Source organism: Scyliorhinus canicula, chromosome 5 (genome assembly GCF_902713615.1).
Source record: "Scyliorhinus canicula chromosome 5, sScyCan1.1, whole genome shotgun sequence".
In the NCBI taxonomy this organism is placed as follows: Eukaryota; Metazoa; Chordata; class Chondrichthyes; order Carcharhiniformes; family Scyliorhinidae; genus Scyliorhinus; species Scyliorhinus canicula.
The window spans coordinates 99,346,316-99,490,494 of NC_052150.1; the positions used below are offsets into that span (position 1 = coordinate 99,346,316).

The 144,179-nt window shown below is 45.1% G+C and overlaps 1 protein-coding gene across 3 annotated transcripts; it reads left to right on the plus strand.

Moving 5' to 3' along the window:
* Positions 1-19,916: 19,916 nt before the first annotated feature.
* macc1 (MET transcriptional regulator MACC1) lies at positions 19,917-96,531 on the plus strand. 3 transcript variants are annotated; one of them, XM_038797452.1, is made up of 6 exons: positions 19,917-20,080; positions 25,652-25,762; positions 66,282-66,396; positions 66,816-68,881; positions 93,511-93,699; positions 93,807-96,531. In XM_038797452.1, exons 3-6 carry the CDS (start codon positions 66,294-66,296, stop codon positions 94,017-94,019), a joined length of 2,571 nt encoding a protein of 856 aa, XP_038653380.1. In that variant the 5' UTR covers positions 19,917-20,080; positions 25,652-25,762; positions 66,282-66,293; the 3' UTR covers positions 94,020-96,531. The 3 variants fall into 3 exon arrangements, with proteins under 3 accessions (XP_038653380.1, XP_038653379.1, XP_038653382.1); XM_038797451.1 differs by lacking the exon at positions 25,652-25,762; XM_038797454.1 differs by lacking the exons at positions 19,917-20,080; positions 25,652-25,762 and adding an exon at positions 47,945-48,020.
* The last annotated feature ends 47,648 nt before the right edge of the window (positions 96,532-144,179 follow it).

Below are 144,179 nucleotides of genomic sequence, written 5' to 3' on the forward strand. Positions count from 1 at the left end.
CAGAGACCTCGGGCGAGCGCTGCAGAGTGCTGGTCCCCACAAACGGTGACCAGACGAAACAGAACTGCCAAAGTGCTTGCAGTCTGGCACTGCCAAGGTGCCCAGGTGGAACTACCAGCTGACAGGGGTGGTGCCAGGCTGGCAGTGCTAAGGTACCAGGCTGGCTTTTTTCCCCCAGTGGGGATAGAGCATGGGGGTGCCGTGCGCATGTGAGGACCCCCTTGGAGGTGAATTGGGGCTTTGGGCAGGTTCAGGGTTCATATTGGGGGTGGGGGGTTTGAGGGAGCGGGACACCATTTAAAGATGGTGTCACAATCTATTCCTGCACTGATGAGTCTCAGCGTCAGGAGCTCCTCAGTGCAGTGAGCAGGACTAAGTGGAGCCTTGGCGGAGCGTTCCCCCCGTGTACCGAATTGAAACAGATGGTGGTTCACTTGGCTCAATGTGCTCAGGACAGCAGGATAGCACAGTGGTTAGCACTGTTGCTTCACAGCGCCAGGTACCAGGTTTGATTCCTGGCTTGGGTCACTGTCTGTGCAGAGTCTGCACGTTCTCCCCGTGTCTACGTGGGTTTCCTCTGGGTGCTCCGTTTCCTACCACAAGTCCTGAAAGACGTGCTGTTAGATGAATTGGACATCCTTAATTCTCCCTCTTTGTACCAGAACAGGCGCCGGAATGTGGCGACAAGGGGCTTTTCACAGTAACTTCATTGCAGTGTTAATGTATGCCTACTTGTGACACTAATAAAGATTATTATTAAGATGATTATCAATATGGGACTCTGTTCCAATTTGGTTAGATCATGTCCCTTGTGTTTGAAATCAGTGCTTTCGTAGAATTTATGCAATTAAAACAGTGACTCTGCAGTGACTGCATAAATGGAGCCAAAACTTCTTAGAATCTTAACTAATGTTTGTTGGTTGTTACCTTATTGTAACTTGACATCATTAATGATGCGAGGTGTGTTATCAAGGAGATAATGGTCACAATGGGTATGTCCATGGTAGTTGGGGCCGTTGACAAACGTTTGTTGGCTTCCTGCTCGAAATGAGCATAGAATGCATTGAGTTCATTGGGGAATGATACTCTGTTGCCAGAGATTCTACTCTACTTTGCTTTGTATCCCGTTACATTGTTTAAGCCTTGCCACAACCAACAAGTGTCTATGTCGTTAGTCTGTGACTGTAGCTTAGACGTGCAGCCCTGATGGATTTGCGTCGGTCATACCTGCATTTCCTGTATAGGTCAGGGTCACCTGGCTTGAACGCCTCAGACCTGGACTTCAGTAGGGAGTGGATCTCCCTGTTAAATCATGTTTTCCGGTTGGGAATTCACTTACTACCTTCTTTGGCACGCAACCTCGACACACTTACGAATGAAGTCTGTGGTGGTGGTGGCATACTCATCTAGGTTGGCCGCTGAGTTCTTGAATATGGACCAGTCATAGGGGCTGGTTTAGCACGCTGGGCTAAATCACTGAGTTTTAAAGCAGACCAAGGCAGGACAGCACCATGGTTCAATTCCCGTACCAGCCTCCCCGAACAGGTGCCGGAATGTGGCAACTAGGGGATTTTCACAGTAACTTCATTGAAGCCTACTCGTGACAATGAGCGATTTTAATTTTCATTTCATTTCAGTCCACTGACTCTAAGCAGTTGCGACGGAGCTCTTCTGTGGTCTCAGATCAGCATTGCACAACCTTCTTAACCGGATTCTCCTGCTTAGGTTCCTTCTTATATGCCGGTCGAAGGAGTACCGTCTTGTGGTCTGATTTCCAAAGTGCAGTTGGGGGATGGATCAGTAGGTGCCGTTGATGTTTGTGTAGCAGTGGTCAAGGATGCTGGTGTCCATACTGGACAGGAGATGTCTTGGTGGAATTTTGGCAGTATACTCTTGAGCTGGCCTGGTTAAAGTCCCTGCAAAGCCATCAGAGACACCAAGAGACAATACCAGACTAAGCTAGAGTCACAGGGTAACAATGCGGACTCTCATTGGTTGTGACAAGGCTTAAACAATATTATGGGCTAAAAAGAAAAGCCAAGTAGAATCTCTGGCAACCGAGCACTCCTTCCCAATGAACTCAATGCATTCTATGTTCGTTTTGAGCAGGAAGCCAAAAAAACCGTTGTCAATGGTGCCAACAGCCTCGCACACACCCATACCAACCTTCACAGTCTCAGAAGACTGATCGGCCTTATTGATAGTGAACCCTTGGAAAGCCACAGGTCCTGTCGGAGTCCCAGGTTGTGCACTCAAATCCTGCAAGGACCAACTGGCGAGTGTGTTCACAGACATCTTCAGCCTCTTCCTACTCCATTTTGAGGTTCCCACCTGCTTCCAGAAGACCGTCATCATACCGATGCCAAAGAAGAACCAGGAAATATATCTCAACAACTACCAATCAGTGGCCTTGACATCTGTCATTATGAAGTGCTTCAGAGGTTGGCATGATTCACATCAACCCCAACCTTTCAGATTGCCTTGATCCACTACCATTCGCATATTGTCACAACCTGCCCACAGAAGACGCCATCTCCCTGGCCCGACACTCATCCCTGGAGTATCTTGACAACAAGGACACCTGAGTCAAATACTGCAGTCAATGTTCATTGACTACAGCTCCGCCTTCAACACCATAATCCCAGCCAAGGTTATATCCAAACTCCAAAACCTAGGATTTTGCTCCTCCCACTGCAACTAGATCGTCGAAATCCTGACCTATAGACCACAATCAATAAGGATAAACAACAACTCCTCCACGATAGTCCTCAATACCAGGGTCCCGCAAGGCTGCGTACTTTGCCCCCTACTATATTCCTTATACACACATGACTGTGTGGCAAAGTTTGGCTCCAACTTCACCTACAGGTTTGCTGATGACACGACCGTAGTGGAATTCGATCTCAAACAATGATGAGTCAGAATACAGGAGGGAGATACCGAATTTAATGGCATGGTGCAACGACAACAATCTCTCCCTCAACGTCAGCAAAACTATGGAGCTGGTCATGGACTTCAGGAAGTGAAGTGTCGAACACGCCTCTGTCTACATCAGTGGTGCCGAGGTGGAGATGGTTGACAACTTCAAATTCCTAGATGTACACGTCATCAGCAATCTGTCCTGGGTCACCCATGTTGATGCTACAATCAAGAAAGCACTACAGAGAGTGGCATGGTGGCACAATGGTTCACACTGCTGCCACATGGCGCCAAGGACCAAGGTTCAATCCCGGTCCCGGGTCACTGTCTGGGTGGAGTTTGACAGTCTCCCTGTATCTGCGCGGGTCTCTCCCCCACAACCCAATGATGTGCAGGGAAGGTAGATTGGCCATGTTAAATTGCTCATTAACAGAAAAAATGTTTTCAAAAGCACAATAGCGCCTATACTTTCTCAGGAAATTAAGGAAATTCGTCATGTCCACTTTGACTCTTACCAATTTTTAATGGAATCACAATAGAAAGCATCCTATCTGGCTGCATCACAGACTGATATGGCAACTTCTCGGCCCAAGACCATAGGAAACTACAGAGAGTTGTGAACACAGCCCAGTCCATCACGTGATACCAACTCCCATCCATTGACTCCATCTACCACCTCCTGCTGAATTGGGAAAGCGGGCAGCATAATCAAAGACCCCTCCCACCTGGGTTATTCTCTCTTCCATCGGGCAGAAGATATAAAAGTTTGAGAACATGCACTGACAGGTACAAAAACAGCTTCTTCCCTGCGTGTTACCAGCCTTCTGATTGGCCCTCTTATGGACTGATCTCTCTATGCATGTTCTCTACTGTTGTAGCACTATATTCCGTATGCTTCACCCAATGTCTATGTTGATGTACTAACATTGCATATTTATCGTATGTCCTATGTTTTTCATGTATGGAACGATCTGCCTGGACTGTACGCAGAACAATACTTTTCAATGTACATCAGTACACATGACAATAAATCTAAATCTAAATCCTTTCCCCTCGGAGACCTCGGGCGAGCGCTGCAGAGTGCTTGTCCCCACAAACGGTGACCAGACGAAACAGAACTGCCAAAGTGCTTGCAGTCTGGCACTGCCAAGGTGCCCAGGTGGAATTACCAGCTGACAGGGGTGGTGCCAGGCTGGCAGTGCCAAGGTACCAGGCTGGCTTTTTTCCCCCAGTGGGGATAGGGCATGGGGGTGCCATGCGCATGTGAGGACACCCTTGGAGGTGAATTGGGGCTTTGGGCAGGTTCGGGGTTCACATCGGGGGTTGGGCGTTTGAGGGAGCGGGACACCATTTAAAGATGGTGTCACAATCTATTCCTGCACTGATGAGTCTCAGCGTCAGGAGTTCCTCAGTGCAGTGAGCAGGACTAAGTGGAGCCTTGGCGGAGCGTTCCCCCCGTGTACCGAATTGAAACAGATGGTGGTTCAGTTGGCTCAATGTGCTCAGGACAGCAGGATAGCGCAGTGGTTAGCACTGTTGCTTCACAGCACCAGTTCCCAGGTTTGATTCCTGGCTTGGGTCACTGTCTGTGCAGAGTCCGCACGTTCTCCCCGTGTCTGCGTGGGTTTCCTCTGGGTGCTCCGTTTCCTACCACAAGTCCTGAAAGATGTTCTGTTCGATGAATTGGACATCCTTAATTCTCCCTCTTTGTACCAGAACAGGCGCCGGAATGTGGCGACAAGGGGCTTTTCACAGTAACTTCATTGCAGTGTTAATGTTAGCCTACTTGTGACACTAATAAAGATTATTATTAAGATGATTATCAATATGGGACTCTGTTCCAATTTGGTTAGATCATGTCCCTTGTGTTTGTGTTCAGTGCTTTCGGAGAACTTATGCAATTAAAACAGTGACTCTGCAGTGACTGCATAAATGGAGCCAAAACTCCTTAAAATCTTAACTAATGTTTTTTGGCTGTCCCCTTGTTGTAACTTGACATCATTAATGATGCGAGGTGTGTTACCAAGGAGAGAAGTACAACACACATTGTGGAACTCTGTCATAAAAAGCAATAGATGCTCACTCAATTAATAATTTTATATACATCAAGAATTTTGCTAACCAAGAGTCCACCCGCTATAGGCCAATTTGCCCATCAAGCCTGCACTGCCATGCAATAAGGTTATGCTGATCTGGGCTGGGACTATCCAATTGGGAGGCTAAGGGCTAAATTCTCCGATTGGCGACACCAAAATAGTGTTTGGCGTTTGGCTGCAGAATGCGTTTTTACGCTGGAATCGCAGTCCCCGACGACAGGCGGCGCATGTCCTCACAACTTTCTGGGACCTCGCACGGCAGCTGCTGACTGTGTCCAGCGCTGCCATAGCCGGTGGGGGGTGGGGGGGGGGGGGGGGGGGGGGGGGGGGACTTGTGGGTGTTGGTCCGGGGGTGGCGAGGTGTATTACAGAGGGGGCAGGTTTTGGCAGGCTGGGTCTGCACGCGGCCGGCGCCATGTTTTACGGTGCGGCGGCTCCAGACCCGGCCTTTCTATGGCCGTATCTGCAGGTAACGCCGGGGGCTTTACACTGCGCGTCTGCTAGTCCCCCACCGGGTGGAGGATCGGTGCGGGGGCGGAGCCGACCTTTTTGGTCGCAAGACTAGACCGATGCTGCCAACATAGCCTCAGAATCGAAGAATCTAACCCCTTTGTTCTCCCACTGGAGCTGAATCACACCCGATTTGCACTCATGCTGGGAATGCAAATCCGGAAGTGGGCCACAGTCCTTAGCCATGCAAGTTTTTACATCATGAGGATTGCGAGGGATTTCCTATCGGGCCACCATTTTGAGCAGGCAGCCGGTTAGCAAGGTCTGGCGGCTAGATTCCCTTCCATCCCACAAGGCAATTCAGCAACCCCCCCTCCCCCTCCCACCCAGATGTTTCTGGGCCACTTCCCCCCCCCAGTATGAGAGTGACCCAGGACCCCCCACCAGAGGCTTCTGTTACAGAGACCCTCATCAGAGACCCCCAATTAGTTTGGAAGGACATGCTGGTTAGGTGAATTAGACATTCTGAATTCTCTCTCTGTGTACCTGAACAAGTGCCGGAATGTGGCGACTAGGAGATTTTCACAGTAACTTCTTGCAGTATTAATGTAAGCCTACTTGTGACAATAAAGATTATTATTATTACAATTAAAGAGACCCCCACCAGAGCCCCTATTACAGAGATCCCTACCAGAGATATCCAAATTACATGGCTATGGGCTTTGAAGTACCCAGCTGTGAAAGTAACCAATGTTTATACACATCTAGCTATGATTGACAGCTCCTGTGCCAGATCAAAGACATAAATTACATACTGTTCCACTAGTTAATGAATCCTCTATCATTATTGCTTTTCCACTTTTCTTTTCCCTCTCCTGTGCAACTAAGCCACTCATAGTGCTTGCTGCACTCCTCTGAGAACCATCGTTTCGCCCAGTATCCAAAATGGAAAACCGGAAGGTAAACGCGATCGACTTGGTGGATCCCTGTACTACCTGCCTGGTTCTCTTAGACTGCCTGGCGGTCACCTCTCCCTCTAGCCTGCAAGCTCCTAACCAGTGGTTCGACCACCTCCGTAAATGTGCTATCCACATAGTTATCTGTCTCATGGATGCACTGCATGACTCCAGATGCTGTTTGAGTACCAACGTCCAGAGCTCAAGCTTCTGCAGCCGGTGACATTTCCTGTGAATGTGTTTGTCTAGGGGCATCCATGACTGCTCACATGTTAAAGGATTCACATTCCATTTGGGTGGGCTGCCCTTAACTTTACAAATGATTTATTACAAGCAGAGTAAGGAGAATAACTTACCAGTTACTTACTAATTAGGTTTCTCCCCATAGCAAAATAAAACCAAATACTGGAGACTAAAGGTAGAGAAAGAAGGGACAATCTCCTGCTTTTACTGCTCTCCATCATTCACCAAATTCACAGTGTCTCACTCCGTGAAGTTGCATTGAGATCCCTGTACTTCTCCCAGCCGAGCCTCAACTTTGCTCCAGCTACTAATTAACTGCCACCTGTTTATCCTGCTTCAGCCTGGGAGACATTTAAACTGTACCAATAATTTAAGAGAATAACCCTTAAGAATCCCTTATTCAGCAAATGTCCAGCTGTTCACTTTGTGATGTGACACAGTGTCCAAAGATTGGATCCCAACACTAACCTAAATTTCCTTGAGCTGAAGACATTTGCAGCAGGTGAGTTGCTGTGGATAATGCAGGTGTCCACCAGACCAATATGCCACAGCTGCAACACATCACCTGCGCTGCCATCTTTGTTTTGTTTTACTTAATTAATTAGGTCTCAATTTTGGAAATACTTGGCAATTATCTGGCGTTTTGTGGAGTTTAACTAATTACAGTACAAATTTAATACAGTTCTAAAAGGAATCAAAGTTACTATACTCTCTAGCCAGTCAACTCTCAGCCTTCCTGTGATATCATTTTGCTTTTTCTTCTTTTAACTTTTCAAACTCCAGTGTGGCCCTGGTCCCTTGTCTTCCAATCGGATCTTGACCCTGCTCTCTTTCTTTCATCTCTTGCTGCTGTCTCCAATCAGATCCTCAATCTTTCCCCTCTCTTTCTTTCGCCATCATCTTATGCTGCAGTCTCCAATCAGGTCTGCAGAATCCTATTGCTCTTTCCCTCTCTTTTATACTCTGTGCTGCTCTCTCCAATCAGGGCTGTGTCCTGTCATGGTCAAGATGCAAAGAAAATAACGTATAATCTTCATCAGCTGGACTACTTTATAAAGTCATGTTTTTGTCCATTTGACAATGGACAATTGCCAAGTTGACAGGATAGCTCCAGTCTGGATGTTTCTGAGCAGTTTCAAAATGAACAAAGGCTAACACCTCAAACATCCTGGTAACATTCCTTGCATCGCATAAACATTCAAGCCAGGCTAACAATGGCCTAACAGACGGTATGTCTGCCCCAGCTATCTACAAACAAAGGCAGTTGGTTGCAAGTCCAAATCTCCAACAATGATGCTAATGGTCGAAGAATTAACTTTTTTAACACAATGGTTTCAACAGGGAGGCCTCGGTTAACAACCTGAAACCAATATTGCACAATCAAGACTTGTACTGTCTGGCACCCTTTAATTATACAATCTTTGGATCTTATTGAAGTCTACTTGTGACAATAAGCGATTATTATTATTATTATTATTATAGTTGGTTGCTTTTGGACCTTTGAAGGAACCAGCAGCTCCAGGCAAGCAGCCTGCACTGCCTACCATCTTACCATCAAGCCAGTGACAGCAGAACAAACTCTGGCTTACATCAAAACTGTAAACTAATGGAAGATTGGAACTTGTGCCTCCATAACTAATTCATTCTACGTGCATTCTTCCTTTGTGAAAGTATTGCTTCGGGAAAGACTGATCAACCTGCAGCAATCAACCAACATCCCCTCTGAAGGGACATTCCATTGGCCTTTTGATTCCAGACTCCGGATTCACTTAAAACCAAAACTTGTAATTTATTGTGGTGGTGCCTTGCACCCTCTTCTTTTTTCCTTATCCCCCCATTTATTGTGTGAGTGCAAAAAGGGAAGACATTATGAAACCCCTCTCGTATGTGTGTGTGTGTAAAAATAAACAAATCCCTTTATTTTATCTTACCTTGCGTTTGCTGTGCAAGGTGTTCATAGATTAGAACACTTCAAAGTTAAGGGTTGGGGAAAATACTCCATCATTCATAATGGGGAAATCAACATTAAAAAGCACATTTCTGTGTACAGAAGGGTAGTTAGAGGAGAAGTTTGGCAGTTCAAATTAAGCCACCTCCTGTCCTTTGCAAACTTCAGGATGAATTAAGATGCGATAAACCATGATCATAATGAATGTCTCATCATGCTGTAGGGGCTGAATGGCCTACTCATGTCTCTATGCTGTTGAAAAAGTTTCAGTGATGAATTGAACATAGGGTTTGAAAGTCAGGATTAACAAGGGATAAAGGTTACACACCATCTGATTCAACCTGAAGCAACTCTGGGGAGAAGATATGGAATCAGAAACAATAGTGCTAAATTTTTCAAGGGAGAAAAGTCACGAGTTAGATTTCCTCAGTGATGAACTGGAGGTAGTTACGGTTTATTCATTGTTTTATGCGAGATGGGGTTGCTGTGAAACTGAGGTTAATGGTGGAGATAAATTGGGTGTTAAAAACATACATATGAAAATTGACCATGACTGTGGCTAATGTCTCTAGGGGCACCATGTAAGTAAGGAAAAATAAGATGTCAAGATGAATCTTGTTGTACAAAAATCAGGCAAGATATAAAACAGGCTGCCAACTCATCTAGGAATGCTAGCTGAAAAAGACTTGGGGCCGGATTCTCCTTCCCTCTTCACCCGTTTCCTGGTCTAGCGTGCTCCCACCGGCAGCAGGATTTTCTGCCCCGGCAGCCGGCCAATTGGGTTTCCTATTGTGGGCATCCCCATGCCATCGGAAAAACCGTGGGTGTGAGTGCGCTGCAGGTGAAATAGAGGATCCCGCTGACAGAGAATCCATCCTTGGTGTTTAAGTAGACTCAGCACTAAACATGTCCAACAAATGCTGAGAAACAATCAACAAAGACAATAGGATGTTAAACTGCACAGCCAGAGGAGATAATCATCAAACTATATGGTGCTTTGGTCACATCACTCATCAAGATTGCATTTAGTTATGTTTGTGATGAATGTAAGAATGTCAGATATAAGTTGTATTATATGTATTTGATGCAGTTAGATTAAAAGCCTGGGTTAGTGTGTGTATGACTGCTGCAGTAATATTTTTTTAAATCCTGGCTTACAAGACCAGCGGACATTTTGGATAGAAAGGTACAATTATTGCATTGTAAAAGTTAGGCAAATGGAATTTTGCTGTAACTCCTGTCCTCAGAATGAGGCAATGCAGTCCCGTGCAAAGCGTCTCTCGAGTTGGTTACGGAAATAAATAAAGTCTCTTTGGCTGCTCGTTTCATCTCTGTCACTGCTGCTGTTTTTCCAGCCCGTTCTCCAGGACAAATTTGTCTGCAAGGGGCCATAAAGAAGTGCTCCCTGCCCTGGAATATGACCCAGAGTTTGGCCGGGTACAGCATCCCAAATTTTACACTGTTTTTGGAAAGGGGCTGTATTTGCCCTGTTGAATTCTGCCCGGAGCTTGGCCAGGTCAGCCCCAATGGAATGGTAAATCCTGATCCGGTGACTTTCCCAGTTACAGTTTCTTGTCTGTCTTGCCCAGCGCATGTTGCTCATTGTGCTTTCTCTTTAATTCCTCTGTTTTAGAAACCTTTGCTCTAGAGTCGCCAGATATCTTTCTGATACCACCACGAGGTTCAAAGCCAAGTACTGATCAATAACTCAATACACCAGTTAGTAAGTTTGAAATCAATACACATTTATTATACACACAGTCAATCGCTACTCATGCATAAACTCTACTTGCCTGGATGAATCGGTTCCATTTCAAAATATTTTCTGACATTGCCCATCCTGTGAGGCAAAAATAAAACAGTCTATTCTTATTTGAGGAAGTGAATATTCTAGAAGTACCTCTGCATTTATGTTCACTCTCTAACATGCTTCCATCAACATTTTGGGGCGGAATGGTAGCACTGTGGTTAGCACTGTTGCTTCACAGTGCCAGAGACCCAGGTTCGATTCCCGGCTTGGGTCACTGTCTGTGTCGAGTCTGCACGTTCTCCTGTGTCTGCATGGGTTTCCTCTGGGTGCTCCGGTTTCCTCCCACAGACCAAAGATGCGTGGATTACAGTATTGTAATAGGTGGATTGGTCACGCTAAATTGCCCCACAGTGCCCAAAAGTTAGGTAGGGTTGCTGGGATGGGCTGGGTGTGGGCTTAGGTAGGGTGGTTTTTCAGAGACCAATTTTACATACACATCATCAAAACTCTATGGGGGCGCTATGTCATTAAGGACATGCATTACAAAACAAAAAAAACTATAACCTCTAACTATCCTCAATAAACTACTCTCATTTAAACCATTCAAAAATATACTAACTTCCTAACTGTACAAATAGCAGCATTCAAATTTCCTCTGGTTTGCCAGTCAAACGCAGAGTTTTACATTCCTTTATTCACATAAACGATCACATTTCTTTATTCACAAACGAACACACAAACAAAAAAACGAATGTACTTTATTATATGTCAAGGGGTTCGGGGCCTGGTGGAAACCAAAAATAGGGGATCTTATTCTGTATACCGGTGTGCGAGAGCGGTAGGCTCTCCTTCGCCATTTCTTCATGCGAATAGTCTGCATGATGCTGCAGAGTATCGCCAGTGCTAGAAGTGCTTCGACAACATACGAAAGGGAATACCATGTGATAAACTTATCACACCATGTCGGGGTACTGTTAATCGTTACTGGGCTCTGTGTGCTATGGGGGAGTGAATCATTGACGGCCTGTGGGGTGGGGGTGAGGGGGTTCGCGTTCGCGCGCAACCAAATGCATCTTATAATGACAACAACAAAGATGGAGGTCGTCTTCATCTTCTCTTCTCTCTTCTTTCTTCTCTTCTTGTCCTGGAGCTTCTGGAATTCTGTGAATACAAGCATAACATCTGTTATTATCTTGCTTAAGATCTCGTGTGTTTGTCGTTCCTGATGAGCCTGAATGAGTCGTCGCGGTGCCATATTCGTGAGTCTAGTTGGGAGGTACTGGAGTACAGTCCGTAATCGTCGGGTGGTGGTTCTGGGTCTGGGGCTTTAATGTATGTGATCTCAAAGGGATCACTCGAATTGTTCTCAGAGTTGCTGGGAGTGGGGCCTGTTACAGGGGGATAGTATTGTGGTGTGCTGTGGCTGTCGTCAGTGTTTTCGCAGTCACTGTCGCTGTAGCTGATGTCCGTGGGCGGGGAGAGGCGGAGTCGTGTGTCAGGGGGCGGAGTCGAAGTCGGGTCCGTGGACGGGCTGGACTGGCTGGGGAGGGTAGGAATGCGTTTCCTGTGGGCGGGGTGAGGTCATCTGCTGCGGTGAGCAGGACGTGGTATGCGTGGTTGGGCTGCGAGCCATAAGCCTTGAGCTGGTTAATATGAAACCACGCAGACTTTCCATTAGGGTATTTTATTTTGTACACGGAGCGGCTTACTTTGTCCGAAATGGAGTACGGACCTGAGTACTTAGGTGACAGGAATGTGCTGGGGTTGTAAAGGGAGAGCATAACCTGCTGCCCTACTGCAAACTCAGTCGCATGCACTGTCTTGTCAAAACAAGCCTTGCTCTGTTTCCTTCTTGTGCCCAGTTTTACTGCGGCTGCTAGTTGTGCCGTTTTAACATTATCTATTAGCTGTCGCACAGCGTTCTCGTGGGTGAGGGCCGTCACTTCGGGGCTGGTCAAGTCTAAACCCAATAAATATTCTGTGCCTTTCATGGGGCGTCCAGTCATGAGAGTGTGGGTGGTGTATCCTGTGGACGTGGATACCGTGTTTCGTAAAAACATCAATGCAAATGGGAGAACCGAGTCCCATGTGCTATTGTTCTGCTGAACCATTTTCCTAAGGGTGGCTTTTAGTGTTCTATTCATTCTTTCAACAATACCACTTGCCTGGGGGTGGTACGCGATATGAAACTTTTGAGTGATTCCAAATATTGTCAGGACGTTTTTCATAACGCGTCCTGTAAAATGGGAGCCTTGATCAGACTCTATGCTATGGGGAGTCCCCATCTTGTAAAGATGTGGTGGGTCAGTATTTTGGCTGTGGTCTTTGCCGTGTTAGTGCGGGATGGGAATGCTTCTATCCATTTTGTGAATGTGTCGATGACCACCAACACATATTTATATCCATTTCTGCAAGGGGGTAAGGGTCCTATAAAGTTGATCTGGAGGTTAGTCCATGGGCCATTAACGGGGCGGGTGTGGGCCTCATCTGAGGGGGGTCATAATTTGCACAAGCTCTCTGTCCTGCCTCTGTGGCATGGGAGATCAGGATTCGAGTCCATTTTGCCATGTGCGGCCTAACTCTCCAAAAACTGCAATGAATGGATCCACAAGCGTCCAGCAAACGCTGTGGGGTGCTCTGTCTTCTTTTGCCTGCATTTATTCAAGCCTTCTACCGGGTCTCCTCTGTTATAGCCGATCGCATCAAGGATCGCTGTGTGCATCTCTGCTAGGGTGCCTCCTCCTACATTCTGTGGGTCGGGAAGGGCTGCTACTACGGAAGGGTCTAGGCTCAGAACTGTGAGCTTCACTTGCTCTCGCTCGTCCAGGCCGTACATAGTGGCCTGCTGCTTAACTTTTGCAAAGAATTGGTGGGGGTCTGAAGTGGGGAGGAACGGTGTGATTTTCTCGCATGCGTCCCGTAATTGGGTCACGGTTAAGGGGGTCATATACATGAAATCCGTGTCTCCTTCAGCTGTGGCTCTGCGGTGGGTGGTTACTGGGTTCATGGGGGTGTGTTCTATCTGTTCTGTGGGGGGTTGGGGTGCTCTCCTTTTCTGGGGCTTCTCTTGCACACATGTTCCATGTACGTACCTATGGGCTGTTTCATTTAATTCTTGCCAATCAGGGCCGTTTTCCTGGTCTAGTTGGGATCTGAATGTGCTTTGAAATCCGTTCTGAACTGAAAGCAGAGATTGCAACTCTACAATCTGCTTCCGGCACTTTGCATGGTCTACCGAGCTCTGTCTTTGTTCCGTTCTGGAAGCATGGAGTGCTCGTAGGGCTGCTTTTAAATCACTGCACTGCTTCTGCAATGCCTCTACCTGCTGTTCCGTTTCCTGTCTTACCAGGACCGCACGTTATGTGTCCTGGTAGGCCTTGTCGTACTGGGTCTGGAAGCTGCTTAAGTGCGTCAGACAAGACTGGTGTGCCCTCTTGGCATCATCCACCTCTCTGTCCTTTGCTGCTAACCTCCCTTTTAGCTCTCTGTTCTCCTTCTCTATTTCGCTCACATCTACTTTACTCATCCTATTTCTCTCCTCTATCTCTTTACGGAGCGTCCTAATGACCTCCTCTGTGCCTCGCAATTGTGCCAGACAGGACACGATTGCCATCGGCTTGCGAGTTTTTCCCAAGCTCTTCTTGTGAATCTCTGTCAGGTTCTCCCACCAAGTATGTCCTATACTCCCGGGACCTGTTTCTTCATTTGCACAAAATTCGCTCCAAAGGGGCCATCCTTTCCCTTTGAGGTACTTCCTAATCTCATCTTCCCAAACGGGACACTGTCCTACTCTGCTGGTCGCTGCGACCACGAATTCTTGTGGGTTCATAAGGCGTTCCATTGCCTTCATTGCCATTTTTCCTATCTGACTTCTCTTTAAATTTGGAACGGGGGTAATAAAGCTGTGATGTGGACACGGGTATGGCTTACGCTAATTTCCGGACTACAAAACTCCCGACAGTTTTACGCAACAAAATCTCTCAGGTTTAACTTATATCCCTGTTAGTATGCGTGCATTAACACACTTCAGAATTCTGGAGGATTGATCAGTACTGCTTAAACACTTGTGGTTCTTATGTTTCCAATTTGATTTTTTATTCAAATTTTGGGTTCTCTCGGAGTGGGGGGGCCACTTCTAAGTCGAGTCCCGTCAGAGTTCGCCAGTAAATGTTACTCGTTGTGCTTTCTCTTTAATTGCTCTGTTTTAGTAACCTTTGCTCTAGAGTCGCCAGGTATCTTTTTGATACCACCACGAGGTTCAAAGCCAAGAACTGATCAATAACTCAATACACCAGTTAGTAAGTTTGAAATCAATACACATTTATTATACACACAGCCAATCACTACTCATGCATGAACTCTACTTGCTAAACTATCACTACTACTAAAAGCCTATACTTAGCTTTGAATGGCCCACCAGGTCAGAGGAACAATGCCCTTTGTCCGGTTCTGATTCTGCTGGCTTCGAGCTGGTACGTAATAGTAGGGTCTATCTCGTAGCGTGCGTTGATCTGAGACTTACTTGGTTGATGCAGCTGCTAGGCAGGTCTCTCCTCGTTGAGAGCCAAGGCCAAGAAGAGAGAACTGAACTTGGGGACACTATCTTATAGGTCCCAGGGGTTTCGTGCCCTTTTGGGCGGGCCCCGGACCTGGTCCCAATTAATTGGACCATGCCCCAATCATTCTAATCGATTTCACCGGAGGTGTTCCCTGATCGTTGGGCGGGCCCTATGTGTCCGTTGGCCTGCCTTTGTCTTAGCTCCCGCTGGCGCCGGGGTGTCTGGCTTGGATTGTTTTAATGTTGCTTTTTGTCCCTGGAGATAGCTCATTAATATGCTAATGGCTATTGGTTTCTGGGTTCTGCAAATCTTAATACACAGGAAACCTTGCACCTGCTTGTGTTCTCTGGTGTAATCCAATTTTCCCTGCACTCCTTGCGAGTGTCTATTTTGAATCGGGACGTGGCCACCCCAGGTGGCTACATGCAGAACTCCTTCCCAGTCCTGGTACTAGTGCATTTTTGGCGATTGTCACCCGTCGGCTGCTCTCCAGCCCTGGGTCTTGCGTAGAGTGGCTGTTGGACTCTGTCTATTTCAGGCGGTTGGGGAAGCTGTCCCTTTCCACCAGATTGCCCAGCATCTGGGCTACATAATCCACGGGGTCCCTGCCTTTGATGCCTTCCAGCAGGCCCACAATCCTCACATTCTGACGCCATGACCGGTTCTCCTGATCGTCTATTTTCCTTTCCAGATTCCCCTGCATTGCGACCAACCTTGCTATTTGCTTCTCCAGGGCGGCAATCCGGTCGCTCTGGTTTGTTGAGGCCTTTCTGTTCTTTTACAGTGTTCTCCTGGGCCTCCAATCGCCTCTCTGCCTTGTCCAGAACCACCTACATGGTTGCCAGAGCCTCCGCGACTGTCACCCTGACCGCAGCCTGGATATCGGTCTTCGTCTCCTCTCTATGTTCTCTTAGTTCCCTGGGGAGCAGTATCCTCCAAGCACCGTGTGGTGTTTGCTTCTCCTGGCTTTTCCCATTCCTCGTCTCTCTGAAGCCTCTGGAGTTGCTGTTATTCGGCAACTTCGTTCATATTGTTGTTCATTAGGGTGAGGGGATACTTTTTTCCCTGCATTAGTGGGCTATTTTGAGTAAAATAACCTATTTTCGGGTTCGTTGGTGGAGAGCCACGTGGTGAGCAACTACTCAGCGCGTCCCCGTCACAGGACGTCCATGCTCTCCTGATCCTAACCACTCATTCTGTGAAAAGGTTCCCACTCATGTCACCATCACTTTTTTTGCCAATTACCATAAATCTGTGCCCTCTGGTTTTTGATTCTTCCCCCAATGGGTCCAGTTTCTCTTGCTACTCTGTCCAGATTCCTCATGATTTTGAATAACTTGATCAAATGTCCTCTCAGTCTTCTCTTCCCTTAGTAGAACAGTCCCAACTTCTCCAATCTATCTATGTAACTGAATTTCCTGGAACCATTTTGATTAATTTTTTTTCCCTCTCTCATGCCTTTACATCTTTCCTATAGCCCGATTGTTTAAAGTATAGGAAAAAGGTTAATCCACGACAATACATCAGATGCAAACCTCAAGTATAGCTAGGAAAAAGAGGCGTCAGTAGAGGAGCTGAAAACGAAGTGGGAGGGGGAACTGGGGGAACAGATCGAAGACGGGACATGGGCTGATGCCCTGGAGAGGGTAAATTCTTCCTCCTCGTGTGCGCGGCTTAGCCTCATCCAATTCAAGGTGCTGCATAGGGCCCACATGACTGGGACGAGGATGAGTAGGTTCTTTGGGGGTGAAGATAGGTGTGCCAGGTGCTCGGGGAGTCCAGCGAACCATGCCCATATGTTCTGGGCATGCCCGGCATTGGAGGAGTTCTGGAAGGGGGTGGCGAGGACGGTGTCAATGGTGGTGGGATCCAGGGTCAAGCCAGGATGGGGACTCGCGATCTTTGGGGTTGGGGTAGAACCGGGAGTGCAGGAGGCGAAAGAGGCCGGTGTGCTGGCCTTTGCGTCCCTAGTAGCCCGGCGAAGGATTTTGCTACAGTGGAAGGACGCGAGGCCCCCAAGCGTGGAGACCTGGATCAATGACATGGCGGGCTTCATTAAGCTTGAGAAGGTTAAATTCGCCCTGAGAGGATCGGTGCAAGGGTTCTTTAAACGGTGGCAACCTTTCCTCGACTTTCTGGCTCAACGATAGGGTACTGGGACAGTAGCAGCAGCAACCCGGGGGGGTGGGGGGGGGGGGGGCGTTGATTATGTTGGCTTATTTTATTTAAATTTGATTTATCTAATTTTAATTTATGGTTAAGTTCTCTTGTTTGGGGGGGTGGGGTGGGGGAATGTGATACATGTGATGTTACGGTATGGGGGGAATTGTGGGTGTTATGGGGCTGTTAGTTGCATATTACTGCTTTTTGCTATACTTTTTATATTTTCTGTAAAAAATTCCAATAAAAATTATTTTAAAAAAAAAGTATAGCTAGGAAATTGAATGAAAAGATAAGTTTTGGATTTATATCAGGAAGTCCTTCTCCACGCAAAAATGATAAACATGTGGAATAAACCTGCAGATATAGTGCAGACATAAGCAAGTCTAGAAACATTTTGTTTTAGTCACTTACAGGATGTGGGCATCACTGGTTAGGCCAGCATTTGTTGCCCATCCTTAGTTGCCCTTGAGAAGGTGGTGGTGAGCTGCCTTCTTCAATTGCAGTAATCCGTGTTGTGCAGGTGCACCCAAAGTACTGTTGGGGAGGAAGTTCTGGATTTTGGCCCGATGACAATGAAGAAACAGTGATATATTTCCACGTCAGGATTGTGAGTGACGTGGAGGGGAACTTCCAGGTGGTACGACCTAGATGGCAGTGGTCCTGGGCTTGGATGGTACTGTCTGAGGCAGGGTTTTCCAAGCTGTCACAACCTGCGGGTGGGTGGCAGGGGGGTGTCAGAAGGGTTACAGATGATCAGTCATGTCATTCCAGATAATGGGAGAAGCGTCCAACAGCTGCTACCGGCTTTTACATCGGGAATGGTGGCAGCTGCCGCCTTTTGAATGGAAATAACTGAGACTGTGTGGAGTCTTATAGCCAGAAGTAGCAGCAGAGAGCAAGTCACTCAGCCTGCATGCACATGTGACATCAAGCGCCTTCCAGGTACGTGCTTTTGCTGCCAAATCACTGAGCAGTGTTACTTCCATTTTCCAGCTGCTGGCAAGCAAAGTAAGTGAACTGTGAAGATGAATGGTTTTCTTAAAATGAAGAGATAGCCAAAGACTCAAATAGGTAGTTTACCAATTGGACAGGACCTCACAACAGAATCTGCTGGAAAGAGATGCTCAGAGGAGTCCAGGGCAGGACAGAGCAATGCTAGTGTTAGCTCTGTACAGAGTTCCAGAGCCTCTGGTTAACAGCCTACAAAGAAGCCTCCCGGACTAGCCTCCCCGAACAGGCGCTGGAATGTGGTGACTAGGGCTTTTCTCAGTAACGTCATTTGAAGCCTACTTGTGATAATAAGCGATTTTCAATTTTTCATTTCAAGAAACTTAACCCGGGAACAAAGCAGTACAATAAAGATTTCTTGAATTATGGTTTTGTCAATTGTGTCAGTGCAAATAAGGAGGCAAAGCCCATGTGTGTTATATGCCAGGAAGTACTGGCAAATGAGAGACATTTCAGATTTTGAAAGACAAGTGATGGGTGAAAAATTCCTTTTGAGATTGAGGCCCCAGAGTCTGTTATTAACTTACAGCTGACTCCAAATTAAAAGACTACGCTGCTGCAGCTGACTTGAAATACCACATTAAAAACACACCAAAAGGCCATAAGGCTATCAGCATTCTGGTGTAGTATCACCTATTAGTATCCAGTGCTGAGTAAAGGAAACATTTTGTTGCCATTGCCCTTCATGACAACCTACATGTGCGAGGTTGATTTTTCTATTTCCATAAAGATGAAGATGGCATAAAGGAACTAGCTGAAGTCAGCATCTGATAGGTGCATTGCCCTCTTCTCCTGTGAATCTGATTCAATTGTGATCACTAGGACCAAGCAGCCTCCCCTTTTGCATTAAAGGTAAAAGAGTGGGGCAGCACAATGGTACAGTGGTTAGCACTGTTGCTTCCGGGCACTGAGGACCTGGGTTCGATCCCGGCCCCGGGTCACTGTCCGTGTGGAGTTTGGACATTTTCCCCATGTCTGCATGGTTTTCTTCCCCACAACCCAAGAATCTTCTGAGTAGGTGGATTGGCCACTCTAAATTGCCTCTTAATTGGATTTTTAAAAAAAAGTGAACGTGGTGTGTGTCGCAAAGGTAAGTTGGCGTGGTCTCAAAGGTTGGCCAGTTGGCAAAAGTGGGTCCCGGGAAAATGAGTTTAAAAAACACTGCTCTGAGGTGCCTGGATTATGATTTCCCTCCATGACTCAACTAAGATCGGCCAAAACTGATAATTTGCAAATCTGCTGTCACTCCTACTTGATTCTCTTCCTCCTGTCCTCAAAGTGGTGACTCACGCTGAGGTATGACTCCCCAGGCGTTTGTGAGCACTCTGATACCTCGCCCTATTGCCTATCTATCTGTGTAGTGTTTGAAAGCGTTTTGAAGGCCAATATCCCAAGTGGTGTTTCAAACTAAAATGTGGAAATGCTGGCGTTGGACTGGGGTGGGCACAGTAAGAAGTCTTACAACACCAGGTTAAAGTCCAATAGATTTCGAATCACTAGCTTTTGGAGCACAGATCCTTCCTCAGGTGAAACTAAAGTAAAAGGTGGTGTACTTTTTCCTCTATCACCCTTCTACCCAGCATTTTGCTCCCCTCATTCCCCGTGTGTTTGCACCACGCTGCACATGGTTGGAATCTCGGTCGAGCACGTCACGAAACTTCCCTGATGACCGTCCCAGGATTCTGCATTCCAGGTGGAGCAGTCCGGCGCGCTGGGGGCTGTGGGAATTGTAGTTGACAACAGCCCTTTAACCGCAGGGAGTGTGGGGAGTGAGGACTCCAAATCCCACAGTGCAGGGGGGGCGGGGCGTGCTGCAGGTAGGGAGGCGCCACCAGGGAGGAGCGACAGAAACGTTTACCTGGAGCTCGGAGTGCTTACAGTAGACAGCAGGAGTGTGAGCAAAACTAAACTTTCCGATCCTCACAAACATTATTGATGTGGATACCTCCCACTCAAAGAAATTGCGCCTGTTTGAAGTTAATAACATGGTAAGTGGGGTCGACATTAGTCTTTCTGAAGGGGTGGAGAAACCTCCGCACTCCATTGCGTCCAGGCATTGGGTGCATTTCGTTTACTGGGGAAACGAGTTTTAAATCGTATCAAAAACTGACCTGTCGTAACTTTAGGAATGACGTTTGGTGTTAATACCGCCACCAATTTTGATACATTTAACTGTTTATGAGTAGGAGCTGCATGCATTTTCATTGTTGTGTAATTAGTTTGTGGACGTAAATTTCATTGATAGACCTGTATTCAAATTGAGTAAATTTCACTTTAATAAATGCTGAAATAACATTGAGGCGGTCTGTTATAAATACAGACATTTCAGAGTTTTGAAACTTTAGTCCTGTGTTTCTTAATTTATTTTTTCCAATTAAGGGGCAATTTAGTGCAGCCAATCTGCCTACACTGCACATCTTTTGGGGGGGCTGAGACCCCCTCACCGGGGGGGGGGGGGCTGAGACTGAGACCCCTTCACAATTGCAGAATGTGTAAACTCCACACAGACAGTGACCCAGGGCTGGATTGAATCTGGATCCTCAGTGCCCGAGGCAGGAGTGATAACCACTGTGCCGCCCCCCGTTTCTTAGTTTAGTCCATACTTTTAGCTACCTTCCCACACGTCTCCATATATTCTACTTATCTGCACTACAGACTCCTTATAAAATGTGATGTGGTTTTTAACAATGTAAATACATTTTTTTAAATGCCACCTGATTTTGAAAAAAAGCCTACTCATTCTTGATTTTCTGGTTTCTTTAATTTTGTGGAACAGTGATTTCCCAGCCAGATTGATTCACTTCTCTTTTGAAGTCCTGTTTTGTTTATTTGCTGATTGATAGAGAAAGGTTAGTAGTGCAGGAAAATGTTCTAAACCAAGAGCTAGTGCTTAATTGACCATCCCAGGAGAGAGGTAACTTGGGAATGTAACCAGCAGGTTGGATAAAGGGGAACCAATAGATGCATATTCAGATTTCCAAATCACACTTAATAAGGTGGATAAAAGTTACCAGACAAGAGTTCAGAGTGTTGGTGGTAATATATTAGCATGGTTAGAGAATTGACTAACAGGAGGCAAACAAAAGTGGGGTGCCAAAGGGATCTGTCCTTGAGCCTCAACTATTTACATTCTATACTAATGACTTGGATGAAGGGACAACATGTATTGTAGCCAAGTTTGCTGACAAGCCAAAGGTAGGAAAGCAGGTTGTGAGGAGGATACAAATAGTTTGCAAAGAAATGTAGCTCGGTTAAGTGAGTGGATACAAAGTGGCAGATGGTGTATAATATGGGAAAATGGTGTCCTCAAACATGACTCTCAAAATTAGCATGCACGGTACAGCAAGTAAATAAGGCAAATTGGATTTCTAACCTTTATTGTAAGGGTGATAGTGAAAAAAGTACAAATTGTTTTAACTGTGAGGGTCATTGATAAGATCACATCTGGACTGTTGTAAACTGTTTTGGTCGATTATGGACATGCTTGCATTGAAAGTAGTTCAGAGAAGGTTGACTAGACTTACTCCTGGCATGAAGGGGTTGTCTTATCATGAAAGGTTGAGCTATTGCTGAGCTAGACTTATGCTATTGGTGCTTAGAAGAATGAGAGGTGATCTTATTTAAACATATAATCTTCTAAGGGCACGAGATACCGTGGATGCTGGGAGGATGTTTCCACTTATGGGGGAAATCTAGAGCTAAGGGGCACAGCTTAAAGCTGTTTCCCTTTTTAGATCAGAATAATTTCTTCTCCAAGGGTCATTAGACTTTGGAATTATCTTCCAGACAACGGTGTAAGTGGAGCCACTGAATATATTTGAGGCTGGATTCGATAGAGTTTTGATATGCGAGGGAGTCATGAGTTATAGGGAGCTGGCAGGAAAGGAGTTAAGGTCACAATCAGATCAATTATGATCTTAAATATTGGAGCAGTTTCTTTTGGGGGGAGCGCAAATCTTCACTCCCCAATTTCTTCTATTCTTGTGAATCTTCAGTGATTTGTAGGAAGGGTAATGATTTGCATAAATGGCCAGTTTAAATCAGTTGGCTGAATGGCTGGTTCATGAGCGATGCCAACAGCACGGGTTCAATTCCCGTACTGGCTGAGGTTATTCATGAAGGCCCTGCCTTCTTAACCTTGCCCCTCGCCTGAGGTGTGGTGATCCTCAGGTTAAATCACCACCAGTCAGCGCTACCCCTCAAAGGGAAAAGCAGTCTATGGTCATCTGGGACTATGGCGACTTTACATTAGTGAGATGTAGTGTTGATAGTGGGATGGATAAATGTGCTTCACCCTCTGTGCTTCATCCTCTCCCCAGTGTTGGTGTTTCTGATGTGAAAATGCAAAAACTATGAATTTATTTTCAGAATGAAGTTAAATGAAGTATTTGGGTATGAAGTCAAAGTAATTTACATTACTTTCCTTGTTTATTGCTATTATCTTCTAATCTCTGTGTGCTCATGGAAAATTCTTTAGAGCAATAGTCTCTGAAGAATGTGCCACAGCATATTTGCATGTCATAACAATTTCATGAAATAAGAGGCCAGGGAATTTGCCGCTGTGTCACTTCCCAAAAGGATAAAGTTCCATCCCGAAGGCTATTAATTAAATTTGGAGCTATGGGGATTCCGGATAGACATGGGAATTAATAAGGGTCAGAAAAAACAAGTGTTCATCAGAGCACTGATGATGATGTGGCAGTGAAGTGCTGATTTTAGTGTTTTAAAGTGGGACCATGGCCATTTGTAATTTAAATAAATGATCTGGATTCAGAATATCAATGTAGTCAGATTTGCAGATGATATTTAATTAGGAAACATGGCAGAATTTTAAAAAGTAACTGAGACATGAGAGAATGAGCAGGACAAAACAGTGGCAGACAATACAAGCGTTGCACATAAAAAGGAAAATAGATTTGCATGAATTCCATGAATGGCGTTGCAACTCCCAAGTGTATTTAGGACTAAAATGCAAAGCAAAGCAGCAACCAGTCAGCTGTTGAACCACTTATTCACACCATGGAAGCTATATGGTGAAAAACCACAAGAGTATGGAGTCTTGGTTATGAGAAAGACGTGGGAAATCAGGCTTTACAACATACAAGGACGCAATTGAAAGATGTTTTTTTACAAAACACGCGCAAGGTGTTAAGGTATTAAGATAGAAAAGTTAATTCCGGCTATTAAACCTCAGACAGAAAATGGGGTGGGGGTGGGTGTTGGTTGTGGGAGTGGAAGAGAGAAAAAAGGCACAAAGGGAAATTGTATCAACAGAAATATATTTTTGTGTGGAAACCTTTGAATTAAGGAGAACAGAAGAGTGCTAAGAAACTTACTGTTTTATATGATCAGTGCAGTGCCAAGACCATAATGCTCATAATAAGAATTGTGACCTTTGAGCCTTGCTGCTGCTATTTTATGTTTGTAAAAAATTGTTGGTTTATTTGAGGGTTACAAAAGCAGCGCCCCTGCATTATGTGCTGCCTTTGGCCATTCTTAAGGATATACAAAAAGCCATTGTATTGCTAATATGCTCTAACCATTTGGAGCTCTAGTCATACCTCTGGGCATATTGTCAATGTTGAATATAATATAATGAAAATATAATGTAATGAAAAGAAGTATGTCAGACAGAATTTGTTGTGTACCATAATTCATATGAACAATTAATATTTATTCCTCTAGTTTCCGTTACAATGCTCCCGTTGTTCCTGATCTCTTAACATCGTCAATGTTTGTGCACACAATATTCCATGATGGACAATGCCTCCTATATGATCACTCAGATGCACACTGATTATTGGTATTTTGGTAGTGCCTGATAGCACTGGAGAGAACTTTCAGTGAGAAATAATTGCTAGTAATTGCATAGTTCAACTATGCTGCCAAGAGGGGAGATGGTTGAGTAGTGGTGATCTGATTGGACTAGTAAACCGCAAGCCCAGGCTAATGCTCTAGGGCAGGGTTTTTCAAACCCTGGGTCACGGAGTGATTGGTTGTGGCGTTCCCAATCACTGGAAAAGACCCCAATAGCTGCGACCGGCTTTTAAGAATGCTGACCACGGGCAGTTACTGATTGGTTGCTGTGTTTTGAGTGGGCAGGGTGGCACAAGGCTGGGCTATATACTGGTCACCACACGCGGCGGAGTGGTGGTGAGGACCGGGGCTGACGGGCGTCCATGTGGGTGTATAATACGAACAGTGGTGGCTCCAGCTTGGAGCTCTACTCTGGAGCTCCTCCTCTGCGCGCGGCTTAGCTTGTTCCCCCGCCACCGATAGCAGCATGCGACCTGCGGCTCTGCGTCAAGCTGTTCAAAGTCCACTTGCACTCCCACGATGTGAAGTACTGGTCAGGAAGTGGTCAGCAGTCTGTGGCTGTGGCGGATGCAGCTCTTGGACAGTGAAGAGGGAAACCAGGCCAGGTTTGCCTGCGAGGAATATTGACCAAATCAGGCCAATCACTACGGCTGACACACTAGAAGAAAACTATACAAACATCACTTTGTGTCTCCACTCTCTGGAAACCAGGAAGTAAGTGCTTTTGGTGAGAATGGAGAAGGGGATGACTTGGATGTTTGGATAGTGCAATGCAGTGGAACCAATAAGAAATATTGTGACATTTTGTGTGTTTGATAAGTTACTTCATCTCATCTAAAGTCATAGTTTGCAAAGTAAAAACAAGAATGCATTTTCTATACTTGTTTAAATTTCTAAAGAAATGGGAATATATTTAAAACAAAGTATCTGTGTAAATTAAGGATACATAGATACATAAAAGATAGGAGCAGGAAGAGGCCTTTTGGCCCTTCGAGCCTGCCCCGCCATTCATCACGATCATGGCTGATCATCCAACTCAATAGCCTAATCCTGCTTTCTCTCCATAGCCCTTGGAAAAAGGCTGCGCATGTTCAACTGAAATTGTTTTAATTTTCAGTAATTAAAAAGTCATAAACTTGGAAAAATCAGGTATTGCAAATAAAGTTTCAAAGTTTAAAAAAAAAAGAATGCCGGCTGCTACCAACCTTTAAATATGAACGACCGAGTCTTTCCGACAGTGGCAGCGACAGAGAGACTGTCATGCGCCCAGCACGTACGCTTACGCCACGTGCCTCATCCGTGCTTTGGGCGCAAAATCATGGTGGAGCGATTCCTCCATTTTGTAGCTGCCAGCAGCAGGACTGTGTGATGAACTGAAGATGGAATATTTTGAAATAAGGAAGAAAGGGCCAGAGACACAAACAGGCCAGGATCTCACAGTTGAATCTGCTGGAGAGAGTTTCTCAGGGGATCCACGATAGGACAAAGCAGTGTTGGTGTGAGCTCTATCCACAGCCTCAGGACCTCTGGTGAACAAACAATTGAGAAGAAACTGAAATCTGGGACAAAGCATTAGAAAGATTTCTTGAGGTATGGCTTTAATTGTGCCAATGCAAATCAGTGTGCAAAGCCCATGTGTGTTATATGGCAAATGAAAGTTTAAGAGCCTCAAATCTTCAAAGGCATTTGAAGACGAAGCATGGCGAGTTGCAAGTCAAACCTCTTGATTTTTTTTTTCAAAGGATCCAGCAAGAACTTAAATCGTCAGCTGAAGTCCTTAGCAGAAATGTAACATTGAATGACGAAGCAAGTGAGATCGTGTGGACCAAGCGGGCTGACCTGCCACACTAAATGTAAGCAATAATGGTCTGTTGCAAAGGTCGACCGGCATGGGTCACGAATGTCAGCCATTGTGATTCCCGAAGGTCCGCCAGTTGGTAAAAATGGGTCCCGGGGGGAAAAAAGTTTGGTAAACACTGCTCTAGGAACATAGGTTCAAATCCTACCATGGCAATAGGTGGATGTTAAGAATTGGGGAGAATTAAAATTTAAAAATGAAATTGGGGTAAAATTAAATTAAAAGGGGAATTGACGAAGTCAGGTGTCTGACGGGGGAGTTTGATATGCAAATTACCATACCAGTGAGAAAAGCAAGTGTTTACTTATGTGATTCGGGGAAAACAATGGGGTGTAGAAGAGAACTTCAAAAGTAGGGAGAAAAGGGAATGGGTACTAATATGCTAAAAGGCTGGATTTACAGGGTAGGTAACAGCAAAGGGAAATAATGATAAAGCAACAGCACAATAACTGGAGAAAGGGACACAGTAGAGGCAGTTAACATCACAGCGACATCCAGCTGCAGAAAAGTCTCCCAGAAAGTAAGTTATTGCTAAGAGGGCAGCCCGTTAAAATCGAAAACTCGAACCAAGAAGATTAGGCCCTCACTGAAGATGGTTTTCCCAAATGTGAACCTGTGCATGGTAATTATCGACTGAATTTAGCTCAGAGTTATATGTTGTTTGGGAAGCGTAGGTATTGTGAATAAAGGGGAAACTTCATGTAATACTGTGTGTATAGCCATCAGTGTAGTTAAGTGTACTGTTGTAATATATTATAGTCTTTTGTCTGTTTTTATTTTAAGTTAATAAATATTCTTTATTAATTGATCACAAAATGACTGGACTATTCCTCCTCATTTGCATATTGTTTCTCAATATATCAAGCTGAAAGTATACACCACGAACTGGGTGTTCCAAATTATCTTGGGTTTTGTGATACTCTCGTGTTTAACATTGGCAGGGTTCTTAACTGGGGCATTTATTGTATAATATATTACCAATGTTTGAAATTGGGTAGGTTATAAACCTCAATGTCTCTGCTAGTACATTTCTTTCTCAGGGCATAGGGAGCTGAGTCTAGTGACCGTGCCAATCTTTGCGGATCATACATAAATCCTCTGGTCAAGTTTCCATTTGTTTCTGGTAGATGTATCAGCTCAATAATTGCAGAATCAGCTGAACCAGCGCAAACACCTCAGGGCGTTTTAACCTTAACTGAATTATGACCAAAACCACTTGCACTTGTGTTTTTTCTGTTATGTTGCTTCAAGATTCAATTTGCTCAAATCAGGGTCCACTCATAAAACTGATCCAAGCCTGAGCTGAAATTGCAAGATTAAGCTGGTTTGGAAAATCTTGTCAATTTGCATTGATTTTCTCGGATACCAGTAGGTATGTATAAAACGTAACAGAATATTCAATTACTTGTGCAATAATTTTTTAAAATATAAATTTAAAGTACCCAATTCCTTTTTTGCCAATTTAGCGTGGCTAATCCACCTATCCTGCACATCTTTGGGTTGTGGGAGTGAGACCCACGCAGGCACAGGAGACTGTGCAGACTCCACAGAGAGAGTGACCCGGGACCTGAGTGCTGTGAGGCAGCAGTGCTAACCACTGCGCCGTGACCAATGTGCAATAATGAAGTATTTAATAGTTCATTATGGTTTTTAAGGTCATTTTCAACTATTTTGAATCTGGTTACTCGTGGGAGAATAGGATACATTCACTAAAATGCTTTTTGATTACTCTATTTTCAGTGATATCTATGAAACTGCATTGGGTTACTTGTCTTGAATACACCAAATCATACTTTATAATGCAAAGACAATTGCTTCCTGTGACTGTGATAAGGTACTACTGTATGTTTGTTAATATACAAATATCCTTAAATGAAAACTGGAACTGTCACTCCCGACAGTGCAATTTCAAGTGCATTTTGGCTGCAATTTCAGGATTGTGCCCAAAGCAGAAACTGTTCTTCCCCACCACCCAATTTCCCAATAGTATTGCTTCTCTTTTGGAATCAGCTTTGAGAAAAATCTGAAGTGATTAATTGAGAGGAAGAATGAAATGGAATTTCAGACAAATAATGGAATGACTTCATTGTTGTTTGATTCTAAAGTTGGTCATCAATCTGCTGACTTCAGCACCATATAAGGCAGGAATCTTGTAACATCATGAAATAGTTTCTGCAATCATATTTTGTTGTAATTTAAAGGCTATGAAGAATGCAGAATATCTGTAATTCTGTTAACTGAGGAACGTTAACATTGCTGCCTGGGGGAAATAATTTTTAGATCTCTGCATCATTTAAGGAAGAAATTCTTACTTTCTATCAGAAAACACATTGAAGGTACATCGTTTGTGATTATTTCAGTTGGAAAAGGAGAAACTATACAAGGTGTAAAGATTGCATATATTTGCCTCTTTTTTTTCAAAGTTTTGGGAAATTGAATTTAGTTTCTAATTTAAATGTGCATTATAATTGAACCCTTTTAAGATTGTTTAACTTAACTTTGATTAAGTGCTTTATCTATTTCAAAAAAACATTTGGATTGCCACGGTCATATTTACTTTTTTAAAATCATGCTGCAAACCATTTTAAGATCATTCTTTGGTACAAGCTACAATTTATTTTTCTGCTGGTATGTATTTGAGTTTTTTCAACAATATGATGGAAACGTATAACAAAAGCAATGGTACAATGCACCAAACTACTGCATAACACAAAAGTATAGGTATCTGCACATTAAAGCCATGGTGTATCAAACAACATTGGTGTTATTCACATGAGGCTTATGAGCTTTGGCAGCCCATCCAAGAAAACCCAGGCAACTCTGTTCAGCTGGAATTATATTTCCTATTCATTGGCTTTCTCATTTTTGATTTCATGGGCCTCGGGTTTTGAAAAAATCCATTCTTAATGTGGGTGACTAATTACAAAACAAGAAATCAAGACCTGTTAGTATCAGCAAGTTTGATGTATGTAATATAAGCAGCAGACTAAGACAGAAATCTGGCAACACTTTGCATACCAATAAAGGGATTACAGTTGTACGAATTAAATTGACTCCATCTGAATCGGGATGGTGAAATATCCTGAGACCTATCCGATGGGCTGGATTTTATCAATCGAGGCAGGTGCTTGAGTCAGGAAATTTCTCAACATGGCAGACCTGCTTTGGTTTAAGGACCTTGTTAGACCCAATTTCACCCAACCATGGGAACAGATTCTAAGTAGCTACAGAGACGAACCAGTACTGACACGGACCGGTTAAAAGTCCTGCCTCCTCTCTCTTGGACTTTGTCCCAGTTATTTTCGGCTGTTGGGCTGTATGGCATTTACACCCGACCCACTCAACCCCATAGCTCTTCATACTCGTGCCATCTCCATCACATTCACCCATTATGCACCATGGATTGTGGGGGGAAAGTAACTCCCATTCCCGAAACCCATTCAAAGCTTTCAAATCTCAATCTCTTATCGAAACAAACTTTTCTGTTCAGAGTCCAGTCAGCTAATCCTTTTAACAGCCTCTCTAAACTCTCAATCAAATTTTGGAGCACCCAGCTGAGTTAATTGTCAATTTTGAAACTCAGCCAAACATTCATCATAATAAATATCGGGGCATGTCAGTAAAGAACTTTATTGAAATTACATGTGCTTTTTTCACTCCACACCAATCAAAACAATGTTTCTTTTAACACTTTCTGTTTCTCCCCCCCCCCCCCCCCCCCAGTTTAAAAAATAGGGGTTTTTAAAAAAAAAGTCAGATCATAACACTGAAAAATACCATGCTTATCCTCCCAGAGTACTCGTGTCTACCCCATCAATTTGTGTCTCCCACACTTTGGATCAGTACTTTTAGGACAGCCAAAATGGGATCTGGTTGAACTCGGCAATAATTTCAAATGGCCCTGGTGAGTTCTGGTTTCCTGTCTGTGTTTATCACACTGTAATGAACTCCAATTGGGTTTATTGATTGGCCAATTGGAGTATGAGCTCCCTCAATGATAGCTCATTGAGGGGGCCCATATAATCACCTGTGTAGGCTTTGTGAGAGTCTTAAGTTGACTGGACTGCTAGCAGCACTGTTTGTAGCTGCTCCTATAATATCGTTATTGTAAATAAATATTGGTGTGGTGACGGAACTCCTGCCTCCCGTGGATTACTACAGTGGCGACGAGGTAAACTACGAATTTTGCAGAGACTAGCTGCCGCACTCAAGAGAGTAAGCCTTGCCATTTTAAAAATGCCGTTTTTTGGGAGGTTAGAGGCATTCGACCCGGCTATTGAGGACTGGTCCCAGTATGTGGAGAGAATGTGTTACTTCTTCCGGGCAAATTATATACTGACGGACGAAAGGAGACGGCTTATCCTGCTGTCGGTGTGCGGACCCTCCGCTTTCGCCATTATACGTAATCTGACTTATCCCGATGCGCCGGACACACAAACTTTCTAAGAAGTAACGGAATTGGTGAAAGAGCACTACGACCCAAAACCACCCCTCATTTTGCGTAGGTACAGATTCTACACAGCGAAGCGGGAAGACAGGGAGTCAGTCACAAATTTCTTGACCAGCCTGCGAAGGCTGGCGGAAAAATGTGAGTTCGGCCCAACGCTAAATGAAATGCTTCGGGACCGGTTAGTGTGTGGTATAAACGACCTCACAATACAGAAACGCCTGTTGGCGGAAACTGAGCTAGACTGCAGGCAGGCATTACAGCTCGCGCTGTCCCTTGAAAAGAGGAATAGCAGGTGGGGACGCAGGGAAGTACACAACCTAGACCCCCCATCCTCCTCCGAAGGGGAATAATTATATAATATTATAACGAAGAAAGCAGAACCCATTAGGATTACCCCACGTGTGAACGGGCAGCCGACAATAATGGAAATAGACACGGGTGCGGGCGTATCAGTAATGGGAGTGGCAGCATTTAGAAAAATCAAAGATGGACTCCAGCCACTAACCCTAACAAAAACATAGACAAAACTTAAAACCTACACGGGGGAACCCCTGGAAGTTCTAGGCACGACTCATGTACCTGTGAAATATGAGAAACAATTGCTCAGATTACCGTTGACGATAGTAGAGGGCTCTGGACCGAACTTAATTGGACGGAACTGGCTGAAAGACCTAAAATTAGATTGGATGAAAATTTTCCAGAGTGGAAGCGGGCAGTTGAGTGGAGTACTCCAAAAATACCCGGAGGTCTTCCAGGAAGGTTTGGGGGAAATCATAGGCGCCAAAGCAACTTTGCACGTGGACCCAGAGGCCCTTCCGAAATTTTGTAAGGCCAGGCCGGTACCTTTTGCATTAAGGAAGAAAGTAGATGACGAAATAGAAAGGTTACGGCGTGACGGCATTATCAGACCAGTACAGTTTTCGGAATGGGCAGCGCCGGTGGTACCAATTTTGAAGCCAGACGGCTCGATACGTCTCTGTGGAGATTTCAAACAGACAGTAAACAAATACGCACTGCTGGACAAATACCCAATCCTGAAAATAGACGACCTATATGCCAAATTGGCAGGTGGGCTTTTGTTCACGAAACTAGGCATGAGCCACGCCTATCTGCAGTTAAAACTGGACAAGGGCTCCCAGAAGTTCGCTACGATCAACACCCTGAAGGGCCTTTTTTGTTATACTAGGCTACCTTTTGGAGTGTCATCAGCCTGCGCTATATTCCAGCGTATGATGGAAAATATTTTGCTGGGACTACCGCAGGTGGCGATTTATTTGGACAATGTCTTAATCACGGGTAGGACAAACAGGGAACACTTAAGGAACCTGGAGGAAGTGCTCAGGCGTTTCGCAAAGGTAGGCGTATGGCTAAAAAGGGAAAAATGTGTTTTTCTGGCCCCACAAGTGACGTACCTGGGATATAAAGTAGACGAGTCAGGCTTACATCCATTAGAAGACAGAGTAAGGGCAATAAAAGAAGCCCCAGCTCCCACCACGGTCCAGGAGTTACGATCATTTCTAGGGTTGGTAACCTATTATGGAAAATTTATAGAAAATAGGGCGTCCATCCTCGAACCCCTCCACCAGGTACTAAAAAAGGGGCAAGAATGGAAATGGTCCACCCGCCAAAACCGAGCATTTAGGTACATTAAGGAACAGCTGTCATCCAAAAATGTCCTAGAGCATTATGACCCAAGGAAGGAGTTGGTGGTCACTTGTGATGCATCCCCCTACGGGGTAGGAGCCGTCTTAGCCCATAGAGGAAGGAATGGGGAAGAACGGCCAATAGCCTATGCTTCGAGGACCTTGGCGATGGCTGAGAGGAAGTACGCCCAAATCGAGAAGGAAGGACTGGCGGTGATATTCGCAGTAAACAAATTTCACCAGTATCTGTACGGGCGGAAATTCACCATAGTGACGGACCATAAGCCATTATTAGGGTTATTAAAAGAAGACAAGTCAATACCCCCGATTGCATCAGCTAGAATCCAACGCTGGGCGTTGCTACTGGCGGCATATAGATACGTTCTGGAGCACAGGCCGGGAACGTGAATCGCACATGCAGATGCTTTGAGCAGACTTCCCCTCCCGGAGACACCGCTGCAAATACCAAAAGTAGAGGAGACAGTAATGACTCTAAATTTTTTGGACACCCTACCAGTAGACTCTCAACATATTTGGTTGTGGACGCAAAAAGACCCAGTTTTAGCCAAGATGAAGCATTTACTGTTAACGGGAACTGGAAAGACCCGTGGAGCCCCAGATGCACCCATACTGGAGCAGAAGGGACCAAATAACCGTAGAAGACGGTATCCTATTATGGGGAGCCCGGGTAATCATCCCAGCTCGGGGCCGTCAGGCAATCTTAACTGAGTTACATCACGGACACCCAGGGGTGTCTAAAATGAAGATGCTAGCTCGAAGCTATGTTTGGTGGCCAGGTTTGGACACAGACATAGTAGCCTTGGTACGGCGGTGCCAGGAGTGCCAACAGGGGCAAAGAGTGCCACCAGCGGCGCCATTGCACCCGTGGGAATGGCCAGGCAGACTGTGGACCCGCCTGCATATTGACCACGCCGGCCCTTTCATGGGCTCAATGTTTTTGGTGACAGTGGACGCCCACTCCAAATGGTTGGACGTCCACCGGGTAAACACAGCAAGCACAGCATCAACAATTGAAAAGCTCAGGGCCTCGTTTGCAACGCATGGACTTCCGGAGGTATTGGTGTCGGACAATGGAACGGCATTCACAAGTGGGGAATTTGGAAAATTCCTGAAGGAAAACGGAGTCCGTCACATCAAAACGGCCCCCTACCATCCAGCGACCAACGGCCTGGCAGAGAGAGCGGTCCAGACACTTAAAGCGGGACTCAAGAAGCAGCCGGCTGTGTCAATAGATACAAAGCTCTCCCGCTGGCTGTTTGATTACAGGACCACACCGCATTCCACAACGGGCATACCGCCAGCTGAACTCTTAATGGGGAGGCGGCTGCGAACGAGGCTGAGTCTCCTTTTCCTAAATTTAACGGGGAAAGTGGGGAAATGACAGGAGGCCCAACGCTGGGGGCATGATAATAGTCGGCAGCAGAGACATTTCCAGGTGGGGGCACCGGTTTGAGTCAAGAATTATGGGAATGGACCAACGTGGGTCAAAGGCACGGTAGAGTCCCAAACAGGGCCCATATCCTATGAGGTTTTAATAGGCGGTAAGGTGCTGAAGAAACACCTAGACCAAATAAGGGCAGCGGAACCACACCTGGAGGCAGGCGAAGCAGGACCGCCTCAAGCTGGGATAGCCCAGACGGAAAGGATACCCACACCCCAGCCCCGAGCAATTTCTCCAGACCCCGTCATCCAGTCAACAGAGTCGGAGATGGACACACTTGACGAGGCTGCCGTGACACCTCTCCCCGAGGAGGAGGAAGAACAACTTCCAAGGAGGTCGTCAAGGAAAAGACGGGCACCAATCAGGTACACCCCGCCCACTTCGGAGAACAACCCGGCGGACGACACAGAGGTGACAGACCCAGACATGAGGAGCAGGAAGAAGCTCAGAGGAATGCCAGCTGGCAGGAATTCCTCGGACCTTGGGGGGGGGGGGGAGGGGTGTAATGAACTCCAATTAGATAGCTCATTGAGGGGGCCCATATAATCACCTGTGTAGGCTTTGTGAGAGTCTTAAGTTGACTGGACTGCTAGCAGCACTGTTTGTAGCTGCTCCTGTAATATCGTTATTGGTGTGGTGACGGAACTCCTGCCTCCCGTGGATTACTACACACACCCAACTCCCTTCCCCCGTCAGAAAAATTGGATCAGTTGGAAACGATGCTGGACTCCCACATCTGGGTGCCATTGCCATTTTAAAGGTCAACAGTCTACTCAACTCTGAGAATCTAGCTCGTAAACTCCGAAAGTTAACTTGATCATCAAGTTTTTGGAAAATAAATCGTTGAAATATGGTGTTTGGAAACCAATTGTATCAACCTAAATCTTAAGTCTGCCAATCTTTTGAGATTAATATTAGAACTTTGAAGTGTCTGGGCCAGTCCTATGAATTCCATAACTATGACCAGGACTCCAATTTTATGGTAAATGAATAAAAACAGCTATATGCTTGTAATTAATGTTTTGGGAATAACATTCCATGGTCCTGTCTGTTTATGTTTAGGCTGATAGTGCCTCAACCATTCCACAGGGAATGGTTGAGGCAGAGATTGTTGCATCCTAGAAGGGAAAATTGATAATTATTTGAAGATAAGTGAGACAGTGGAATTAGTTAGAAATTGTTCTCGCAAACGTGATGACATAATTGTTTCCACTAGTTTTATGGTGAATTGGTCAAGTTCTATTATTGCATGTAGGATATTTTCCAACTTTACCCTTTTTTGTGTCACATTCTCTTTCCAATTCTGTAAATCATAGCCTGCATTTGTCTATTTTTAATAAAAGGTTAAATTTTGTTTCTAAACATAAGAGTACCCAGTTATTGTTTTCCAATTAAGGGGCAATTCAGCATGGCCAATTCACCTACCATGCACATCTTGGGTTGTGGGGGTGAGACCCATGCAGACACTGGTAGAATGTGCAAAGTGTCGTGGAGACCGGATCGAAACAGGGTCCTTGACACGTGAGGCAGCAGTGCTAACCTCTGTGCCACTGTGCCGTCCTATGGTTACAAATATTTTTGACTATAATCAATAGCATTCCTGTAGCAGAGAGAACTTTGGCAAGAAGGACATTGGCCGTTTTGCCAGGAAAATTACCACGTTTTGAGAAACTTGCCCTGCCGAAGATGACATGCGGGACATTTTCTACTTCATCCAAAACCAAGTAGTTTCCAATACTAAGTTTATCCATTGGCAATAAATGTTGTCGAACATAGCGATTGCCATTCAAAAGGTTTTAAGGTTCATAATTGACATCAAATAGTCTTTCATTTTCTACTTTTTATAACTTTTTTAAGGTCCTGTGTTGGTGCCACACAGTTTCATATTCATCTCTCCCAAAACTGCTTGTTTGAATTCCTTTTGACTTTTCTTATTTTCCTTGTATCCACTTTACCGCCACCAGTCTCCTCCTTCCAAGATGCCACATCTTGTCCAAATTTTCTGCATGCACCCTGTTCTGAACTAAATTCTGCTTCTCCTTTATTGACATCCATTTACTTGCATGCACTGAAACCTACATACATGTGATTGTCTTCAGCATCCTCCCTGGGCCTACTTCACATCGTTGCCTGCCTGCCCCCCATCAGTCTTTTTCTACATGCATCCTTTGGTACTCCTTCTCTTGGACTTTTCTAAATTCCTTCATTGGTGGAAAAGCCTTCAGTCCTATCTGGGAACTTCTGTATAAATGCTTCCCCTTCCACTTTCAAATTCATTCTTTGAAAAAGAAAAATCCTTCTGCAGCCTACTCTTTTAACCAACCTTATCACGTCCTCAACTCTGAGTTTAGTACCCATTCCTTTATCATCTTTTTATGTACTATTTTGCTCTTGTCCACTCCTCTCATAAATTTCTGTAGAATATTTTCTGTGCTTACGATGCTGCATGAATGTTATTGCAATTTAGAAACATGGGTATTGGATGTGCTGTGTCAAACCTATGATAGAAGGAAAGACTTGCATTTTTACCCCTCCTTTAATAGCCACAAGACACCCCAAAGCACTTTACAGCCAGTGAAATAAGTGTAATCACAGTTACAATGTAGAAACAGAGCAGCCAATTTGCACAGAGCAAACTCTCACAAACAATATGATAATGACCAGATAATCTGATTTTTGTAATGTTGTTTAGTGATGACTATTGGCCGTGACTAAGGCTCACTCCCCTGCTATTCTTCTAAATATCACCACAAGATATTCTATGCCCATCTGAGAAGACAAACTGGGCCCAGGAGTGGCATGGTGGCACAGTGGTTAGCACTGCTGCCTCACACCGCCAGGGACCCGGGTTCAATTACCACCTTGGGTGACTATCTGTGTGGATGGATTTTGCACATTCCGTGTCTGTGTGGGTTTCCTCTGGTCCGGTTCCCTCCCACAGTCCAGGTGGATGTGCAGGTTAGGTGGATTAGCCATGTTAAATTTTGCTTGGTGTCAAAAGGTTAGGTGGAATTACAAGGTTACGGGAGATGGGCCTGGGTAGGGTGCTCTGAGGGTTGGCGTAGATTTGATGGGCCAAATGGCCTCCTTCTGCACTGTAAAGATTCAATGATTTAACTTCCTCAGTTTCACATTGGGTATCAGTCTTCATCTTTGTGCTCCCTCCTGGAGAGGGATTTAAATCTTCAATCTACTGACTGAGGTAAGGGTGCTAGTAACTATTTCACAGCTGATACAAACTATATGATGGTTAGGGCAAGGATTTAGATCCACATTTAACTTGATAGTTGTTGTAAAGTTCCACTCATACAATACGGCTTTTCCTTGCGGACTTAATTTAGATGACAAAAAAACAATTTAGTTTACATACCTAGGTCACGATTTTGCCCTTTAGGTCGGGACCCCAATGTCATTGTCAAATGGAGATCACAAGTCAACTGGGTGGGAAACAGTGATTTTTCCTGAAATCACTAATTTGTGGCAAGAGGGTGAGCTTGCTGTCCAATTACAGAAGGCACACTGGTCCTTTAAGCTGGAAGACCAATAGGGGCCCTTTGATATTGAGGAAGTAGCAACTTTTACTTTGAAAGAAGATGCCTCAAAATCATATCAATTTATAAATATTAAAACATGTCTTAGCTGAGCCACTGTGTTGTAGGAGGAGAACCTCTCTACAGGGTGGCCTGTGACTGAGACCTCACCGACGAGAAGGGCCTCAAAGCCTGCCTGGAGTGCTGGTCCCTGATGAAAGGCCTAAAGTGACCATCACATGGTCTTAATTGGCTACCCACCTCTTGCGTGCTGGTAGCCCTGCGGCGACTGATGCTGCTGTCTCCGCACCTCCCCAATTTCATCTCTGGGAAAATGGTCTGGGAGCAGGATGGTGTCGGAGAACCAGTTTACTGCCCTGTGGTGTGATTTTTTTTCGTGCCATTCTGCCTTGACAGTGGTTCTCATTGGGATCTAATAGTTGTACCATTGATATCAGTCAGACTTGTACCGTTTCAAGTTTCCTATTGTTTAGTTATGCATTTAATTTTATATCAATGAAAAAATTAAGAGTTAAGGATACTTGTTTTAAATAAGATATTTTTTCCCATTTTTAATCTCTGAATTTATTTTATATGTAGTCTGTTCTAGTATGTATATGGTCATAACCTCTCTACAATGCTAGGTTGTCACAATTACCTGTGAAATTTCACCAAAACCTCTGGTTTTATGAACAGGGAGCAACAAAGAAAAATAGCAAAATGGTCATCAGGCTGTCACAATCTGCTTTTGTTTTTTTAATATAAATTTAGTATACCCAATTCATTTTTTCCAATTAAGGGGCAATTTTGTGTGGCCAATCCACCTACCCTGCATATCTTTTTGGTTGTGGGGGCGAATGTGAAAACTCCACACAGACAGTGACCCAGAGACGGGATCGAACCTGGGACCTTGGCGCCGTGAGGCAGCTGTGCTATCCACCATGCTGCCGTCACAATCAGCTTTGACAGGCTGACATGATAAATTCTCCAGTAAAATAAATTTGGGCCGGTTAGCACTTCTGCTTCATGGTGCCGGGACTCGGGTTTGATCCTGGTCCCGGGTCACTGTCTCTGTGGAGTTTGTACATTCTCTCCATGACTGTGTGGGTCTTACCCCCACAACCCAAAGATGTGCAGGTTAGGTGGATTGGCCACTCTTGTGTTACCCCTTAATTGGGAAAAAATAATTTGGTACTCTAAATTTATAAATAAAATAAAAAAAATCTTGGATCAACGACAATGGATAAATGTATTCTGGGTACTTGACAGTCTTTCCAATACATGACCTCTCAATTGGGGTAGGTTGTTGCAATAACCAGTTAAACAACACTGAACAAAACATTAGAAGCCAAACCCCTTTGTAAATTACACAATTGTTGCTTTGTGTCTACATTGGTAACTTTCTTGGTCTTTAATATATTAATGATAGTCGTGGTGATTTACCAAAGGGCAGGTCTTCTCATTTCTCCTTGCACCATTGGTGGCAAAGCTTTCTTTGCCATTCTCTGATGGCTTATAAAAAATCTCCTGTGCAGAGAAATTTCGGCTAGCCAGGGGGAACGAGCTACGGTATCTGCAGCTCAAAAACTTCTTACGAAAGGAGACAAGGACGTACCCACAACCGCCACGACAGACACTACTGGAAGACCTACTGGACGCAAGTATCTTAGATAAAGGGAACTGTAGTGACATGTATGACCGACTGGTAGAAAGGGCCGACACCGTACTGGACGCAACAAGAAAGAAATGGGAGGATGACCTGGGGATTGAGATAGGGTGGGGACTCTGGAGCGAAGCACTGCATAGGGTCAACTCCACCGCCACGTGCGCAAGGCTCAGCCTGACGCAACTAAAAGTGGTACATAGAGCCCACTTAACAAGAAACCGTATGAGTAGGTTCTTCCCGGAGGTGGAGGACAGATGCGAACAGTGCCAAAGAGGCCCGGCCAACCACGCCCACATGTTCTGGTCTTGCCCCAGACTTGTGGAGTACTGGACAGCCTTCTTCGAGGCTATGTCCAAAGTGGTGGGGGTGAGGGTGGAGCCATGCCCGATAGTGGCGGTCTTCGGGGTTTCAGACCAGCCAGATCTATTCCTGGGGAGGAGGGCGGACGCCCTTGCCTTTGCCTCCCTGATTGCCCGCTGTAGAATCCTGTTTGGCTGGCGGTCAGCAGCACCACCCAGAGCTGCAGACTGGCTGTCCGACCTCTCGGAATCTCTCCAAATGGAGAAAATCAAATTTGCCATCCGAGGGTCAGACGACGGCTTCCACAGAACGTGGGAGCCATTCATGCAACTGTTCCGGGACCTGTTTGTGGCCAACGAACAAGAGGAAGAATAGCCGGGTGGCCAAGAATCAGGGGAAAATGGATGGGAATCGGGGGGGAAGGTAGCCGGGGGGGGGGGGGGGCTACGGGTTCGTTATGGGGGTTTGTTCTCATGGTTTTATGCTTATTTCTTTTTAATTTATTGTTTTTGTATTGGAAGGGAGGGGTTGCTGTTTTTCTCTGTTGTGATAAAATTTGTTGTTGAAAACTTGAATAAATATTATTTTTTTTTAAAAAAATCTCCTGTGACTGAGAAAAACGTACATGAGGTAGTTTCTCGTTGCCTGCCTTGTTTGCTTTAAGGAGCACAAGTCCCCTCCCTGAAGGATGCTCCTCCGCCTGCAAGCAGTTTTTGCTCCTGGATGTTCTAGTTCTTCCGCCATCGCCACTACACATTCACTGGTTCAGCCGTTGGGAAATATTGCTTAAAATACTAATTGGTCAGGCAGTGTTTTCTAGAGATGCTGCCTAACGTGCTGAGTATTTCCAATGTTTTCTGTTTATATCTTTAAATCTTAAACAAGGCTTGGTTAATAATACCCAATTTTACTCCCCTGGAAAGAAGGGAGGGTTTTGGAGGAAAGGTAAAATGTCAGGAATGAAAAACCTAGCCATGTTCCCACTGGTCTATCACTTAAACAGGGATCAGTTCATCGAGGCTCCTGCTAAAAGGCCTAAAAACATTCCAAAGTCAGTTGTTTATTGCTACCCTTCCCACATCTAGTGGTGCACGACACATAGTTTTGCCCGTTGCCATCCTGAGTTTTACCTGGAACAGGTAACTAGCCTGTTGCCAGAAGCTTGTAGCTTAAAGGGTGCCACTTCAGACTAAGCATGGCTGAGCAGGTGTCTCTCCTGCTCTTACTGCCAGCCATTGGTGTGTTGGAAGGATTTTACAAGCTGATAGTTTAAAAAAAAAATTTAGAGTACAAAATTCATTTTTTCCAATTAAGGAGCAATTTAGCATGGTCAATCCACCTACCCTGCACATCTGTGGGTTGTGGGGGCACACCCACACAAACACAGGGAGAATGTGCAAACTCCTTACGAATGGTGACCCAGAACCGGGATCGAACCTGGGACCTCGGCGCCGTGAGGCAGCAGTGCTGGCCACTGCACCACCATGCTGCCCTTACAGGCTGATACTTAACCTGTTGGCCGTAGCATGAACTTTGGCCATCAAAAGGGACTCGAACCCGGAGCTTTTGACACGGAGTTATGGAGGCTACCTACTGCACCACAAGACCTTGGGCATCATCAGTGTTGTTACTTAAATTTAATGTTGAATAAAAGGGAAGTTCATGTTTTGGACTCCTGGAAGTGGCTCTGAGGCAGGAGGTTCCAATGATCAAATGTTGAAGATCAGCCCCTCTTTGATCAGGAGGTTCAGGGGTGCTCCACACAAGTCTCACCTAGTAAGTGTTCTGCCTTCCCCAGTTTATCTGACGTTGCCAATAAACACCACCCCCCCCCCCCCCTCCTTCCACCACAATCAGCAAATCATAACTGATATTCTCACTCCAAAACCCATCCCTCCATCTCCAGAGTGGCTGGAACATTCAACGTGCACTGACTGCTGTGGCCATCCCCACGACCACCTGTCTCTTGTTTCGCCAGATGGGATTTAGTCAGCTGACGGGTGGCAGTCTGGGGAAAGTTATTCAAATGAGATTCTGGATGTTACGTTTTCAGGGCCTCTGTTCCCAGTTTGAGAGTTTTCCCTGCGCTGCCGTGCTCCTCCACAACCTCCCAATTAATATTAGAGTGATTGACTTCTAGTTCTTTTGTGAGATATTTTAATCCTGTATTAAGCCAGGGAAGGTCCTAAAAAATCCACATAGAACAAAGGTTGACCTTTTCTATTTTCAGAAAAAAATGAGTGCCTCATGTTTTAGAAATTAAATTCTGTTGGGAGTTTTTATACATTTCATATCTTTTATGGGAAACTTGCTCCCATTTGTAGTTTTTATTATTTTTTAAAGTGCTGCTGTTGATTTCATCACTGAATTTGACGAAAGGCTTTCAATATTGTTTTTCATTTCAATGTTGGTTACTGTTTTTAATTTTAGGAGGGCTATACATTCAATCCCAACTCCAGCTGTTTTGTGTCCACAAGTGCCATACAGGTGACAATTCTGATTGTAATCAAAAGGTTTATGGTGTGGTAAATGACCATCATGTTGGTTGTCGCCAGCACAGCTTAACTGGAGGTGGGAGTTTTGAGGAAAAAGCCTAGCAGCAATGTGAGTTGAGCTTTCTGTTCAGTCCCACCACATGGTGCCAACACAATTTGCTTTGTATATGTGGTGGGGACTAGAACAAAGAAAGTACTGAGGCTCATGTTCTCACACCAACGAGGAGCACAACAAGCTGAAACGAGGACTCGCAGGAATTCTAGAGGTGCCCAGGGGACTGGTGATGGCGGGGTAGCTATTGCATATTTTAATTGCTGGAAGCAGCTCTAAATGCAGTCAGGGATATATTTAAATAGAATTGTGCAAACAGCTGCTTGAATTGACCAAAACAGGCATTGCACTTGATACTCTTTAAGTGGCACTTTTGCAACTGAAGAACGTAGAAGTAGCAAATAATAGCCATTCCCCAATTCAACCAGCTGCCTGGGATATAATTTCATCATAAATGTGGCCATCTCTGATTGCTTTCCCACATTTCTCACAACTGACAAAGCCTTCCAACTCTGCTCCCTCCAACATTCACCTTAATTTAAAAACTCCTCCAAGTAACTTTGAACTGCACTTTAAAACCACCTGGCTACAATATGTCTGCAGTTGTCAATCAGCTGAGTCATTCCAGCATTTCCACCTTTGCTTTCAAAGCCAGTGAAACCTTTACTTTTTCCAAACTGGGACAATTTCCCCTAATAATGTCCCCCCCCCCCCCCCCCCCCCCCCCCCAATTTTGCAATCTTGACTCCTTTTAAGTCTGAAAGGCATAAAATTAAATGTGTCTGCACAGCTGGAGTTGACATCCAGCCCATATCCGGCTGGACTAAATTAATCACTATATTAGGCCTTGTTATCTATCGTCTGCTAAATGTGTACTTCAGCATCATCCTGGTGAACAAATGCAAATCCTGGCATTTTTCCTCCATTGTCAAACATACCACCCTCTCCACCCTCCTTTCCAACAAGTGTGAGATGCCCATAGATTATTTACAAATAAGGTTGAAACCGTTTGTTCAGCTGTTTCTGCTGCATTCTGCTCTACTCTTTCCCTTGTCCACCAGCCATGAATTCCCTTGCCCTACACATGGCCCAGCCTCAGACCCATTTAATTCTCCAGCACAAAACCCTGCTCTCCTACCACCACTGATCAGCATTGGCTGCCAAAGGGCAGCATGGTGGCGCAGTGGATAGCACTGGCACTACGGCGCTGAGGACCCGGGTTCGAATCCCGGCCCTTGGTCACTGTCTGTGTGGAGTTTGCACATTCTCCCCGTGTCTGCGTGGGTTGCACCCCCACATCCCAAAGATGTGCTAGTTGGGTGGATTGGCCATGCTAAACTGCTGCTTAATTGGAAAAAATAATATTTGGGTACTCCTAAATTTATTTTAAAAAAGCATTGGCTCCCAACCCCTCTAGTTTCTAATTTTTGGGATTTTCATCTTGGTGTTCAAATTCCTTTGTGGCCTTGACCATCCCTATCTCTGTAACCACCTCTAGTCCTATAACCTACCCGCTCTTCCAATTCTAGTCACTTGTATATCACTCATTCCCTTTGCCCCACCATTTGCTTAAAACCTACTTGTTTGGCCAAGATTTTAGTTGCCACTCGTATCTAGTTTTGTCTTTGTCAGTTTTTGTTAGATTATACATCGGCTCTCTAATGTATTTGAGGTTATTTGTAAGCCAGAAGAGTACCCAGAGTGTTTTGTCTCAACAAGCCACATGTACACATGATGCATGCAGAAGGTATTTGCAGGCTCTGTTGCATCATCTGTTGTGTTTAAAACAGTGGTTTGCAAGACCGTTTGACTGTCAATCCCACTGATTTCACTACCCCCGCCCCTCCCAACACTTTTGTATTAATGCCACAACCTCCACCTACTGATCTTCCCAAATAATGGGCTGAATGCCTGAGCTGTCGTCTGTTTAATGTTTTTCCAAATATTTGTCGCACTTACCTCTTTAGGAATATTTTCCCTTTGTTCCTTTCTGCCGCTGCATGTCTTGGTATCATTTTATTTTACTGTTTCTGAAACAATTGTGAAATGAACCTCCATTGCCTAATCTTCAGACAAGAGGATTAATGTTATCAACAGAGCTTCTGTCCCGTTTCGCAAAACATTTTAAAGTTAACTTTTTTTTAGAACAAATATATGGCTTAAAGTAAAAACGTGTCATAGCAATTTGTAGAAAATAAATCACTTGATCCTTTTGTACTTGGTTTGGGTCCATACAGTGTTGGCAGTGAGAGTTCTTTAGTCAAACCTTTGTCCTACGTCTCACAATGTTTGAACCTCTTAACTGGTATTACAGTTTTAAATGGTAGCCATGATGTGGAGATGACGCCGTTGGACTGGGATGAGCACAGTAAGAAGCCTTACAACACCAGGTTAAAGTCCAACAGGTTTGTGTCAAACACTACCTTTCGGAGCACTGCTCCTTCCTCAGGTGAATGTGAGGCAGGAGCAGTGCTCCGAAAGCTAGTGTTTGAAACAAACCTGTTGGACTTTAACCTGGTGTTGTAAGACTTCTTACAGTATTAAATGGGCACAAGGTTGATTTCTACTGAGTAGCATGCATTATTGTGATGGGACAGAAAATGAGGGCTCCGCTTTGGTCGCGTCCTTGGGGCAGGCCATTCTTTCAACTTTTTTTCCCTCTAAATCATGCAAGGGTTTTCCAGCAGCTCTGACTTCACCTTCATTTCTGGGAATCTGACTGGTAAGATCAGTCTGTAAAGTCCAATTTTATTGTCATTGGCATTTTAAAATTTCATTTCTGCTATATGTTTGCTCATTTTGTATGTCCCAAACGCCGCCGCATGGCTAAATTCTATGATGGCAATGCATTTTGTAACAGTGACCACTCTTTCTATGAAATTATATTTTAGTTCAATGGCTTTTCTCTTGGTGTGACTCAAATTTGGAAACAATGGTAGTTGATATCCTAATTTACAAATAAAATGTCCTTTCAGGCGAATTCTACTGCACGTTAACTCTGCGTAGGAGGCTTAAACTAGATAGTTCAATGATTTAAATAAAATGGAATGCTTTGCATGTCCCACACAGCCTAGCCTGGGAAATAAAGCTGAAAGATAAACAACAAGCTTAGAACACCTCTTTACTGATTTAGTTGTCCATTATTCTGGAATCAGCATTTTTCAAATTCTTGTAATTGTCTGCAACAGACATGGTTATTGTGTCATTGTGGTAGATTCCATTGGAACAAAAGAAATGGAAGCCGTATTACTCATGGTACATTTAGCTTTGCGGTAAGACATCGAATACTTCTCATCAAACTCATTTCTTTACATTCAATCCAGCTTATTTTTGATCAATTGTTTTACCCTTATTTACAGTTGTAACTTTTCACTGTAGTCTTTAAATTCATCTTTGTGTGCAAGTTCGATTTGAACTGGGCCTACATACTTGAGGCTTGAGAAATTCTATTTTCTATGTGTGTAAAAGAGAACCAGAAATTTCCATTCTAAAATGTTGTATTGAGTTATATGGTAAACATATTTAAAATTAGTGGAATATCTAACATATTGCTAATAAAAACATTTAATGGAACCTGACAATTATTCATTAAATAGAGATCCCAAGCTCTGCAAGGAACCAAAAGAACCATCATATTTCAAATGTCAGAGGTGGAAGAACAAACCACAGATGTCGATGAGAAAAGTCTACATGGCAGGCAAAGATGTGCAGGTTAGGTGGATTGGCCATGATAAATTGCCCTTAGTGTCCAAAATTGCCCTTAGTGTTGGGTGGGGTTACTGGGTTATAGGGATAGGGTGGGGGTGTTGATCTTGGGTAGGGTGCTCTTTCCAAGAGCTGGTGCAGACTCGATGGGCCGAATGGCCTCCTTCTGCACTGTAAATTCTATGATATCTATGATGAAACATCTTTCAGAAACAGCATATGATATATTCTCTTTAAGAAGGTTAATTCAGGTCTTGCTGCATATGAACATGGACCTCACCGACTCTCAAAGAGCATCCTACCTAGGCCCACTACCACGTAACCTCACCTAACGTTTGGACACTAAGGGGCAATTTAGCCTGACCAATCCACCTAACCTGTGCATCTTTTGACTGTGGGAGGAAACTGGAGCACCTGGAGGAAACCCACGCAGACACTGGGGGAAGTGCAAACTCCACACAAGACATTCACCCCAGGCCAGAATTGAACCAGGGTCCCTGATGCTGAGACAGCAGTGCTAACCACTTTCCACCATGCTGCAATATGAGAGCAGGAGAAACATTACAGGTTGCAGAAGAAGAGGAAAACCAACTAACTCTCTCTGAAGAAAAGTCTGATATAAATTGACCAACGCTGTCTCCAGAATAGGCAGAGGCCGAGCAATAAACCATACACTGAAAGCAGAGTTTGATGTGAAGCAAAGAGGCCTTTCCAGGAATAGCTGAGTGTAATACATTTCTAAACTGCAGAGAAGATCACCACGAACCAAGGACTTTAATCAGCGAGCGTGCTGTGAGGAAAGTGTGGTAGAGAATCACCTCTGGAAGCAACAACTCTTATTTTTGACCTTCATCCTTGTTATTTTCACCCCTTCCTCCTCCCTGCCCCCCTCCCCTCCTGTGTTTGTCTATCGTGTGTGGGGGGGGAGGGGGAGAGGGTGGGAGAGTTAAAGGGGGCAGTAGGTTAGCTTGTATTTGCTGCATACTTCATCATTAATCTTGCTAGAAATAAACAGTAATAGTTTTTCAACTTACAACCCTGGTGACTGTAACTATTGGGCGCCAAAGACTGGGTATTTTTATAAGAATTATTGAATAATTCGCTTGTGTTGTGACTAGGACAAGTGGGGATGGAATTAAAAGCACACCTAGGGTGTTGTAACACTCTTGTTGGTCCTTTCTTCACCTGCTGCAGAGCCAGTTTTGCAGCTGTGTCTTTTAGGGCTTCGTCAATAGTGGTGCTACCACGATACACTTGGTGAAGGACATTAAAGTCCCCCACCCAGAGTACATTCTGTGCCCTAGCCATCCTCAGTGCTTTCTCTAAATAGGATTCAATATGGAGGAGCACTAATTCATGAGTTGAGTATGGATGGTGGTTCATAACTAGCAGGAGGTTTTGTTGCCCATGTTTGACCTGATGCCATGAGATTTCATGCGGCCCAGAGACAGTGTTGATTTTCCCAGACAACTTGTTCCAACTGTGCACCACAGTACCGCCACCTCTGGTGGGTTTGTCCTGTCCATGACACAAGACATAATCAGGGGTGGTGATAATAGGGTCTTAGACATTGTCTGTAAGGTATGTTTTTGTGATATTATTATGTAAGGCTTGACTAGTCCGTCGGATAGCTTGCACAATTTTGACACAAGCCCACAGATGTTTTACAGGAGAACTTTGCAGATTTGACAGGGCTGGATGTGCTGTTGTTCCGGCACCTAGATCGATGTGGGTGGTCCATGTGGCTTCATACCTGATGGACTTCATAGTGGTTTGATTAAGAATGGCCAATTCACAGTCTTTTTTCCCCATAGAATCCTACAGTGCAGAAGGAGGCCATTTGGCCCATCGAGTCTGTACCAGCCCTCCAAAAGGGCATCCTACCTAGGCCCAATCCCCCACCCTATCCCTGTAACCCCACCTAGGGGCAATTTAGCATAGCTAATCCACCAAACCTGCACATCTTTGGACTGTGGGAGGAAATCCAGACAGACCTGGGAAGAATGTGCAAACTCCACAGAGTCATCCGAGGTCGGAATTGAACTCGGGTCTTTGGCATGGGCGACAGCAGTGCTAACCACTGTGCCACCGTGCTGCCACTCCGACTCAACCATGCTTCTGTGGGTCTGGAGTCGTGATTAGGCCTGAGCAGATAAGGCAGCAGACTTCCTTCCTTTCCAAAAGGACATTGGTGAACCAGATGTGTTTTACAACAATCAACAATGGCTTTATGATTACTGGTGCTGGCTTTTAATTCCAAATGATTAATTATTAAAATTGAATTAACTGGTGTGGATTTTCATTAACTGGTGTGACATTACCACTATGCCACCACTTCCCTTTAGGATTCCTAAAACTTGAGTTTGCCAACTGCCCTAGTTTTAGTCCCATTGAAAGTATTTATAGTTAATGTTCTGGTAGTTTTGGCCTTATGCTTGGATTTGTTTTTTGTTGTAACTCGTGCTTTAGTGATTTGTGATGATGATAAATGCAGCAAGTCCTTCTTTAATGTAGGCGCACTTAATGTTTCACTTAACATCCTTAAGAAAATAGTGTCAGTATATCAGTTTACTTTGCCAGTGTCACTTTAATGTCATTTGCCACAGGTTTACTCTTCTGTGGCATACGTGACTTTCCTTGCAGTGCACCTGCCCTTGCCCCTTCTGCCTTTTACTCCCCTTCCCAGCCTTGCCTGCTCCCAACCGTACCCACTCTCGGTCTCTGTTCTTGGATGCGACATTGAAGGTTTATTTTTCAGCTTCTCCCGACGCCTGACTCGGTTTTGGCTTCACTACTGGCTCTTGTTTTGAGCTTGTGCTGAAGTCCTGAGCTCCATCTGGTGGCAGAGGTTTGTTGGTACAGGTAATTCTGAGACTTCAGCTACTACAGATACCAACCAATCCCTGCTGCTCGATGGAGCCTGGTCGGTATAAACGTCTTGTGTATAGAGGTTAGTACCGTACTTGTAAACAAATTAATTGCATTAGTTTAAGATTTGTATTTCCTTCACGATTGGTGATGTATTTTATTTTGTAAGTTATTTCAGGTAGGAATGCACAGTGCTGCACATGAAAGCAGGCCAGCAGCACGGTTTGATTCCCGTACCAGCATCCCCGGACTGGCGCTGGAATGTGGCGACTAGGGGCTTTTCACAGTAACTTCATTGAAGCCTACTCCTGACAATAAGCGATTTTTCATTTTCTTTTCATGAATGGCTCAGTATTTTAATTTCAACATTGGTTCTTCTGGGTGAGAAGGTTAACTGTGGCTTCAAGGTTGATTCCTATGGGGACCTATGATTCATTTAAACTTGTTTTCAGGCATGCAAATCGCAGCTTTAAGTGAGAACTTACTGTTTTAAGTGATTGTGATTCTTAATTATTTTAGATTATTTAGAATGCTCGCAAATCCTGATTTTGTACATTGGTGTTCAGGGGGAAAAAAATCTTGTGTACATAATTAAGTGGTGTGATGTTAAATGATAGCAGTATGTTTTGTTGAACGTGTGAGCCCATAATTCTGTTGCATTTTTTCTTCTACCATTGATGTAACTAGTGCCAACTTGCATGAACTATGAGGATCAGTTCTGAACCTGACCCTGTCAGTCACTTTTTTTTTAAGCTTACTAGCTTACAGTCCCAGAGCGAGAGGCACGGCACCACAAGCTGAGAGGCTTAGTGAAGAAAAACATTTTTTGTTGTTGTGCAGCTGGCTGACAGGAAAACAGCCAAGTAAACCGAGGAGGAGTGTTACAAAGGGCAATGCTCTGTTTTTAGCTGACTACAGTCACTTCCAGAGGAGCATCCTTGTGCTTAAAACACAAGAGTGGTTGAGAGGTTCTCAATTCAAGTGTATTTTGATAGTCCAGATCCTGTTTTGCTTGTGAATTTTAAACAATTTTTAAAACCATGTGAACTTTTAATTTTGCAGTTACTGAATTGTGCTGCTGCACATTGTGTCCTGTTTAAATAATAAACTACTGTCTGCTCCACGACAAGCTCAGTCCTGTCAGGCAAATTGTGTTGTCTCGAGGTTGCTGATTCTTTACAGAAATTGCATTTTAATATGATTTTTCACGTAGAGCTCAGTGCATTTCAGGCTGATGGGAAAACAAAAGTGGACAGCTGAGGCAAAGGTGAAAAACTTTGAGAAAAATATGATCAGTGAGGAGTATGAACGTTTTTGAATGCAGCAAGCATTGTGAGATAGTGGGAGTTTGAAACAATGGTTGTACCTGGAAAAAGAAACCAGGGAATGTAGAGGTGGTGTAGCCAGGAGGGATTCAGATACACTGGGACTGGTTCTGGGGAAGGTGGGACCTGTACAAACCAGATGGATTGCACCCAGGCAGAGCTGGGACCATTAAACAAGTGGGGGACTTTTGATAGTTCTGTGTGGCAGGGAGGTGGGATCCCAGGAGTAGGATCAGATAGGTCAAACTCCAGTCAGGAAAATGGAAGTAGAACTTTAGCTAGTATTACTGTACACTTGTAGGGCAGCACGGTAGCATTGTGGATAGCATAATTGCTTCACAGCTCCAGGGTCCCAGGTTCGATTCCGCCTTGGGTCACTGTCTGTGCGGAGTCTGCACATCCTCCGTGTGTGTGTGGGTTTCCTCCGGGTGTTCCGGTTTCCTCCCACAGTTCAAAGATGTGCAGGTTAGGTGGATTGGCCATGATAAATTGCCCTTAGTGTCCAAAATTGCCGTCAGTGTTGGGTGGGGTTACTAGGTTATGGGGATAGGGTGGAGGTGTTGACCTCGGGTTGGGTGCTCTTTCCAAGAGCCGGTGCAGATTCGATGGGCCGAGTGGCCTCCTTCTGCACTGTAAATTCTATGATATAGAACATAGAAAAATACGGCACAGAACAGGCCCTTCAGCCCACGATGTTGTGCCGACCTTTGTCCTAGATTAATCATAGATTATCATAGAATTTGCTGTGCAGAAGGAGGCTATTTGGCCCATCGAGTTTGCACCGGCTCTTGGAAAGAGCACCCTACCCAAGGTCAACACCTCCACCCTATCCCCATAACCCAGTAACCCCACCCAACATTAAGGGCAATTTTGGACACTTAAGAGCAATTTATCATGGCCAATCCACCCAACCTGCATATCTTTGAACTGTGGGAGGAAACCGGAGCACCCGGAGGAAACCCACGCGCACACGGGGAGGATGTGCAGACTCTGCACAGACAGTGACCCAAGCCGGAATCGAACCTGGGACCCTGGAGCTGTGAAGCAATCGTGCTATCCACAATGCTACCGTGCTTCCCTTTCTGTCCCGTTTCTGTCCCAGTACTTTGTGCTATCCACAATGCTACCGTGCTGCCCTTAAGAACAAATTAATCTACACTCCATTATTCTACTGTAATCCATGTACCTATCCAATAGCCGCTTGAAGGTCCCTAATGTTTCCGACTCAACTAGTTCCACAGGCAGTGCATTCCATGCCCCCACAACACTCTGGGTAAAGAACCTACCTCTGACATCCCCCCCCTCTCAATATCTTCCACCATTCACCTTAAATTTATGTCCCCTTGTAATGGTTTGTTCCATCCGTGGAAAAAGTCTCTGACTGTCTATCTATTCACCTGATCATCTTATAAACCTCTATCAAGTCGCCCCTCATCCTTCTCCGTTCTAATGTGAAAAGGCCTAGCACCCTCAACCTTTCCTCGTAAGACCTACTCTCCATTCCAGGCAACATCCTGGTAAATCTCCTTTGCACTTTTTCCAAAGCTTCCACATCCTTCCTTCCTAAAATGAGTCGACCAGTACTCCAAATGTGCCCTTACCAAGTGATGTAGAAGATGTAATGATAGACTTGGAAATACAGGAGAAGCAATATTTTAAGTGTCCAGCAAGGGAAAATGGTGGGGCTAAACTGTTTAAACTTCAATCAAGGAATATTACAAACAAGGTAGTAGAGTTAAGAGCACAGCTGGACACATGACAGCAGGATGTCATTGCTATAATGAAAACCTGGTTAAAGGAGGTGCAAAATTGGCAGTTCCATATCCCTGGTACAGAGTTTTCAGGCAAGGCAGAAGGGGAGATGAAAAGAAGGGGGAATAGCATTAATGGTTAAGGAATCAATTCCAGTGTGCGTGGAAATTATATACTAAACAGATCTACAAATGAGGCTTTATGGATTAAACTTAGAAATAAAAAGGGGGCAGCCATACTGCTGGGAATATACTATAGACCCCAAAATTGTGACAGGGAGATGAAGAGCAAATATGTAGGCAAATGTTTGCCTGTAAGAACAAGAGGACACTATCAACTGGAAATCAAACAATATAAGAGGAACTGAGGGAGAAAATTTCATGCTGTGTCCAGGAAAATATTTTCACCCAATTAGTGACGAATCCAACAAGAAGGGATGTAATTCCAGACCTTGCCTTGGGGAACGAAGAAGGGCCAGTGGGTGAAGTGACAGTTGGTGACCATATCAGGGATAGTGATCACAATTCAATTAGATTCAGTATTACCATGGAAAAGGACAGAGATAAAGGCAGAGTGAAATGTTTGAACTGGGGCAAGGCAAATTTTGTAGAAACGAGAAGGGATATTGCTAGAGGATAAATCTGTGGAAAACCAGTGGGAAGCATTAAAAGGAAAGATCTTAAATGTACTAAGTCGACATGTTCCCTCCAAAAGTAGAGTGGTACTGCAAAATCGAGAGCCCCATGGTTGTCTAGAGGAATACAGCAGAAGATTAAACAGAAAAAGAAAGTGCATGATAGACGTCAAGAACTATGCACTGCAGGTAGCCTAGAGGAGTAAAGGAAGTGAAGGGCCAAAGTCAATAAGGAAATCAAAGGGAGGCCATGAAAAAAGGCAATTGAGTAAAGAATATAAATTGAGTACGCAATAATTTTTTCCAATTAAGGGGCAATTTAGGTGGCCAATCCACTTACCCAAGACATCTTTGGGTTGTGGGGTTGTGACTAATGCAGACACTTAGTGTGCAAACTCCAGACAGACAGTGACCCGATGCTGGGATCAAACTCATGTTCTCGGGCAGCAGTGCTAACCACTGCACCATTGTGCTGCCTCGATTAGCAATAAAATGAAAGAAAACCCAAATATATTTTACCAATATATTAATGGTAAAAGGTTAGTTCAGGAAAAAGTGGGATCTTTCAGAGATGACCAGAGGAACGTGTGTGTAGATGCAGAGGCTGTGGGACGGGTTTTAAATGAATATTTTGTCTCTGTGTTTACAAAGGAAATGCATGTTGTAGATGTGGTAGTCCTGGAGGAACACAGACTGGATGGGATAATCATACAGAGAGAAGAAATACTTGAAGGATTGACATCCTTGAAAGTTAATAAGCCACGAGGACCAGATGAATTGTTTCCGAGGCTACTGAAGGTGGTCAGGAAGGAGATGCCAGATGTTCCGAGAATGATTTTCCAATCCTCACTAGGTACTGGAGGACTGGAGAAATACACATGTTGTACCATTGTTTAAAAAGAGATTGAAGGTAATGACAAACCGTTATCGGCCACTAAGTCTTACAGCAGTAGTTAGCAAATTAGTAGAATCAATCCTGAGATTAACTGCCATATAAAAAGGCATGGACTATGCACAAGTGGCAATAGACAGCATGGATTTGTTAAAGGAAGGTCTTGCCTCAGAAATTTGATCGAAATCTTTGAGGAAGTGATAACAAAAATAGTGCAGTAGATGTGGTGTACATGGACGTTAGCAAGGCGTTTAACAAAGTCCCACATGGCAGATGGTCAAGCAAATGAAAGCCCGTGGGACACAGGGCAATGTGGCAAACTAGATTAAAAAGTTGGCTTCATAATAGGAAGGCTTAGTAAAAGGACACAAAGTGTAATGGTCAATGGATGCTCTTGCAATTAGAGAGTTGTTTCAAGTGGTGTTTCACAGGGCTCGGTGTTGGGACCCTTACTGTTTGATTAACTATTTGAGCATGATTGGGAATTTGCAGATGGCACAAAGATTGGCTCAGTGGTGGACTCAAAACAATATCGATGGATTGGTGGAGTGGGCAATAAAGTGGCAGATAGAATTTAACACCGAGAAGTGTGAGGTCATGCATTTAGGGAGGTCAAACAGTTATAGGGAGTACACAATAAATAGGAATATACTAAGAGGGGTAGATGAAGCGAGAGATCTTGGATTCTCCCATTCAATCATGGCTTGAAATATCAGCAACGATTGAATGATGGGCCGAGTGGCCTAACTCTGCTCCTATGTCTTGTGGTCTTATGTTGTACAGGTACACAGGTCTCTACAGGCAGCAGTTCAAGTAGACCAGGTTGTTAAGAAAGCACATGGAATGCTCTCCTTCATTGGTAGAGGTATAGAATATAAAATTAAGGATGTAATTTTAGAATTGTGTAAAACACTGAGGCTACAACTGGAATATTGTGTGCAATCTGGTTGCCACATTACAGGAAGGGCATTATTGCTCTGGAGAGAGTGCAGAGGCGGTTTACGAAAATGTTGCCAGGGCTGGAAAAGTGTGGCTACGTGGAGAGATTGGATAGGTTGGGGTTATTTTTCTTGGAACAAAGAAGGCTGAGGTGTACAAAATTGAGGGGAAGAGATGAAAGTGGGCAGGATAAAATTGTTTCCCTTGGTGGAGAATTATAGAGCCAGGGACATAGATTCAAGATAAGTGGCAGAAGGTGTTGAGGGGACTCGAGGAAAAACGTTTTTACGCAGAGGTTAGTGGGAGTCTGGAATTCACTGCCTGAGTTGGTGGTGGAGACAGAGACCCAAAACTCTTTATCTGTATATGCACCTTAAGCTACATGGCTATGGACTGGGTGCAGGAAGCTGCGATTATTTATGATTCTATGATTCTAATGAGAAAAATCTAATGCTGTTAGATGTGTTTGGCAGCAGATCCCAAAAGTCAGGTTGGGGAGCTCATAGATAAATGTGAAGATGTATACCTCAAACAATGTGACTGTAAAACATTCCAAAATAGTTGCAATGGAGAGTGCAACATAACTCTCCCAATCAAAAGTGTAATTTGTGACCAGGTGGCTTTTAAAGAAGCATTGAGGCTCAGAGGCTTAAGGACGTCAACTCAGAAGGGCCTGATTTTTGTGGGGGAGGTGGGAAGGTCAAGTCTGGAAACTCCCTGACCCACAGACATGTCTCTTCCTTAAAAAGGCCCTGCGCGCCATGTATTCATTCTGAGGGGGGCAGGTACAGGATCGAAGGCAGGTACAGAAGCAAGCTGGAATGCCCATTTCCATTTACTGGGACATTGGTCCATTTTAATAATGGATGTCAGTCCCTGAAAACCTTCATCCTTTTCTTTCCATGCCACCCTCCTCTTCCCCCCCCACCCCCCAAAAAAATTCCTATGTCCTCTGGTATTCTCAAAAGCTCCCACCCAGATATCCTCCATAGCCACTCACTCAGTATCTACTATCGGCAGACCTCGGGAGCCATGTGATGAAAAAAATAAATTCTACCAATATAATGGAGCTCTTCGTCAAACATACTGTCACTGTCTGTGTGGAGTCTGCACGTCCTCCTCCTGTGTGCGTGGGTTTCCTCCGGGTGCTCCGGTTTCCTCCCACAGTCCAAAGATGTGCGGGTTAGGTGGATTGGCCATGCTAAATTGCCCGTAGTGTCCTAAAAAGTAAGGTTAAGGGGGGGGTTGTTGGGTTACGGGTATAGGGTGGATACGTGGGTTTGAGTAGGGTGATCATGGCTCGGCACAACATCGAGGGCCGAAGGGCCTGTTCTGTGCTGTACTGTTCTATTCTATTCTATACTTGGTTCTAAAAAATATCTAATACGTGAAACTATTTTTTAAAAAAGTGTAAATCACCTAATTGTTAGCACCCTAGGGTGCATGTTGCAAAAGTGGCATGCAAGATGACTGTCCACTCTGAGCAGCTGTAGCTGTAAATTCTTGTCTCTCTGATTGTACCCAGAGAATCACCATCAATAGGTCCTCTGATTAATCTGTTATTCTTGGACCCCTCTTAGTTCTCATCTTCATGCTGTTCCTAGGTGACATCATTTGAGGACACAATCCCTTTCCTCATGTACTCTGGCAACATCCAGCTTTACTCCCCCCTTCGTTTCTCTGTGACCGCTCCACTTTCTCAAAGAATGTACCTAGGAATACATTCTTGTTGGTTCTTCGTCAAGTGATGTGCAGTGACATCAGAGGAGTGTTTGTGTGAGCTTTGAGCAACCATCTTGATTATATGAGGAACGCCCTTAATAAACCTCCCATTATATTTTCAAGAATCCAGAGTGTGAGCACCTCCATACTTTTCTCTTTGCGGCAACAAGGAAATATAACCAAGAGAAGAATGGCGATGAGGCAGAAAATTGCCGGAAAAAGATTTTCATCGACTAATTGTGGGATGGCATTGGGATCAGCGGAAGATTCTCAGGAGTGAACTCATGCATGCACAGACTTTAGGTGAAGCATTGCCGCCAATGTGAAGGTTCAACAAATCTTTTTGACAGCATCTGTGAGTAAGAAGACCAACAGTCAGAAGATTTGCTTGCGTTGAGGTGAATGAGGTCTGGGGTGCAGGGACCGTGCATGTGGTGAAGCGACATGGGCTGCGTGGAACGGAGATTTTGAAGTCTACCGTTCTGCAAGGACTACTACTTGGGCGAAATGCCAAAATACTCGGACAAAGAAGGGAATGATTTCCTAGTTGCTTGTTCAAGAGCCTGTTTGTGCTAGACTTTCCAACACAGTTGGCAAGGAGGAAGTGTAGACCAGAGGAGCCAGGATCCAGAAATTCTGGGAAAAATGGGCATCATTGACATGTTTGATGAGGATTACGAAACATGGAATTCATATGAAGAAAGATTCCAATTATTTTTGATAGCTAATCATGCCAGTTGCAACATTTCTTAGCCCAGGTGGCCGTGAAATGTTGATGTTGCTACAGAATCTTGTTCACACAGAAAAACCAGGAGACATGTCCTTCAGCGAATTAATGAAAATCTTAAGAGGGGCATTTTTCTCCTAAACAGTTATCAATTTCAGAAAGATTCCGATTTCACCACCGTAGTCGGGAAGAAGGTGAAACCATTTTAGCGTCTTTGAGAAGTTTAGCTAGATATTGTGAATTTGGTAGAACACTTGATATTCTTGAAGGTGGGCTGGTTTGTGGGTTATGCAGTAAAGTTGCTTACTGCAAGTGACTTAATTCTGAATACTACTGTGGAGGTTACCTATGGGAGAAGCTTCGAAGATAGGGGCTGGAGTGAATATCCACAAAATGGATCAAGGAACCAGGATGCAAAGGTGCAATCATGTCATCATTGTACACGGGGAATGCTGGAGTAAATTGTATCGATTCAGAAACTGTGGCAAGAAGGGTCACATTGCTAAAGCGTGTTGGTCTTGCAGAACATCCTCAAACCAATAAAGTGCAAGAAGAACAATAGAAGTAAACCATCCTAGTCGTGTCCACAACTTGAAGCTCATGATTAAGACTGTGAAACCGAGCTACAACAAAACCTAAAGCAATGCAGGGTTATCAACAACGCTTTTGGGCATATCGAAAACTTGAAGGACACAACATTTTAATAGAATTGGGTATGGGTGCCGCATTATCACGAATAACTAACCTTTGGACACCATGGGCAATATAACATGGCCAATCCACCCAACCCGCACATCTTTGGACTGTGGGAGGGAACCGTAGAACCCGGAGGAAACACTCGCAGGCATGGGGAGAACATACAAACACTGCATGTTGAGAGCGTACAAACTCCACACAGTCACCCAAGGCAAGATAGATATCATGAGAGGTTTATTTTGTAATCTCTTCGTGAGAGCTAAAATTGCTAAGCTAATCGCAACAGATTACTTAGTGTTTTTTAACTTCCAGCTTTACCTCTAGAATGGCTAACTACAGGAACACATTGGCAGCTCTAAAAGGTAGTATGACTATCAATTTTCTTTTGGCATTGCTTTCACAAACACGTGGAGGAATACTGATCAATTATAATTTTTTTAAGATTATATAACTCTTGGCACAGCTTACATACAAGTTACAGAATCTACAATATAAAAATAATGTCATGTAGAATATTGAAAAGCATTTCATCCTTGCAGTTGCAAAGTTGCAATGCATTGTTCATTGAAATACAAGCTTGGTTGCAATTCACTTTCCATAGTTACAGTGGGCCGAATCTTCCCATTTTTCGGCAGACTGGCAGAACAGGTGGGAAAAACGGCATGGAAGCCACCCATGACCGCCTGATAGCTGGACAAAAAAGTAATGGGCAGGTCCCATGGTGTAATGCTGGTGTAATGTAAAGACCTGTGGGTCGGGAATCGGCCTGTTCAGTCAGATGCAGGCACGTGGCTGAATCTCGCATTCCTGAGCTGATGTCATCCTCAAACCAAGGGACAGCTGACGATGGGACTTTGTCCAAAAAGCACTTCCTGAAATTCGGTCCTCTTGTCTCTGCCAAGTCAGAAATGGAGGAAAAGCTTCCAGGAATTACCTCTAGTTTTGTGGCTGAGAACCAGCTGAAAGCCAGCATTGACAGCATGTGACAATCCGGGCACCCCAGCCACTCTCCCCTCCAAACACCATCTGCCCCACTTGTAACAGAGACTCTAGGTTATACTCTGGACTCTTCAGTCACAGAGGGCTTTGTTTTTTTAATTTATATTATTCCAAACTTGTATTTAAGATTACAAAACATAAACAATTTGGGGAGAAAACTCCCTAATACACAACTATACAGTTTGTACAAATTTTTCCCTTTTTCACCCCTCCTCCTCCTCCTTCCCAGGGCAACGAACAGCTCCTCAAACACAGCCACGAACATCCCCCACCTTGCCTCGAAGCTCTCCGCTGAACCCCTTAATTCATATTTGTCTTTTCCAGCTGAAAAAAGTCTCATAATTCCTCCAGTCAGGTCACCACCCCCGGTGGTGTTGCTGACCACCACTCCCGACAGGAATTTCCACCGGGCAATCAGAGAGGCGACGGTCACAACATCGACCTTCCTGCCCTTCATCAGCTCCGGCCTCTCCGATATCCCAAATATTGCCACCAAAGGATCCGGCTCAACCCCCTCCCCCACTATCTTTGTTAACGCCACGAACCCTCCCACCCAGAATCACTTCAACTTTTCACAGACACCACCGAAAACATGTGCGTGATTCACTGGTCCCCACCCACACTTCTTGCACTTGTCTGCCACCCCCTGGAAGAACCCACTCATTTTTGCCCGGGTCATATGTATCCTGTGTACCACCTTGAACTGTATCAGGCTCATCCTTGCGCACAAGGAGGTCGCATTTACCCTTTATAGTGCCTCACTCCATTCTCCCCAGCTTATCTCCCCTCCCAGCACCCCCTCCCACTTCCCCTTAATCTGCACCACCTGCAAACCCAGTCACCCATATATGTCTCCAATCCTGCCTTCCCCTTCCACATCTGAAAGCAGCAATTGCTCCAACAGGGTGTGACCTGGCAACCTGTGGAACTCCTTCCAAAGCTTCCGCGCAAAGTCCCTTACCTGCAGGTGCCTAAACTCACTTCCTCTCGGGAGCTCTACCCTCTCCTTCAGTTCCTCCATACTGACAAACCCCTCTTCCAAGTATAGATCTGTCGCCTTAACCAGCCCCACTTCTCTCTAATTCCTATACGTGCCATCTAACCCCCCCCCCCCCGGCCAGCTCGAAACTGTAGTTTTCACACAGCAGCACCAGCACCGACATCCCTTCGATCTTGAAATGCCTCCTCAGCTGGCTCCAGACCTTTTTCTGTGGACTGCACCACCGGGCTCTCTGCGTATTTCCTTTGCACCATTGGCAATGTCGCCGTCACCACAGCCCTCCAACTGGACACCCTACATGATTCTTCTTCCATCCCAACCCATTCTGCTCTCCCTCCTTCCTACCACCACCTCACCTTTTCCATGTTAGCTGCCCAGCAATAATATAGTAGGTTAGGCAATGCCAACCCTCCCTTCTGTCTCTGTAACAGGGTCCTCTTAACCCTTGGAACCTCCCCTGCCCATACAAGGGCTGAGACAATCATATTCAGTTTTCAAAAGAAGGCGTTTGGTACAAAGATTGGAAGTGCCTGAAATATGAACAGGAACCTCGGCAGAATGTTCATCTTCACTACTTGGACCTTCCCTGCCAGAGTCAAGTGCTACGTGTCACATCTCTTCAGATTCTCCCTAACTTCTTCCTCCAGCTTTGTTAGATTCCATTTATGTAGCATCACCCATTCCCTCGCTACCTCAATCCCCAGGCATCTAAACCTGTCCATGGTCACCTTGAATGGCAACCCTCTCTAGGTTGGTTCGCCAACCCAAGTCGTTCACTGGGAACACCACTTTTCCCAACATTTAGCTTGTATCCAGTGAACGTCCCCAACTAGCCCATGATGCTGCGTGTCCGAAACATGTGTCGTCCGCGTATAAAGACACCCGATGCTCCCTTCATCCCCTCGTAATCCCTCACCAACCTGTCAACCCCCTAAGCTATTGCCAGAGGCTCTATCACTAGCGCAAACAACAACAACAGCAGGTACCCCAGCCTTGTTCCCTTGGGTAGTTCAAAGTTTTGTGAGCTCATGTCATTGGTCTGCACACTTGCCATAGGTGCATGTATGACATGCCACAAACTACAGCCCAAACCTGAACCGCCCCTGAACCTCAAAAAGTATTGCCACTCCACCCGGTCAAATGCCTTCCATGCATCCATGGACACCACTACCTCCGGTACCTGGGCTCTCGACAGGGTCTTGATCACGTTTAACAGCCTCCTTATATTACTAGAAATCTGCATGCCCTTTATGAAGTTTGTTTGGCCCTCCGCAACCATCCCCAGGACACAACCTTCCATCCTTCCCAGCGCCAACTTAGGCAGCACTTTCACATCCATGTTTAACAGAGATATGGGTCTATACGACCCACTTTCCAACGGGTGTTACCCCTTCTTTGGTATGAATGTGATCATTGCCTGTGTCATCATCTCTGGCTGCTTTCCCTTCTCCAATGCCTCATTAAACTCCCCCAACTCGGGTCCGCCCTCTACATCTCCTTATAATAATCCCTAAATGCCTCGTTTTACTACCACGGCTCCGACACCACATCCCCTGCCCCAGTCCGTGTCTTCAAAATTTCCCTGGTCGCAGCCTGCCTTCGTAGATGATGTGCTAACATTCGACTCGCCTTCTCCCTGTATTCCTACTTCAACCTCCTTGCCCTATGCAGTGTCCTACCACCCTCCCCGTCGTCAACCTAACAAATTACCTCTGCAATTTTTTCCTCTTTGCCAAACCCGGTGGGCACCCTCGAGTACTCCCTATCTATCTCAACTGTCTTGTTCATTGACCGCTCATACTCCTTCCTCCTTTCCCTATCCGCATGTGCCTTGAACGAGATGGCATCCACCCGGACCATCACTTTTAGTGCTTCTCAAAATGTGGCCGCCGACACTTCCCGGTTTGGTTCAATACAACATGATCTTTAATCACAGCCCACACTTTATCACAAAACCCTCTATCTCCCAACAACCCCGAATCAAACCTCCACCCTGGCCTCTGCTCACGTCCTGATCTAAGCTGAACCTCCAGCCTGTGGGGCACATGATCTAAGATTACTACCCCACATACTCTGCCCCCACAACCCCAACCGAAACCTCCCAGCTCACCACAAAAAAGTAGATCCTTGAATACACCTTATAAACAAGTGATAAAAAGGAATACTCCTTTTCCCCCTGGGTTCTTGAAGTGCCACAGGTCCACCATACCCATCTGTCATTAACTCGCCCAGCTCCTTTGCCATTCGTATCCTACCCATTGACCTGGGGCTTGACCCTACCCTCGGCTCCAGGACACAATTAAAATCTCCTCCCATAATACATTGATGCGTGGCCAAGTCTGGGATTGCTGCCAGCACCCCCCATATGAAACCTACATTGTCCCAATTCAGTGCATATACATTCATCAGTACCACCAGCGCCCCTCTAATACCCCACTCACAATCACATATATTTTGCCCACTCGGGTCCCTCACTTCCTTCGTGCTCACAAACACTCTTTGCTTGCTCATCAAAATGACCACCCCGCCATGACTTTGAATCAAAGAGACAGCCGCCCCATTACAAACTTCTCATCCTGTCTACCCTTTGTCAACCCAACAGAAAAAAAGAAAAAAAAACCTCCACATCGGAGGTGAAGAAAGAAAAATCTCCCTCCAACCACCATTCTACCCATATCATGCATTACTCTGTCTCCCAAAACTGTTCAGTTCTCTCCCAGTTTTTCATCCTTGATAAAGTCATTAGCCACTTCTGGGGTCTCACAATTATATTCCCGGCCTTCATAAGTCATTCATAGATTTGCCAGGTAGATCACCCCAAACCTGACCTGCCATTGATATAACACTGCCTTGGGGGGGGGAGGGGGGCTTGTCCAGCACCCCCCTCTGCCACCAGCCTCGCCAGCATCCTCGCAACGTACCTCATGGCACGTGCACCTTCCACCCCTTCAGAGAGGCCTGAATTTGCAGATTCTGCCTCCTCGACTTGTTTTCCTGCTCCACCCACTCTGCTCTCACTGTCTTGCGAAGGTCTCCTAAGAGCTCCGCCTCCAGTGCCAGCTGTGTTCAGAGATTACCCCCTCAATCTCTCGGATCTGCGACTCCTGACATTTTTCCACCCTTTCCATCGAGCCCCTCAAGGGTGACCCACCCCTTTCGATGGATTTTGATTGATCCGCCTGCATCTCCATCCTCTGCTGATGGACCTCTTCCTTGATGAAGGTCATCAACGGTCCCATCTGGTGCTTTCCAACTTGCACTGTCCCTTCCCCCTCCGCCATCTTTCCACTAACTGCGGCGCCACCAGTCTCTTCCAACTCCTTGGCCAGATCTTTCACCTGCTGGGTTTGGTAACCAGAAGACATGCCACTCCTGGGGGGGATCTTCTCTGACCTTCAGTTACATTTTTCTGTCGAACTTGCATCCGATTTTGGGTAAGAAGAGCTCTTTGCTGTGCCTTCAAGCAGGAACTGCCATGTGTGCGACCACTCGCACCATGGTCACCACCGGTAGTCCTGAGAGCTTATTTCTAATGTGCGATCAAACCATCCTCTACTCCGAGGGACTCCATAAGAGAAGACTGTGCATCAACTTTGAATGTTTAAAGTGTTCATTAAACTTATTGTCAAGTACCCAAATGATTACCCTTGCACAACCACAAGGCCTTTCTCTTATTATTCCGATGTGGTACTGCCCCTGTGGTTTCAACAGAGCTGGAGGCAGGCTGCTTGTTCCCTGCTCAGCTGCTTGTGGCTTGACACACTTTTGTGTTTTGGAGTCTGGGAGAACCCTGCCAAAAATATCCTGCCTGTCCGGGGGCACACTCGGCTAGTGAAACAAAAATCAGCATGTGGGTCTCTGACTGAGGGAAGATTGAGAAGAAGGAGTGAAACATTCTGAGCAAAGTCCCCACCTCAATGACTCATAGAACATAGAACAGTACAGCACAGAACAGTCCCTTCGGCCCTCGATGTTGTGCCGAGCAATGATCACCCTACTCAAACCCACGTATCCACCCTATACCCGTAACCCAACCCCCCGCCCCCACCCTAACCTTTTTTTTTAGGACACTACGGGCAATTTACCAGGGCCAATCCACCTAACCCGCACATCTTTGGACTGTGGGAGGAAACCGGAGCACCCGGAGGAAACCCACGCACACACGGGGAGGACGTGCAGACTCCGCACAGACAGTGACCCAGCCGGGAACCGAACCTGGGACCCTGGAGCTGTGAAGCGTTTATGCTAACCACCATGCTACCGTGCTGACTCCTTTCTCCATCTCCCTGCTCATGGCCTCCCACACTTGCTCACCCATCAGAACTGGAGGGCACTTTACTGAACAGCCAAAGTGAGGCTTTCCTCCATCTGATTTATGCTGGTCAACTAAATGTTGTGGCCATTGATTTTTTAAAAATCAATTTGGAGCACCCAATCATTTTTTCCAATTAAGGGGTAATTTAACATTGCCAATCCACCTAGCTTGCACATCTTTGGGTTGTGGGGGCGAAACCCACGGCAACACAGGGAGAATGTACAAACTACACAGCCAATGACCCAGAGCCGGGATCAAACCTGAGACCTTGGCGCCATGAGGCAGCAGTGCTAATAACTGTGTCACTGTGCTGCCCCTATTGTGGCCATTGATGACCATAAGCATGCACTTGGTTACTTGCTGCATCTGATACTACTTTTGATGGAAGTGAGCATCAGTGCTAAGATCTGAGACATTATAGTAGAGATAGCTCTCCGTTTGTATACACTGCCTCTGGCAATGTTATCAGAACTTAGCCCTCTCATGCTGTTACTTCAGAATAGTCGTCTTTTTCAACAAACCATGAAACTCAGCATCTTCATCGGATGTGGGTGTTTATTGCCCTTAACGTCTCTCAGAAATGGCTCACCAAGAGTCAAGCACATTGCTATGAGTCTGGAGTCGTGTGTAAGCCAGACCAGGTAACGATGGCAGATTTTCCTTCCCCAAAGGATATAAGCGAACCAGATGGTGATTGATTTTTTTTTTACGACAATAGACAATTGTTTCATGGTCGCTTTAGACTTTTATTTCCACGGTTATTTGTTGAACTTAAATTTTGCCATCTGCCATGGTGGGATTCAAACTTGGGTCTCCAGAGCATTACCCTGGGCCTCTGGATGACTAGTTCAGTGACAATAACCCTGCACCACCACCCCAAATGATGTCCACTGAACAGAGCGTGGAAGATACTCTTACAGGGGCTCTCCATTGCTGTCTCAAGCATCTGGCCCTGCTCTTGCGATGTGTACCTCCCCACGTACCTTCCCACCTACCTCTTTGGAGGCCTAGCTGAGGTGCGCAGATGAGCTGATGGGATGTATGTTATTCATGTGTTGGTGTTTCCTTGGCTATCGTGACCCCCTCAAACAGGTCATCATCTGAGGAACACTTGCAGAGCCTATGGACAGTGAAATATATGAATTAGAATCGATAGGTCTCCAAAGTCATCATTTGTGCCTTTCATAACATTTTTGTGGTAGAGCGATTGGTAAATGCATGTGTGTTGTATGCCAAGTGGCTTTTTGATCTCTAATACTATCACTAGATAGCTGGAAGATTGCCATCTCTCCAACGCAATGACCGTGAATGTCTAGACTCTGCATATCTATGGTCAATGATATCGTGACTGGTGGGTTACCTCCAATTCTCTCCCTTGCCCTGTATTCTGTGCTGTCTTCATGGTTGGGAGGGGAGGGGGGGAAGGGGGGAGGAAGAGAGCGAGAGAGTTGAGTGTGAGAAATGGAATATGCTGAGAGTTTGGCAGGATACACTTGTGAAGGCTCACTCGGGAATGGATATCTAATGGTAATAAAAAGAGAGGGTTTGTCAGTGGTGGGTGTGCAGATTAGCATGTGAGGTTCTTCCTGGAATGATGGAAGTGGGTAGACCTGCAAGCTGTTTATTGTCTGAGGCGTGTTTGTGGAGGAATGGGCTAAAAAAAGTCAATGTGCGTTTTCACAATAGAATGTTGTGGTACAACTTAACTTTTGTTCCCTGGTGATGGATTTGAATCCCTTGCGCCACTGTATCCATGGAGGGAGGGACCATAATTCTGTTCACCACCTCTACCATTTCTAGCCATGTCTGCTTGGTTTCTCAGGTAGATTTATTTCTCCCATCTGCTGCCTTCAAAATCCTCTTGTCTGCTCTTGCAGACCACAGTTCATAGAATCCCTACAGTGCAGAAGGAGGCCACTTGGCCCATCAAGTCTGCACCGACCCTCTGAAAGGGCACCCTATCTAGGCACACACCCCACCCTATCCCGTAACCCAGTAACCCTTTGCCCAGAGATGCATCAGAGAACTGTGGGGTAGCCTTCCTTCATTAAAAATCCATCCGAGCACTGGCTCTCTCTTTACACTTGTATAATAGATCAGTTCTGACCGTCGTAGGGTTCGTTTTAACTCCTGCAGCTTCAGCAGTAGGATGTGATTCGTCATCATTCTTGCCTGCTCTAATCTTTCAGGAAACCCAGATGTGGGGTGATAATGTCATAGCTCCATGAAAAAGCCACTGGGAAATCTGTTGTTCAAACTTCCAAGTTCCTGATGAACTGCCAGCTTCCCCACTGACTGTAACTTGTAAGCAAGACACAAAAGGCTGATTTATAACCTTTTGATCCAGAGGTTCATCACCTGTGTTGGTTTACTCAATACGTAAGAATCCTGTGCGATGTTTACAAGCGAATGATTTGAATCTGAAGCAGAAACTGTATTATGGAATCCTAAATCATGAGGATGATCATTATATGTGAAGTTTAAAGAAATAAAAATGAGCTTGAACGTTTTCTTAAAATGGTTCCCACATGACCGATATACCTGATCGTTTGAATTAAGCTACAGGACCCATGCACTAACTGAGTTTTGTGCCCGAGTTCTGAATGCAGCCTATGACTTTCCTGAGTGTAGGAGCGGGAAGGTGATCAGCTGCCCCATGACTACCCACTCATTTGTTCAAGCTGTTCACCACATTTGCAATTTCGTTACACAAATATATGTGGTGGACCTTGGCCTCTTGTTGCCTGTGCATAAAAATATCTGAGCTGGATCGAGCCTACTTCACATTCTGTACGTACGCTTCCTGTTCCAGTTGTCAACCTTGCATATATATGTCAATATCACCTCCTGGTTGATGCACATGGTTGATAGTGTGCACTGGGATGATTTGCTACATGAACAGTAAGAAGTCTTACAACACCAGGTTAAAGTCCAACAGGTTTGTTTCAAACACGAGCTTTCGGAGCACGGCTCCTTCTTCATTCACCTGAAGAAGGAGCCGTGCTCCGAAAGCTCGTGTTTGAAACAAACCTGTTGGACTTTAACCTGGTGCTGTAAGACTTCTTACTGTGCTCACCCCAGTCCAACGCCGGCATCTCCACATCATTGCTACATGAAGAGTGATCTCAAGCTGCCAGTTCTTGAAGCCAGTGCGTAAGTACTAGTCTGAGGCCAGCTGCTTGCTTGGAATGTAACCAAATAGCAAACATGTTAGCACAAAATAAAGCAAACTGCTTTCTGTAATAAACAAATACTTGCAAGTGATTTCAGGGCAATTAGTATCCATTATCATCTTTGATAATAAAATCATAATGTTTACGATAGATCTTTATTTTTTGACAGAACTAGAAGAAAATGGCTGTCAGGGCACATTCTCCTCGTCATACCCGCAGCAGGTCAGAAGGAACACTGATTGATCTGGATGAAAACACACCAACAAATAATGTATTTTTAAAAGGTATTGAAAATTCATATACTGTATAGAAAATTCTTGCTCCAGTTCTGGTTTATTTTGGGCTCTCTTCGTGGGTCGATTCATTTGACATCACAGTTGCCCAAAATTTGTTTGCTTCGCTAGTGAGCCACATGGGAATTTGTGGTAGTCTGTAAAGCTAATTTAAGTACGGCTCAAAGCCCAATTTTGATTAGGCCTCATGCCTATCTGTTCTGGCACAGGGATTATTCTTCATTATAGGATTAGACTGGCACTATGCAGTTTCTATCTCTCATCAATGTACAAAAATCAAAATGTGCACTGGTCTTTATCGATAGGTGTCTTTTCCTATTTTGATTCACTTGCTTGTGACTTATTTGTGTTTTCTGATTTGTTCTTTCAGAATTTTCTAACCAACTTTTATTTCTTTCATCCCCTGATAGATAACAGCAACATTCGTGAAATTTCACATGGGCAAGACACCGATTTACTAAAAGATTGGAATGAATCCGTATTTGATTCTCCTAGCCATCCAGTTTCTCAGAACACAAACCCATTTTGGAATGGTTTATCAGACTCAAACCCATTTCTAGATGACATTACCAAAATGGGTGACACTAAGCGATCATACCCAGTGTCGGCGTTAACGGAGGACTCACTGTTTCTGATTGAAAATCCAACAGTTGCAGAATCTGTTAGCTCTTCAACTGATGATTTGGATATTGACCACCTAATCTATATTGGAAAACCTTTTGCCAAGCAACATGGAAGGTGGAAAAGTGCTTCGGATATTTTGGATTTTTCAAACAAAGAAGATGTTCCTCAGAATAATCGCCCAGTGAGCCAATTTATGGTTCCAAATTTGGAATCATTTGAAAATGACAGAGAAGCCTATAAAATGGCATGGTTGAACCATAGGCAACTAACCAGATCATGTCTTGATTTGGATATGATAAGTCAAAACCCCGGCTGGGGGCAAACACAGGCTATTGAAACCCACATTGTTTGTAAGATGGACCATAAAGGGGGATCACTTCAGTTGCCTGAATCCGACATAAGTGTCCATATACCTGAAGGTCATGTTACACCAGGGGAAATCCAGGATGTTGCGATAAAATCCTTGCTTGACCCACCTCAGATACTGAACAATGATCTTTGTACAACTATTGGTCCATTACTGGAGCTAAAACTGAGCAATTTCAATACTAACGGTTTTATTTCTTTGGAAATGAAGGTGACAGCTGGTGTGAAATCTGATCCTATGAGTCAAGTTATGACTGAAATTGTGTGCCTTTGCAGTGATAGTAAAGAGGGCCCTTTTGAAAAGGTGAACAACATATATGTATATAAAGATGTTATGCAAATAAATCTGGAAAATCTGGGTCCTTGTATGTATATCGTAGCAGCTATTGAAGCTAAAACCATTCAGCCTCCTGCATTGACAGTCTGGGACTACCTTAACAAAATGATTACCATTGGCATTTATGGGCCGAAACACATTCATCCAGTTTTTACAGCAGTTTGCATAATCTTTGGCCACAATCAAGTTCCCCAAAAGCTTACAGATGTTAAGAAAAACACAAAAAATGTGCCGCCAGTTGTTCTTCAACTTTGGGGAAAGCATCAATTTCAGTTAGATAGGCCACAAGATTTTGAAATTTCAATTTTTCCCACTGACGCGCGGTACGAAGTACAAGGAGCTGATCAGAATGAAAAAATTGAAAGAACTTTGCTAAAAATAGGTCGAACAATTCGACAGCAATTTTCTTTGTCTATGTGCAAATCTGGAGAAATCCATTCATTTCAACTTGGGATTCAAATCATAGGAGCCAATCAGGATGTACTAACAAAATTCAGTGTCGAGACACCCAACCCAACACCTAAATCAAATGTGAAAAGGCGTTTCCAGAGATGGAAAGAACCACTAACAGCTGCCCTTCCAGGTGAACCATCGCCAGTTAAATATCCCATGTTTCAAGAGAGGCCAGTAAATATTCTTAAATATGGCGTGGCATTGAAACCTCTGCTGAGGCAACCAAAGATTGAATACTTACTGGAATATTTTAAGGGTGACACCATTGCACTTCTTGGGATGGACAAAGTTAAAGCAATTGGTCAAACAAAGATTAAAGAATGGTATGTTGGTTTCTTACGTGGAAAGATTGGCCTTGTACACTGCAAAAATGTGAAGGTCATTTCTAAGGAACAGGTCATGGACTTTTCAGATGTAAAGATTACAACCAAGACGCTGCTCAATCAAATTATGATTCCTCTTAGGAAATTGACTTATATGTATTCATCCATCCGTACACTCATCACTGAGAATATTTCCAGTTGGAAGGAATTTGCTGAAGTTCTTGGATACACTGATCTCTCACTGGATGAAATATGCAGAAGACCTGTTGAGTGTGAATCGGAACGAGTTGCATGTACATTAGAGAAGCTGAAAGAAGACTGCCACACTGGTCACAGTAGGGTGAAAAGAAAATTTCTATATGAAGTTGTTCTGGTAAGTAGTCTTGATAAGGCTGTCATTTTAGTGCAGCATGATGATGGGGGGCATACTTCATTCAAATATTGTCGTTCTTTAGATGAAATGTTAAACTGAGATCCGTCTGTCTGTCCATTGGTTTAGATTGTCATTATTCTTCCTTTCTTCCCAAAGCAAATACACCAAAAATCATATTATTTGGCCATTTAATCTCTTTATGGTTTATGGGACTTCAGAGTGGAATTTGCATATTCAAGTGAGCAGTTAGGATCATTTGAATTTGTCTATGCTGGATCCATCCGACACCCCGGTATTACTGGGCGCCATTTAGCAATGATCTCCACAATTGTGGACTAGGCAGAACGGCATTTGGGGGGGTGGGGGAGGAGAGGAGGAAATGGTCTCCTAGGCAATTGGAGGCCCCTGTCACCCAGGGTGCCCATGTGGCATTGCCAGGCTTACAGGTACTGCCAGGATGACAGTGCCCAACTGGCATCTTGCCCATGCCAGGGATCAGGCCTGGGGTGCCCTACCCTTATGAAGTAGGGGGACTCGATGACCCCCTAATCTGTATATTGAGGGGTCCAGGAGTCACGTTGGAGGGGATGGTGAGATATGGGGTGCATTTTTAACTGGCGCCCCGATCTCTTCCCGCACTGGTGAGCGGCTCTCCTCTGAGCAGGAAATGAAGGCAAGTGCGGCCTCTGTGGGGCAAACCTCACCGAGGCCTGCAAAAGAAAAAGGTCCTGGTTTAATCACGGGGTCGGTCTCTGCCAGTGCCAGGAAATACCCCGCTGAACGTGCCTGCAATGGGTCACTTTTGTTTCTGTTAAACACGTCCCAAATGTATGTGCTCTTGCTGCCTGTAATTAGTGGGTTTTGTGTGGAAAGTGGTGTGCCTTTTCTTTCCTTGAAATGTTTATTCTAATGAAATAATTCAGCAGCAAACTTTGAGAGTTTAAAATAAAGATGCTTATTTATTCTTGCACACTTACCCTGAAGTAACTCCCAATCATGTTCTAGGTCACGCATGCATAAAGATTGGCTACAGATAGAGCGTGCACTATTAAAGATTACAATTAATTCAGTCTCTGATTTACAGTTTCTGATCTCCCCAATGGATGTGGTTTTGTGAATGGATTTGATAAATTAAAGTTGAAGTGAAGGGTTCTCAGCAAGTTGAGGTTTTTGTAATTGAATATCTAGGGCGGCGGGTTGTTCTCTAGTGAATTTTGAACTGGAATAGGATAAGTACTGTGACTGATGGTTTTCAGCTAGTTACAGAGTCTGTTTCTCAGACTGGCTGACAGCTGATGGTTCTGATGGATCTGCAGGTCCTGGGCTAATAACGATGTAGTCCCCTAACAGCTTTAATCACATGACTGCTAGGTTAACATTTTGAGGGTTAACATTTAACCCTAACCCAGTCTAGTTTAGATAGTGCAGGCCATTGTGATACAATGGGAAATTGAATGTTGCCATTTAGTTTTGATCTTCCATTCTACCCAAAAGGAAAGATGGAGACAGGCAATAGGTGTTGGACCATCCTTAGGAATGGGAGGCGGGATTCTCTGACCCCCCCCCGGTTGGGCTGGAGAATTGCCAGGGGGTGGTGGGAATCGCGTTGCACCGGTTGGGGGCCGTTGGCAGTGCCCCCCCCCCCCCGGGATTCTCTGGCCTCGCGATGGGCCGAGTGGCCGCACGTTTCCGGCGGGTCCCGCCGGCGTAAAATAGGCGCCGGCCTAGGATTGCACACCTTCCGGACGGCCCGATGCCGGAGTGACTCACGCCACTCCTCAGCGCCGGTACGGCCCACCCCACCGGGTAGGGAAGGATCCCACCCAGGATGTTTAAATTCCACAAATGGCTGTGACATAACTTCAATTATGTCTATATTTAATTATGTACTTACCAGAAACTTGATACCATCTGTAGACCGAAAGTCATATGCTTGCAGCCAGCCATCCTAACAGTTTGCCTGTGTGCAAATTTTAAAGAGTTTATTTAAAATTCATAATGACATACGGTTACTGGGTATGGCAAAATTAGGTGCATTGTGATGTTTCTGAGAATCCCGAGTCATTTCCATCCTCGATGGTGGGGGAGCCCGTCGGTGCAAAAATCAAGGCTGAAACATTTTGGTTTTTTTCATTAATTTTTTTTCCAATTAAGAGGCAATTTAACATGGCCAATCCACCCACCCTGCACAGCTTTGGGTTTGTGGGGATGAGACCCACACAGACACTGAGAATGTTCAAACTCTGTCTACACAGACAGTGACCCTGGAGTCAAAACTGAGTCCTCGGCACCGTGAGGCAACAATGCTAACCATCGTGCCACCATGCCACCGCAGGCTGAAACATTTGCAACCATCTTCAGCCAGAGTATCAAGTGAATGATATCAGTCTTATCTGAGGTGAACAGTATCATTGATTCCGGTCTTGAACCAATTTGCTTCACTCCATGTGATATCAAAATATCACAAGGCAACGGTTAAGGAATCCTGACAACAGCCCGGCAGGAGAACTGAAGACTTGTGCTCCAAAACTAGCCACGCTCCTAGCCAAGCTGTCCCAGTACATCTACCACATCGGTATTCGCACAACAATGGACAGAATTTCCCAGATCTGTATTGTCTATCAAAAGGACAAATCTAATCTTGCCACGTACCCACTTACCGTCCTATCGGTCTACTTTGACTTCAGCAAAGTAATGGAAAGTGTCACTGACAGATTTATGAATTGGTAGTTACACACAGCAATCTGCTCACCAATGCTGAACCTAGGTTACACCAGGGCTACGCCAGACCTCATTACAGCCTTGGTCCAAACATGGATAAGAGAGCTGAATCCCAGAGGTGAAACAAGTTTGGCTTGCCATGACATCAAGGCAAGGCAACAGTTGATTGAATATGACATCAAGAAGACAGAGGATAATTGGTCACGGGCATCAGGATAAACTCCACTGGTTAGGTCAGAACCGAGCACCGAGAAGGATGGATGTGGTTATTGGGAGATCAATCATCTTGACCTCAGGACTCTGCTGAAGGACTACTAATATCCTGGACTCAACCATCATCAGCTGCTTCATCAAAGATCTCCCTCCATCATAAGGTGAGAAGGATGAAAGTTTGCTTAAAACTGTATTGTGTTCAGTTCAACTTGCAACTCCTCAGATGCTGCACCAGTCAGTGCCTGCATGCAACAGTCCTGGACAGCATTTGGGTTTGGGTTGCTCGGTGGCAAGTAATAGTAATGCCACACAAGTTCTTGGCAATGACCATCTCCAACAAGAGAGAATTCAACCATCTCTCTTAACTTCCAATGGAATTACCAGGTCAGAGCCTGGGTATCTCGCCTGACTCTCCCAAATCTGCCCACCACCTACAATGTACAAGGGAGGAGTATAATAGAATAACGTCCACTTGCCTTGATGAGTGTGACTCCAACAGTACAAGAGTGCAACACCATTCAGGACAAAGCAGCCTGCTTGATTACTTTTTCTGAGTTACAAAGCCAGCGCTCAGTGTGGTCAGGGTCAAATCCCTAATCCAACTCCTTGCCTGCTCCAAAAACCAATTCAAATTCAAATTGAATCCAATTCATGGTCCCCACAAGAGAGACATACCAGATCTGAGCCAAAAGGCAGAGCAGATACGACACTTGATCTTAGCCAAAAAGCTACTCAACTACCTTTTAACCTTCACTTCCTCCAGCGCAGGTGCACAATGAGCCATCTGCAAAAAGCACTGCAGCAGCCTGCCAGAATTCCTTCTACAACCCCTTCCAAATTAGTGACCTATAAACTAGAAGGACAAGGATGGCAAATAAATGACTGATGTTTTCTGCTTTTTTAGACATACTTGCAAAGGAGGCAGTTAAGAAAAGATTCACTGGATTAATTTCCTGAGATGAAGAGCTTGACTTATGAGGAAAGGTTGAGCAGATGTGGTCTGTACTCGTTACAGTTTAAAAGAAAGACGTAATTCTCTTGAGGGAATTTGACAGGATAAATATTACTCTGTGGGTTTCTTCCGAGTGCTCCAATTTCCTCCCACAGTCCAAAGGTGTGCAGGTTAGGTGGAGTTATGGGGATAGGGTGGGGGAGTTGGCCTAGTTTGAGTGCTCTTTCAGAGGATGGGCCAAATGGCCTCCTTCTGCAGTGGAGGGAGTCTGAGGAATCAAATTTGTTTTACTAATCATTATGGCATGATAAAGCACTAACAAGAAGATTTTGGGACGTTACAAATCACAACAACAAAATTATTTTAGAAAGTTCTCCAGTGTTCATCATTCTTCATACTGGAACCTTTTGTCTTTCTACTCAACGTTCTCAATTTGGTTGGACTGTGCAGAAAATTACTCCTGAGAATGTAATATCAAAGATGTTTGCCAAACCTCCAGGATCTTACTAGACATTAGTTGTTCGATGTTTGAACAACAAAGCTTCTCCAATTACTCCTCTCCAGCATTATGGATTTTGCTCATCTGTCAACATACTGAGACTGTGATCATTACTTCAGCTTGCTTGAACAAAAACAATTTTCGTTGAAACTTTTTTATGGTACAGTTTTTTGTATTTTAAGGTGAGGGATATTCGAGTTGGGGAAATGGGACACTTTTTTATACTTTGATGCACTGTTAGGAACAGCCTTGTGTAATGGTGCCTTTTATAGCACACGCAAGCCGTTTGACCCAAACTGATGGTCTTTCTGATACACTGGTGTACCCTTTGCATTTCAAACACCATCTTGTAACTGTTGGGATAAAATTGTCAATTAATAAATTAGGGATAGTTGTGTGTTGAGGGCTTGAACCTCAGTGGCAATCTTATCTTAGAAATTTAGACTCCATCAAAGTTAAGGCCCCAGGGAATAATGTGACTTAATTTACTGTGTGCAATTCTCAAATTGCTTCCATGTATTATGCCGGCTAGAAGGATTCGCGGATGGTCAATATTCTAACTCTTGCATGTATTAATTGAGAACACAATACCTTCAGGATTTCCTTTCAGAAGAACTAATTGATAGATTCTTGTATAAATATAAAAACTGTAGTGTAGAAGCCAAATTCTAAACTGCATATCTGCAAATCTAGCTCTTGAGCAGTGAGTTCTCGAGTATTGAGAATTTTAATAGTGTCCGTAAACAGCAGTATGATGTCCTATTTCTGTTTTCTAGATAATAGTTCAGTTTTTAACATTGATTAACAATGGGAATGGAGGTATTTCAAATACAGCAGTGGAGGCAATTAATAGATAGTGAGTCTGACTAATTGTAGTCATGTTGCTGTTTCCAAATACAGAATTGACTTGTACGCTGGCAGCTATGATAATAGCAAGTTGCATTAATATGAGCAGAAGCAGAATCAGACAAACCTTGATACAAAGCCAATGGATACATTAGGTCTAGTGACCAAATAGGATGGTCTGAAAGGTAGGTTTCTAAGGAGTATCTTAGAGGAGAGTGATTTGGAGAGGGTCAAGGAGGAAATTCCAGATCTTGGGGCCCAGAAACCCAATTGCCCATCCATTGTATGTCAAAGTGGAGAATGCATAAGTGGCCAGAAGTGGAGGAATACTGAGATGCCTGAGGGCTGGAAGAGGTTAGCAACAGGGAGGGACAAAGCTGTGGAGAGATCTGAACACTAAGCCGAGAATTTTAAAATGTAGACACTGGTGGACTATGAACTAATGTTCATTGAGCACAGGAATGATGAGTGAATGCAACATGGTGTGTGTTATTATTTGGACTGCAGGTGAGTTTAAATTTATGCAAGTGGATGATGAGTGGCCAGCCAGGAAAGCAATGAAACAATGAAAAGCAGTGTTCTGTAGAAACGTTAACTCTGTTTCTGTCCACAGATGCTGCGAGTTATCCAGCATTTTCTGTTTTTTATTTTACATAAGCAATGGAACAGTTGAGACTGAAAAGAAATTGGGATTGTTGTAAAAAAAACATGCATGAGAGTTGAGTGGAAATGAGCAAGAATAGAGGTTTAACAAGGTGGTCAAGGTGACGGAAAGCATATGGTCATCAAGACCAATTCAACTAGAATGATGCCGTCATAAATACTTAACTTAAGAATGTGGCCAGGGTGTGTGATAAAATCAGTGGCCAAGGTGTGGGATAAAATCAGTCGCGAGGGAAAAATAGTTCAGGTAGGGGAAGAAGACGATTCCTTCGGTCTTCCCAGTGATTAATTGGAGTGAATTTTAACTCCTCACACAAAGATAGTAGAAGGATCAAAAATGGTGGTGGTTAAGATTGTTCGGTGTTTCCAGTATACATGTAGAAGCTGACACTGTTTTCTGATGATGTCACGAGTTGCGGCATGCAAGTCAGAAAGCAGAGGGGACCAAGGATAGATCCTTGGAGAACTGTAGATGCAGTGCTGCCAGAGTGGGATTTGCAAGTCGAGCTTAAAGATAGTGTAGCAAGCCAAAATAATTGAGTCGCCCAGTAATATGGGAAGAAATTATATTTTGTCTGTTTACTATCAATATAATTTTGACGGCGGAGCAGGAGAAATGGGAAATTAAGGAAAATGTGAGTCACACTTATTTCAATTGTGGTTTCTCCTTTGTCAAGCCTGAGTAATGAGTACATATCTACCAGTCATATTAATGTTGCACCATCAAAAATGTATTTATTGTCTGCAGTTATTTTTTTATGTACTAGAACTTGACTAAGCACACAGAACAGTCAAAATGTAATGTGATGATGGTGGTACTGGAAACATTTTAACCTTTTATTCTGTGCCAAATGTGTCTACTCTGTAGTTTATAGCCCCTCTTCTTGATAGCTGTGACCTTCTTTGCACCCTGTGATGATGTGCCCTCTTGGTTGCTATTTTGGTTCATGTGCTCTTAGCGGAGTCCTGGCCTGAAAGGATGTTGGCGGATCAGCTGTATCAATGTGTATCTCAAGCAGTTTGCATGGAGGACTCGATCTTTGAATTTATATATCAGGTGATAATTACTTAAAACTCCTATCAGGAACATTGGTGTTCTAAGTTCAAACACCAAGCTCTTGGGCCACCCACATGATGCCATTCTACATAGGACAGATCACAATCCATCCTTAATATAAATAATTTCAGTTTAAACTGTCCTGACTCCAAGTCTCCTTTAGAGGCACAGCATGTTGAAGCAATTTGCCCTTTCTCATTTAATCATCGTGATGCCAGTTAACTGACATTCCCTTCACAGTGTACTTTACTGTAATATGGTTGCTTCTTGATCTTAGCACATTATAAATTGTCAGGGAAGTAAGTATTCATTTTAGAATGATCACTTCATGTTTACCAGCCTCGTGTCCATCACCCTGTAAATGATATAAAGCACTCTGAACATCTTGTTGCTGTTCCAGGAGTCTCACTTGAAATGCCTTTATACAACAACTGCATTTTATGTAGCACATTTCAACATCACAAAATGTCCCAAGGTGTTTAAAGGAGCATTATCTGACAAATTAGACACTCACTCAGACATTGGGACAAGTGGCCAAATGCTTGTTCAGAAGTGAAAATTAGGGAATGACTTAAAAGGTGGAAGAGGTAGAAAGTCTGGGAGGATTGGGGAGGAAATTCCAGAGCTTTGGGATCGAGATAGTTGAAGGTGTAGCTACCAATGTTCCCATCACTGATCCCTTATTTGGAGAGTGTGACACACCGGGGAAGCATTTTCTCAGCATGTACCCTCCCAATCCCCTTAAAACATTTTAGTTCACACCTCATTCAGACAAACTCCACAAAGCATAGGCCTAGTCTATTCAATTTCCATTCATAATAGCCTTTCCCTTATCCCAATAACTATGGTTGTCAATCTTTGTTGTGCTCCCATTAGGGTTAAGGAATCAAAATTACACACAGCACTCCCAATTTAAATACCCAACTATTTGGGGCAATTTAGTGTGATCAATCCACCTACCCTGCACATCTTTGTGTTGTGGGGGCGAAACCCACGCAAACACTGAGAATGTGCAAACTCCACATGGACAGTGTCCCGGGGCTGGGATTGAATCCGGTTCCTCAGCGCCTTGTGCACTCCAGGTGTGACGTCTTCAACTCCTGCATACTTGTAGCAAGGTTTCTTTATTCTTGCATTCCAATAACTTTGTAACGAAAGCTAGCCTTCCTAATTGTTCGCTGTTATCTGCTGGTTAACACTCTTATTCATGTACAATGATACTGTACCCAACTCCCCCCAAGTGAAAGCATTTCCCAGTCTCTCACCATTCAAGCAATATTGTGCTTTTAATGTTTCTGACCAAAATGGATAACTTCACCACGCTACATTCCATATGTCCTTGCTGACTCACTCAACCTGTTCATATACCTCTGCAGCATCTTTACATCCTCCTCTTGGCTTACTTTCCCACCTAGCTTTGTCTTGTCAGCAAACTACCTGCTACCAATGCTAAATTGGATAGATTTAGACCTGATCTGAAAATTCATGACTGGGCTTCCATGAAGCACTGTGGGCCGTCAGCAGCTGCAGAATTGTACTCGACTGCAATCTGTAAACTTGTGATTGGATACATTCCTCAATCTACCATTAATACCAACCCAGCGAATTAAAAGCAAATTACTGCGGATGCTGGACTCTGAAACAAAAACAGAAAATACTGGACAATCTCATCTGGTCTGACAGCATCTGAAGAGAGAAGGGAGCTAACGTTGAGTCTGGATGGCCCTTTGTCAAAGCTGGGAATTAACCCAAGAGTACAGGAGGGAATGCCAGGAGCAATGCCAGACATACCTAAAAATGACTGTCAGCCTGGTGAAGCTGCAACACAAGACTACTTGCATGCTAAACAGTAGAAGTAGCAAGTAATGGGCTAAGCAATTCCACAGATCTTAAGCTGTACAGACCTGCTACATCCAGTTGTGAATGGTGGTGGACAATTAAACAACTCATTGGTGGAGGCTCCACAAATATCCACATCCTCAATGATAGGAGCCCAGCATGTATGTGCAAAAGAAAAGACTGAAGCATTTACAGCAAGCTTCAGCTAAAAGTGCCGAGTCGGTTGTCTATCGTGGCCTCCTCCAGAGGACCCCAACATCACCAATGTTAGTCTTCAGCTAATTTAATTCCCATGATATCAAGAAACGGCTGACGACACTGGATACTGCAAAGGTTATGGGGCCTGACAATATTCTGGCAATTGTACTGAAGACCTGTGTTCTGGAACTTGCTGCACCCCTAGCCAAGCCATTCTAGTACAACTACAACAATGACATCTATCTGGCAATGTGGAAAATTGCTCGGGTGTGTCCTGTAAACAAAATGGACCAATTCAACGTGAAATTACTGCCCTATCAGTCTGCAAAGAACAAAGAGAAGTACAGCACAGGAATAGGCCCTTTGACCCTCCAAGCCTGTGCCGACTATGCTGCCCGTCTAAACTAAAATCATCTTCACCTCCAGGGTCTGTATCCCTCTATTCCCATCCTATTCATGTATTTGTCAAGATGCCCCTTAAACGTCACTGTCGTCCCTGCTTCCACCACCTCCTCCGGCAACGAGTTCCAGGCACCCACTACCCTCTGTGTAAAAAGAAGAAAAAACTTGACTCGTACATCTCCTCTAAACCTTGCCCCTCGCACCTTGCCTCCTAATAATTAACTCTTCTACCCTGGGGAAAAAGCCTCTGACTATCCACTCTGTCCATGCCCTTCATAATTTTGTAGACCCCTTTCAGGTCACCCCTCAACCTCCTTCGTTCCAGTGAGAACAAACAAAGTTTATTCAACCTCTCCTCATAGCTAACACCCTTCATACCAGGCAACATCCTGTAAATCTCTTCTGCACCCTCTCTAAAGCCTCCACATACTTCTGGTAGTGTGGAGACCAGAATTGAACAATATACTCCAAGTGTGGCCTAACTAAGGTTCTATACAGCTGCAACATGACTTGCCAATTTTTATACTCAGTGCCCCGGCCAATGAAGGCAAGCATGCCGTATGCCTTCTTGACTACCTTCTCCACCTGTGTTGCCCCTTTCAGTGACCTGGGGACCTGTACACCTAGATCTCTCTGACTGTCAATACTCTTGAGGGTTCTATCATTCACTTTATATTCCCTACCTGCATTAGACCTTCCAAAATGCATAACCTCACATTTGTCCGGATTAACCTCCATCTGCCATCTCTCCGCCCAAGTCACCAAACGATCTAAATCCTGCCGTATCCTCTGACAGTCCTCATCGCTATCCGCAATTCCACCAATCTTTGTGTCATCTGCAAACTTATTAATCAGACCAGTTCCATTTTCCTCCAAATCATTTATATATACTACGGACAGCAAAGGTCCCAGCACTGATCCCTGCGGAACACCACTAGTCACAGCCCTCCAATCAGAAAAGCACCCTTCCATTACTACTCTCTGCCTTCTATGACCTAGCCAGTTCTGTATTCATTCTGTATCCATCTTGCCAGCTCACCCTTGATCCCGTGTGACTTCACCTTTTGTACCAGTCTGCCATGAGGGAACTTGTCAAAGGCCTAACTGAAGTCCATATAGACAACATCCACTGCCCTACCTGCACCAATCATCTTTGTCACCTCTTTGAAAAACTATCAAGTTAGTGAGACACGACCTCACCTTCAAAAAACCATGCTGCCTCTCACTAATACGTCCATTTGCTTCCAAATGGGAGTAGATCCTGTCACAAAGAATTCTCTCCAGTAATTTCCCTACCACTGACGTGAGGCTCACTTCATGATCAGTAAAGGGGTCATCAACAGTGTGATCTAATTATGTCATGCAGGGCTGGTTTAGCTCGGTGGGCTAGACAGCTGGTTTGTGATGCAGACCAAGGCTAGCAGCATGAGTTCAATTCCCGTACCAGCTGAGAATTCTGAATTCTCTCTCTGCGTACCCGAACAGGTGCCGGAATGTGGCGACTAGGGGCTTTTCACAGTAACTTCATTGCAGTGTTTATATAAGGCTACTTGTGACAATAAAAGATTATTTATTTGAATGGAACTTGAGTTGCAGTAACTTGCTCACTGATGCTCAGTTTGGATTCCGTCAGGGTCACTCAGCTCCCGAATTCATTACAGCCTTGGTTCAAACATGAACAAAATAACTGAATTCTGGAGGTGAAGTAAGAGCGGCATCAAGGCTGCATTTGACCAAGTGTGGTATCAAGGAGCCCTGGCAAAACTGGAGTCACTGGGAATCGGGGAAAACCCTTCACTGGTTAGAGCCATACTTGGCACAACGGAAGATAGTTGTGGTGGTTGGAAGTTAATCGTCTCAGTTACAGGATATCTCTGCAGGAAGTCCACAGGAGTAGTGTCCTAGGCCTAACCATTGCTGCTTCATCAACGATCTTCCTTCCATCCTAAGGTCAGAAGTGGGGATGTTTACTGCACAAATGTTCAGCACCATTCACGATTATCAGATACTGAAGCAGTCCACGTCTAAATGCAGAAAGATCTAAACAATATCCAGGCTTAGGTTGACAAGTGTCAAGTAAAGTTTGCACCATCTCCAACAAGAGAGAACTTGACATTCAATTACTTTACCATCCCTGCAACCCCCTCCATCAATATCCTGGGGTTGCCATTGGGCAGACACTCAACTTGACTAGCCATACAATTACTGTGGCTACAAAGACGGGTCAGAGGCTAGGAATTGTGAATCGAGTAATTGACTTCCTGACTGCCAAAGCCTTTCCACAATCTACAAAACAGGAGTCAGGACTTTGATGGAATCCTCTTCAATTGATTGGATGGATACAGCTCCAACAGCACTCCAGCTTGACACCATCCTAGGCAAAGGAACCTGTAGACCATAAGACATGGCTGCTGAATTAGGCCATTTGGCCCATTGGGTCTGCTCCGCCATTCAATCATGGCTGATATGTTACTACTCCTCATTCCCCTGCCTTCTCCCTGTAACCCCCGATCCCCTTATTAATCAACAACCTATCTAGCCCTGTCTTAAAGACTCAGTGACTTGGCCTCCACAGCCTTCTGTGGCAAAGAGTTCCACAGATTCACCATCCTCTGGCTGAAGAAAATCTTCCTTATTTCAGTATTAAAGGATTGTCCCTTCAGTCTGAGGCTATGCCCTCAGGTTCTAGTCTCTACTACCAGTGGAAACATCCTCTCCACATCCATTCTATCCAGGCCTCTCAGTATCCTGTAAGTTTCAATGCGATCCCCCTCCTTCTAAACTCCATCGAGTACAGACCCAGAGTCCGCAACCACTCCTCTTATGACAAGCCCTTCATTGCCAGAATTGTTCTTGTGAATGTCCTCTGGACTCCCTCCTAAGGCCAGCACATGCTTCCTTAGATATGGGGCCCAAAACTGCTCACAATATTCCAAATGGGGCTGAGCAGAGCCTTCTGCACCCTGCTCTTATATTCTAGCCCTCTCTAAAGGAATGCTGACATTGCATTTGCCATCATGGCCGCCAACTGAACCTGCGTGTTAACTTTGAGAATCCTGAAGTAGGACTCCTAAGTCCCTTTGTGCTTCAGATTTCTGAGGCCTTTCCCCATTTAAAAAATAGTCTATGCCTCTATTCTTCCTACCAAAGTGCATAACCTCACACTTTTTTCCACACTGTATTCCATCTGCCACTTCTTTGCCTACTCTCCTTGTTTGTCCAAGTCCTTCTAGAGCTCCCTGCTTCTGCAACACTACCTGCCCCTGAACATAAACATTATATTGTGCAAACCCACTTGATTGGTACCCTTCCACATACATTTCCTCCCTCCATCACCAACGAACCGTGGCAGCGGGGTGTACCATCTATGAGGTGCACTGCAGTGACTCACCAAGGCTCCTTATTCGGCACCTTCCAAAGCCATGACCACTACCATCTAGAAGGGCAAGGGCAGCAGATATATGGGAAAACCACCACCTGGAAGTTCCCCTCCAAGTCATTCATCATCCTGGTTTAGAAAAATATCACTGATCCTTCATTGTCATTGGGTCAAAATCCTGGAACTCCTCTCTAAAAGGATTGTGGGCTTACACCTCAGGGACTGTAGCAGTTCAAGAAGTTAGCTCTCAGACACCTTGAGGTAAATTAGGGAAGGGCAGTAAATGCTGGCCTAGCCAGTGCCGCCCACATAATGCAGCTTAAGTATTGGTCCCTGTTATCCATGGTTAGGCCACTTTTTTGTACCGTTTTTGTGATTTTAAGGAATGTGTACTTGTTGCAAATTATGTAATTTGTGAAATGCTGGCCATTACTCATCTGTCACCAAATGTTTTAATGTAATTTCCTCATCTACCTTATCCAACTCATCCCTTGTAGCTACACCGTTTGCTTTGTTTATATTTGGAACCCTACAGCTGAATTTAACACCACCACCCACCCCATTGCTGAGTAAAATAAAACTGGTGACCTTCACATTGCCTTTCTGCTTGCCCTTATCTGTTGCCCCTTTTATGGCAGACAGGGAAGATATAATGCAGCCCTTCCCATTCATTGAGGCCCTTGAATTGCCTCAGTGAATGACTGCTTAAGGGCCTTATTCAGTCTCTGCCATTATTTTATGTGTGTCAGGGGAAGATGAAGGCAAGATCGGCAGCTCGGCCGCTTTTATTGGGAGAAATGGGGCAGTACATCCTTTGCAGGTTCTCTGTACATTGAAGGTAGCCCCGCCCTGCCCCCCCCCCCCCCCCCCCCCCCCCCCCCACACACACACACACACACAGGATTGTGCCCCTTTTGGTACTACAGTCGACTTACAACACCTGACAACCTCTGCATCTCCCCCCATACCTTCATTCCATGCCCTTTCAAAAAGCAAACCATCCCTGAATTTGCATGTAGATCAATTGACGATAAATGTCAGGAAGTACCTTGAAAAGGACCATGAGATGCAATTGGATATTACATTGTTTTGGATGCTCTGTTCCAAGAAGAACATCAAAGCAGTGGAATTGATGCAGCATATATCCACGAGAATGTTGTCTCGAATTCAGAGAATGATTTGCTGTGAAGAGGGATTTGAGAAGTTAAACTATTTTCTTTACTAGAGTTGAGAATCTTTCTGGTCTTCAAGATTGAGAAAAATAGCAGATTATTTTCAATGGTCAGCAAAATGGTTTTGATACCAGAGGCTGGTTGGTTGGTCAGCTGATTTGTGATGCAGAACAAGGTGAACATTGTGGGTTCAATTCCCGTATTGACTGATGTTATTCATGTTATTCATAAAGCAGCCAATGGTCATCTGGGACTGAGGCAACTTCACTTGATGGACATAAATTTAGGGTTATCACTAAAGATTAGAAATTTTGTTCTTCAGAAAGGATGACTCATTTGTGAAATTCAGTGACACAATTCCGTCTTTTTTTAAATCAAGTCTGTTAACTCTGAAACATATGTATCTGAATTAAAAATAAACATTGATGTGTGTAAGAAGTAAGCATGATAAAAGTAAGTTTTTATTCGGAGAAAGGTGAACCACAGATACGCACATATATGCACCCAAATGTAAACCACAGGTGCAATTCTAGACCTAGTCTTGGGGAATGAAGAATGGCAAGTGGGTGAAGGGACAGTTGGTGACCATATCTGGGATAGTCATCACAGTTCAGTTAGATTCAGTATTACCATGAAAAAGGACAGAGATAAAGGCAGAGTGAAATGTTTGAACTGGGGCAAGGCAAATTTTGTAGAAATGAGAAGGGACACTGCTAGAGGACAAATCTGTGGAAAACCAGTCGGAAGCACTAAAAGGAGAAATCCTAAATGTACAAAGTCGACATGTCCCCATCAAAAATAAGAGTGGTACTGCAAAATCGAGACCCCCTGGTGCTTTAGCAGAATACAGAAAAAGAAAGTGCACAATAGGCACAAAGAACTAAGCACTGCAGATAGCCTAGACAAGTATAGAAAGTGCAAGGACTAAGTCAGTAAGGAAATCAGAGAGGGCATGAAAAATATTAGAAAGTAAAATTAAAGCAAAATCCAAAGATGTTTTACCAATATATTAATAGTAAACGGTTAGTTAAGGAAAAAGTGGAACCAATCCGAGATGAAGAAAAGAACTTGTATGCAGATGTAGAAGCTGTGAGAAGGATTTTAAATGAATATTTTGTCTCCGCATTTACAAAGGAAATGGATGATGCAGATATAGTAGTCCAGGAGGAACGCTGAGATATTGGATAGTAAGAAGTCTTACAACACCAGGTTAAAGTCCAACAGGTTTGTTTGAAACAAACCTGTTGGACTTTAACCTGGTGTTGTAAGACTTCTTGCTGTGCTCACCCCAGTCCAACGCCAGTATCTCCACATCAGAGATATTGGATGGGAGAGAAAGTACTCAGAGGATTGGAATCCTTGAAAGTTGATAAGTTACCAAGCCAGATGGATTGATTCTGAGGCTACTGAAGGAGGTCAGGGAGGAGATAGCAGATGCTCTGAGGATGATTTTGCAATCCTCACTAGATATGGGCGAGGTACCAGAGGACTGGACAAATGCAAACGTTGTCCCATTGTTTAAAAAGGGATCAAAGGAAATGCCAAACAATTATAGGCCAGTTAGTCTTGTGTCAGTAGTGAGAAAATGATTAGAACGAATGCTGAGAGATAGGATTAGCTGTCACATAGAAAGGCATGGACTAGTCAGGGATAGTCAATATGGATTTGTTAAAGGAAGGTCTTGCCTCACAAATTTGATTGAATTATTTGAGGAAGTGACAAGAAGGGTTAATGAAGGTAGTGCACTGGATGTTCTGTACATGGATTTTAGTAAGGCATTTGACAAAGTTCCACATGGCAGGTTGGTCACGAAAATGAAAGCCCATGGGATACAGGGCAATGTGGCAAACTGGATAAAAAGTTGGCTTCATAACAGGAAACAAAGGATAACAGTTGATGGCTGCCCTTGCAATTGTAAAGTTGTTTCAAATGGTGTTCCATGGGCTTCGTGTTGGGACCCTTACTGTTTGTGTTATGTATTAACGATTTGGACGTGCACGTAGGGAGCATGACTGGGAAATTTGCGGATGACACAAAGATTGACAGAGCGGTGGACAGTGTAGAGGATAGCTACAATCTCCAGAATGATGTAGATGGATTGGTGGTGTAGGCGATTAAAATGGCAGATGGAATTTAACAGAGAGAAGTGTGAGGTCATGCATTTCGGGAGGTCAAGGGAGTACAAATGAGCATATATTAAGAGGGGTAGATGAAATGAGAGACCTTGGCATGCAAGTACACAGGTCCCTAAATACAGCAGTTCAAGTAGCCCGGGTTGTTCAAAACGTATATGGGATTCTCTCTTTCATTGGCAGAGGCATGGAATGTAAAAGTAAGGATATAATGTTGGAATTGTATAAAACACTGGTGAGGCCATAACTGGAATATTGTGTGCAGTTCTGGTCGCCACATTACAGGGTGGATGTTATTGCTCTGGAGAGCGTGCAGAGGAGGTTTACAAGAATGTTAAAATATGTTGCCAGGGCTAGAAAAGTGTGGCAATGATGAGAGATTGGATAGGTTGGGGTTATTTTCCTTGGAACAAAGAAGGCTGAGGTGTACAAAATTATGAAGGGAAGAGATAGTGGAGAGAATAAAATGGTTTTCCTTGGTGGAGAATTCTAGAACCAGGGGACATAGTTTCAAGATAAGATGCAGAGGGCGTCGAGGGGACATGAGGAGGAACACATGACAAGAAGGACTATAATATATCACAACAGCGCACTTAACTACACTAATTGCTACATACAGTATTACATTAAGTTACCCCTTTGTCCCCAATTAGCTATGTTTCCTGAACTCTTGAGGATGCCCCTTGTTCCCAAACTGCATCCAATATTATATAACTCTATGAGCTAAATCCAGCAGATAATTACCACACATAGATTATTTATTCACGTTTGGGAAAACAGTTTTCAGTTTCAGTGAAGACAATCTTTCTGGTTCGGGTTTTGGACTTTAACCAGCTGCCCTTTTTCAGGGAAGACTGTTTTCTGCAGCTGGGGGTGGTCGTGATGGTGACTGCTTCTACTAAGTCCCTTTCCCCAGTTACTGTGCTAAGGATATATAATTTTCTTCCCTTGGATGTTACCAACCCTGTGAGCCCAACTTTTCTGTATATTAGTGCCAATTTTCTTGTCTCTCCACTTTGAAGTTACCTTTTCTACATCACACTGTTTTCCCCTAGTCACACAGCATTGCTTTTCTCTCTGGTACGCTCATTTGGAACTCAACCCTTCAAACAGCTGCCCTTATCAATTCTCTTTATCTCAATTTCAATTTTTAATTTTCCTCAACTCCTAATGGATGCAGCGGACATGCTGTTTCTTTTTTGAATTTTATCCTGAGGGCTTTACATGCTGGACCAATGATCTCCAGTGTTCCATATCTGAAAAATGCTCCTTGCTTATTTTATTCAAATGCAGATGCACATTTCCTATCATGCGTGTTTGAATTATAGGATGGGTTATCTGACTTTGTGGTCAAACAGCCCAGTTCCTGCTTGTTAAGTTAGAGAAAATCTGAATGCTGCAGCTGAGTTTTGATTGGAAGGCAATAATTTCTGGTTGGTGTGACTTAATGATACTGACAGTTTCTAATGTACTCAAACTGTGAATTATTTGCTTACAGTTTAACAGGTGACATCCGCTTTGCCATGGCAAAAAGACAATGTGATTTCAAAAATGTATTTTTCCATTTGCAACTTTCTATGTGTTACGCAAAATATGCATCTTTCAGCTTTGTGCCATAGGGGCATGGTCAGAAGAAGCCACCAAAATAAATAAAACAAAATCAAAGATTTTCTCTTGACATTCCTTGAGCGAGCACAGTTACTTGTATTCCTCAGCAATGACCTTGTCAACACTGTGGGAATGGACGGGCAATCTCCCTGAAGTAAATATAGATCACAAATTTTAAAATTCGAGGGAAAATGTTTTTAAAAATATGCTTATCTTTTTAATGAGTTCAATGTTAATACTGGAATCATTAATATTTATGTTCAATTTCTCACAACCAACTTTGTATGTGAAATCATTCTTGTACTGAAAATTGAACTAAGAACATTTTTTATATGTAATTGAAGGCAGTTTATAAGTCTGTGTTTGTCAATATTGTACAGATGTTGCACTTGATCCAACTACTAGAAGGTGGCAGGGAGATGTTTGTTTTAAAAACTTATAAGAGATATGAACATTATTGGTTAAGTGTGTATATTATTTTTTCTACTATAGGGTAGCCTTTTTTTTCCCCTAAAGTTTCTGACTTGTTAGGGTACGGATCTTTAGTACTTTATCTTGGTGGCTATTTATGTATGAACCTGGACCAATCATAGCAGGTATTCAACAAAGGAGCTTTAGAACTATCCCTTTAGTTTAAAAAAAAAAATCTTTTTATTGACATGTTCAAAATTATATACATTGATGTTCGTTTTCATTTTTCGTACAGTACAAAAAGGCTTCTTTTTGGGTTTCTCTATTTGCAGTCTGGCCCCGCATACAATCCGCCCGACCCCCTCCAGCTTCCCTCTCCCTGATTCCCTGATCCCCCTTCTTCCAACCATCTGCCCTGATGTCTTCCCTTTTTTAAAAAATAATTGTTTTAAAATACAGTTTTGTCCAAGTTATGGATACAGGTATATACCTCACAAGCCAAACACAGGCTCTAGGAAATATACCCTCTCTTCTTTCCTTTTTATCGATCATCTAGCTAGGTCATTGCTTGTTCTCCCTTCCGGTTTTTCTTCGCATTCCCTCACCGTACTGTGGTTGCTGCCACTGTTGTCTCTCTCTTCCCCCCCCCCCCGTTTTTGTTTTCTTATCTGTTCCCCTTTCTGGCTCCCCCTTTTTGTCCCCCCCCCCCCCCCCCCCTCTCCTTCACTGCTGCCCTTCCATTCTTTCTCGCTGGGTTTTCCTTCCTTATCTTGCTTGCCTCCCTCTTTCTCCCCCCACCCCACCCCGGGTGCCCCCTCACTTTCCTCTTTGTGTCTTGTCCTGGCTATTTCTCCCTGGCTACTAGCTGTTTATTTATTTATGACTTGGCCACAAACAAGTCTCTGAACAGTCGGGTGAATGACTCCTATGTTTTGTGGAAACCGTCTTCCGACCCACGGATGGTGAATTTGATTTTCTCCATTTGGAGAAATTCCGATCGGTCGGACAGCCAGTCTGCACCTTTAGGTGGTGCTGCTGACCGCCAGGCGAGCAGGATTTTACAGTGGGCGATCAGGGAGGCAAAGGCAAGGGCGTCTGCCCTCCTCCCCATGAAGAGATCTGGCTGGTCTGAAACCCCGAAGACTGCCACTTTCGGGCATGGCTCCACCCTCATCCCCACCACTTTGGACATAGCCTCGAAGAAGGCTGTCCAGTACCCAGCAAATCGGGGCAAGACCAGAGCATGTGGGCATGGTTGGCCGGGCCTCCTTTGGACAGTTCACATCGATCCTCCACCTCCGGGAAGAAGCTGCTCATTTGGTTCTGGTCAAGTGGGCTCCATGTACCACTTTTAGCTGCGTTAGGTTGAGCCTCGCGCATGTAGAGGTGGAGTTGACCCTGTGCAGTGTTTCGCTCCAGAATCCCCACCCTATTTCGAACCCTAAGTCTTCATCCGATTTCCTCCTTGTCGTGTCCAGTTCGGTGTTTGCCCTCTCTAGCAGTCGTTCGTACATGTCACTACAAATTCCTTTGCCTATGATGTCTGTGTCCAGTAGCTCTTCTAATAATGTCATAGTGTGTCTGTTGTGGTGGTCGTGGGTATGTCCTTGTCTCCTTCCGTAGGAAGTTTTTAAGCTGCAGGTATCTGAGTTTGTTGCCTTTAGCTAGTTGGAATCTCTGTGTCAGTTCCTCCAGTGTTGTGACTCTACCGTCAGTGCATAGGTCCTTAACTGTCAATGTCCCCACACCCCTGTCCTGTCTCCACCCTTTTCAAGGTGGCGTTGGTGAGTGCTGGTGTGAACCTGTGGTTATTGCAGATGGGGGCTTTGTTGGTCATTTCGGTCAGTCCAAATTGCTCCCTTAGTTGGTTCTAAGTCAGGAGGGTGGCTATCACCACTGGACTGATGGCGTGATTCTTGGGTGGGGCTGGGAGTGACACCGTGGCGAGGGCCCGAAGAGAGGCCCCCTTGCATTAGGCCTCCGCGAGTACCCACTCGGCTTCTGGCTCCTTTCTCCATCCCATCATTCTTTCCACGATGCCCAGTGGTAGAATTGTAGATTTGGGAGGGCTAGCCCTCCCCTGGATTTTGTTTTCTGTAGGACCTTCTTTGTGATGCTAGCATTCTTTCCACCCCCATACAAATGCCATGATTAACTTGTCCAGTGAGTTTAAAAAAAAAGGGGGCTTGGGGATATAGATGGGGAGGGATCTTAGTAGGAAGAGGTACCTGGGCAGTATGTTCAGTTTAATTGTCTGTACTCTCCCTGCCAGGGAGAGTGGTAGTGTATTACATCTCTGCAGGTCCTTTTTGACTTCCTCTGTCAGGTTCCATTTGTGGATCCCCTTCCAGTCATGAGCGATTTGGAACGCTAGGTAGCGGAATTTGTGCCTGGCCTGTTTAAACGGCAGTCCCATCAGTGCTGCTTCTTTGCGGGTTAATCGGGAAAATCTCACTTTTGCTCATGTTGAGTTTGTAGCCCGAGAAGGCACCAAACTCTTCAGGAGCGTGATCAAAATATCCCTTTAGTTGTCTATAATTGCATTTTTAAAAACATTCCCAACACCTGAAATTTTGAGAACAGGAAATCGTTGCCCTTATTTGCATCAATGAATCATTACGATGTTTATTGTCTTTTTTTCTCAACGACTTTTTCTCTTTTCTTTATTGACTGAAGCTGTTTAATTACCAACCAAGTCGTCAAGTTGGAAGCTCTGGACTATTTGTGATTGACCAAAGGAATTCATTTATAATGGAGTAAGCAGCCTGCCCTCTCTTTCCATCATTTCACTACAGTGTTTCATTGCCCTCTAGCTGTATCTTTGAAAACTCAGAAATTCTCACTTGTAGAGGACAAACGGAATAAGTTCCATAGGATGCTCTTCAGTGCTGACCCTTACAGCTTCCTGTTGAGCCAGATAGGTTTGAGCTTTCCACAGCATCCGGGCACATTCTAGTTGATCTTGATGATTCCCATCGGTGCTGAAAGTACTCACTTTGCCAGCACTGATGTTCTTGTGTTGACGATCACCAAGGTAATCCTAACTCAATCAGTATGAAAGCATTGATTTGAAGAAATAGCAAAAGTCAAGAAAAATCTAAATGCTCTGTAAAAGAGCATTTATTAAACTTTTTGTAAGAATATAATCTGAAACTTTTTGTAAGAATATAATCTGAAACCAATCTTTGTTAATTTAAGACAAATTTAAGCATCAAATAAACATTTACCCTTGTAGTTCAGCATTTAAAACACCATTTTGCTTTTAATAGTTGTACTAGAACTTATCTCTTATAATCTGAACATAAATGGCTTAGAGTTTTTGATTAGATTTCTCTGAAGTGCCTTGCATGCTTCTGGCTCCTTTGTCCATCCCATCGTTCTTTCCGCTGTCGCTACCCAGTGGTAGAATTGTAGATTTGGGAGGGCTAGCCCTCCCCTGGATTTTGTTTTCTGTAGGACCTTCTTTGTGATTCTAGCATTCTTTCCACCCCATACAAACACCATGATTAACTTATCCAGTGATTTTTTTTTTTAAAAGGGCTTTGGGATATAGATAGGGAGGGATCTTAGTAGGAAGAGGTACCTGGGCAGTATGTTCAGTTTGATCGTCTGTAGGAGAGTGGTAGTGTGTTACATCTCTGCAGGTCCTTTTTGACTTCCTCTGTTAGCAGTGTATTATAATTGCAATTTGTTGCATAGCTAAAGATTTGAAAATATGATTAAGGATAACCAGTGCAATAGAATTTATATAAAATACCTGAAATGTTAGATCATTAAATAAAGATTGTCTTTTAAATGTACTTGCGTCTTCTACATACATTATTTAAATGTAAAACAATAATAAAAAGAGAAAATGCTGGAAATACTCAACTCATGCAGCACAAGAATTAATGGCCCCAATGTTTAACCTGGCAAGATTTTCAAGTGACTGACAGGACAAAGTGTTCCGGTCATTCCCAAATGCTATTCCCCCCAAAAAACAGGTTCCTGTCTGGATCCAGCTATATTCCCTGTCAGGTAGGAAATGCTCCAGAAGGGCCAGCAGCCCAGGAGCAAGTAATTCACCTGCTGCTTGAAGTAGAGATCATATTGGTGATTGGATGCCACATGGTTCATGGAGGCGGAATTGATTTTGCTGGGGTCGGAGAAAGATCATTGTGGGATGATCTGGGTCCAATCATGGAGTGGAAAACATGGTTGTTTGGGAAGCCTGAGGGAAGCACTCCCGGTCCTCTTCACGCTCAAGCAATGCTATAAAGGAGCTTGACTCTTCCAAGCAACCATTGTCGCCCCTCTTAGCTACCAGGTCCATGAGGCCCTGAAAACCAGGTTCATTGGCATTAAATCTGGAGAGAGAGAAAATTTTAGAAACATAGCCGTTTCGAAATATTTGACTGAGCAACCTGCCTCATGGGACCAGATTGCAAGCCCAACTGATAATCTTAAATTGATTGGTATTGCAATTCTTAACACATTTGGGATTGTTCAGCAACTGCTGTCCTTTTGGATAAATACTCAGCCTACCTCAAATTACCCTGGAATGGGAAAGTATCTCAAATTTGAGCCACACGTAAAGAGAGTAATTTCACACTTTTACAATGCAATAATAACATGAGTGGTGCTTCTTACCAATAGGATGCTGCCATTTGGTTCAGTGGCACAATGATTAACACTGCTGCCTCACAGCCCCAGGGACCTGAGCTCAATTCTGCCCTTTGTCTGTTTGGAGTTTGCATTTTCTCCCTCTGTCTGCATAGGTTTCCCCCGGGTGCTCTGGTTTCCTCCCACAGTCCAAAGATGTACAAGTTAGGTGGATTGGCCCTGCTAAATTGCCCTTAGGTTGGTGGGGTTACTGGGACAGGGAAGGGGAGTGGGCCTAGGTAGGATGCTCTTTCAGAGGGTCAGTGCAGACTCGATGGGCCAAATAGCCTCCTTCTGCAGTGTAGGGATTCTGTGATCGAGCCAAAATGATGTTCGGGCTATCTCACAAATGAGTTATGTGGTATGTTAATTTCAGTTAACATGATGATCGAGAGGGCAGCAGGGTGGTGCAGTGGTTAGCACTGGGATTACGGCGCTGAGGACCCGGATTTGAATCCCAGCCCTGTGGCAGTGTCCATGTGGAGTTTGCACATTCTTCCCATTTCACCCCCACATCCTACAGATGTGCAGTGTGGGTAGATTGGCCATGCTAAATTGGCCCTTAATTGGAAAAGAAATAATTGGGTATTTTGTTTTGGAAAAAAAAAGGTATGGTGATTGAGGGACATAAGCTGTACGGCCAAACAACTGGTAGATCATAGCAAATGCATATCCTTTCAGCTGTTCACAATAGGCAGATACTGACCATAGTTTAAAAAAAAAAATTAATTTAGAGTACCCAATTATTTTTTCCAATTAAGGGGCAATTTTAGAGTGGCCAATCCACCTATCCTGCATATCTTTTGGGTTGTGGGGGTGAAACCCACGCAGACACGGAGAGAATGTGCAAACTCCACACGGACAGTGACCCAGAGCCGGGATTCGAACCCGGGTCCTCAGTGCCGTAGGCAGCAATGCTAACCACTGTGCCATACTGACCATAGTTAACCAGCCAATGCTGATCAAGCCTAAAAAAAATGTTGTATGTTAGATGTGATTCCATAATTGGATAGTACTTATTGAATAAATCCTAGTGTGCTAAGAATTAACTAGCAACTAATTTATCAATGTGGCTCACTGACACGAGCTAGAAGCTACATATATTTATATGTGGAGACCGGTCTTCTGCAGAATAGGACTCTGACCAGGCATTTTATCTTTATTGAATGAAATAAAAGTATAGGGGACATAGTTCCGTGGTACATTCTCCATGTACCTTGACCAATCACAGTACAATTGCCTGCTAATCAATCAGCAACCCTTTTCTCATTGAGTATAACTGAGTAGTACCTAGTACAGTATTAATCAGTGAATCACTACAGTGCAGAAGGAGGCCATTCGGCCCATCTGGTCTACACAGACTCTCCGAAATAACACTTTACCTCGGCCAACTCCCCAGCCCACCCCGTCCTATCCCAGTAACCTGCACATCCCTGGCACTAAAGGGCAATTTAACATGGCCAATCAACCTAACCTGCACATCTTTGAACTGTGGGAGGAAACCAGAGCATCCGGAGGAAACCCCCACAGCCACTGGGAGAGTGTGCAAACTCCACGCAGACAGTCACCCAAGGCTGGAATTGAACCTGGGACCCTGGTGTTGTAAGGCAGAAGTGCCCCTTTGTTTCTTCAAATGCTTTCAGTGCCACTGTATAGTTCGTAAACTGATATGGTTTTTGGTGAAAATCTGGTCTTCATTGCTGTATGATTTTTTTTAAACACACAAAAGGCTTTATTTTTCTGGATACTCAAAGATAGTAAATCAAATATGGCTAGTTGTGGTACTCATCAATATTCATCAACTCTTAATGAGACCTCCGTATAGTAGGTTGAATCTTTGCCACGTTAACCTGTAAAACCATTTTCTTAATCACATACACTTTTTATGTTTTGTAGGGCCTTTTAAAGCTTGATTGCCAAGGAACAGTGGCTCGTCTTGTTCAAGATGTTATTATGCTCTCAACAGCAGTGGAGCTTGGTGCCCGTTGGAAAGAGTTGGGAGAAAAACTATATAAACTTTCAAAACAGCAAGTAGAAGCATATGAAGCACCTCACAGAGCTAAAAGTGGCGAAATCAATCAGGAGGTGAGATGTTGCTTTGACAGTGTAACAGTGTATATTCTGAAGCTTTTCAACATTTTCTTCATGTTTCTTGAACTCTCTTTATTCCTATTTTAATTGTCCTTTTATAGACCATGTGGAAGCCAGCATATGATTTTCTTTATACATGGAGCATCAAGTTTGGAGATGGGTACCGGGATGTACTGCAAGAACTGCAAAGTGCACTGGATAAAATGAAAAACCCAATTACAAGACATTGGAGACATCTAACAGGGATTCTTATTTTGGTGAACTGTATGGAAATACTAAGAGCTGCTGCATTCTCCAAGCATGATGAAGAGTAAATTATTTTATTAAAAAAAACTTACGAGGAAACCCAAAAACCAAAACAATTATTTACACATTAGTGAAGGGAAAGTGGTGAATCCCCAAGAATAAAATTGCATTTGCGATAAACACTTTGAAACAAAACCAGGTGAGCTATAGGACTCTTGTATGCCTCGGGTGACTTGAAAATGGGTTGTGCTGATCTGTAAAATTGTCAGCAACCTTTTAAAGATTATGTTTTTCTCAAATGTTTCCAGCGTAACACTCTAAGCTAAGCACTTATTAAGCTAACCCTGATTAAGGAAGTGATTGGTGTATTTTGGAAAATATTGGGGAAGGTGACACTGTTTCATTTTTAAATATTTACTCATTTTCAAATGTGCTGTTTGGCATCTATATTTCACTTCAGAAAGTGGTAATATCATTCAAATTAAATTCTACCCCTGTCCCAGATTGTTTCAAATAATGAAAATAGAAAATCCTGTTAATCTTAATGTTCAGCAGGAATTTAATGAGAATTGTAGAATTGGGTATAATATGCAACATGTGCAGAATTTATTCTGAGAGCTGGGGAGTGCCTCACCCACCTCTTGATTTTGGCACTTGATTGAGTAGATTTACTAACATGTTGGGAGTGTATATGTATGTAAATGCTTTGTTACGTGTAGCTTTATATGAAAGAACTATACCTCGCCAAGCTCAAACCAAAACGTATAATGAATCATCAGGGCCATGTATTTAATAAGAGAGTGCACTGAATTTTCTTTTAAAACATTTGAGTTTTTTGAGCCTAAACTTGACTAATGGTTATTCTTGTCTTTTATTTCAGTGCAGGCATTACAGCATTGTCTTGCTACTGCTATTAAAATAATGGAAAAGTAATGTCATATGACCACATTAAGCACTTGTTTGATGAGCACCTAATGATAGTCTCTTGGCTTTATTTTCAAAATGAGCCACTGGTAAAAAAAAATGTTTTTTTTTTTAAATTTCTGCTTTGCTGGAACTATATTTACAATCTTCATTCGACCAATGTCACCTTAATGTGTGATTTTTGATTTGATATGCATCTATAAATCCCATGAGGTAAGAGACAGTCCAGGTTCACAATTTGGAACTTCCAAACTTGATGCCAAACTTTCCATTTCTCTCCCCTTTAAGCAATTAATCTCCTTTTATTGAGGCACAGCCCATCAAAGTTGCTGTTCAGTATTTTAAGTAGGTTTATAATCAGATTTGAGCAGCGCTGTATATATGACAGTGTTTCATCCTGAGAATGAGGATCAGTTTTATAACTGCATGTTTCCACCATGGAATGTTTACACGTCAGAAGTACTTCTCAGGAATTCACACCCTCTCATTAGGAGGTTTTGCAACATTTTCTATCCATAAAAATGAATGAACTGATCCTTTGGGCCTGAATTCCAATAAGTGCGCCATGTATGCAAAGTTCTGTTCTGGGAGTGCAAGTTTTCAAAATTGTGCAGGAGTAAATGTGAAGGATGATTAAGCAGTAATAAGCATTAAATATGATGAAAATAGGACTTTTCTGTGGGTGATTTGTTGTCTAGACACGAGGGTAAAAATGTTTAATCCTGATTCATAGTTAAGTAGCTAAATTCCATATATCCTCAATTATGTGCTGCCAAAAGTTGGTATGTTGCCACCAAACGTAAAGGTTGGCAATTATGGATAATACTCACTATTGCACCCCTTGTTGAAAACTACCAAAACTCTTCAAATGGAGGGTTCAATGCAGGGTGCAATGATAATTTTTCTCTGGGTTTGGGTGGTTTCCGTGCTCTGACCTCTACTGCCATGGTCTGAATATAGTGTGTATGGGGGTAGAAATGAAATACTAATATGGCAGGAAGAAACATTTGAAATGTGGTAAACCTGGTGAAGTATGTGGCGCTGTTGTTTTAGGTTACGGCTATTATATATATTTTTCTTTCCTCTTGACTTACTGCGCCCTGTGCTATTCCTAGGGCTGCCAGGAAATCAGCTGCATGACCTCTTGTCCTTTGTAACTATGAGGTGTAAGAGAATGGCTTGTTTTTTTTTCCAGTAATGTGCCACATATGTTTCAAACAAATTGAATGTTGACATCTATGTCCACTACATATCTTGCTGTTGAGATGTTTTGCAGTTAACTGGCTGCTTTGTTTTCTTTTACTATTTGTATAATTATTAATGTTAGTATTTTTTTACTTGGTCTTTGGTTATACTTTGGGATATGGTTGAAAGACAGTTTAACCATTTTATTTGTAGGTTGTGTTTAATAAATACAATGCATGCCTAATAGCCATTTGACATATTCCTCTTATTTTTCTAATCAATTTTACTTCATGTATCTCAGTTGTTTTGGGGCCATAAAATACTACAAACTGTTTATATACTGTGCAAGGCACATAGGGTATATCTGGATGTAACCTTTTTCATGCAAGTATTGTGCAACACTGGATTTTATAGAGACATTCACAACATTATTTACTTGTACTGTTTGTCAATAAAAAATTAAAAATTGGATTTAATCTGAAGTTTATTTCAATAGCCCAGATTTTGCATTCAAGCTAATTATTAGGCTGAGCATATTGAAGAAGTTAAATGCTAATATGGCAGTACGAAACATTTAATGTGTGGTAAACCTGGTGCAGTAGGTAGCTCTTTTGCTTCAGATTACGGCTACTCACTGTTATGTTGCAGTTCATGCAACAGCAACTTCCAGTGTCCACCCACAGGACCATCAAAAAGCACAGCACAGGGAGATAATTCAGTTCATGGAGTCTGCACAAGTCCGAGTTGTTCCACTCCCCTATTCTTTCCTAATATCCAGATGGCCTCCTTCTGCACTGTAAATTCTATGGACTCAAAACGTTAGCTCTTTTCTCTCCCTACAGATTCTACCAGACCTGCTGAGATTTTCCAGCATTTTCTCTTTTGAGATGATTGAATCTATATAACCACCACTCTCTGGTAGTTATAGATATTTCATTCCAAATCCTAACCATTCATTTAAAAATTGTTTTTCCTCATCTTGCTCATACTTTTTCTCGTTTTTCTCTCAGCAAACTAGAATGTATCCCAGCCAGACTGGGTGATGTATTTCCTTTTAAGTTCTTACAGCTTTCCTATACCTCCCTTTTATCTTTTTCTATCCCATCCTGTCTTCAGGCAGCCACCTCAGTTACAAATCTTTTGTAAACACTGTGCAAAGTACTCCTTTCATACCTCAACCATGCTGTCTGCCTCCACGAATAAGTCTCCATTTGGTCAGTAATTGGCCACAGTGCTCCCTTGACTACTTTTTTTACTGTTAATATTTCTGCAGAAGATCTTTGGTCGTTACCCAAACTATTCATGTACTGTTTCTGTCCCTCTTTATTTCCTCTTTCACTTCTCTGAATTTTCTATATAAAACCTGTATCATCGTATTATCAAGATGTAATCAGTCATCTGGTTCTTATTTTTTACTTCAACCTTCTGTATCTCTTTCATCATCCAGGAACTTTGGTTGCTGCAGCACACCCCCCATCAATCAGTATTCAGTAAAATATTTTTTTGTAATCCAGCTGCCATATGGGAAATTAATGATACAAAGCAACACTCTGAATATTTGCCATTGCGTAATCGCAACATCTTCAACTGGCACAGACATGGTTCTGTCAACATGTGGTGGGATTTACCAGCTGTTCACACCGGCAGAAAATACTGGTCCCACGCGGGCACACAGATTTCCCGGCGACGAGGGGTGCAGTCAATGGGAAATCTCGTTGAGAACGGCGCGACCTGTAGAGCACAATGGCAGGCTGCCTCCGCTGCCAAAAACCACGTGGCGGGATGGGCGTCCATTCCACTATTGTCGTTCTCCTTCACCGGAAATAAAACATTTCTTCAGCTGTCTCAAGTGAGTATTAGTTTGCAAATCCTATGGGTTTCATGACTTCAATGACTGCACTGCTGCCAATGATCTCCACAGGCTTTGATTGTGCCATCAGTGCCCTTGGCAACCAAGCTTCTTTTGTCCCCGATTTCAATGGGTACAGTCCCTTTCTTTTGGGCTTTCAAACTGTTGACTGATAACATCCCAAACTGTTCCTGTAGAACTTTATTAACCTGAGATACCTCTGTGGAGATAAGGTTGACAAAGCCATTGTCCTCCACCACTTTTCCATGGTTCCCCTGAATTTGAATTTTGCCGCTATTATCTATGTCAATGCAACTATAACATCTCTTGTATAAAAACAGAGAATGCTAGAAATGCTCAAGAGGTCAGGCAGCATCTGTAGAGCGAAACAAAGTTAAAGTTAACATTTTAGGTCGAGAACCCTTCATCAGAATTCATGAACAACATTGGTTTCTCCCCTCTCCACACAGTTACTTTCAACATATCCCCATATAGTCCAGATCTATCCTCAAACTTGTTTTCCTTCCTTTGAATGTTGGCCTTGGGACATCATCAGTAGGCATGCGGTCAAATGCTGATGAAACTCCAGCTTCATCTTTCCACCAATTCCCTCCATTCCATGATTATTTCTGTTCTGCCAAATTTACAACTTGGATGTTGTTGAACCAGAATTTTCTCCAATTGAAAGAAGAGGGTATTGTCTTTGGCCCAAACCAGAAACCCTCCCTTTACCATCAACATTATCTCCCCTCCTGATTATTCTCAGGCTGCACCAAATAGTGTTCAGCGAAGTCTTTATCCAATCTGAATTTGGTCTCTCCCATGCAGATGCGACTTGCATTACGATTAGCAAATACAATATAAGAAATTGAAAGAAGTACAAATAAGTCATAGTTTCACCTGGTAGAAGTGTTTAGGGACCTATAAGGTAAAAGGGCAGGTATTGCACCCCTGCTTCTTGCACCAGTTGTTGCCATAAAGAGGAGTTGGGGTTGGTTGAAGAATGGACCAGGATTCTGCTGAAGGAATAGTCTCTTTGGAATACAGACAGAACGGTCAGAACATTTGATCATAGCATCATGCTGAAAATGGTGGAAGGTGTGAGCAGAGGTGTGATAAATAGGACAGATACATGTGAACCACATTGGAAGGGATCCTCAATTGGAGAGAAAAAGGAAGACACTTTGGAAACAGCTTTGTGGAAGTGTCAAGATCAGAATAGGTGCAAGAAACTGGGTGGATGGCAATGTAGTCAAAGGTGACTGGAAGTCAGTGGAATTATAGCACATATGGTTAGTAAAACAGGCAGTTTTCAGGGATTTATATTTTTATTGGTCAACATTTGAAATAAGGTAGAGGTTTAAGTGTGTTTAATGTTTTTATGCCTAGAATCTTTGGTTATTTTCATTTTTAAAATTGTTTTTATGAGAGTTTTTCATTTTATGCAATACAAAATAAAGAAATCTGAAAGCTAAACCTTAAAAGTAACCCCCAAAACCCAGACCCCCTTCCTTTTTATATTAAAGTATTTTTCTTGGAATTTTACAGTTTTATAAATAGTTTACAAAAGGTGATTGTCGTGTATTTACATCTGTATAGTTCTTTACTCCTCTTGCTCTACCGTCCCCTCCCCCCCCCTTGTTTTAGGTGTTTTGTTCCCGTCTCCCTCCTTTCCTCACTCTTCTTGTTCTTTGGGATCTTGTTGGCCCTGTGGGCCGTACCCCCCCTCCAACACGGCTCTATTGGCTGTCGGCTTCAAACTGGTCCTGGAACAATTTGGTGAATGGCTTCCACGTCTTGTGGAAGCCCTCCTCTGACCCTCGGATGGCAAATTTGTTTTTCTCCAGATGGATAAATCCCGATAAGTCGGACAGCCAGTCTGCAGCTTTGGGTGGTGCTGCTGATCGCCAGCCGGGGAGGATTTTTCGGCGGGCAATTGGGGAAGCAAATGCAAGGGTATTGGCTCCCTTCCCCATGATTAGTTCTGGCTGGTCTGATACCTGAAGACTGCCACTTTCGGGCTTGACTCCACCCTCACTCCCACAACCTTGGACATTGCTTCAAAGAAGTCTGTCAGAACACAACCTAGTCTGGGGCCCAGGACATGTGGGTGGTTGGCTGGGGTTCCCTGGCACCATTCACATTTATCCTCCATCTCCGGGAAGAACCTGCTCATTCGGATTCTTGTTAGGTGCACTCTGCACCACTTCCAGTTGCATGAGGTTTAGCCTTGCTTCAGAGCACCAGGCTAGTTCTTCCTCCCATTTTTCCCAGGTCTTGTCCAATGGGGAGTATGCCCTTTCTAATCGTCATCCATAGAGATCCGCGCAGTTTTCCCCACCACCCCCAGATTGCCCTTGTCCAGTAGTCCCTCTAATATTGTGTGTGTCTCAGGGTCCGTGGGTATGTTGTCGTCTCCCTACAGTGGAGGTTTGTTACCTGTAGGTGTCGCAGTTTGTTCCTGTTGGGTCGTTATAATTTTTCTATCCATTCCTCTAAGGTCGCTAGCCTGTCCCCTGTATTGAAGTCCCTAACAGTCAGTGTTCCCCATCCTGTCTCCACCTCCTAAAGGCGGTGTCAAACATGGCTGGTGCGAACCTGTGGCTGCTGCAGCTGGGAACCATCATGGACATTTTGGATAGGTCGATGTGCTATCTCCTTTGATTCCAGGTTCGGAGTGTGGCTATCACCATTGGGCTTATTGAGTGTTTTGTTGGCAGGGATGGGAGTGCTGCTGTGGCAAGGGCTCAGAGGAGCTCTCCTTCATCTCCACCCATTCCATTTCTGGTTCTTTCACCCATCCCCTCACTCTTTCTGTTATGGCAGCCCAGTGGTAGTACTGTAAGTTTGGGAGGGGCAGGCCCCCCCATGTTTATTCTTCTGCGAACATCTCCCGCAGGTGCGGGGCCAGTGCTGTCGGATATGTTTGTATAAATCCACTGCGAACCTATTGGATTCCAGCGCCTTCTCCGCCTGCATGGAGCTGGTGCTCTCCATGACTTACCCAGTTCTAGTGGTGCTTCCAGTCCTATCGTCCCCAACAACTGGCATGTCCAGTCAATCGAGGAACCATTTCATCCCTGAGTCTCTGGCGGAGGTTCGGAGGTGTACAGTGTCCCTAGGAGAAGGCCTCGAATGCCTCATTGACCTTTTTCATCTCAGCTGTTGTTGTCCCAAACCGCTATTTCCCTCGTGGCTGCCTGCTATCTCGGCTGGTGAGCCAGCAGGTGGCTGGCTTTGTCTGTGTTCGTAGAAGGCCCCCCCCCCCGTGTCTGGCAGAGTTGGCGCAATGCTTTTCTGATGGATGGTAGGTTAAAGTTTATTTGTAGCTTTCTCCTCCTGCCTGAAGGTGTACAGTCAGGGCCTCGGGAGTATCTTCTGTCTACCTCCAGAAAAGAGTCAATCAGTTGTAGCCTAGCCAGTCTCTCTTCCCTGTCTCTGCGTGCCTTGTAGGTGATAATTTCTCCTCTGATCGCAGCCTTCAGCGCCTCCCAGAACATGGAAGGTGCGACCTCCTCGTTGTGGTTATCAGTAATATACTCCGTTATATACTGCGGTATTTTCTGGCAGACGACCTTATCGGCCCAGAGGCCTGTGAACGGCTTGTCTCCAACCTCGCAGTGTGGAGCTTGGTTGGAGATTACGATCGCGGAGTATTCTGCTCTTGCTATCCCTGGAAGCACCGATTTCACAAAAGTCGATATGGGTACAGGCATTGTGCGATTGTGGAAAAAAAATGAAAGCTCGTTCTCATCGGGGGGCATGAGCTTCCATGGGTCCACCGCCCTCATCTGCTCCGAAATACCCCTTGTTCTCTAGCTATGCTTGCCATTTTCTCTGTCTTGGGGTTTGACCTGTCCATCAGCGGTCTTGTACACCGTTAAGTCCGCACACCCCTCACACCCCCCCCCCCCCCCCACCCCCACCCCCACCCAACCATGATCAGTCGGTGAGTATCTATGTCGGGGATTTCCGCCATGGTCTTCTTCCCAAGTACCGTGTCGCCCCCAGTTGGGTGCGTACATGTTTGCCAGGACACCACTGACTATGACGTACCATCTCCCTTGGTCCGTAACTGTCCTCGCCGCGGTGTACACCGTCCTCTTACTGAGCAGTATGGCTACCCTCCAGCTCTCATCCCATAGCATGTCTGTCCCACCGAGCCTTTACTTACCCACAGATCGTTCTTCCTCAGCTGCATCTCTTGGAGGAAGGCAATGTCAGGCTTTCATAATTTTCATGTGGGCAAAGAGTCTAGATCTTTTCACTGGGCTATTAAGTCCCCTGATGGTCCCCTGACGTTCCATGTGACTATTCTGATGGGGAGGGGGAGGGGGGGGTTGGTCCCCAGCACCCCCTGTGGGATCAACCGTACTTATTGTGGATTTGCCCCAGCACTCTGGGGTTTTCCTTTGTTATGGGGCCATCCAAAATGGCTGTGGTCACAGTACTCACCATGAGGCTGGTCCTCTGTGCTCCATTGGTTCACTTTGTCCAGCGGCCATCCAACATGGCTGCCAGCTATGTGTCTGCCATATGGGCAAGCCCCTGAATTTCAGGGTTACCCCTTGTTCAGGGACCCTCCACAATGGCTGCTTGTGGTGCTATCTTGTTCCATTTTGCCACAAGTGGCTTGTTTAAGCCAGTCTAGTGCAACCCCACGCCCCAGCCTGACTCCTCCCCATCGTATTGCTCCCCCTGTGGTTTTGCTTCTCCACCCCATTCTGCTAACTCCCACCCCACTGTTACACCTCCTCTAAATCTTCCCCCCCCCCCCCCCCCCATGCTATGCCCCCTCTTCTTGCCAGGCACACTCACCCTGGTAGGCGATGCACCAAGGTCCCCCCACCTCTCACTCATACCTCTGGGTGCTAGCTTTCCCACAAGAGTGATGGCTCCGCCCTGGGGTCGGTCTGACCCCCTGCTACGCCTGCTGTTTCAGTTTCCCCTCTTTCTCCTCCTCGCGGAGGGGGTACAGTGCCACACAAATTTTGTTAGTTTTCTCTGCCTCCTCTGTGTCTGCCTCATCGCTGCCTCCCTTGTTCCTTGTCCAGTCTGTTCTTTTGGATGAACATGTCCGCATCTGCAAGGGCAGTGACGTAATGTTCTCTGTTCTGGTACGTCACCCAGAACCTGGCTGGGTACAGCACCCTAAACTTGATATTTCTCTTGTATAAGACTGACTTTGTCCTGTTAAATTCTGCCCAGTGCCTTGCCAGGTCTGTCCCAATGTCCTGATATACTCTGATCCTGTGTCTCTCCCAGCTGCAGTCTTTCATTTGCCTGGCCCAGCGAAGGATTTTTTTTCTCTGGTACCGGTGTAACTTGGTGATGATCGCTCTCGGCTGCTCCCCCGCCTTAGGTTTTGGTTGGAGCGATCTATAAGCCCTGTTGATCGCCGGCAGCTTGGGGAAGCTGTCTGTCCCCACTAGGTTCCCCAGCATCTGGGCCATGTAGTCGGCTGGGTCCCTTCTGGTCGTCACACTATCCTGATGTTCTGGCGACTCAACCAGTTTTCCTGGTTCTCCAATTTCCCCTTCAGGTTCCCCTGAGTTTTCACCAAGCTCTTTATTTCTGCCTCCAGGGCGATGATTTGGCCACTCTGGTCCATCGAGGCATTCTGCAGTTCCTGTATCGTGTTCTCCAGGGCATCTAATTTCCTTTGTCGAGGGCCATCTATACAGTGGCAAGCGCTTTCATCACTGCCACCTTGACCGCCGCCTTGTCTTTTATCTCCTCCTTCATCTCTCTCAGTTCATCCATGAGGAACATCTTCCATCCATCCTCTGCGGGTGGGGGAGGCTTGTTTTACAGGCCACTGGACTCCCTCTGTCATGAGTGGCCGGAAACCCTCCGCCTAGTGGGCCTGCTGACTCGCTCGCCGCTCCTCTCCTTTGCCACCATTTCTGGTGTCTCTGCGGCCACTGAAACTGCTGCTTGCTGGCATCTCTATTGATTCTTGCATTGTTGAGGGTGAGGGGATGTTTGAGTCCCGTTTTTGTGAGCTAAGTGCCTATTTCCTTGTCCTTCAAAGAACAGCCACCTGATTTGCGACCGCTCAGCACATTCCCAACACTGAAAGTGAGCCTATATTTAAATTTATGCAGGTAAGGTGTTCGTATGTTTTGAGGTTGGATAAGTTCCAACTATTTCGATTGTGCTAAGAGAGGATTACGGCGTGAAGGATAAATAGAACTATCAGGGGTTGTTTGGTAACTGGAGGCCCTTGTAAGGATAGAAAAGCTTTTAAGTTTGTTTTAGCTGGATATATTGTAGTTGGACACAGCACCTCTGGAAGTGAACATCTCTCAACTCAGCCAGAAGAAAAACTGGACAGGACGGGAGATGAGGTAGGCTTCCTAAAGTACAAATTATAGCACCAGGGAATTGGGACAGAAAGAAAGTCTAAGACAACTGGAGTTAAGTGAACAGAGACCAAGGCATTGTTCAGAAGAATTCCAGGAAGAGTAAACAAAGTGTTCTGAGTTAAAGAGACAATTGCAGTAACTAGATTTAAGTGGGACTGCAGACTGCGGAGGTGAATGAAATAAGTGATGCCATTTTACTAGAGTCTGGGAAATCAAGTGTTAAAGCAATTGTGAACAGTTATTACAGCAGCCGAGGCAAAGAAATCCTAAAGGGGTTGGTGTAACATCCTGGACTGGAATAGCTGGTTAAAGTGGAATAGGAGCTTTGTTTAAAAGTATCATTTGGAAAACCTGATGTGGATTTTGGAATGCAAACCACTAAGGGAATGCATTATGAGAGAACATTTTAAAGCATGTTTTTGGGAGTGGAGTTTGGAAACAATCATTGGGTGACGATCATGTGGGGGTTCTTGAGGATAAATCTACAGACACTAACTTGGGTTCAGGTTCAGATTCAGATTCAGAGCGGAGTGTGAATTTGTCCACAGCTACCTTGTGTGCTTCAAAGGCATTTTTTGTGTAAATGGGACCATTTTGGCCTAACATGTACTTTGTAATCCATGTTGATCTTAACACCTGTGTGTATTTGTTAAGTATTTGGCGGTGGGGAGGAATAAAAGAGTATTGTATAAGAATCCAACTTTTTGTGTTCAATAAATGTTTGTTTTCTTGTTTAAAATTAATTAGCAGTCCTGTGACTCTGATCCTCCATGTTTTATTAAAAATAAGTAAAAGTTTTAAGGTCTTTTGAGCCAGGGTTCTATCCGTGATCATCTTGTCCAGTTATAACATCAACTTGGATCATAACAATATTAGTTGATAGCCCGTTCCCTGTCCCCAAAACAGACAGTAGTCAAAGAAGGGAAAAGCCAAAGACAAATGCTTTGAAGGTGAGGGATGTTTGGAAATTGGGAGCAAAGTTGCTGAAATTTTCCATTTTGGAATGAGACCACTACAAGCATTAAATACACGAGAAAGAGATTGTGGAGAAGCCCAAGGTATACTGGAATGAAGAATATTTCACAACTCTATATATGATTTGTGGGAAGTGAGTGCAGTCAAAGGAAAGAAAGGTAATTTAATGTAAGAACAAGTTCAAGAAGGTGAAGGAGGGTGTTGGTAGATGGGAACTTGTTAGGCCTCTATTTAAAAAAGAAATTGGTGCCCTTAACTGACTTCTGATCAAAGATATGGGTGCCAGGTCAAGAGCTCAGCTTTGTGACCAGCCCAAAATTCATTAAAGTGGGAATATAAGGGATGAAGCTGAGGCCTTTGCTGAGAACAAGTCATTTAGAGCTTCGAGAGCTGAAGGTCAAACGGAATAATATTTTTTAAAAGGCAGAAGGGTGAGATTTGAGGGAGGAGTGGGGTCAGAAGAAAGTGAAGGAAAAGAAGGATACTCGGATCTATGATTTGCGGAAACTTGACACCAGAAAGGAAGAAAAAATGTATTTTTAGTAAAGGATTGGATGAGATTGTCAGTCAATTTCCTTATTTCACAATCTTTAGGTTGCTGAGTCTGAGCCACAACCAACAAGATTAACATGTCTATTAAAGTATAAAATCTACAAGTTAAAACTGATGCTCAAGAACGGATCATGGGTATAAATGCCTTCACAATACGAAGCTTAATTCTTACTTCTAGATAAAGCTTTTCTACTTTCCTGCAGCAAAGAATTCCAAAATTATAACACTGATCGTTGTTCCTATTCAATAACCCTTAAAATAACCAGAATGTAGGTTAGAATGCAATCCCTAGATTGCAGAAGGAGGCCATTTGGCCCATCGAGTCTGCACCGACCCTCTGAAAGGGCACCCTCCCTAGGGTCAGAGCCCCCACCCTATCGCTGTAACTCCACCTAACATTTTGGGCATGACGGGACAATTTAGTATGGCCAATACACCTAACCTGGACATTTTGGGACTGTGGGAGGAAACCGGAGCACACTGAGGAAACCCACACAGACATGGGGAGGAAGTGCAAACTCCACACAGTCAACCCAAGGCCAGAATTGAACCTGGGTCCATGGTGTTGTGAGGTAGCAGTGCTAACCACTCTGCCACCATGCTGCCCTATTAATATTATTGGATCTGATGAAATATTTTTGTATCAAATTTTAACATGATGTTAGAAGATGCACGTCACCTGTAAGGTGTACAATTAATATTCCAGTCTTCCTGAATGTTTATAACATGCCAAATGAAATGAAAATCGCTTATTGTCACAAGTAGGCTTCAAATGAAGGTACTGTTGAAAAGCCCCTGGTCGCCACATTCTGGCGCCTGTTGGGGAAGCTGGTACGGGAATTGAACCGTGCTGCTGGCCTGCCTTGGACTGCTTTCAAAGCCAGCGATTTAGCCCTGTGCTAAATCAGCCCCTGAATAATTGGATAAGATTTTCAATTGAAAACTGCAAGAAGTGGGCAGAAGAAAAAATGCTTGAATTATTATACAATTTAAAGTGATAATGAATAGGGATAATTACCTTTTTAATATTCAAATACAGATTTCACAGACATCAACAATATGAAATCACCTTCCACCCTCCAAACTGAAATTCTCGAGAAAGTATGCGTGTCACATTAGCACTGGCCAGCTGTGCCTCAGCGATAGAACTCACTTCTGAGCTCAAAGATGCTGAACTCAATCCCAAAACCCATCGCATTGAACAGAGAATCTAAAGAAAAGTAAGCTTCATTGAAGTGCTCAGGAAGTGGTGCGGAGCCAGAGTGCTGATTATGATGAGGTGTTAAACCAGGATTGTTGTAACAGGTACCATGCTGCTATTTGAAAAGCAATGGAATTCTCAACGGTGCCCTGGCTGATGAGCAACTTCACTGAAACAGATACTCTGGCCATTATCATGGTATTGTTTGTAAGATTCTGCTGTGCAAGATTGTTTCTCTCGTTTCCTAGATTAAAACTGTAAATGCTATTCAAACGTTGCCACTGCTTGCCATAATTGGAAGTATTGTGAACAGTGAGGAGGATAGTGATAGATTTGAAGAGGACATTTTCAAGCTGGTAGAATGGGTGGATACATGCAAGATGAAATTTAGTGCAGAGACATGAACATTTTCCATGTAGGAAGAATGAGGAAATGCAATACAAAATAAAGGACACAATTGTAAAGTGGGTGCAGGAGCACAGACCTTTGGAGGTATATGTGCACACATTGTTGAGAAAGTGGTTAATAAGGCATATAGGATGCTGGATTTTATAAAGAGACATGGGGTGGGATTTTCCCAACAATAGGCAGCGTGCATAGCGGGCAGTTAAATTGGCAAAGAAGCCGTCGGCTCCAAAGGCAGCTTCCCCACCATATTGTTTGGCTCATAGATGAAAAGAATGAATGGATGGATCCTCCAAGGTCACGCCTGCAGAGTGGGCTCTGATTGAGCCTGCCTGCCAACAACTTTGGTTTTCAAAGATTGGGGCGCCATTTTTACACCCTCACCAAATAATCCTCCAAAAAGAGTATAAATGGTTTTGACACATAGCAATTCACTTAATGTTCTATTAATGAGATTTTATTTGTAAACTATATTTAGGATATCAGTTAAAATGACTTAAAACCCTGTAAGCTTGAGGTGCACGAGGCACTCCACCTGAAGTGGCAGAGCCGTTTCGAGGAGCTGGACACTCGGATGAGGAGGAAAAATTTGAGGATCCTGGGCCTAGAAGAAGGCCTGGAGGGGTCGGATCTCCCGAGATATGTTGCGGAGATGCTGAGCTCCCTGATGGGGGAAGGGGCCGGTCCTGCGCCCCTGGAGCTGGAAGAGGCATACCGGGTCATGGCCAGGAGGCCTAGGGCAAACGAGCCCCCGAGGGCGGTGCTGGTGCGGTTCCAGCGGCTATGTGATCGGGAGAAAGTCCTGAGGTGGGCAAAAAGGGAGAAAAGCAGTAAGTGGCAGAACTCGACGGTAAGGGTGTACCAGGACTGGAGTGCGGAGGTGGCAAAGCGGCGGGCCCGGTTCAACCGGACGAAGGCGGTGCTACACCCGAAGAGGATCAAATTTGGAATGCTGCAGCCGGCGCGCTTGTGGGTCACCTACAAGGACCAACATCATTATTTTGAGTCCCCAGAGGAGGCCTGGACCTTTGTACAAGAAGAAAAGCTGGACATGAACTAAAACCTGGGAGCACCGGCGGTCGTAGCCGCCTGGGTACTCTTGATTGAGCAAGTGGCCCTTATCTTTTCAGGCCAGGTCGGAGCTGGGTAACAGTTTCTTGGATTGTTTGGCTTTTCTTGAACGTTTGACTCTTTGAATATCTTGAAGGTTTCGAGTTGTTTGGTGTTTCTGTATATTTGAACTGTTGAAATTTCTATTGCGGGTCGTTTTCTTCTTATGGTGTGTTTCTTCCTGTTTCCAACTTCCCTTAGTCATTTACCCTTTTTACCCCTTTTTCTTCGGGTGTTTGGTCCTTTTTTTTTGTTTTTTCTTCCTTCTCTGGTTATGGTTATCTGTGGTTATTTATACTGTTTGATGGAGGGTGATGGTTAAGCACATTGTTAGTTGATAGCTATTTAATTATTTTGTTATTTAAGTATGTAGTTAAGTATTTATGTATTTAGTTGCTATGGGGTATTTATATTGTTAAGTTGGGAAGACGAGACGGGGGGGAGTGGGTTGATCATGCGGGTTTATCTCTGGGGTTTTAAGGGGATCCTTCACGGGCGTGGATGGGGATGGGGGGGAGTGGAAGATGGCGGGGCGGGGTATGGCCGGGCGAAAGCACGGGCTTTCCTCTATTTTTCCCGCGCGCGGGATGGAGGAGAGAGGAGGGGAGAAGAGTGGGGAGTGGCCAGTAATGGCGGCCTTTCCCGCGCTGGAGCGGGGTCAGAGTGGAATGGTGGGGGGGGGAGGCCCCTCCCCCCCCCTCGAACCGGGAGGAGTCGGAGTGTGGCAGGAGCAGCCGGGTCAGCGGAGATCAGCTGACTCTCGGGAGTACGATGTTGGGCACATCGCGGCTGGGAGGGGTCCTAGCCGGGGGGGGGGGGGGGGGGGGGAGGGGGGGGGGGAGGGAAGGTTAGGGGGAGATACCGGGTTGCTGCTGGAAAGACCAGGGACGAGAAGGGGAGAGCTGGGGGGGGGGGGGGGCCAACGCTATGGGAAACGGGTCAGAAAGGGAGGGATGACCCGGGGCGAGCAAGGGACAGAACATGGCTAATCGACAGGGAGCAGGGACGGGTCGCCCAGCGATCCGATTGATTACGTGGAATGTAAGGGGGCTGAATGGGCCGGTTAAAAGATCAAGGGTCTTCTCGCACCTGAAGGGACTGAAGGCTGATGTAGCGATGTTGCAGGAGACTCACTTGAGGGTAGCAGATCAGGTCCGCCTGAGAAGGGGGTGGGTGGGACAGGTGTTCCACTCAGGCTTGGATGTCAATAACCGGGGGGTGGCGATTCTGGTGGGAAAGAGGGTGTCGTTCGTGGCGGCAGAAGTGGTGGCAGACAAGGAGGGCAGGTATGTGATGGTGAGGGGTAGGTTGCAGGGAGAGAATGTGGTGCTGGTGAATGTGTATGCCCCGAATTGGGACGACGCGGGCTTTATGAGGCGCCTGCTGGGCCTCATCCCGGGACTGGAGGCAGGGGGCCTGATCATGGGAGGGGACTTTAATACGGTGTTGGACCCTGGGCTGGATAGATCGAGTTCCAGGACGAATAGGAGGCCGGCAGCGGCAGAGGTGTTAAGGGGGTTTATGGAGCAGATGGGAGGGGTAGACCCATGGAGATTTGGTAGGCCTAGGGCGAGGGAGTATTCTTTTTTCTCCCACGTCCACAGAGTGTACTCCAGGATAGACTTTTTCGTATTGAACAGGGGGCTGATACCGAGAGTGCAGGACACGGAGTACTCGGCCATTGCGATATCGGACCATGCACCACATTGGGTGGACGTGGAATTGGGGGAGGCGCGGGATCAGCGCCCGTTGTGGCGCCTGGATGTGGGGCTGTTGGCGGACGAAGATGTGTGCAGAAGGGTTAGAACGGGCATTGAGAACTATCTGGGTACGAACGACACGGGTGAGGTGCAGGTGGGGACGGTCTGGGAGGCCCTGAAAGCAGTGATTAGAGGAGAGCTGATCTCCATAAGGGCACACAGAGAGAGGAAGGAGAGGCAGGAAAGGGAGAGGCTGGTGGGGGAGCTCCTAGAAGTAGATAGGAAATATGCGGCGGCACCAGAGGAGGGGCTATTGAGGGAGCGGCGCAGTTTACAGGCCAGGTTCGACCTACTGACCACTAGGAAGGCGGAGACGCAGTGGAGAAGGGCGCAGGGTGCGGCGTATGAGTACGGGGAAAAGGCGAGCAGGATGCTGGCACACCAGCTTCGTAAGCGAGATGCAGCCAGAGAGATTGGGGGAGTGAGAGAGAGGGGTGGGGACGTAGTGCAGAAGGGGCAAGAGGTGAATAGGGTCTTCAGGGACTTCTACAGGGAATTGTATAGGTCTGAACCGCCGAAGAGGAGAGGGGGAATGGAGAACTTTCTCGACAAATTGAGGTTCCCAAAGGTACAGGAGGAGCTGGTAGAAGGGTTGGGGGCGCCGATAGAGCTGCAGGAGCTAATTAAAGGGATAGGCCAGATGCAGGCGGGGAAGGCGCCGGGGCCGGATGGGTTCCCGGTGGAGTTTTACAGGAAATTTGTGGACTTGGTGGGCCCAGTGCTGGTGAGAGCCTTTAATGAGGCGCGCGAGGGGGGGGTTTTGCCCCCAACAATGTCGCAGGCCCTGATCTCCTTGATTTTGAAGCGGGACAAGGACCCGGTCCAGTGCGGGTCCTACAGGCCTATCTCCCTCTTAAATGTAGATGCCAAGCTGTTAGCAAAGGTCCTGGCAACCAGGATAGAGGATTGTGTGCCAGGGGTAATCCATGAAGACCAGACGGGGTTCGTGAAGGGACGCCAACTTAACACAAATGTCCGGAGATTGTTAAACGTGATCATGATGCCGGCAGTGGAGGGGGAGGCGGAGATAGTGGTAGCGCTAGACGCGGAGAAGGCATTCGATAGGGTGGAGTGGGAATACTTGTGGGAGACGTTGGAAAGGTTTGGGTTTGGGGAGGGATTTATCAAGTGGGTAAAGCTGCTCTATTCGGCCCCGATGGCGAGTGTGGTAACAAACGGGAGGAGGTCAGAATATTTTGGGCTCCATCGAGGTACTAGGCAGGGATGTCCCCTATCCCCCTTACTCTTTGCATTAGCGATTGAACCGTTAGCAATGGCACTGAGGGGTTCAGGGGGGTGGAGGGGACTGACAAGGGGAGGGGAGGAGCATCGGGTCTCGCTCTATGCGGATGACCTGTTGCTGTATGTGGCAGACCCGGAGGGGGGAATGCCGGAGGTTATGGAAATACTAGCGGAGTTCGGGGACTTTTCGGGATATAAATTAAATCTGGGGAAAAGTGAGGTCTTTGTAATACACTCGGGAGACCAGGGGGAGGGAATTGGGAGGCTCCCCTTCAAAAGAACAGTAAAAAGTTTCAGGTACTTGGGGGTGCAGGTGGCAAAGAACTGGGGGACCCTCCACAAGCTGAACTTTTCTAGGCTGGTGAAACAGATGGAGGAGGAGTTTAAGAGGTGGGACATGGTGCCGCTGTCGCTGGCAGGGAGGGTGCAGTCAGTTAAAATGACGGTCCTCCCGAGGTTCTTGTTTTTGTTCCAGTGTCTGCCCATCTTCCTCCCTAGGGCCTTTTTCAAGAAGGTAACGAGTAGTATCATGGGGTACGTGTGGGCACATGGCACCCCTAGAGTTAGAAGGGTCTTTTTGGAGCGGAGTAGGGATAGTGGAGGGCTGGCGTTACCCAATCTTTCAGGATATTACTGGGCGGCAAATGCATCGATGGTACGAAAGTGGATGATGGAAGGGGAGGGGGCAGCTTGGAAGCGTATGGAGAGGGCGACCTGTGGCAACATAAGCTTAGGGGCACTGGTAACGGCACCATGGCCGTTCCCTCCCGCGAGGTATACCACGAGCCCGGTGGTGGCGGCCACCCTCAAGATCTGGGGGCAGTGGAGGCGACACAGGGGGGAAGTGGGGGGTTTGATAAGGGCACCACTAAGAGGGAACCACAGATTTGCACCGGGAAATACAGGAGGGGGATTTCTGAGCTGGCAGAGGGTGGGCATTAGGCAACTGAAGGACTTGTTTATAGAGGGGAGGTTTGCGAGCTTGGGAGAGCTGGAGGAGAAATTCGGGCTCCCCCCGGGGAACACGTTCAGGTACCTCCAAGTGAAGGCATTTGCCAGACGACAGGTAGAGGGGTTTCCCGTGCTTCCCGACAGGGGGGCGAGTGATAGGGTGCTATCAGGGGTCTGGGTCGGGGAGGGGAAGATCTCGGACATTTATAAGATTATGCAGGAGGTGGAGGAGGTACCAGTAGTGGAGTTGAAAGACAAGTGGGAGGTAGAGCTGGGGGAACAGATAGAGGATGGGACATGGGCAGACGCCCTAGAGAGGGTCAACTCGTCGTCGTCATGTGCGAGACTGAGTCTTATTCAATTTAAGGTACTGCATAGAGCCCACATGACGGGGACAAGGATGAGTCGGTTTTTCGCGGGTGAAGACAGGTGTGTCAGATGTTCGGGAAGCCCTGCGAATCATGCACACATGTTTTGGGCATGTCCGGCACTGGAGGAGTTCTGGAAGGGGGTGGCAGGGACGGTGTCGAGAGTGGTGGGGTCCAGGGTCAAGCCAGGATGGGGACTTGCGATCTTCGGGGTTGGGGTGGAGCCGGGGGTACAGGAGGCGAGGGAGGCTGGAATATTAGCCTTTGCGTCCTTGGTGGCTCGGAGGAGGATCTTGATTCAGTGGAGGGACGCAAGGCCTCCAAGTGTTAACACCTGGTTAAACGACATGGCAAACTTCATCCAATTGGAAAGAATCAAATTCGCCCTGAGAGGGTCGGTGCAGGGGTTTTTCAGGCGATGGCAACCCTTCCTGGACCTCTTAGATCAGAGATAGAAACTGGGGTCGTGACAGCAGCAACCCGGGAGGGCGGGAGGGAGGGGGGGGGAGGGTGGGGGGGGAGGGGAGGGGGGATAACAACGAAGGAAACACGGTATCGGTGGTGTCACGGGCAAGGCCTGCCCGAGGACACTGCCAGAAACGACAAGATGGTCTGGCGGCCGGTTCGTCGGCGGGGGGGGTGCGCGGGTAGGAGGTGGGGGGGGATTCTTGTTAAGTAGGGGGGTTTGACTTTGTTTTGATATAATTCAAATGTAGGGGGGGTTAAAATGTTTGTACTCTGAAAAATTTCTTCAATAAAAAGTATTTAAAAAAAAAAACCCTGTAAGCTTTAAATCAATGAAAAGAGTCATTAAGATTTTGTAAAAAGATTTTTTACCAAGTTGCATTTTAACTTTCTGTGGCTAATATAGTTTAATTCCTGCTCCCATCTTATGCCTCGTTTATGTGTGTATGGAATCACATCAAAATGAAACACCGCCCTGGCACCCGCCGCGATTCTCCCACCCCCCCCCCCCCAAAATGGCGTGTCACGGAATCGCCGCTCGCCGTTTTTCACGGCGAACGGCGATTCTCCGGCCCGAATGGGCCGAGCGGCCTGCCGTTTCCAACCTGTTCACGCCGGTGCCAACCATACCTGGTCGCTGCCGGCGTGAACATAGCGCGAAAGGTAAGTTTGAGGCCTGTGGGGGGGGGGGGGGGGGGCGGAGAGAAGAACGAGCACCACGGGCGTGCTCGGGAGGTGACTGGCCCGCGATCGGTGCCCACCGATTGTCGGGCCGGCGTATCTAAGAGACGCACCCTTTCCCCTCCGCCACCCTGCAAGATCAAGCCGCCATGTCTTACGGGGCAACGGAGGGGAAGACGGCAACCGCGCATGCGCGGGTTGGAGCCGGCCAACATGCGCATGCGTGGCTGACGTCACTTAGGCACCGCCGTTGCGTCATTCTCGGCGCGCTGCTTTGACGCAAGCGTCAAGGTCCGGTGGCCGAGTTTCTCACAACGCCGCTCCTAGCCCCCTTGGGGGGGGGGGGGGGGGGTGAATAGGGTGTGAGGAGCGGCCTCCGACGCCGTCGTGAAACTCGGCCGAGTTCACGATGGCTATCCCGATGCCACGTGGCATCGGAGAATCGTGCCCATTGCAAGTGTCCTGCAGCAGTAATATGCTTTTTGCAGTTGCACTCTATATTTGGTAAGAGCCATGCAATCAATTCCTCACATGAGGAAATCTCAAGTGAATTAGGTTTTACAAGTGCTTGTACAAATGGGCACCTGAATATTTATATTCTGCCCTCTAAAACATTTCTATAAAATCTGTAATTTAGTGACACAAGACCAGATATGGAAAGAGCTTTTGCTTAGGGTGGTAAAGTGGGATTTGGCAAAAATCCTTTATGTTGTAATAACGTGGATTTGAATCTATTATTTGTCATTTTCTGCCCATTAATTGTTATGCAGTTTTTTACACATTGTATTACAATAGACACATTCCTGGTTCTGGCTTCCAGAATTAGGATTGTCAAAACCTCGTGATATCATTTTACCACAGTTTAGTTTGCTCATAAATTTTTAAGCAATGATTGACTTACTGTTTTATTCAAATAGTCAAGGTAAAATCTGCGCTGTTTGCAGCTTGTAACCTGAATGTAAGGAACATGTTTGATAGATAATTTAATTTTATGGAAACCTCATTAAACTACTTTAAAATGTTAAAATATGGTTGAATGGTCAGGAAGCATTGTAAGATATGTTTGTAGAAGTTGACAACTGTGGTCACGTAGTGAGCTAGAAATAATTTCAATGTAGAATTATATAAGACTTTGAAATGTTAATTAAGCAATTTACCACTATATATCAACTTTCTAAAAATGTTTGAATAATTGTTATTGAAAAGGTAAATGGAAGAAGAAATTATGGACCTAATGACTAATTAGTAATGTATATATCGTCCTAAATCAAAGGCAAATATTGATATTGCAACAATCAGTACTGTTTGTACAGCTCTATTGACTAGCAATCCTGTATTTCAACAGCATAATGGCTATTGTGTTGCAGATCAAGTCTGCCGTGTTTAATTCTTCAAAATATATTTCTAGATGGAATCCAGAGTGAACTGAAGTGCAAACAATGACTGCAGTGTTATAGGTTTCAAAGGGTCATGTAACTTGACTATTACAGGCTCATTCCAATTACGGTAATTCGTCATTCTGTTTATCTAATGGATCATCCTCAGTGCGGCTCTGCAGTGTGTTAACATGGGTGATTAAGCAACATGTTTCTTCTGCTCTAAGACTTGAGGTATTATTGTCCTGTCAGCTGTAAGTATCTCAAGTGAATTAAACTAATGTAGTTTCAACATAGCCGAGTCAGAAGTGATCCCTTGGGTGGTGTTAAGTTACTGGAATTTCCTGTTGTGTGTTATGTGAAAAATGCACCTGAATCAACATTTATAGGCCACTGTGATACTTTATTTATTTTAATTTGTGCATCATATCTGGACCTCAAGTTACACACTTCGTGTGACTGATAACCCTTGGAATTTTAATACTGTGCAAGGTGACATTGTTAGTATACTGACATGTAACTTGTTTACTAGGAGTTTCCAGAGACACGTAATTATTTTCAAGTTTCAGTAATCCTTTCATTTAGCAATGTTGTGATGCAAATTTCTGTTCTGATGTGTTTTTTTAAAAAGTCTTTTCCGTCAGCTTCCTCAACAGACTGATTTTTCTCACACGTGGCAACATTAGTTACAATACAGGCGTCGTTCTGATCACTAGTTGTAGCTATTACAAATATATTCAAAAATATATTTTTGATCATGGTGGCCAGAACGATTCTTGCCAATTTGTTAATATTTTTCTCACTCGATTTAAAAACTTTTTTAGCCATCTAACCTCTCAATTTCGGCAAATGAACCACATTTAGAAGTTTACATAGGAAATAAAATTAAGAGGAGGACATTCGGCCATTTGAGCCTGCTCTGCCATTCATTGTGATCATGGCTGATCATCAAGCTCAATTTCCTGCTCAGGCCTTGCCTTCATATCCCTTGAACCCTTTAGCCCCAAGACCTACATCTAACTTCATCTTGTAATTACACGATTTCGTCTCAGCTACTTTCTGTGGAAGTGAATTCCACAGATTCACCATCTCTGGGTGAAGACATTTCTCCTCTCCTCAGTACTAAAAGTTATACTCCTTAACTTTATCCTCAAACTATGACCCTTAGTTCTGGACTCCCCCATCCATTGAGTATTGGAGTTTGAAATACATATATTCAATATTTTCAGAAATCAGGCCTGACTTGGCACATTCTGCTGATTTCCATCCGTGTTGTTTTTTTCCTACCCAGATGACTGAAGTGATATGCATGTAAAACAAGGTCTCGTGAAGTGAGGTGTGTTGATTGCACACAACATTGACTGTGAGAACCCTGAGCTCCTTCTGCATCCAGTCAAGCATAACTTTTTATGTTGTTTTTACCACGTGAAGTTGATGACAGTTTTGTTGATATATAAACGATTAAGCATTTTCTACAACTATGAAATATTTGGCATGTATTAAAAGTATTCAAACGTATTCAAGGGTCTTATTGAACATACCCGATTTCAATTTGGGATCTTCAGTTGTGAGGTGCTCACTAGTGTGTGGCCCAGAAGTCGGCCTACTACTTTATCCCACCACAGCGTGAGTATCTGCGCTGTTTGAGTGTGCGGGATCCTTCATTTTTGGTGCCGCTTTGCGGTCCGGGTCCACTTTCAGGACCGGAAGTGCGGAGTCCCGTATCTGCAGCCAGAGCTGCGAGGAGCACTCCGTGGCCCTGCAAGCCCCCTGCAGATGGGAGAATCACTCAGGACTTTCTTAAGGAAAGTCCAGAGTGAAACACCAGCGTTTTTACGCTGGCGTGGGGACATAGCCCCATTATTGGAGAATCCAGCCCCTGGTGTTTGCATCGGCAAAGTTAAACATGGAAATCTGGAAGTTTCTATCAGTGACACTCTGGTTACCTATATGGTGGGCTGCTGCAGCCTTTGCTGGTGCAATCAGGGCAGAACCAATCATTTAATGTGAATTTCAATATTTCATACACACTTCTTGCTGTAAAAAAACATGGGAAAAGTTCAGCTTTGTTGACTGAGGTATAACTGAGATTTTAATGATATTTTTAAATTTAGAGTACCCAATTCATTTTTTCCAATTATGAGGCAATTTAGCATGGCCAATCCACCTAGCCTGCACATCTTTGGATTGTGGGGGCGAAACCCATGCAAACACGGGGAGAATGTGCAAACTCCACACGGACAGTGACCCAGAGCCGGGATCGAACCTGGGACCTCGACGCCTTGAGGCAGCAGGGCTAACCCACTGCACCACCGTGCTGCCCTTTTAATATTATAAGTCATAATTTCAGCTGAGCAACCTCTCTGGCATTGAAAAGTTAATTTTATAAGTCTGGAGTGACATTCCCTGCATTTCGTGATAAGGGTGCCATACATTGAAAAAAAAGTGTTTGTTTTTGATATTTCAGCTTCTACCTTAATCACATGTGTATCAATCTTTATTTCTCTCTCTGCATTATGATTCAAAAGTGAATGATAAGCAATGTGTTTCACTTCTTGCTTTGTTGCTTGTGAGGTTAATTCACCCCGATTGGTTCCTTGGTTAATTTGATGACTTTACTGTTCCTGGACATAAGGGATTCCCTGCAGATGTAGCCAGAATGAAATTGATATTGCAAGAGATAAAGCTGATTCAACAGAGCCAACCAAGGTTCTATAGGCATGTTACTTTAAGGTCAGTCAGCAGTAAGCACTGTGCTTTCACCACTGACCACAATATCTGAATCATTATCTCACTCTGTTTAAGAAATGTCTGCCATAGTGAAGTCACACCATAGAACATAGAACAGTACAGCACAGAACAGGCCCTGCGGCCCTCAATGTTGTGCCGAGCCATGATCACCCTACTCAACCCACGTATCCAGCCTATACCCGTAACCCAACAACCCCCCCCCAACCTTACTTTTATTAGGACACTACGGGCAATTTAGCATGGCCAATCCACCTAACCCGCACATCTTTGGACTGTGGGAGGAAACCGGAGCACCCGGAGGAAACCCACGCACGCAGGGGGAGGACGTGCAGACTCCACACAGACAGCGACCCAGTCGGGAATTGAACCTGGGACCCTGGAGCTGTGAAGCATTTATGCTAACCACCATGCTACCCTGCTGCCCGAGAGACCATTTCTCTCGAACCTTTCAAGAACACATTTCATTTTTTTAAAATAGTTCCTACATGAAGCCGAGTCTTTATTCCCCTTGAAGTTCCGAACTGATTCCCTCTTCCTGGTATTCACTAACTCTCTATGTATTTGAAGGAATCGGATATATTTATAATATGGTACAGCCAGCATATTTAGAATTATTGAAGAAACTTATCCAGCAGTGCCATATTATTAATCTTTGATTTTGTTCCTCTGATTTATTCCTCAAGTTTATCTTTGTAATTTTTATATTTTACATCAGAAGTCCTAATGGTTATGAATGAGGTGAACAACGTTTTCTTAATTATTCGATGGGACATGGGTATCACTGACAAGGCCAGCATTTATTGTCCATCCTGAATTTCCCTTGAGAAAGTGGTGGTGAGCTACCTTGTTGAATTGTTGCAGTTCATGTGGTGTTGTTTCACACACAGTGCTGTTAGGGAGAAGGGTTCCAGGACTTTTATCTGGCAACAATGAAGGAATGGGGATATATTTCCAAGTCATGATGGTGCGTGGCTTGGAGCAGAACTCTCAGGTGGAGATCTTCCCTGCATCCACTACCCTTATCCTTTGAGGTAGTGGATGGCCCAAATTTGGATGCACTGCCGAAAGGGCCTTGGGGAGTTTCTCCAGTGAATCTTGTAGCTGATAAACACTGTTGCCACTATGTTGGTGGTGAAGTGAGTGAAAGTTTAAGTTGGTAAATGGGGTGCCGATCAAGCGGGCTGCTTCGTCTTGGATGGTTTCAAGCTTCCGCAGTGTTGTTGGAGCAGCACTCATCCAGCCAAGTGGAGAGTATCCCATCATACGCTTGATTTGGGTTTGTAAATGGTGGAGAGGCTTTGGGAAAGTGGGACCAATGGTCAAAGAGGAAATTAACGCCATAGTGAGGAAATGTATTAGCTACGATGATGTGGAATCAGTATAGTAGAGCTGAGAAACACTAAAGGACAAAAAAAGACTAGCGAAGATTGTGTATAGACTCCCAAGCTGTAGTGGTGATGTTGGGAATGGCATTAAATAGGATAGAGATGCATGCAATAAAGGAGCATCTGTAATTATGTGAGACTTTAATCTGCATAGAGCTTTGGCAAATCAAATTAGTAATAATATCTTAGAGGAGGAATTCCTGGCGTGTATGCGGGATGGTTTTCTGGACCAATACATTGAAGAACCAATTAGAGAACAAGCCATCCTAGACTGGGTATTGTGTAATTAGAAAGAAATAATTGGCAAGCTAGTTGTCTGAGGCCCTTTTGGGGAGAAGCGACCATAATATAATAAAATTCTTCATCAAGCTGGTTTTCATCCCCACAACCCAAAAATATGCAGGGTCGGTGGATTGACCACACTAAATTGCCCCTTAATTGTAAAAACTGAATTGGGTACTCTGTTTAAAAAAACCAAATGGGTGAACTGAAACAATAGTTTATTCTTGTCTACCACAAAAATAAAATGAGAAATGAGGCCAAACCATGACTTAAGAGAGAAATATAGAATTCAGCTTAGAGGACAAAGGGATTGATTAAGAAGGGGAAAGTAGAATGTGAGTAAGTTTGTAGGAACATAAAAACTGAATGTAAAAGATTTTTGTGGAAATGTGAAGAGAAAAAGATTGGTAAAGACAAATGTAGGTCCCTTACAGTTGGAAATGGGAATTTACAATGGGGAATAAAGAAATGGCTGACCAACTAAATACATACATTGGTCCTATCTTCACAAATGAGGACTCAAATAACATACCAGAAATATTGGGGAACACTGGATTTAGGGAGAGAGAAGAACTGAATATTAGTAGGGAAATCGTGTTGGGGAAAGTGATGGGATTGAAGGCCGATAATTCCCCAGGGCTTGATAATATACATCCCAGAGTACCGAAGGAAGTCACCCGAGAAATAGTGGATGCATTGGTGGTCATCTTCCATGGTTCTATAGACTCTGGAACAGTTCCTACAGATTGAAGGGTAGCTAATGTAACCCACTATTTAAAAAGGGAAGGAGGGAGAAAACAGGGAATTATAGACCGGTCAGCCTGACGTCAGTCGTGGAAACATTTTGAGTCGATTATAAAAGATTTAATTGCAGAGCACTTGGAAAACAGTAGCAGAATCGGACAGAAAGAGAAATCCTGTTTGACAAATATACTGGAATTCTTTGAGGATGTAACTAGTTGAGTTGATGAGGGGGAACCAGCCGATATAATTTATTTGGACTTTCCAAAAGCTTTCGATGAAGTACCACATAAGAGATTAGCATGTAAAATTAAAGTTTATGGGATTAAGAGTTGTGTATTGAGGTGGATAGAAAATTGGTTGGCAGGCAGGGAACAAAGGGTTGGAATAAACAGGTCTTTTTAGAATAGCAGGCAGTGACCAATAGGGTACCGCAGGGATCAGTGCTGGGACACCAACTTTTCACAATATATATTAATGATTTAGATGAGGGAACTAAATGTAATTCTTACAAATTTGCAGATGACATAAAGCTAGGCAGGAGGGTGAGCTGTGAGGAGTTTGTAGAGGTGCTTCATTGTGATTTGGATAAGTTGAATGAAATGGGCAAATGCATGGCAGATACAGTATATTGTGGATGAATGTGAGGTTATCGTTTTGGTAGGAAAACAAGGCGGCAAATTATTATCTGAATGGCTATAAATTGAGAGGGGATTGTGCAATGAGACCTGCGTGTCCTTATGCACTAGTCACTGAAGGTAAGCGTGCAGATGCAACAGGTGGTAAAGAAGGCAAATTATATGTTGGCCTTCCTAGCATGAGGATTTGAGTATAGGAGCCGGGGTGTCTTGCAATTATACAGTGTTTTGGTGACACAACACCTGGAATATTGTGTGCAGTTTTGGTTCCTTTATTTGAGGAAGGATATTCTTGTAATGGTGGGAGTGCAACAAAGGTTTACCAGGCTGATTCCTTGGATGGCGGGACTGACCTATGAGAAGCGATTGAGTAAGTTAGGATTATATTCACTGTAGTTCAGAAGGATGCAGTGGGATCTCGTAGAAACCTATAAAATTCAAACAGGGCTTGACAGGGTGGATGCAGGAAGGATGTTGCTGATGGTGGGGGAGTCTAGAACCAGGGGTCACAGTCTGAGAATTCAGAGTAGACCATTTAGGACTGAGAAGAGGCGACGTTTCTGCAACCAGAGAGTGGTGAGCATTTGAAATTCACTACTACAGAAAGTAGTTGAGGCCGAAACATCAAGAAGGAGTTAGATACAGCTCTTGGGGCTAAATGTATCAAAGGATATGAGGGAGCACACAGGAAAAGGATACTGAGTTGGATGATCAGCCATGATAGTAATGAATGAGGGCAGCACAGTGGCGCAGTGGTAGCATTGCAGTCTCACGGCACTGAGGTCCCAGGTTCGATCCCGGCTCTGGGTCACTGTCCGTGTGGAGTTTGCACATTCTCCCCGTGTTTGCGTGGGTTTCGCCCCACAACCCAAAAGATGTGCAAGGGTAGGTGGATTGAACACACTAAATTGGCCCTTAATTGGAAAAAATTGGGTACTCAAAATGTTTTTAAAATAAAAAAAATAAAATAAAAAATGATAGTAATGAATGGTGGAGCAGGCGCGAATGGCCAATTCCTGCTCCTATTTTGTGTGTTACTCATGCCACAATTCCCAGGCTGTAACCTGCTCTTGCAGCTACAGTATTTATGTGGCTGGTCCAGATCAGTTTCTGGTCAATGATAACTCCACAGGATGTTGATAATGGGGGATTCAGCAATGGTAGTACCATTGAATGTCAAGCAGAGAAGGTTAGATTCTAACACCATTTGGTGCTTTTAACACAATAAATTGTCCTGAAGGTGAAAATACCCAAATTTTAATGGCAATTGATGAGATAGAAGAGAAAACAGGTGATGTTGTGTTGTTGGAAGTACGTGGACGTGGAAAGAAATGTGTCAAGGCTGGAGCTTCTAAACATGGCTAAGGGGATCATGCAGGAGTTAAAGGCGACCCAAACGCCTAAGGGGATCATATGCAGGGTAAAATGGGCAACCCATTACAGGAGGTATGGTGATTTTATTGAAACGGTCAGGAAAATAGCCAGGCTAATGCATTGTCTTTCAGGAGGTGTTTCATAAGAGCAATGATGGAAAAAATTATTTTGAACAATGTAGAATGGTAAACAATGAAGAGGAGTGATGATCACCGTGATCATAGTCACAAAGAATAGATTCAGTGCTGTGGACAGGTTTAAACTTGTACTGAAGAAATTCAAAATAATTTATCATTGAAGGGGCTATGTCAAACATTACACAACACAATTAAAAATTGTGGTTTAACCACTATACTACAATTAGTAATCTTGTTCTAAAGATGTCTGTCAGAGTCAATTGTGCTATGACCCACAAGAGCCGATGATATCTCTTGCAATTATTCCAAATGGAAAATGACCAGCACCTTCCGCTTGGATTCAAAGACCTTCATTAGTTGCTGGAGGTTTCTCTTCAGTTGCTCTGCTGCCTTGAGAGATTAACACAATTCTCTTTTGTGGCTTTCTTGACATAATTTTGTGAATTCCTGACTTTGTGCCAGATTTTGGAGATGAAGTTGTGCCTCCGTGTAACTTTATTTTAGGCTTTCATCATGTCTACACATTTGGGAAAATGTACCAGCTCTTATCATTTTGGACATTATTATCTCCTCTACATTCATGGGCAATTCTGTGAATCTGGCCTTCCTACCTTTTGACTAATTGTTTACTAACTAAGCCAATAGCCAATAAACTGTTTTCCTGCTTATTCAGGAATGTAACTGTAATTATTTCAGCTGCCTAATGGTTGATGCCTTAATTTTCTGTGAGCAGTAAATTGAGACATAATGGCCTGGAATAAGTAACATTAGCAGTTTGGCAGTAAATGTGTGTGCTCAACACCAAAATACTAAATAAACTTCCCTTTGCATCCAACAGTCCAAAAATAGGACCTATATACATTTACTTCATATAAACTTACTCCACTGAATTTGCTGCTCTTAATTTGCTTTGCAAGTATCCAATGAAACAGATTACTGAATCTCCATTCTGCCAAGGATAATTGCAAATATAAAATAACATTTGAACTGAGTCTACAACAAAATGTTTATTTCACCACATCTGGGAGTTAGCTGGAATATTATGTTTCTCCTCATGTTGCTCTGGAAATGTAACTTATTCACATCTCAGCACATTTAAAAACCGGTCCACTGAGAACAGAAGCAAATAAATAAGGAATGGCTTTGTGGTATGATCAGTGGTCACTGGAGATTAGACTAGCACAGACCAAAATCAATGTAACTGTAACACTTAAGCTGTCATTGATAAATGTCCTTCATTTACCCCCAATTTACAGGAACCAACAGTCCCTTCAGTAGCAAGGTTTACTTCAATTAGTAAACAATGCAATGTTTCCTCACATTTATATTGCACACTGTTGGCAGTTTCAAAACAAATTGTTTCCTTCAACCAGGAATTAAAATTGATCTTTACTTTTTAAATATCTTAGTCTTAAAATAGCTGACTGCTTCCAAGTTTTCAATGAAACTGGCATGGTCAACTTTATAAACATTGGTACAAATTTTAACCCTGAATTCCACCAATGCCACTTATCCCCGCAAACCTTCACTGTCTGTCTAATTGGAAATTAGCTGGCAGGCTGTAAAATGTTCTGAATGACTTGCCCCTTTGGCCACACTGCTTGTAATCCCAATATTAACCTGCTCTTTTTAACAGACAAGCAGGACACCCGCTGGATGGAAACCGGGTCCTGCTTTAAATATACAGATTGGACTGAATTATGTCTTTGGGGATTGACTGCAATCCTAATGCAGGCCTCTGCGAAGAAGCCCTCCCTGGTTTTCTGCCATAATACATTATTGGGAATAGGAGGAGGGATTAAGGGGAACCTGCAAGATAAGTTTATTTTCATTTATCTTTTTATCTTGCGGGCGAGGAGGGAATTATGACCTTTGTCTATTTGGGTTTTCCCCTACCTCTGACCATCTACACCTGTCCACTTATGTTTTGTGCTGGCTGGAGCGACAGCTCCATTGGATCCCCAGCAAAGGCCTACTTCTGACCAAACTCCTGCTTGTTCACTAGTCAGCAATTTCTCTGTGCTGGGCGGTAGACTGATGGCAAACATAGTGATAAGACTCGAGAGTTAAAATTTCTTGGGACTTCTTGCAAAATGAATGTAGCATGATATCAAAGTGCCAACCTCAATGTCAGACTCGAGAGTTAAAATTTCTTGGGCCTTGCATTGAGGATGGACAGATGACACCCCTTCATTTCGATGTCATGCTACATTATTTTGCGTTATCTAATGAAATGACCCCCACTGTATAATGTGCAGGCACCTGGCCCAGAGAATTGCTAATAATGCTTCAGGAAACTTTTCCACCATGAGGTGAAAATCTAAGCAAACCTGTATTTCCACTCACTGACTCGGTGACTTTACCATGTAGCTGTGTTACCACCTCGGCATGCTGTACAGAGGTTGTCAGTTCCTTCTCCAGTTACAGCAATGACAACTTTTCTCTGATGTATGTTCCAACATGGTTTACCCTTAACTGCCCTCTAAAGTGGTTCAGCAAGACAATCAGTTGCATCAATTCCCCACCATAGGGCAGCACGGTGGCACAGTGGTATGCATTGTTGCCTACGGCGCTGAGGACCCAGGTTCGAATCCCGGCCCTGGGTCACTGTCCGTGTGGTGTTTTTACATTCTCCCCGTGTCTGTGTGGGTTTCGCCCCCACAACGCAAAAGATGTGCAGGATAGGTGGATTGGCCACACTAAATTGTCCCTTAATTGGAAAAAAATAATTGGGTACACTTAATTTATTTTTAAAAATCCCCACCACCACCATGCAACTAGAGAAAGTTACGGTGCAGAAAAAGGCTGTTCAGCCCATTATCACTGTGCTGGCCAAAAAAGGAGAAATAGGAAACCAGCCGCTTATTTTGTTCCCATTTTCCAGCACCTCCTCTGTAGCCTTGCAGGTTACAGCACTGCAGATGCAAATCCTGGTGCCTTTTAAATGAGTTGATCATTTCAGCCTTGAGCACCAATTTAGGCAGTGAATTCCAGATGCTCTGTGTGAAATAATTTCCCCTATAATCCTTCTACCAATCACCTTAAATCTATGCCCTGTGGTAATTGACCCCTCAGCTAGGGGAAACATGCCTTTCCTGTCTGCCCTGTCTAGGCTTCTAATAATTTTGTATTCAAACCCCCTTTAGTTTCCTCTGTTCTTAAACGAAAAACAACCTTAGTCTACCCAATCTCTCCTTATAGCTGCAATTTTCAAGCCCTGGCAACGTTCTTTTTTTTTTAAATGAAAAAAAATGTATTTCATTCCAAACCTATTCAAACCTCTTTGACCGGGTCATTTAACAACTTTCCAGTAATGTTACAGGAAAGTTGCCTGCCCTTCACAAAGCCCATTTGGCCCTCTACAACCACACACACAACACATCCTTCCATCTTCTCCACCACTAACTTAGCCAACACTTTCACATCTGTATTCAACAGTGATATGGGCTTGTATGACCCACACTCTAGCGGGACCTTCCCTTTCTTTGAAATTAGTGTGATCAACCTGTGGGTCAATGTCTCCAGCAGCTCCCCCTTCTCTAGATAAGCATCCCCAATAGATGTGGTGCAAGCTCTGTCGCAAACCCCTTGTATAACTCCGCTGGGTAACCATCCGGCCCCGGGGCCTTCCCCGACTTCATCCCTTTTATGCTATCTGTCAAGTGAGAGTTCCTTTAAGAAATGGATGTTTAAGCAATGTACCTTTAAGAAATAAAGCTGCTCATATTACTGAAGTGATGTCAGAGTGTGGGTGGAGCTGGGTTTTAAGCTCAACCATTTTGCAGTGTTTAGTTTCAGATTGTGAGAGAGAGCAGCTGAAAAGTGCCTGGCTGGTTTGCTGTAAGCTGTTTGAAAGGAAAAGCCAGTTTTGAGGAAAAGAGCTTGGGTGTGTCCGTGTTTGCTGTGAGCTGGATCTGCTGTGATCTCTTCCATGAAAGACTATCTCTGAATCATTTGGGTGATTTAAACTCATAATAGTAATGTCTTTAACCTGATGTATTTCTGTTTAAAGGCGTTAAGTCTTTTGGAGGTTTAAAGGAACATTTTGAGGGATTATTTAGTGTTGTATTATCTTCGGGGTTATCTTTGAAGTAAGGGGTGTTAAGGGATCCAATGTTTATTTAAAAAGGTTAAGTTGAATTCATGGAATAAACGTTGTTTTGTGTTTAAAAACCCACGTGCCCATAATTGCAATACCACACCGTGTGCTTCAAAAGCATCAATACATTAAAGGGAGAAGTTGGTTGAACTCCATGATATATTTTGGGGTTCTGAAAACGCCGCTCACATAACATATCCATCACCTCTCTCAACCCTAAAGGCTCCTCCAGCGTCTACCTCCTTTCTTCTTCCAGCTGTGGGAATTCCAATTGGTCCAAGAACCACCCCATGTCCTCTTCCTCCCCACCCAGATCAACTTCTCATAATACTCCCTGAACGCCTCGTTAATCTTCCTCAGCTCCGACATGACCTCACCCTTCCCTCTCACTACTCTCAGGATTTCCCGAGACATGGCCTGCCTCAATAGCTGATGGGCTAGCATACAGCTCGCCTTCTCTCCATATTCATACTGCACACCCTCGCCCTCCGTGGCTGCACAGCTGCCTTCCCCATTGCAGCCTATCTAACTGCCCCTTAACGTCTTTCTCTTCGCCAACTCCTCCTAGGTGGGGGCCTCGAATATTCCCTCTCCACTTCGACTATCTCATCCAAAAATCGTCCATGCTCCTCCCTCCTCCCTCCTTCTCCTATCTCTGTGTGCTTGAACGAGATAGTTTTCCCCCAAATTACCGCTTTCAACGCCTCCCAAAATATGGCCGCCCATACCTCCCCATTCTGATTTAACTCCACATCTGATCACCGACCGCATTTTATCACAGAACCACTTGTCTGCAAGAAGCCCTGAGTCTAACCTCCTGCCTCGAGCTAAGTATAACCTACAGCCAGTGCAACGCATTGTCAGAGACTACAATTCCCAAATACTCAGCCCCCACCAGCACCTATTGGCTCACCACAAAAAAGTCAATTCTGGCGTATTCCTTGTACAACTGCGAGAAGAAGGAATACTCCCTCTCCCTCGGGTTCCTAAACCTCCCCGGGTGCACCATTCCCATCCTTTCCATAAACCCTCCCAGCTGCATCGCCATCCTCAGCCTGCCCATTAAATTGGGGCTCGCCCTATCCACCCTCTGCTCCAGTATGCAATTAAAATCACCCCCCATTATCAACTGATGCTTGCCCAGGTCTGGAATGGATCCCAGCAACCCCTCCACAAGCCCCATGTTTTCCCATTAGGTACATAAACATTCACTAGCACCATCAGCGTCCCCTCCAACTCCCCGCTCACGATCATGAATCTTCCCCCAGATCTTGCACTTCCTTGGTCCCTATGGACCCTGTCCTTTTACTCAGCAGGATGGCCACCCCCCCCCCCCCCCCCCCACCTACTTTGATCCAACCCGAGTGAAATATCTGACCCTTTCTCAACCTAATCTGATCCTTTCTCCTGCGGAGAGACTACCCCCGCCTTCAAGCTCCTCAAGTGCACGAAGACCCGAGCCATCTTCACCGGCCCGTTCAACCACTGTGCTTTCCATATTATGAACCTTACCAGAGGCTTACACCCCCACTCCCCTCTACTGTCCGCAATCCTCCCCTTCTGATTCTATCCCCTTTAATTTCACCCTAAACCGGGCCCATCCAAGATGGCCCCCTTCTCCATTCATGGCCCCGTTCCCACTCCAACCCTGCCACATCGCGTCCCCCCTCCCCTTCCCCCGCCTCACGTCTGTTCAACAGCATTACCTGCCCTGTTCCTGCCGAAAGGCTCCTCCTATCTTCCCTATCCTCCCACTTTCCCTTCCCTGATCTCTTCAAATCACTCCCTGTGGACTCCACCCTCCCTCACATGAACAGACACATCCAAAACCAGAGGTCACCTTCTCCAAAAAAAGAAAAAACACCACAAGCGGTGAATGGGCAGTTGCCCCCTTACAAACTTATTGCCCCTTCTCCCCATCTGAGAAGGCCCCACACTACCGGCATCTCCCGAACTCTGTTGTTCCTGCTCCTCCCATCAATGTTCAGTTCTCCCCTAGTGTATGGTCTCTAATAAAGACATTAGCCACCTCGGGGGTTTTAAAATAGTATTCCCGGCCTTCAAACGTCACCCACAGTTTTGCTGGGTACAGCACCCCAAATCTGATCTGCTTTCAGTATAGAACCGCTTTGGCCTTATTGAATCCGGTATGCCTTTTTGTCAGTTCCGCTCCAATGTCCTGATAGATTCGGACCCTGTTCCCCTCCTATTTGCAGTTCTGCTTCTTCCTGGCCCAGCCCAGGATCTTCTCCTCTATAAATTTATGGAGCCTCTTAATCACCGCTTGCGGCGACAGCCCCACTCTTAGCTTCTGCCTTAGGGACCCGTGCGCCTTATCCACCTCTGAGGCCTTGTCCAGCATTTCTTCCACCACCAGCCCCATCAGGATCCCTGAGACTTATCTCATGGCACACATGCTTTCCACATCCTCAGGCAAGCCAATGATATACAGGTTCTGCCTTCTGGATCTAATCTCATGCTCCCCTACCTTTGCCCTTAGCGACTTGCAAAAATCCCCCAGCAGCCCCACCTCCACCTCCAATGCCCCAACCCCATCACGGTGGTCAGACATCACCTTCTCCATCTCCCTGATCTGTGATCTCTGTGCCTGCAGGCACTTCTCAATTCTTTCCATCAATTCTTTCAAAGGTGCTCCCAGTCCCTCGATTATCTTTGACCCATCTTCCTGCATCTCCTTTCGCTGCTGGCATAACACCTCTCTGATGAACGCCATCAGCTGCTCCCTCTGGGATTTTCCACCTTGTGACAACCTTTCCCCCTCCGCCATCTTTCCAATTGTTGCTACGCCACAGGTATCCTCCAGTTCCTTGGCCAAGTCTTTAATCTCCTTCTGCCGGGCCTGATAACCAGCAGATATGCAACTCCCAGGGGGGAATCTTCTTTCCACACCTTCAGCTACACTTTCCTATCAAAATTCCCCTGCTTTCGGGTAAAAAGAACCAAACTGCCTTTGAGCCGGAGCTGCCGTGTGTGCGACCACTCACTCCATGGCCCTCACCGGAAGTCGCCCTGGCAACAATCTTGTGAATCTCCTCTGTCTCTCCACAGCAAATATGTCCTTCCTGTAATGTGGTGACCAGAACTGTGTACACAATTTCAGCTGTGGCAAACCCAGCATTTTATACATTCCAGCCTTACACCCCTGCCTTTGAATTCAATACCTCACCCAATAAAGGAAGGCATTCCATAAGCTTTATTGAATACCTTACCCACCTTTCCTGCCACCTTCAAGGACTTGTGGACATGCACTCCAAGGTCTCTCCACTTCTCAACTCCTCTCAACATCTTCCCATTTATTGAGTATTCCCTGCTCTGTTTGTCCTGCCCAAATGCATTACCTCGCACTTTTCCAGATTGAATTCCATTTGTCCCATCTCTGCTCACTCAACGAAACCATTGACATAATTCTGGAGTTAACAGTTATCTTCTTCACCATCAACGACACGACCAATTTTTGTGTCATCTAAAATTTCCCAATCATACCAACCACATTTAAGTCTAAATGATAATTCCAACAAACAGCCAAGCCCCCAATACTGAGCCCTGTGGAACATCACTGGAAACTATTATTCATTCACCAAAACATCCATCACCCATTACCCTTTGTTTCCTGTCACTGAGCCAATTTTGGATCAAACCTGCCAACGTCCACTGAATCCCACGAGATCTTGCTTTTCTGCCGAGTTGGCCATGTTCTCCCCATGTCTGCATAGATTTCCCCCAGGAGCTCTGGTTTCCTCCCACATGCCACAGCTGTGTAGTTAAGTGGATTGGCCATGCTAAATTGTCCCTTAGTATCCAAGGACGTGCAGGTTAGTGGGGTTATGGTGTTACAGGTTTAGGGTACCCAGAGCCTGGGTAGGATGCTCTTTCGGGGGGTTGGTGGAAACTTGATGGGTCGAGTGGCCTCCTCCTTGTAGGGGTTCTATGGATTCTATGTGGAACCTTGCCTTACTGAAATCCATGGAGACACAATCCACTGCACTACCCTCATTTATCTTCCTTGTTGCTTCTCAAAAAATTATGTTTAGTTAGTAAAACACAATCTTCCCCTAACAAAATCACGCCGCATATTTCTGATCAAACCATGTCTTTCTAAGTGACAGTATCCCTTGTCTCTCTGAATTGCTTCCAATAATTTGCCCTTCACTGAGTTCAGACTGACATTCTACAGGTTTTGGCCTATCCGTTGCATCATTTCTAAATCAGACCTGTGCACAGTAATTAATTCAGTGAAACTGACAGACTGGGAAGCCGTTCAGCAAAACAAGAACTCCAGCTATTGCTGGATGAAAGGCAGCTGCTCACAGGACTCCTTCTTGCAGAATGCCTACAATGTTTGACAGGTGATTATCAATTTCCTGAAAATCACTTCACCTGTTTTACACACGGTCTGCAAAGAATCCGCTCTCTCCACATGTGAGCTTCAGAGGGTTCACGTTTTTATGGCAGGTTATTGCTGACCTCTAAATCCTCCTGGTAAAAAAGTTAATTTCCAATAGACCAGATGGCCACACATTTCCAATGCCAATCAGGGTGTCTATTACTGGAGGGTTACCCACCATGACACACCCTCATCTGGCTCTCTGTCTCTTCCCAAGGAGAGGAAACGGAGGGTCCTGAGTATTAGAAGTGGCCTGAGTGCAGATGGGGGAAGGATAACGTGTGGAGGGTGATGTGTTGCATAGTTGCAAGAGGATAATAGAGGGTAATAGTACGAGGGCAAATGTGAGCAAGCTTCCAACTTGCTAAAGATCCATTGTTTTGGCAGGGACTTAATTCTGTTCTCTGTTTCTTTCCCAGTCTTATTTCCCTCTTGTCACTCATATTCCACCTTCATACCCATGATAGGATTGTTTGTTTATTCTAACATCCAGGATTATTGCCACAGTCCCTTTGGATTTCCTACAATTTAAGCCAGTAAACCCTCATCTCATCATTGGGATTGTTGTAGAAAATGCTGCAACAGTAGGAAACACCCCACTCTTTGTACTGGATTAAAGGCAGAAACTAAGGCAGATGTTCGAAAGAGAGCTGTGAGCACTGAAGCTGCCAGATTTATTTTATAACGGGGTCTGCAGACATGACCCCCCCCCCCCCCCCCCCCCCCCAATAAAATCTGATCTCATGTTCATTTGCTGTATTTTGAACAATCTATTGCAATCCTGACTTTAAAGCCAAAAACATTTTTCCTGGCAAAGTCACCGATATAAAAGTACACTATTTATAAAGACTTTCATTGAACTTCAGAGTTCAGTTCTTTTCCACTGGGAATTTAACCAGACATAGAAAAAAAAACCTGACAGACTTTAATTCAAGCAGCATCAGGATTTAGCTGTCACGCGTATCATATTTTAATGTCACCAGGCATATCTGTACGAAAACATAAAACTGGCGATACACTTCTCCAGAAGGTAATTGGCAGTTTGTCTTCCTCAGTATTGATGAAGTCCTAGCTGATTGCTCCAATCCCCTGTGCCTTTACTGCAGTAATTGGCTTTACTCACATATCCAAGTGAACACGGGTACTAAAGGAGATACAGTGACATTGCCTCTGCCCTCACAGATTTGCAGGAACAGTTGTGCATTCAGTGCTCTCAAACTTAATGGAAATTCTCCATTCATATCCTTTAACATGGCTAGTTAGTTACCTAAAGTAAATAGCTCACATCAATTTCAGTTTCACAAAGACTCCATGGCGTCACATTCAGTCAAATGTCACCTTGATGTCAAGGCAGTCAGTCTCACCTCACCTTTTGAATTTAACTCTCTTGCCCATCTTTGGACCAAGATGTAATGAGGTCAGGAGCTGAGTGGCCCTAGTGGAATACAAACTGAGTATTAGTGTGAAGGTTATTGTTGAGTGAGTGCTGCTTGACAGCACTGTCGACAACACCTTCTGTCACTTTGCTGACAATTGAGAGTGGACTGATGGGCAGGGCCGGCTCAAGGCACCGGCAACTCGGGCTGTCGCCCGGGGCGCCATGTGCTAGGGGGCGCCAGACTCGGGTCCCGCACATGCGCAGTTGGGCCGGCGCCAACCAGCGCATGCGCGGTGGCCGCACTCCCCCAGTGTGGCCGCACTCCCCCAGGGCGGCCCCCCCCCCCGTCCGTCCCCTCGGTCCGCCCCCCCGCTCGGTCCGCTCCCCCCCCGCCTCGGGTCCTTCCCCCCCCCCCCTCGGGTCCGTCCCCCCCCCCTCGGGTCCGCTCCCCCCGCCCCCCCCCCTCAGGTCCGCTCCCCCCGCCCTCCCCTCGGGTCCGCTCTCCCCGCCCTCCCCTCGGGTCCGCTCCGCCCGCCCTCCCCCCCCCCGGGTCCGCCCCCCCCCTCGGCCTCGCCCCCCCTCTCGGCCTAGCCCCCCCTCTCGGCCCCGCCCCCCCCCCTCTCGGCCCCCCCCCCCCTCGCCCCCCCCCCCCCCCCCCCCTTGCCCGGGGCGCCAGCAACCCTAGGGCCGGCGCTGCTGATGGGATGGTAATTGGCCGGGTTGGATTTGTCCTGCTTTTTGGCTATAACTCAGAATTCACCTCGGGCCTTTGAACCACATTATATCCTCGCAATAATCTATCAATGGAGGGAACAAAATTTAATTAATTTTCCAATCTTATTCTTATGCTGAAGGGGTATTAACTGACTGGATTGAATTTGTCCTTTTTGTGGACAGGATGTATCTGGGCAATTGCCACTGTCAGCTGGCGTTGTACTTGTGCATGTGGCAGCTTTGCTAGAAGTGCTAGAGGGTCATTAACAGAAAATACAGAAGGATGACTTATTTTTTGAAGCCAAATAACTTTTAGTTGCTCTCATTTTTACTTTCATGGTCTCCACCATCTGGACACATGAAGGTTGGAATATACAAGCATGCTAGAAGTATAGCCACTGGGGCTGGAAGCAGGTGTCACTGCTGCTCCTAACCTGATTGCAACTCTCTCTCTCGCCAACCAACTAAGTTATTGCTGGATTGGGGGGGGTGATGGGTAAGCCAACATTCCAGGGATGGAGGTGGATATTAAGGCAGTGGTCGAGACATTGGCTGAAACGATGGTTGGTGCCGGTATTAAAGGCCTGTCAGCACTGAAACACAACCAGAACCTTTCATGACTAGAGTCCTCTTTGAAGCCCCAAGCTCGCTGATGGGAAGAGGACAGGTGGGGCAGCAGGGTAGCATGGTGGTTAGCATAAATGCTTCACAGCTCCAGGGTCCCAGGTTCGATTCCCGGTTGGGTCACTGTCTGTGTGGAGTCTGCACGTCCTCCCCCTGTGTGCGTGGGTTTCCTCCGGGTGCTCCGGTTTCCTCCCACAGTCCAAAGATGTGCGGGTTAGGTGGATTGGCCATGCTAAATTGCCCGTAGTGTCCTAATAAAAGTAAGGTTATGGGGGGGGGGTTGTTGGGTTACGGGTATAGGGTGGATACGTGGGTTTGAGTAGGGTGATCATGGCTCGGCACAACATTGAGGGCCGAAGGGCCTGTTCTGTGCTGTGCTGTTCTATGTTCTATGTTCTAGGTCAGTGAAGCAGGCATTCTGAAGGCCAGCAGAGCAGGTTATTTTCTGGCTTGTGTTGCTCATTATGCTTTTACTTAATTGCTCTGTTTTAATAACCTTTGCTCTAGAGTCGCCAGGTATCTTTCTGATACCACCACGAGGTTCAAAGCCAAGTGCTGATCAATAACTCAATACACCAGTTAGTAAGTTTGAAATCAATACACATTTATTATACACACAGCCAATCAATACTCATGCATAAAACTCTACTTACTAAACTATCACTATTACTAAAAGCCTATACTTGGCTTTGAATGGCCCACCAGGTCAGAGGAACAATGGCCTTTGTCCGTTTCTGATTCTGTTGGCTTCGAACTGGTACGGAATAGTAGCTAGGAGTGTCTATTTCGTAGCGTGCGTTGACCTGAGACTTACTTGGTTGATGCAGCTGCTAGGCAGATCTCTCCTCGTTGAGAGCCAAGGCCAAGAAGCTGTTAAGCAGGTCTCTCCTCGTCGAGAGCCAAGGCCAAGAAGGACGAACTGAACTTGGGGACGCTATCCTACAGGTCCCAGGGGCTTCGCGCCCTTTTGGGCGGACCCCGGACTTGGTCCCAATTAATTGTGTCAGGTCTCAATCGTTCTCATCGATTTTCTCCAATACTGGAGTTGTCCCCTGATCGTTGGGCGGGCCCTAGGTGTTCGTTGGCCTGCCTTTGTCGTAGCTCCCACTGGCCGGGGAGTCTTTCTTGGTCCCGATTGTTTCAATGTTTCTGATTGTTTCTGGAGATCGCTCATTAGTATGTAAATGGCTATTGGTTTTGGTTCTGTCTGGGTTCTGCAAATCTTAATACACAGGAAACCTTGCACCTGCTTGTGTTCCCTGTAGCCGACTGATTTTCCCTGCACTCCTCATGAGTGTCCATTTTGAAATCGGGACATGGCCACCCCAGGTGGCTACACTCCCTCCTTGTGACCCTCAACGCGAAGCGTGAAGGATCACATTACTGCGATGTCTTCGTCCTCTGACCAAGCGGGCACTCATGATCAGGCTCAACTCTGACCCTAACTATGCAATAAATTTTTAACTAACAATTTTACATACACATCATCAAAACTCTACGGGGGCGCTATGTCATTTAAGGACATGCATTACAAAACAAAGAACTGGAACCTTTAACTATCCTCAATAAACTACTCTCATTTAAATCATTCAAACATACTAACTTCCTAACTGTACAAATAGCAGCATTCAAATTTTCCTCTGGTTTGGCAGTCAAACACAGAGGGCGCGATTCTCCCAGACAGGGAGAAATCGTAAGGCTGGCGTCAAATCCGGGCGGGTTTGACGCCAGCCTCCCCCTCCCCGACCGGGAACCGATTCTGGTCCCCGGTCGGGGCTAGTATGCCGCGGCCGCGAACTCCAGCATCGCGGGCTTAACAAATTTCGTTAAGCCCGCTTGCCAGTGTTTGCGCCAGCTGACGCGTCACATGACGTCAGCCGCGCATGCGCGGATTGGAAGACTCCAACCCGCGCATGCGCGGATGATGTCATCACGCATTTGCGCGAAATCCGCGCATGCGCGGGCCGGGATGCCCCTCAGCAGCCCCGCGAAGTGATACAGCGGGGCGGCGGAAGGACAAAGAGTGCGCGGGAATCGGACCCGCTGCCCGCGATCGGTGCCCACCGATCGCGGGCCCATGGCACCCTTGGCACGGCCGTGGTACTGCCGTGCCAATCGGTGCCATGGTTTTCAAAATCGGGACTTTACGGCTGTTTTTACGAACGGCCAGACCAGGTGTGTTTGCCGTTCGTAAAAACAGCCGTAAAGGGCTTGGACTTCGGCCCATCGGCCAGCTGAGAATCGCTGCTGGCCGTAAAAAAACGGCGGCAGTGATTCGTGTCGGGAGTCGGGCGTGGGGGGGGGGGGGGAGAATAGCGGGAGGGCGTCGGACTAGCGTGGCCGTAAAAATTTACGAACCCCGCTATTCTCCGCACTGTCGTGAGTGCGGAGAATTGCGCCCAGAGTTTTACAATCCTTTAGTCACAAATGAACACATTTCTTTATTTACAAATGAAGACGCACAAACAAAACAAATGTTCTTTATTCCATGTCAAGGGGTTTGGGGGCCTGGTGGAAACCGAAAATAGGGGATCTTATTTTGTATACTGGGGTGCGAGAGCGGTAGGCTCTCCTTCGCCATTTCTTCATGCGAATAGTCTGCATGATGCTGCAGAGTATCGCCAGTGCTAGAAGTGCTTCGACAACATATAAACTTATCACACCATGTCGGGGTATTGTTAATCGTTACTGGGCTCTGTGTGCTATGGGGGAGTGAATTATTGACGGCCTGTGGGGTGGGGGTGAGGGGGTTCGCGTTCGCGCGCAACCAAATGCATCTTATAATGACAACAACAAAGGTGGAGGCCGTCTTCATCTTGTCTTCTCTCTTCTTTCTTCTCTTCTTGTCCTGGAGCTTCTGGAATTCTGTGAATACAAGCATAATATCTGTTCTTACCTTGCTTAAGATCTCGTGTGTTAGTCTGTCTGAACTTTAATGCCAATTTCCCTTTATAATTGGTCACTATCTGTGACTCCCTCATTTCTTTTAAAAAAACCGAATTTCAGGACAAGACACACTTTAAAAATACTGAAACAGTGCGAGCTGTCTTGCAGCCTGTGTGATTTACCATCCTAATGTTTGAGGATGTAAATAGCATGAGGGGAAGCAACAGAAGGGTTACCATAAAACAAAACAAAAGAGCCAAAATGAGGTGCGTATGTGCCGCGGCGGGTAAGAGTTGGATGGGATCCCCGGGTAGGGCAGGCTGTGCTCTACCAGAGCTTGGCTGACCAGAGGGGGGTCCTCAGACAGGGCGGGGGTAATTGCCGTTTCTCCACTGCCTGAGTAACCGGCAAGAATGTAGTCATCGTGGGGGTTGCAGTAATGCCTCTACCGTCGAATCGGAAGAGCAGTTACGAACTGGGTTCTGGCAAGTTCTCAGTGGTGTCGGCTGATAAGCTTGCTGGCAAGTTCTCAGAGGTATCTGCGGACAAACTTGGCGTGGGGCTGTGGAAGGCTGTGAAAATTCAAGCAAAGAACATGTGACAAACACAAACAAACAAACATGCAGCGAATATCGTGCAGGCTCCATCAGAAGGGACACCGTTTCTCTCTAGCGGTTCCTTTTTAAAACATCATCTGGACACCTCAGTTATCTGTTGCGAACAGGGTGGCAAAGGGATTCGGGTGGTGGGAGTCGGACTCAATGTCATCATCTTCTCCCGGCTGCCATATGTATAAGTTTGGCCAAAGCTGCGTGGTGTGACCTGGGGTTCATCTCATCGTTCCTGATGAGCCTGAACAAATTGTCGCGGTGCCATATACGTGGGTCTAGTTGGGAGGTGCTGGAGTCGGGGTCGTCAACGTCGGGCGGTGGTTCTGGGTCAGGGGCTTTAATGTATGTGATCTCGAAGGGATCACTCTAATTGTTCTCAGAGTCGCTGGGAGTGGGGCCTGTTACAGGGGGATAGTATTGTGGTGTGCTGTGGCTGTCGTCAGTGTTTTCGCAGTCACTGCTGCTGTCTGTGGGCGGGGAGAGGCGGAGTCAAGAGTCAGGAGGCGGAGTCGAGGTCGAGTCTGTGGGTGGGCTGGACGGGCTGGGGGAGGGTAGGAAAGCGTTTTCCGTGGGCGGGACGAGGTCGTCTGCTGCGGCGAGCAGGGCGTGGTGTGCGTGGTTGGTCTGTGAGCCATAAGCCTTGAGCTGGTTAATATGAAACCACACAGACTTTCCATTGGGGTATTTTATTTTGTACACGGAGCGGCTTACTTTGTCCGAAATGGAGTACGGACCCGAGTACTTAGGTGACAGGAATGTGCTGTGGTTGTAAAGGGAGAGCATAACCTGCTGCCCTACTGCAAACTCAGTCGCATGCACTGTCTTGTCGAAAAAAGCCATGCTCTGTTACTTTCTGGTGCCTAGTTTTACTGCGGCTGCTAGTTGAGCCGTTTTAACGTTATCGATGAGCTGTCGCACAGCATTCTCGTGGGTGAGGGCCGTCACTTCGGGGCTGGTCAAGTCTAAACCTCATAAATATTCTGTGCCTTTCATGGGGCGTCTGGTCATGAGAGTGTGGGGGGTGTATCCTGTGGACGTGGATACTGTGTTCCGTAAAAACATGAGGGCAAATGGGAGAACCGAGTCCCATGTGCTGTTGTTCTGTTGAACCATCTTTCTCAGGGTGGCTTTTAGTGTCCGATTCATTCTCTCGACAATACCACTTGACGAGGTGGTACGCGATGTGAAATTTTGAGTAATGCCAAATATTGTCAGGACGTTTTTCATAACGCGTCCCATAAAATGGGAGCCTTGGTCGGATTCAATGCTGCGGGGGAGTCCCCATCTTGTAAAGATGTGGTAGGTCAGAATTTTGGCTGTGGTCTTTGCTGTATTTGTTCTTGATGGGAATGCCTCTACCCATTTTGTAAATGTGTTGATGACCGCCAACACATATTTGTATCCATTTCTGCAAGGGGGTAAGGGTCCTATAAAGTCAATCTGGAGGTTAGTCCATGGGCCATTAACGGGGCGGGTGTGGCTAAGTTGAGCCTTTTTTGCATATCTGTCCGGATTGTTTTGGGCACAGATCAAGCAATTCTCAACGTAGTGGATGATATCTGCTTTTAAATTTGGCCACCAACAGAGCTGCCTGAGGTGGGCTACAGTGGGCTCAATGCCCTGGTGTCCATGACTGTCATGGAACAAACAAATGAGTTGATTCCTGTCCTGCTCAGGAACTACATAAAGACTATCCTTAAGGATCACACCGTCATGTGTGGTCAGAGAATTCCTAAATTTGTCGTACGGGGCTGGGAGTCCCTTTAAAACTTCCCTGAGCTTTTCATCTTGTTTCTGGGCCTGCGTTAAATCTTGGATGTTGGTCTGTGAGACCAGAACTGTGTGTACCGGGACGCTTTCGGGGGGGGGGGGTTCCAAAAGTAACCATGCCTGGAGCCTGCTTTAGCTAGTGCGTCAGCTTTTACATTTCCAGGTGGGGAAGAACGGTGGTGACTACGAACTTTTATGATGCCATATTTCCTGTCCTTTGCCTGTTTTAAAATATGGCAGAGTAATGGGGCTGATGGTAGCGGTTTTCCGTCTGCGGAAACAAATCCTCTTGCTTCCCACAGGGTTGCAATTCCGTTAAGCTGTTGCAGACATACAAGCTGTCTGAGTAGATGTCTGCTGGGCTGGGGAACGGATTGGAGTGATCTACTATGTACGCTATTGCTGCCAGTTCTGCTGCCTGCGAGCCTAAGTGTCCTGGCAACTTGAGTGAAATTTCCTCTAGGGCGCGTCCCTGCGTGTCCTCTACATAAATTTCACATCCTGTTATACGTTTACCATCCAGTACCGTGGAAGAGCCATCCACATATATTCTCAGGGGTGCGCACGTGTCTGTGGGCTGGGGTCTCTGGGGTGAACTACCTATCTTGCTGGGAGGTGTTTTTGCGATGAAGGGGGCCTGTGTTGTGGTGTGGTGAGATAATCTCACATTCGTGAGGGGTGCCTGGGTATTGTAAATTATCTGCGAGGAAAGTGTGGGTTTTAGCCCTTTTAACGGTGATGTCCCGTCTCTGTAAAAGAAGGGTCCAACGGGCTGCTCGTATTTGGCTGACTGTGCCATCTTTAAGTCGGCCGTCTAATAAAAGCTGTGTTGGGGAGTGTTCTGTGAGGATTGTGATGGGGTTGAGTCCTATTATGTATGAAAAATACTGAACTGCCCAAAAAACTGCGAGTAGGTGCCTTTCACAGGCAGAAAATCCTTGCTCCACAGGATCTAAAACTCTTGAGGCGTATGCCACGGGTCTTAACTGGTCATGCCTTTCCTGGAGGAGTACGGCCGAAAGAGTGCGGTCGGTGCTTGCTATCTCTATAGCATTGGGAGAAAGTGGGTCTGGAACCTGTAGTGCGGGGGCTGTGCTGAGTGCTCTTTTTAACGCGTCCATGGCATCTGTATGCTGCGGAAGCCATTCCCAAGGTACCTTTTTCTTGAGAAGGTCGGATAGGGGCGCTGCTTTAGTGGCAAAACCGTCGATGTGGTTTTGGCAGTAGCCAACCAGTCCTAAAAATGACCGGAGGGCTGAGACGGTGTGGGGAAGGGGCAATTTGGCAATCAAGTCAATCCTTTTGTGCTCTATCTCGCGTTTACCATGCGTGATAATTGTTCCCAAATACATCACCTTTTCTTCCAAAATTTGGGCCTTTTTGGGGTTGATCTTACATCCAATTTCTGTCAGGAGTCCTAGGAGTTCTGACAGAAGCGAGATGTGCTCTGCCTTTGTGTCTGTCTGCAGTAACAGGTCGTCTACGTACTGGACCAGACATTCGCAGCCGGAAAATTTAGATAAACCATTTGCCAGCTGTCTGTGAAAAATGGAGGGGGAGTTTTGGAATCCTTGTGGAAGGCATGTCCGTGTATATTGCTGTCCTCTGAAAGTGAATGCAAATTTATACTGGCACGCTTTAGCCAATGGAATGGACCAGAATCCGTTGCTGATGTCCAGTTCAGTTTCTGATCAATGGTCACCTATAAGGGGGTGGTTGATGGGGAGAGGTGGGGTGGAGGAAGAACACAGCCAATCAGTGGCAATAGGTCAGGATACATCATCTCCAATGAAAGGGACAGATAGAACTCGGTCAGAGGGTGATTAACCTGACACTTCAAACTTTGCAAGGTTGCTCCAGAGCAGTTGAATGAGTGGGCCCAAAGCGAACAACAAGGATGCTACCCCTTTAGGGGTTGTACATGCCAATGTGGGGCAACAAACATTCCTTGTCCTTGTTCCTGTTGGAGAAGAGTGCGAACAACGCCAAAGAAAGGGCCCAGAGTGGTGGTGGGTCCCATTTCTTGCTGTACTCATTTCCATGGAAGAGGAGGTTCTGGAATTGCCAGAGGGTCAAAGCAGCCATTCCATCATGTATGGAGAGGCAGGATTACAGTCACAGAAGGGTGAGTAGCCTCCTGCCCAGGTTCAAGTGAGCATGAGGTGTTCTAGCATCCTCCAATGTACATTCATTTATCTGAACGCCAGTCACTTATTGGGGCTCATGTTTGGAAGTGCAAAACCATTTGATCTTTCTGTTCTCTCAAAGGAACAAGGAGCAAAAGTAGGTAATTTTAATGATGGATCAATGCAGCAGAATGTTTAACTTTTCTTCTTTGTCTTTTCTCTATCCTGCAGAGTGGCATTTATGTAATGGGTACATTGATCTGACCTTTCTCTTCCCAGATGTTGACTGACCTGGGTATTTCCAGCATTTTCTGTTCCTGCATCCGTTCACTGGACTGATATGTATGACTCTCTACAAGAGTGATTCCTTCAGTAGAGGAGTTCAGACACTCGTATGCTTTAAATGGTGCTCATATCTTCAATGGAATCTTCCATGCTCAACTTGAGGGTTAAAACTGCTTCAGGCCACTCTACAATTGGCCACATATTTCCCTTTGTGACTCTGTAAGCACAAAACTTGTGTACCACACCACAAGGTCCAGCCTCTCCATCCAGTTGGAACTAGCTGGAGCTGTGCTTTGTCCTCCAATGTATTGTACCAACAACTGCTGCTACCTACACTGTACACCCTGTCCACATTTGATGTAATGCCACCTGTTGTATACTTACCTGAGGCCCCAAAGAGATGTGTCTAACTGTACTAATGAAGGATGCACTGGGGTCCTTTGATGCATAGATCAGACCAAAAGCTTTCTCCCTCTTTCCTTCGGCCTCTGCCTGCACTGCGGCTGCCCTGCCAGTGTCAAGGGCCTTCTTCTCCTCTATTCACAATCGGGTAAGCCATTAAACTCCTGAACAACTTCTCTGGCCAGGGTTGCAAGCTCTTTTCTCCTGCAAGGTGAAGATCAAGGCCTGGATTTTTACCGAGTCAGGATGACGATGGTGCCATTTAGAGATAATAGCCAGGGCTCATGTGTTTCAACAATCCAATGAATTTATTTACATGAGATAGAGGTTTCAAGTGCTAGCAGTTCCAGCTATTGAAACGCTAACAAGTCTGGATGATTGACATGGGGCTCTTGTAAACAGAATTTATTTTAAGAATGTGGAAATTTGACAGTGAATGACTATTTTTAAAGCTGTTTTTTAAGATTCCATCCTGAAACTATAGGGTTCATTGTTCCATATTGCGGTATTATCATACATGAAGACAATGCAAGGGTTAATTAAGTGTATACAGACAGCCACTAGAGGGAGCCTGTACTTTGAGTATATAAGGGATGACGCTGAGCCTTGTGGGACAGAAGATACAGAAGGACAGATGAGGCATGAGAGCGAGGTTGTGCACTTGAGAGTTCTGCAGTTAGCGATAGCATAGATTAAATATAGTAGCCTTCTACTTTAGAAATGTGAACAAATCTTAGTAAGTAGTGAAATGAATTTATAGTTTTGTTCATTAACAAAGCTTTGTGATCTTTATTCAACAATACCATCCAAGCTATCCAGGTAAAGCAAAATAGAGAACACAACACAGATGTATATGAAAATGTAAATGTTGCCACAGTCCTAGAGGACCATAGGCTGCTCCATCCTTTTGAGTTGATGATTTAGCTGGAGAGTCACCACCCCTCAGGCGAGGAACAAGGTTGAGCAGACAGGGCCTTCATGAATAACCTCAGCTGGTGTGGGAATTGAACCCATGCTGTTGCCATTGCTCTGCATCACAAACCAGCCATCCAGCCAACTGACCTGGGAGGTGAATGGTCATGGATGTGCCAGTGATTGGCATAAAGGTGCATGAAAGGCCATGGAGGTCTTTTACAGAGGGATATTTTGGCATAGGGCCATGAGGGGCCAAATGGATTGTTTGGAGGCCATACTTTGGCTTTGAGGGCATGGGGTGTGTGTGAGTATCTGGGTGTGAGGGCTGTTAACTGGGAAAAAGTTCCTTCACTGAGGTGGTACTTCTAAACAGTTAGCCTCAGCAGCTGGCAGCCTGTGGTTGCCTCTGAGCTTTCTCCCAGGTTGGCTGACTTGACTCTAGCCCACACCATGCACACCCCTCAATGTGGACACTTTCTCTTTGAGGTGGGCAGGCTGAGCTAGTAATTTTCCTGAGTCCCATTACCCTCCTTGAGGATGGAAATATAGACCCAAAAGCCTGACTGATGTGATATGTCCCATCTGAACTACATGAAGCACAATCTCATGTGCAGATCCTAGCAATTCAATGTTAATGGATGCATCCTTCCAACCACCACCTTCTCGAGGACAATTAGGGAAGGGCAATGAATGAGGGTAGGCTTAGCCAGAGATGCCAAATCCCTTAAAGAATATTTATTTTTAAAAATTGCCAGCTGGGCATTGCATGTTACCCACCTTGCCAGACCTCAAGAGGTTCGTGGAGCAATTCCTGCACTGCACCCATGTCCTGCTCACCACGCCATGCTTGCTGACCTCAAGAGAAAATACATGTCTGCCATGGCTGCTTAGATTGACTGGCTGAGCAACTCCTCTGCTTTCTGGAGTGAGCACATTCTTTATTGCCCCCGGACATCACCCCCAGGGACGTTTTGCTGAATTATGAAGCTGCCTTCCACAACTTGCTGCCATGTCACTGCACTGAATTCTTTCACACCCTGTAATTATACTATATCAACTTTCAGCCAGATTGATGGCTGATAGGCCCTGGCTTTAACTGGGGCCCACTCCGTCCAGCTGCAGCCCCCTGACCACACAGATCATGGAGGCAACCAACTAATTGGTCGCCTCCCTCCCACAGAAGTCCCCTCCCTCCGACAAAATTCAGCAGGAGGTTGCATATCAACCTTGAGTGGGGTTATGACCGGAAAATTGTTCTGGTGCTGAGGTCACAAAACGTCTGTGCAAATTATG

What these genes read in the sequence shown, in the direction of transcription:
- macc1 (XM_038797452.1), top strand. Translation starts at nt 66,294, where the DNA reads ATGGCTGTCAGGGCACATTCTCCTCGTCATACCCGCAGCAGGTCAGAA. An exon ending in TTCTATATGAAGTTGTTCTG is followed by an intron (nt 68,882 to 93,510) that starts GTAAGTAGTCTT and finishes TATGTTTTGTAG; the next exon opens with GGCCTTTTAAAGCTTGATTG. An exon ending in GTGGCGAAATCAATCAGGAG is followed by an intron (nt 93,700 to 93,806) that starts GTGAGATGTTGC and finishes GTCCTTTTATAG; the next exon opens with ACCATGTGGAAGCCAGCATA.